Below are 134,914 nucleotides of genomic sequence, written 5' to 3' on the forward strand. Positions count from 1 at the left end.
TATAAATCTAAACACGAAGCCCACATGTGTCCCGCACCCCAGCTAGAAGCCTTTCCTTATACTGCCCTGTGGTGAGAATCGGACGCCCCTGTTTCCGTTGGAGAAATGTTGGAGGGGGTGGAATGAAGGTTCAGCTTTCTGAAAGATTCAGTTAGTCCACCCCTTATCTCAGGGCCTGTACCCCAACTGCTCAGAAGGATAAAAGATCACTGTTCACAATATTTGAAGGTAGCCGTGTTGGTCTGACGCACTTGAAATAAATAAAAAAATTGTCCAGTAGCACATTAGAGACCAACTAAGTTTGTTCTGGGTACAGTGGTACCTCAGGTTAAGAACTTAATTCGTTCTGGACGTCCGTTCTTAACCTGAAACTTCTTAACCTGAGGTACCACTTTAGCTAATGGGGCCTCCCGCTGCCGCCGCGCCTCCACCACGCGATTTCTGTTCTCATCCTGAAGCAAAGTTCTTAACCTGAAGTACTATTTCTGGGTTAGTGGAGTCTGTAACCTGAAGCGCCTGTAACCTCAAGTGCCTGTAACCCGAGGTACCACTGTATAAGCTTTCATGTCCATGCACACTTCTCCAGTGTCAGAAAATGCCCAAACAAACTGATCCCACAAGGTGGCAGCACTTCCTAAGAGTTACCAGTCTGTTTTCCTTCTTTTCCAGGCCATCATTTTATTTTCTGGCAAACTTGTGTATCTTTAACATGTGAATGCAGGTAGAAATTCAATAGATCCTGCTTCCCCAGCATGGTGAAGTGCAGGAGAAAGCTTTGCCTGAGTTTTCCTTTCTTTTTAATCACTTCCCATGAAACATCCCTATAAAGCAGTTACATGGAACTTGCTCCCAGGTAAGTGTGTAAAGCCAATGTGGTGCCTTCCAGATGTTTTGCACTACAACTTCTGAAAGCCCCAGCCAGTGTGGTCCATGGTCAGTGATGAGGAGAGTTGTACTCCACAGCATCTGGAAAGCACAATGTTGGCTTTTCCTGGAGTGTGAGATTCTGGATGTGTTTATGTTTCAGCTATTCCTTATAAGTTTAATCAGATTGATTACTTCATTAAATATATTTCAAAGGGCTGTTGCTATCATTGCTTTACTTACAAGTAACTAATGCCCTGGCCTTTTTAGAACACGGATGAGGAAGAACGATGATGAGCATTCAAAGGCAGCTACAGCCAGTTTGGGAAGAGAGCTTCCTGTCAATGTAGGGCAAGAGATGGCAAGAGAATTTAAATACTTTTTAGTTGTTCATAGCCTCAGGATTTATAGCCTCCGTATAATAAAAGCTATGGTTTTCCCAGTAGTGATGTATGGAAGTGAAAGCTGGACCATAAAGAAGGCTGATCGCCGAAGAATTGATGCTTTTGACTTATGGTGCTGGAGGAGACTCTTGAGAGTCCCATGGACTGCAAGAAGATCAAACCTCTCCATTCTGAAGGAAATCAGCCCTGAGTGCTCACTGGAAGGACAGATCCTGAGGCTGAGGCTCCAAGACTTTGGCCACCTCATGAGAAGAGAAGACTCCCTGGAAAAGACCCTGATGTTGAGAAAGATGGAGGGCACAAGGAGAAGGGGGTGACAGAGGACGAGATGGTTGGATAGTGTTTTCGAGGTTACCAGCATGAGTTTGACCAAACTGCGGGAGGCAGTGGAAGACAGGAGTGCCTGGCGTGCTCTGGTCCAGGGGGTCACGAAGAGTCGGACACGACTAAACGACTAAACAACAACAATTACTGATATGGATTTTTGAGATGGTTGGTTAATACATGGTATTGATACAAGTTGGCTTAGGGGTTACTGGTTACTGTCTGTCTACTGTTTAAGTTTTCAGTCCTTATGTGTAAGTTCATAAGAACATAAGCAGAGCCTGCTGGATCAGGCCAGTGCCCTATCAAGTCCAGCATCCTGTTCTCAGAGTGGCTGAACAGTTGCCTGTGTGGGAAACCAGCAAGCAGGATTCAAGCACAAGAGCCCTCTCCCCGCCTGCGGTTTCTAGCAACTGGTATTCAGAAGCGTTGCTGCCTTCAACTTAGAGGCAGAGCAGAGCCATCGTGGCTAGTAGCCATCAAAGTTCTTTCATGACAACTCTCTCTGTCATGTGACTCACTTAAAAATTGCCTAAAATCTTCTAAGCACTGTTTGGGACAGTTCCTGTCTGCAAGCTCGCAATCTAATATACACCACACAAAAGGGAAAAAATGAGGAGGAAAGCAAACATTGGAGCAGCTTCTCCTTCCCTGGCCTGTGGGTGGGAGCCAAGTTGGTCTCGCCTTTATGTTCTTCCAATGTAGGTAGGATAAGGGGAGGGGAGACTTTGGCAGTGATCTCAGGTGTGGGGAAAGAGGTGTGAAATAACTGTGGGTTTATTGTTTTGTTTGTTATTATGTTATGTATTTTTGCAGAGACATCACCTTGCCAACAATGGTCCATATACTAAAAGCCATGGTTTTCCCAGTAGTGATGTATGGAAGTGAGAGCTGGACCATAAAGAAGGCTGATCGCCAAATAATTGATGCTTTTGAATTATGGTGCTGGAGGAGACTCTTGAGAGTCCCATGGACTGCAAGAAGATCAAACGTATCCATTCTTAAGGAAATCAGCCCTGCGTGCTCACTGGAAGGACAGATCGTGAAGCTGAGGCTCCAATACTTTGGCCACCTCATGAGAAGAGAAGACTCCCTGGAAAAGACCCTGATGTTGGGAAAGATTGAGGGCACAAGGAGAAGGGGACGACAGAGGACGAGATGGTTGGACAGTGTTCTCAAAGCTACAAAAATGAGTCTGACCAAACTGCGGGAGACAGTGGAAGACAGGAGTGCCCGGCGTGCTCTGGTCCAGGGGATCATGAAGAGTCGGACACGACTAAATGACTAAACAAACAAACAAACATTTTTGCGTGATCCTCAGATGAAGGGCAGTATATACATTTAACCAACAAACAAAAAATAAACTCAAGAACCTTCATTTTTTTCTTAGAAAGCTTGTTGAACATGCATCATTCTAGATACAGTCCAGAATCACTTCAGTTAGAACTTGTCAGCCACTGATCATCCAAACACAGCACTGCCTGCTAGAAGGCTTCTCCACAATGCCAGCACACCACTCAAGACCTGACATCGTTGAGAGGTGGCACATTAGAGCATATTTTTACTTTTGTCCCCATCTTTGAAGAGGGCTGCTTTGCAGCGCAGTTTGCCATGGCAACAGGTGGGGATTTGATTGGATGCAGCCACCTATCTCTGTCCTCACCCAGCAGCGTAATTCTTCTTTTGAAAAAATCATTCCTCTCATTCCCCTCTCAACCCCTTATCAAGAGCTCTGCTTCATCGTCCGTTTCAGCTGCCTCTTGAACATCATCTCTTCAGCCATCTCTGCATCTCTCTTGGATTCCTGTTCGCAATTCATTTCTTCCCCTCTTTCCGCTGCAGCTGCCTGAACAGGTTGGTGTTTCACAAAAGTCACCATTTCCCATACTTCTCTAGAAGTAGAAGAAGAAGAGTTTGGATTTGATATCCCGCTTTATCACTACCCGAAGGAGTCTCAAAGCGGCTAACATTCTCCTTTCCCTTCCTCCCCCACAACAAACACTCTGTGAGGTGAGTGGGGCTGAGAGACTTCAGAGAAGTGTGAGTGGCCCAAGGTCACCCAGCAGCTGCATGTGGAGGAGCGGAGACGCGAACCTGGTTCACCAGATTACGAGACTACCGCTCTTAACCACTACACCACACTGGCTCTACCTCTGTTGAACACTCACAGGGGGAAAAGTGACACTTAGGGGGCCTCCTGCCCAGAGCATTGTCTTTCTTAAAATGCAGCACATTTGAATGTCCAAAGTGGTTCAGATACAGTTATGCTGTGCTCGATGTTTCTTGTGAATTGCCCTGAACTTTTATAGGGCAATGTGGCCCAGCAGGTCTTTCTATCTGACTCTCAGGATTTCCCTCAAGCCACACGACTCATGGGACGCGGGTGGCGCTGTGGGTTAAACCACAGAGCCTAGGACTTGCTGATCAGAAAGTCGGTGGTTCGAATCCCCGTGACGGGGTGAGCTCCCGTTGCTCAGTCCCTGCTCCTGCCAACCTAGCAGTTCAAAAGCACATCAAAGTGCATGTAGATAAATAGATACCGCTCCGGCGGGAAGGTAAACGTAAAGGGACCCCTGACCATTAGGTCCAGTCATGAACGATTCTGGGGTTGCGGCACTCATCTCGCTTTATTGGCTGAGGGAGCCGGCGTACAGCTTCCAGGTCATGTGGCCAGCATGACTAAGCTGCTTCTGGCGAACCAGAGCAGCGCACGGAAACACCGTTTACCTTCACGCCAGAGCGGTACCTATTTATCTACTTGCACTTTGATGTGCTTTCGAACTGCTAGGTTGGCAGGAGCAGGGACCGAGCAACGGGAGCTCACCCCATTGCAGGGATTCGAACCGCCGACCTTCTGATCGGCAAGTCGTAGGCTCTGTTTTATTCTGTCTCTAACTCTTTTACCTCCCCTCACACAAGAACCAACTGCACTAACTGTCTCTCTACAGGTATTTCCATCTGTCTGACAACTGCTTTCCCAACTGCCTTTTCCCAACCAACCAAGCAACTCAAACTAAACCTCAGGGCTAAGCCCTCTGGCTTTTCTATTGGTCTACCTATTAACTCTTTCTCTCCCCCTGTACAGACATTTTCAAAAGAACGGGCAAACGCCACATCCTCCTTCAGTGTTTTTGTCTGTCTAACGCAGTGCTTCTCATACTTGGGCCACCGGCTGTTGTTGGACTATAGCTGCCATCATCCCTAGCTAGCAGGACCAGAGTTCAAGGATGATGGGAGTTGTAGTCCAACAACAGATGGGGACCCAAGTTTGAGAAACACTCGCCTAGGGTGTGTCCTTGAACTCTGAGGGTGCTTCTTGCTTGGAGGGTAAAGAGGGATGTGTGACTGTGAAGAAAGTAGCGTCCTGTTCCAAGGCAAAATTGCTCTGCTCACTCCCCCCCCCATACAATATTTTATTGGGTTTTTTTCCAGATTACATCACAATATAAATACACCAAAGCCATCACCACACCCTCCCCATCCCCCCACATATCCATCAATCAAACCTAATATTCCCTTGTCCCTCCCCCCACTTCCCTCCGCCCCAACTTGATTTCCTCTACATTCTGAGATTACATTTATCTTTGCATTTTACAATCTTCTCAAATCTTCTATATATTCTTTTTAAAAAAAAATAATTTTGATTAACAGGCTAATCACATCACATTATCCAAATCACATTAATTCCAAATTATACAGCCAAATTTTAAATTTTGTTGGGGGTACCCATACATCAAGCTCCGCACGAGTCCAAAACTCCGAACGAGTCCAAACATCACTTATATTACTGCTTTAATTAGACAGTTCTATCCAGTTCAATCCAGATAGTCCTTTATTACTTTCTTTCTCTTCTTGTTGTTATTGTGTATTCCTTTCTTTGCGATCTCTGATAATTTTCACAAGCAGACTGAAAACAGGCATCCTCTGTGTGGTTTTTGTACTCTTCAAAGATCATATCGCTCAGGGACAGCCTCTGTTCAACGCTTCCATATAAAAAAATTAATCTTCGGTCTGTCCTTTACTTTTCTCAGGCTTGCCAAATAAATCAAATGAATCAGGAGGCTCTGTCAGGTCTAGCTTGCGTTCCAACATTCCTTCTCTTTCGAACGATCCTGATTCTCCTCCCCCTGTCCTTCTTTCTCCGGCAAGACTGTCTTGGCAAGACGCCATTTTTTAACTGCGTCATAAAAAATTTCCTCTTTCTCACCGTTCACCAATCCTCTCTCCTGTTATAATCCATCCCACACAGTTCTTGAATTCCTGCTTGTGATTAATAAAAATGCAACGATCTTATTTCTATCTGGGGTGAAAGGTTATTAATATCACATCGTGCAAAGGAAAAAAAAGTTTTTTCCTCCACCCCCCCTTCATTCCAAACATACAGTCTCCTAGTGGTGATTCATCAGAACATTTACTTATCCATCCGTCACTCCCGGTCACAGAGATCCATTAATCAGCAGTCTTATCTCTTGAACATTACTTGATGTATGTGCTTCAGCTTCAATCCAATCATATGTTTCCAGTTATAATTCCGAGCTGAAGCTAACCAGCACGCGCTAATTGGAATCGGCGTCAGGAAGATCTGACTTCACCGAGGGCTCGTGCCAAGTGTTCGGCACCCCCATCTCTCGGATCAGGGGGTGCATTGTGAACACCGCTGGCAAGGCAGCGCCCCCCGTCTCCTGGGGGGGTAGGAAGACTGCATACTTCCCATAGCAGCCCCTTAATTACCTCGTATGGGTCAGAGAGATGTTATTGTCGGCCATCTTCCAACGCGCCACCTGGTGGCCCCCAAATCTTCTATATATTCTTATATCTTTCCTTACTAATTTACCTTCCCTCAGATACTTTATATTTTATACTAGGCATATTAGCACATCTTTTTTGAGCAGTATTTTACCATATATTCATCAAAACATTCCCACTCCTTTTTTATTTTTTGATTCAATTGGTTTCTTATAATAGCTGTTAGTTTTGCCAGAGTTAAGTATTCATTTAGTTTTCAAATCCATTCCTCCCTTAAGGGTAGAATTTGTGACTTTCACTTAGCAACAATCCCTACTCTAGCTGCTGTACTTGAATATAAGAAGACCCCCCCCCCGGGAGATATATCTCTGGGGTTTTTTTTTTTATTTGATATTTTCAACATCTTTAATTCTTCATGTATTACTGTTCAAAATTTCTTAATTTCCTCACACCTCCACCACATATGTATTGTTGTTCCTATTTCTTTACCACATCTCCAACAAAGGTTGGATTTCAATTTATATATCTTTGCCAGCTTAACTGGTGCTCTGCTCACTTTTGCCTCTCCCCCCCCCCCACTGATATTTGACCCCTGGAATTTTCCCCAAAAGGAAATGTGGCCATAGGCATAGCCAGGATTTTTGTTTGTGGGGGGCAGGACTTTTGTGTGTGGAGGAGAACCAACTGGTCAGTTAGTTAAGTATTTATATTGTTTTACTTGATGGGGGTCGGCTGCCCCCCCTACACCCATGAATGTGGCCCTTGGTCTGAAAAGGTCCCCTGCCCTGGTATAAATACTTTTTTAAAAATATATTACAATGACCTTTTAAAGCAGGTCAGTATTATTATCCCCAAATTTCAAATGCGGCTGAAAGATTTGCTTGCCTAGTGAATTCCTGGCTGGGGTGAGATTTTAACCGGGGCCTTCCTGATGAGCAAGTTCCATCTGTCAGCTGCTAAACTTGCTCAAAACATGACTTTCTAAATAAATGATATATAAGGGAAGGAAAAACCCTCAGCCTGGACTTTCCCACTTTCTCATTAGGCTGGCTCTGATCCATGCATTCCTTTCCTCCACTGCCAGACAAGGAAGGTGTTGTGTTTTTTTGTTTTTCTACAGTGTTACCTCGGGTTAAGAACTTAATTCACTCTGGAGGTCTGTTCTTAACCCGAAACTGTTCTTAACCTGAGATACCACTTTAGCTAATGGGGCCTCCTGCTGCCCCCGCACCACTGGCACGTGATTTCTGTTCTCATCCTGGGGCAAAGTTCTTAACCCGAGGTACTGTTTCCGGGTTAGTGGAGTCTGTAACCCAAAGTGTTTGTAACCCGAGGTACCACTGTATTGCATATTTATATGGAATACATCTCGCTCAGTACATAACAACATCAGAATTCCCATGTGTGGTCCCAAAGCCAGGAAAGCATTGCCAGGAAATAAGGCACATAATTTGTCTTCTCCAGAGTCTTCAGAAATAAAGCAAGGAATTTGTCTTCTCTTTGTTTTGTTTACTATCCCTTGTGCTATTTTCCATTCCACTGTCAATTAGGCTGTTAAGGGAAATGGCCAGGAAGGAAAGCAGTGCAGCAGTGGCATTTCCCCATCCACATGTTTACATGTGTATTAACTTGAATCAAGATGCATCTGCTCCCTGCTCTGAGAGATTTGCCTTCTAAAGACACATCGTTCCCCCAAGAAAAGGTAAAACCAGGACAGTGTTTTTACAAGGAAAACAGGGATTGTGCTTCATAAACAGGGCAATTGGAGAATATGAAGATGGGGACACAACGGATCCCCTTCCATGTGCCCGGAAGGGCTTGTCCCTTGGTGCAGACACACTTAGGCATGTGCACATGGGTGGCAGAAAATGCATCAAGGTCATTCCCCCTTTCCTCTTGTGCATTTCAAGTCATGTTTAACATTGCTGCACACGCCAGTACTTGACTGCCTGATTTGTTTCCCCGGCGCAGGTGGCGCTGTGGGTTAAACCACAGAGCCTAGGACTTGCCGATCAGAAGGTCGGCGGTTCGAATCCCTGCGACAGGGTGAGCTCCTGTTGCTCGGTCCCTGCTCCTGCCAACCTAGCAGTTCGAAAGCACATCAAAGTGCAAGTAGATAAATAGGTACCGCTCCGGCGGGAAGGTAAACGGCGTTTCTGTGCACTGCTCTGGTTCGCCAGAAGTGGCTTAGTCATGCTGGCCACATGACCTGGAAGCTGTACGCCGGCTCCCTCAGCCCATAAAGCGAGATAAGCGCCGCAACCCCAGAGTCGGTCACGACTGGACCAATGGTCAGGGGTCCCGTTGTTGTTGTTGTTTAGTTTAGTCGTGTCCGACTCTTCGTGACCCCCTGGACCAGAGCACGCCAGGCACTTCTGTCCTCCACTGCCTCCCGCAGTTTGATCAAACTCATGCTGGTAGCTTCAAGAACACCCTTTAACCCCCGTGAGCTGCTGTTCAATGAAGCTATCATCTGAGCATATGTGATGGATGTCTCAGATGTACGTACACACCTTACATTTTCGAACTGAATGGAAGCTGGGTTCAGGGACAGTACACCAATCAGCTGCATTTCTCAAGAAACCAGAGGATTCAAACTCGGTTTTCTGCAGTGGAGCCAGAATAAACAGTAGTGTGTACCCAGCCTTAGAGAAGAGTATTTGACATCCCTGCTTGTAAATTTGAAGCTTCTTTGCATTACTTGCTGGGGTGGGATTAGAGAAAAGAGAGGAGAGGTTGCCAAACAGTTTGCGTTGAAATTGTTATCCCAAGTCATCAACCTCGCCTTGGGTTTGTTTGTGCACAGGACAGTGGGCTTTTGTTTTCTCAGAAACTGAGCTCACAATCCTTTGATGACTCGGACTGGAAGGCAGGGAGGTGGGGAGGGAGGCGGGGGGGGGCAGTGTGATGCTGTGGTTGCAACAGGGATATTCTGCTACACAAATGTAACATAAAAAGTAAAGATAGCTGACTAATACAGTGGTAATTCAAATTACATACGCTTCAGGTTACATATGCTTCAGGTTACAGACTCCGCTAACCCAGAATTATTACCTCAGATTAAGAACTTTGCTTCAGGATGAGAACAGAAATCGCATAGTAGCGGCAGCGGGAGGCCCCATTAACTAAAGTGGTGCTTCAGGTTAAGAACAGTTTCAGGTTAAGAAAAGACCTCCAGAACAAATTAAGTTCTTAACCTGAGGTACCACTGTACCTGGAATATTGTGATAATAGGGGGAAAAATACTTGGAATATCAGAGTTATTAATGGATCAGCAAAGATAGATAAATTCTAAGCAATATGTTGTGAGTTTATATGTTGTGAGCATCCATCTTCTGCATCTTTATCTGTATGGAACTCATTATGTATGTTTTTCACATTTAATTCTTCCTGCATGCTGGAGGTTGAAATGTGATTTACTGGCAATATATGTCTTGACCTTGATCTCTGGCATCCTTTGTTAGAGGAAGGGTTGGTTTCGCTTGGATTGTGGATTTTATTCTGTTTCTTTTCCTCATATATTTGAAAATTTAAAATAATTAAAGATAGAAAAATCCCTAAATCTATATCAGGGTAACTAAAACCTTTATTAGCCCAACCAAAATATCACAAATGTAACAAAGGCTCTCCTAGCTCCCTTTCACTTCTATGGGACAGAAGCAAATGAGATTATCGACAGTACTGTGGTGCTTAAACTCAGTTTCTTTCCTCCCCTCCCCCATATTCTCCAGGCCGACTATTATTAATCTAACCATATTTCTCTCCCACACCGCTGACATTTTAAGAACCATCTTGGAATGTAGGAAGGAAAAGTTTGTACAGCTCGGGGATTTTCTCTCTGTGGGGAGTTCCTACTCTGGTTAATGTTCAACGACGACATTGCAACATACATGAAATTCTGAATAAACCAAGCGAGGCTTAGGCGCTGAACTGAAACAAAGCAGGATTTAAGTCTGCCTGGAAGTTACATCAGCTTGAAAATCCTACCCCTAACTCAAGATGAGCTGAACACAGTGAGTTTTCTGCTGAAAATCCCCCCTATTTTTTATTTTGCCCCTAATGATGCTATTTCCTGTTTACATTTGCAGGGGGAGGGGGCAAACAGCAGGTGGGAATCATAGATTCCTAGAATCGTAGAGTTGGAAGGGAACCTCAGGATCATCTAGTCCAACCTCCTGCAATGCAGGAATATGCAGCTGTCACAAATGGGGATCGAACCTGCGACTTTGGTGTTATCAGCACCAAGCTCTACCCAACTGAGCTATCCAGGCTGTCGGTGTTTTTCACAAGGAAACTGGGGCAAGGCTCCAAATCTGGATTGAGAGCACATTCTGGACTGGGACCCCAGCTGTTGTTTTTTAAATTCAAAATCAAAGTGGCCAGTTTTAGCAGGATTTGGGTTTCTTCTTTATAGTATGAGAAATATAAGATGTATTTTGGTGACAATGTTGCTGGAAGTGAATAATAATAATAATAATAATAATAATAATAATAATAAATTTTATTTCTATCCTGCCCTCCCCAGCCGAAGCCAGGCTCAGGGCGGCTAACAACAATAAAACAGTACATAGCACAGCACAAACAACACTCTAAAATAATTCATTATAAAATTAATTTATTCAAGCCACTGGCAACCATTGGGCCAGAGCTCCGCGAAGATTGCCGAGGGAGGGAGTCAGGCTGTGCCCTGGCCAAAGGCCTGGTGGAACAGCTCTGTCTTGCAGGCCCTGCGGAAAGATGTCAAGTCCCGCAGGGCCCTAGTCTCTTGTGACAAAGTGTTCCACCAGATTGGAGCCACAGCCGAGAAAGCCCTGGCTCTAGTTGAGGCCAGCCTAACCTCTCTGTGGCCTGGGACCTTCAAGATGTTTTTATTTGGGGACCGTAAGTTTCTCTGTGGGGCATACCAGGAGAGGCGGTCCCGTAGGCCATTAAATTTGGGGAGAAAATGAAATTGAACCATTAAGATAAAAAGGAAGGGTTGAGACGGCGGAGTTTTGATGTTATGAAGTTGGTTATTACTAGTTCCTATTTCTTTATTTTCACAAAAGTTTGAAATGCAGTTTGCAGGGAACCAGTAACCAGCCTTACCATCGGATCACCGTTGGTAGCAGGGAACCAAGACTTCTGAGTGCTTGTTCTGCCTTGGGAGATGTATTTGGAACTACTCAGGAACAATGTCCAGAGCCAAATTTAGTGACAAGCTGCCCAGCTGACTGCTGGGGGAGCCAGTTCATCAGATGGTTTTCATGGGCTCTCTACTCAACTATTTACTGAAGACCTGGAACAAAGCATTTCCTCTGTTTCTGCCCTGTTCCGACCTGCTACCAGGCATGGAAACCTCTGAAGACAAACCCAACACCCCACAGGTCAAGAGGCAGTTGCAAGTCTTGGGGTCTTAAATTTCAGCAGTGCCCTGTGCAGCGCCCAATTCTGGCGCCCCTCCACCTGTCACGCTCCATTGTAAATCATGGTTGTGGCACCCTTGGGGCTGCTTGGACCTGGTTGGACCTGCTGGAGAATCCCTGGGGCTGTGGAGGAGGAAATGGAACCACCCCACTGGTTCTCAAGGATGCTGGCGCCAAAAGGTTTGGGTTCAGGCTGAAGAGCAATGAGGCTGTAGGCCTCTACAGACCAGAGTCTACTTGTGAGTAAGCATTCCCTGAAACTCCTTGAGAAGCACCTGAGGTCAGGAGGCCAGAATACATAAGGTGTCCTCTCTCTTGGAGGTTATGAAGGGACAGGGAAGGTATTCCCTGTATTTTATATTTAAGTAAATTGTTCTGCTCTGATAAATTCTTTTCTAAATTGCTCTGTTAAAATTGCATATTATCCTGCTTTGCTGAATTGGGAAGAGGCCCACTTCCTCTTTCTGCCGGCTAGCAGACAGCGAGCAGCGGCTTTGCAAGCTGGGAGCTACTTCCTCTTTCTGCTGGCTAGCAGGGAAGCCCATTTCCTGTTTTTTCTCTCAGCTAAGTAGAAACTGCAGTACTCTCTGCACATGCTCTCTGATGCAGTAATGCAAGAGAAGAACACACGAACAAGGGAAGGAGGGGCGTTTAGATAGCCATATGCCATATAAGGAAGTAAGCTAAAACTTGCCAGCTGATTGGAGAAGGTTTTGGGGAAGCTTGGGGGAGGGAAGGGTGTTTTCAAGGTATAAGAAAGTTTGCAAATGTGAAATTGGGCGTAGCCAGTCTTTGGAGAGGACTCCACTGGCTGCCTCTGCGCAGATCTCAATAAATCTCTTTTCTCTGACCAAGAAGTCTCTGGAATTGTTTTTCCCCTCTGGCCACGGGGTTGGCGGACCGCTGGACCTCCGGGTACTGCTAATCTAAGGCTTCATTTTGGGGGCTCGTGTCCGGGATGGGTCCCCACCCCACGAAAGGTGGACCGAGGGGCCAGACTCGACCGGGTGAGCAACCAGGACCAGGGCTCGCAATCTCCAGCGCGCACCCTGCCAGTTCGTAGGGGGAGATCGCCACGCTGTGCCTGAGCCGAGACACCCAGTCGAGAGAGAAAAGAGGACGGCCGAAGGAGGGGTCCGCAGCGGAACAGGTAAGCCCAAGGGAAAGGGCGTGGTAGGAAGCCCGATCAGCTTCCTCTGGCTGTGAGCAGTAGAGTGTCGCCAGAAAAGGGATAAAGGGTCTGGCTGTGAGCAGTAGAGTGCCGCCAGAAAAGGAACAAAGGAACTGGCCGTGGCAATAAGGTGCCGCCCCGCCAGACAGGGACGGGAAAAGGGAAAAGGGGAAACAGAGGTGGCAGTAGAGTGCCGCCAGTAAGGTTGGGGAAAGGGGAAACAGAGGGAAAATTATTTTGGTGTGTTTTGTGTGTTGCATGTTGGAATTATATTGGGGTGTGTTTTGTGTGTTGCATGTCAGATACTCCAGCGGCTGAATTGTCAAGTGTGGGCCGGGGCTTAGCGTCCCCTTGGCCGAGCGATTGCAGGGCTGTGCATTTCTTAGCAACGCGAGTTCGCCAAGTCACAGTCTGTAGTGGTTGGTGTGTGAAAGGATCTTAAGCCCGGTTAGGAGCGGAGTATCTGAAAAAAAAAAAAAATGGGGTCTGGGGCAAGCCAACGTAGTCCTCTGAAATGCTTTTTAACCAACTGGAAAGCAGCTACGAAGCATGATGATTGGGTTCAAATTGAGAAGAGAGAGGATGTGAGGTTGATTGGCCCACCCAAGGAACTAATTGGCCCTTGGAGGGCAGATTTAATTTGCAACTAATCAACCCACTATATCAAAATATCTTGAACGTCCACCCAGACCAGATCCCTTATATTCCTACCTGGAAAATCAATGTAGAAAAGAATCCACCGTGGCTGAAAGCCTGCCGAGGCGACGCCCCACAAAATACAATTTGTGCAGTCTGACCGGCAGGGAAGTCAGAAAAGCCTCCGGTGATATCAGAGCCGGAAGGAGAGGAAGGAGAAGAGGGGGAAGTCATTAAACCGCCGCCACCCTATGCTCCACCAACTGCCCCTCTAGCGAATCCCCCAGGCCCAGGGCCCCAGGACCAGGGAGGAGCCGGCCCTCAGCCTGAACCCTCCAAGGTTGATGAATTAGAGAGCAAAGAGGAAGAGGATGATGAGGAGTTTATGAAGGGACTAATTGAGTTAGCAAAGAAAGGAAAAAATGTGGACACAGTATCAGACAATTGAGATTGCAACAGTATGTACAACCCTATGCGAAAGAAGTGGATGTTAGTTCCCATTTGTTGGCAGCAGCAGGATGTTTCCCAACACAAGGGAAGTAATGGCAGAAGGAATGGATAGAAGCAGCAACCAGGGCGTCCCTCTATAAGTCCCATAAGGCACAGAAAAAGGGTGGGACTGCAATGATGCCTCTATGCAGAGTGTATGACCCACCAGCCCCCCAGGACAGGGTGGGGAAGCACCACCATGCACTTATACAGTCCAACATGTGCCTTTTTCAAGTGCTGATGTGTGCAATTGGAGAAATTAGAACCCTACCTTTGAGGAGAACCCAGATGATATTGCCAACGCCCCATTATAAAGGCTGCCTTTGTAGCTCAGGCAGCGTCCAATATTCGCCAAAAGAAAAAATCCAGAAGCATGAGGGGTGCATCGGCCATGGGCTGGAATAGATGTTGAAGTTAGCTCAAACCACTTACAATCAGAGAGATGAGGAAGCCCAGAGGGAAAAAAAAAAAAAAAGGAGAAGTATCAAACAAGGAAGTTGATGGCATTACAGGCCACCACACCCACCCCTCAGGAAAGAGGAAGTGCCCGGGGAGGAGGGCGAAGCCGTCTGGGGAGGAATCAGTGCGCCATCTGCCGACAGGAAGGGCACTGGAAGAGAGAATGCCCTATTCTATTATTAGGAAGAGATTTGTTGGTAAAGTTGCAAGCCCAAATTACTTTTAAGCCATCGGGAGAAGCCACATTGTCCAATATGTCACTTGGGGAACTGGTTGTGGAGGCACCCCTGAGGGAGTACTGGCACCTCATGATGGTAAAAGAAGAGGAGGGACCCATCCCCGCCAGTATTCTGGAACAAGTGAACCCCCTAGGAATGGCAAAGAATGTCCCACCAATAATCGTGAAGCCCAAGCCATTTGTCAATCCTGTTGCAGTAAATAAGTATCCCATCCCACGAAGGGCGACTGAAGGGGTGTAGGTGCATCTAGAGCGACTGCTCCAACATAGGATCTTGAGGCAATGCCAATCACAGTGAAACACCCCTTTGTTACCAGTGAAGAAAGGAAGCAGGCTATTATCCTGATACCAGAGGCAAAGAACTGCAGAGAACTCTGTGGCTTTCTGGGGTCTGCAGGATTTTGTAGGATATGGATATTTAATTACAGCATCATTGCCAAGCCTCTACATGAGTCAACCAGAGGAACTGAGAGAGACCCCTTTGTTTGAAACACAGAACAACAGCAAGCCTTCGTGGATTTGAAGAGGGCACTACAGCAAGCCCCAGCGCTTGGCATCCCAAACCCTGAGAAACCCTTTATTCTATTCGTGGATGAGGACCAAGGGACGGGGAAAGGGGTTTTGTGCCAAAAATTGGGAAGCTGGCAACAGCCAGTGACATGAAGGGTACCTGAGCGCCTGACGCCTACAGAGCAAGGTTTACCGCCGTGTATGAGAACAGTTGTGGCAGTAGCCACCCTACTGAACAAAGCAGACAAATTTACTTTTGGCCAAGACACTGTTTGTGTGACCCCGCATGCAGCCCCAGCTCTGCTTGACATGAAGGGTACCTATTTTCTCTCCCAAGCGAAGATGAGAAAGTGCCAGATGTTACTGCTGCATCCGCGTTTGAAGTTTCAGGTCACCACCGCCCTCAACTCAGCTACCCTGTTGCCAGGAGAAGGTGAGGAGCAGATGCACGATTGCATTGAAGTAATGGATGAAGAATATTTTAGCAGGCCTGACCTCAAAGATGAAGCAAACCCCCACTGGCCTTCATGGTTTGTGGATGGAAGCAGCTTTGTTAAGGCTGGACAGCGAAAAGCAGGCTATGCAGTGGTAGCCTTGGAAGACCAAGTGATCGAAGCGCAGCCACTCCCGCCTGGAACGTCGGCCCAGCTGGCATAAATAACAGCGTTCACCAGAGCCTTGTGCTTGGCAAAGGGACAGAAGATAAACATTTATACTCTAAGTATGCCTTTCTGACTTTACATGCCCATGGAGCCTTATGGAAGGAAAGAGGTTTGCTTACCTCCAGAGGAAACCAGGTGGCCCACCCACAAGCCTTATTGAACTTTCTGGATGCTGTATGGGAGCCCAAGGCAGTGGCAGTTATCCATTGTTATGGACACAAAACTGGACTAGGAGAAGTGGCCAGAGGAAACCGACTAGCAGACAGGGTGGCCAAGGAAGCAGCCCGGGAACCAGCTCCCGCGTCAGTTATTGGAGCACTGGTCCCTGGAAGGATCTTGAACACCGCTGATAAGCCAATATACACCAAAAAGGAAAGGGACACTGCAGATGCCCAGGGGCTGACTATGTCCAAAGAAGGATGGTACCTTACTCATGATGACAGAATATGGATTCCAGAGTCCCTTTCTCAGCAGATTACTCAGAGATACCATGAGTCCACCTACATGGGACCAGATGCCACAACCAGACAGCTGAAGCAGTGCTTCTATATAGCCCACCTTTATCAACTGGCAGCCCAGATCTCCAGGAAATGCCTGCTGTGTCAAAAGAATAATCCTAGAACCGGACCCTTGGCTCCCCCGGGGATTCAGCATAGTGGAACTGCACCCATGGAAGACCTTGTTGTGGATTTCACTGAATTGCCCCGCTGTGGACTATACCGCTACCTGTTCGTGGCGATCTGCACGTATATAGAATGGGTTGAAGCCTGGCCCACCAGAACTGAAAAGGCATTTGAAGTAACCAGGTGCCTGCTTAGGGAGATCATTCCCCGCTATGGACTACCTAGGTCAATAGGATCTGACAATGGACCAGCCTTTGTCCACTCAGTTTTGCAATAACCCCCCATGCTAGTCAAAATGTGCAGTTTAATAATTATGTGCAGTAATTCTCCCGAGATTTTTTCTCTTTCTTAACAGGTGGACCCAGGCCCACTGCTGTTACCTCACCCCTTGGGTCCACCACACTTAAGTGAAGAAGGCTATTTTAGATTGGACAGTTACACCAAATCCTGATGATCCTCTGAAGCTAACCATCTCCAGAAGAGCGCCAGACGACTGGACAAGTGGATGGGAGGGACGCCCGCGGGCAGCGTCCCCAACGTAGAGACTTTTTTCCCCAGCAAAATTTAAGGCACCGCCAGGACTTTTGATATTGGGGCCAGAACTCTTTGATATAGTCACTCCGTATGTCAGGCCTCTGCAAGGGTGGATATATTCCTGTGGGTATATGTTAATATATGTAGAGGGAGAAGCCCCTTTCGGATACAGTATGTTGGGAGGAAATCATGAGAGTATTAAGCATCCACAAGGACAGGTGGGAAAATTGGTTAAGATAATAGGCTCCTCCTCAGAGAGGTGGGACACAACCTCCCAAAAAGCAAGGCAGCTGATAGAGCACGAGTATCAGTGGGCCCTTCAGCAATAAAATAGATATGTCCTAGATAATATTTCAGTCACCATTGATCACATGGAAACAATGATAGCCAGGAACCCGCTGAAAACTACAGGAGGTGATCTATGGGGTTGGTTATATTCCTGGCTGCCTCATGGCAGTTGGCTCAGGCATATTGTGGTATTATTAGCAGGGCCGCTGTTAATCCTTCTGCTTTTTTTTTTTTTTGCTTCTGTATATCCTGCTTCGTGCAATGCTTACAAGGTGTGATGCAAAAAGAATCATGGCCCTTATTGCTCTTCCCCAGGATTATAAACCCGAGAGACCAGGACGAACCTAGGAGATAGGTTGTCCCAAAAGAAGAGGAGGGAATGAAGGGACAGGGAAGGTATTCCCTGTATTTTATATTTAAGTAAATTGTTCTGCTCTGATAAATTCTTTTCTAAATTGCTCTGTTAAAATTGCATATTATCCTGCTTTGCTGAATTGGGAAGAGGCCCACTTCCTCTTTCTGCCGGCTAGCAGACAGCGAGCAGCGGCTTTGCAAGCTGGGAGCTACTTCCTCTTTCTGCTGGCTAGCAGGGAAGCCCATTTCCTGTTTTTTCTCTCAGCTAAGTAGAAACTGCAGTACTCTCTGCACATGCTCTCTGATGCAGTAATGCAAGAGAAGAACACACGAACAAGGGAAGGAGGGGCGTTTAGATAGCCATATGCCATATAAGGAAGTAAGCTAAAACTTGCCAGCTGATTGGAGAAGGTTTTGGGGAAGCTTGGGGGAGGGAAGGGTGTTTTCAAGGTATAAGAAAGTTTGCAAATGTGAAATTGGGCGTAGCCAGTCTTTGGAGAGGACTCCACTGGCTGCCTCTGCGCAGATCTCAATAAATCTCTTTTCTCTGACCAAGAAGTCTCTGGAATTGTTTTTCCCCTCTGGCCACGGGGTTGGCGGACCGCTGGACCTCCGGGTACTGCTAATCTAAGGCTTCAGTTACCCTTTCTGTTTCTTTCTTAACAGAAAGTTTTGAGATTGGCCTGGTAAGAAACAAAGGAATAAGCCAAAACTTGGCAAAGGCATTTTTGGCTGAAACACCTGAAGAACCCATCCCTTTTCTGGCATCTGTGAGATTCATTTCTCTTTTTTGCACCTCCTCTCTCTGGAGCCTTCAAGTTGTTGGTCTAGTTCCCCTGCCTTACTGAACTCTCTGGGATATTGATATTGGACTGGTTCCTGAGCTTGCTTCCGAATTGTGTTTGGACCTACACTGATTCCCTGCACTTGACCTTTATTTGATTTAGACTGTACTGCACTGGGAACTTCCTTAGTCAGTGCATGCTTAGGTGAGAGGCTTACAGTGCCAGATTTACATATAAGCTAAACAAGCTATAGCTTAGGGCCCCACTCTCTTAGGGGTCCCCCAAAAAATTAAAGGAAAAAAGAACTTCATGCACATTTCCAAAATATAAGATGAAAAACAAATAAAATCATACTTACCGTATTTTTCGCCCCATAGGGCGCACCGGCCCATAAGGTGCACCTAGTTTTTTGGGGGGGAAATAAAGGGGGGGAATTATTTTTTCCCCCCCAGGTGCGGGGCTGGGGCGGGGGAAGCCCAAGCTTCCCCCGCCCCCAGCCCCCAGAACAGGCTGCTATTCGCTAGCCGTGGGAGAGCTGCGCGAAGCCGGAAGCCTGGGGCGTGCTGAGCTCAGCGCGCCCCAAGCTTCTGGGTGCAGGCAAGCTCTCCACTAGCCGTGGGAGAGCTGCGCGACTTCGCGCAGCTCTCCCACGGCTAGCGGATAGCTTCCTGAAGCCTGGAGAGGGAGAGGGGTCGGTGCGCACCGACCCCTCTCCCTCTCCAGGCTTCAGTGAAAGCCTGCATTCTCTGAGGGCACCTTCTGGAGGATGACAATTTCCTAAGTTCAGAGTAGGAGTGTACATCCTTATGCAGCCAAAAACACACAAGAGCACAAGAGGGAGGTATCAGTGGGCTCAGTGGAACCCCAGGTTTTGCAGGAGTACAAAAAGTACTGTACAGGTGAAACTCGGAAAATTAGAATATCGTGGAAAAGTTCATTTATTTCAGCAATTCAACTTAAAAGGTGAAACTAAAATATGAGATAGACTCATGACATGTCAAGCCTTTATTTGTTATAATTGCGATGATCATGGTGTACAGCTGATGAAAACCCCAAATTAACAATCTCAGAAAATTAGAATATTAAATGAAATCAGCAAAACAAGGACTGCAAATAGAGCAATATCGGACCTCTGAGAAGTAGAAGCATGCATATGTACTCAGTGTTTGGTTTGGGCCCCTTTTGCATCAATTACTGCCTCAGTGTGGCCGTGGCATGGATGCTATCAGCCTGTGGCACTGCTGAGGTGTTATGGGAGACCAGGAAGCTTCAATAGCAGCCTTCAGCTCTTCTGCATTGCTCGGTCTCATGTCTCTCATCTTCCTCTTGGCAATGCTCCATAGATTCTCTATGGGGTACAGGTCAGGCGAGTTTGCTGGCCAGTCAAGCACAGTAATCCCATGGGCATTGAACAAGGTTTTGGTACTTTTGGCAGTGTGAGCAGGTGCCAAAGTCCTGCTGGAAAATGAACTCAGCATCCCCATAAAGCTCATCTGTGGAAGGAAGCATGAAGTGCTCCAAAATCTCCCAGTAGACAGCTGCGTTGACCCTGGACTTAATGAAGCACAGTGGACCAACACCAGCTGATGACATGGCTCCCAAAATCAACACAGACTGTGGAAACTTCACATTGGACTTCAAGCATCTGGCATTGTGTGCCTCCCCATTCTTTCTCCAGACTCTGGGTCCTTGGTTTCCAAATGAGATGCAAAAGCTGCTCTCATCAGAAAAGAGATTTGGGGGGAGGGGGGAGGGATCTTTGCACCACGGTGCCAGATATGCTTAAGACGGCCCTGGTAAGAAGAAGAAAAACTAAGGGGAGGGATTGCTGCAGAACCACCCAATCAGCATTGAGCATGCTCAGTGGACACAACATGTTGAGTGAATGTTGGCGGGTAGGGGGAGGAAAACCCCAGAGATTGGGAGAGAGAAGGAATGAAGTATCCTAGAAGAAGGTTGTGTGTCAGGAATACTGAACAGGAGCGCTCCATGCATTTTGTGGCAGGTCCCACTCGTAGTCCAAATCGTTTATTTTCCCTTGTAAAGCTGGTGACACTAACCAGTGTGGCCAGCATTCCATTGATGTTCGTTTATTTTATTTTATTTACATAATCAATGCCTGTTTGAGAACTGGGTGCACACACAAGCAACTGTAATCAGATCAATGTATGCAACTGTGATCAGCTTGTATTTAAACTACATTAAAATCATTAAGTGGGCTGCATATACAACACAAGGTATCCAAAAGTTGAATCAATAGGGATGGGACACGAGATGATTTCTGTACAGTGTGCCATTTGGTCAAAGGCCACTGTTGGTCACACAGGAGATTGAGAGCCAGCAGGGCTGTTTCTCTCCTTGCCCATCTTTGAAATGGGTCCAAGGGCTAAAGATATAGGAAACGGGTGTCTGTATAATTGATCTCAAATTATTGCCTGTGGGTTGTAGAGAAATCACTTTTATAGTTCTGTGCCTCAGTTTCCCTATCTGTTCTATGAAAGGCGATTCATAAGCTCAACTGTTTGAACAGCAGAGAGCAAGCTCTTTTCATCCCCATCCCCAAATGCTCAGACAGATTTGCAGCCCAGCTGCAAAAGTGATGTGAATTATCTGATGTTGCTAATGACAGGAACTAGACTGTGAATCAACACCTAGAACAGAAAGTGGAAGATGTCACACCTCTTTGACACATGAGGGCCAAATCTGTTTCAAGTGACTATCCATGATAAGCTATTTTGGAATTCTGCTTCTTGCTCAGTTAATGGGAAGAGCCACTGGGAATTTCCACGGCATATTGGCTGGCCAGGACCAACCCCCAACCCCTTTGCTCTCTGCAGCAGCATTGGTTCCCTCCCAAAAGAAATCCACTGGGCCAGGCCTATTTGAATTTTAAGAAAACAAGTCTAGGCTTTGGGGCAGGGTGGGTGGATGAAGAACCACTTAATATGTTTTATTTGGTTGTTGGCATTATTCTCTTTTTCTTTATTGTTTTGTCATCTGTAACAAAACGTTTTAACAAGGGGTTGCTGTGTTTCACTATTCTATTTCATAAGCTGTTTTGAGCATAAAAATTCATAGTATAAATGAAAACTAAATCTTTTTTATATATAATTGCAACTAGTATCGCCCTTTCTCTCCTATGGGGTATAGGCCTTTTCTCTCTACATTGAAAAGAAGGTGGGCAGTTCTGTTTCATTTCACTTGGCTCCTCCGTTGAACTTCTTCCTGCCCAAACATCCTGAAATGACAGTCATGAACATTGCAATCCTATGCTTGTTTAAAGCCCCACGGAGTTAGAAACACAGGAAGCTACATTATTCCAGACCAGAATATTTGTCCACCAAGTCCAGTATGGGCTACTGGCAGCTCTTCTCCGAGGTCTCGAGCGGAGGTCTTTCCCACATTACTTGCTCCTGGAAGTTTGTAACTAAAGACGCCAGGGATTAAAACTACAGCCTTCTCCATTCATAGCATTTGCCTTAGCATGGCACTGCAGTCCATCTCCAGTATCAATGTGCAATAAGACATCCTGGCAAGCATGCTTAGGATTGCACCCTTAACCTCTCACTTCAACACATGCACATAGTTGGAGGGAATGTCTGGTGTTGGCAACCACTATTTTTGATGAAAGTGGGTGGCTCCTTAAACATCCTCCAACATTTTTCCAATGAAAATAGGGACGTCCTATTCCATAATTTAATAATTTTATTATTTCTACCCAGCCCATCTGACTGGGTTGCCCCAGCCACACTGGGCAGCTTCCAACATAATAAAACTTAATAAAACATTAAACATTAAAAAAAACTTTATACATAGCTGCCTTCAGATGTCTTCTAAAGGCTGTATAGTTATATCTCCTTGGCTTGGGGGATCGCATAACTCCATACCCTTCAACATTTCTTGGATAAAAATAGGGATATCCTAAGGAAAAGTGGGACATTCTGGTGAAGGACTTCTGGGAAATGATTTATAATGAGATGAAAAAAAGGTTGAAATATACATTTGTTAAAAAACCAGAAGCCCTTCTATTGGGTATTGTGGGTACAGAAATTCATAAGAATGATAAAAAACTGTTTTTATATGCAATAACTGCAGCAAGGACACTGTTAGCCCAAAGATGGAAACAAAAAGAAATGCCAATTAAAGAAGACTGTCAAGAGAAATTGATGAACTATGCCAAGATGGCAAGACTAACTGGGAAAATTCAGAACCAGCAGGACCAGACTTTCCTAAAGGAATGGAAGAAGATTTTGACATATCTGGAAAGCAATTGTAATCAATTGATTCCGCTTGTAGGGTTAAAAGAAGTTTTGTAAGGAGTAATTTATAAATTAATGTGAAGAGAACTAAGAACAGATGTATTGGAAATCTGAGTTTACAGCAATAACTATAGTAACAAAATGCATAATTAGAAAGACTTTAGAAAACCATCAATTGAGGTTGAAGGAAGTCTCAGGCTGTGATAGCCAACTAATTTGAAATGATGTTTAAAGGATGTTATGCTGGAAAATATGTGTAAAAACTAATTTAAAAAATTATTTAAAAAAAGAAGAAAAAGTGGGACATTCTGGGATCAAATCAGAAATCGGAATGGCTTCTTAAATTTGGGACTGTCCCCGGAAAAAAGGGACACTTGGAGGGTCTGTACTTATTCTCTCCTCTGTTCCTTCCTCCCTATAGAAGGGTCCTTCACTCCTAAATAATAAATGTCACTGCACAGGGCAATGGGCAGAGCTGCTGCCTCCCTGCCTCAAGGACCGGGACACAAAACAAACTCGGAGGGAGTTGCCTCTTGCAACGTACGTGAGAGACCTAAGGCTAAGGACTTAAGGGGGAAATAACCCAAATCAACGCTCTGCAGCTGGCTATTGTGCGCTATTGTGCAATTCACTTAGCCACCAGCCCCACCCTTGGGGGCCATCAGTGAGCAGCAGTGATATGTGACATTATTAATAAGAAGCTACTGGTCCCAGGGGCTTTCAGTATCTGAGGCTGCCTCTGAATTTCAGTGGTTGGGGAAACAAGAATAGGAGAGTACAGTTGGGCTCATGTCCTGTCTTTGGGCTTCCCAAAGGCAACTGGTTGGCCAGACTAGATGTGCCATTAGTCTAATCCATGGGTAGTCAAACTAAGGCCCAGGGGCCAGATCCAGCCCAATCACCTTCTAAATCCAGCCCAGGAATCAGCGTGTTTTTACATGAGTAGAATGTGCCCTTTTATTTAAAATGCATCTCTGGGTTATTTGTGGGGCATAGCAATTTGTTCATTTTCCCCCTCAAAATATAGTCTGGCCCCCCACAAGGTCTGAGGGACAGTGGACCGGCCCCCTGTTGAAAAAGTTTGCTGACCCCATCCCTGGGCACCTTTGGGAGGAAAGGCAGGATAGACATGTAATTCAGTACATTGAACAAACAAATAAATCCAGAAGGACTCTCTTTCTGTTCTTATGATCTTTGGCAGCTTGATGCCCAGCACACACTCAAGAGCTCCAGCTTTCCTTAGCATGCAGCTGCTAGACGGGGGTCTTGTTGTCTGGGCAGCCTTGGACCTCCATATGCACTGCCTAGCCTTGTGCCCCAGAGAGGTCACTTTGGTGCTTGTTTAGTCGTTTAGTCGTGTCCGACTCTTCGTGACCCCCTGGACCAGGGCACGCCAGGCACTCCTGTCTTCCACAGCCTCCCGCAGTTTGGTCAAACTCATGCTGGTAGCTTCGAGAACACTATCCAACCATCTCGTCCTCTGTCGTCCCCTTCTCCTTGTGCCCTCCATCTTTCCCAACATCTTCTCCAGGGAGTCTTCTCTACTAACACCAAAAACCACTAGGGAGGCAGCAGTTACAGCTTACCAGTCTCTGCAGCCACAGAAGGCACTGTGATTCTCCAACAGTTTGACTTCACTCCTGGAGATGCATTTCATTGTCTTTCAAGACTGTTGGATGCCAACAATTGTTGCTGTTCAATAACTCATAATAACTGAATAAGATTTTGTGAGACTGGGAAGCTGACCAGACTCCTGTTGTATGTACAGTGGTACCTCGGGTTAAGTACTTAATTTGTTCCGGAGGTCCGTTCTTAACCTGAAGCTGTTCTTAAGCTGAAGCACCACTTTAGCTAATGGGGCCTCCTGCTGCCGCCCACCGCCGGAGCACGATTTCTGTTCTCATCCTGAAGCAAAGTTCTTAATCTGAAGCACTATTTCTGGGTTAGCGGAGTGTGTAACCTGAAGCGAATGTAACCTGAAGCGTATGTAACCTGAGGTACCACTGTACAGGCCCAGGGCAACTGTGTGTTGGTACTTATGTGTTCTTTTTGACAGGGATGTTGAAAGCAAACTCTGTATAGCTTCTCCTTCTCAGGACAGTGGATGGGACCAGATGATTTCTCCCTCTGCCTTATATAAGGGAACTTCGTAGGAAAATCTCTAATTGAAAGAATCTAGCTGCATTTTAGCGCCTAGGTAAATTATTGAGATCCTAGGCATACACCAACTCTCACTCGCAAAAGACAGCTCCTTAAATTGGGTGACATTATTGTCAAATTACTCAGTTTAGTTAGTGAGTCTCCACAGCTCAGACAGTGAGCCACTTAAGCAAACATGAGTCCAGCAAACATGACACAAATTTGGATTCCTCTCTGCTGGAACATAGTAAAAACTATCTATTAGAAATGCAACGAAGATTACCTCCCTCTCACCGGAAAGATATTTGGTCAGTTCACAAGCATTAAGCAAGGCGAGAAGTTCACTCCAGCCAGTTCCAAACATCAGTGGCACTGGGACCATTGACTAAAAAGTGGCAACCAAATGCCCACTATAGCCTTCAAAACTCAGCTTGATTCAGTCACAGTTTGTGGACAAGTGTAAGAAGGCAACATTCTTAGATCACTGCTGGGAATAGGATGAGTGTGATCCCCCTAGATTAGAGGCAGGATCCCATTCCGGGTCTTGGTCTTATTGTTTATCCCTGCCCATTCCTGGGCAGTTACATCATCATATTTACCCTGGAGCCATTTAGGACACAAACACATCTAAAATGGTATGTTTTGCTGAGCCAACTTGGTCCTTAGAAGTTGCAAGCTTGAAAACTACATGTCTCTCCTCCCCCCCCCTTAGGCAAATGTGTTCAAAGCAATGTGCCATCATCTGCCATGTTGTCATATTACACTTAATTATGTGTATGGTCCTCAGGACTGCTGCTGCTGCTGGGCTCATATCCTGTCTGCCATCCAAGCCCTACATGAGTTCCCAGTAAAGTCTGTTTGCTTCTCCTGTTATTAGAGCAATCTGCTTCCATGTCTGAGAGAAAGGTGACTTTCCAGGAGTGGAATTTGCCACGGGACAGATTGTTTGTAGGGGCAAAGAATCAAGGTTTGTTTGGGGGCGTTGCCTGAAAATTGTTGGTGTGACAACAGAGATGGCTCTGTTGGGCTAACATTACACACATGGCCATAATATAATGGTGCAGCTTGGCCCTTAATCACCAGGTCATCCAGAATTTCCTTGATAGTGAAGAGGGTTAGAATGTTTGTGTTTTCTCAGTCATTGACCCAAAGTCCAGTAAAGGTGTTTCAACTGCTTCACATAAAGGTAAAGGGACCCCTGACCATTAGGTCCAGTCATGGCCGACTCTGGGGTTGCAGCGCTCATCTCGCTTTACTGGCCGAGGGAGCCGGCATACAGCTTCCGGGTCATGTGGCCAGCATGACTAAGCCGCTTCTAGCGAACCACAGCAGCGCACAGAAACAGCGTTTACCTTCCCGCCGGAGCGGTACCTATTTATCTACTTGCACTTTGACGTGCTTTCGAACTGCTATGTTGGCAGGAGAGGGACTGAGCAATGAGAGCTCACCCCATTGCGGGGATTCGAACCACCAACCTTCTGATCGGCAAGTCCTAGGCTCTGTGGTTTAACCCACAACGCCACCCGCATCCCTAACTGCTTCACATACTGGTCCCCAAAACAAAAAAGGGTGGGACACTTAGTTATTTTAAAATACTGATCTGATTCACCATTCCTAGCCACAATCTGACCATCATTCACCAGTGACCATGAGTCTGACTCAGCATAGAGTTTGTCATGGTATATGCGCACTTGGGAACTTCAGATCCTCCAAGTGTCCCTATTTTCTAGGGACGTCCCTGATTTAGAGAAGCCGTTCCGGTTTCTGATTTGATCCTGGAATGTCCTGCTTTCCTTAGGATGTCCCTATTTTCACTGGAGAAATGTTGAAGGTTTGGAGCTATCCAACCCCTGAGCTGTCTGAAGGCAATCTTGTATAGGGAAGCGTTGTTGTTTTTTAAATGTTGAATGTTTTATGATGTTTTTATATATGTTGCAAGCTTCCCAGAGTGCTGGGGCAACCAAATAAAATGTGTGGGGTATAAATAGTAAATTTTTCATTATGGAATGGGACATCCCTATCTTCACTGGAGAAATGTTGGAGGGTATGGAACCTAAAAATTGGTTGAATGTGGGTTGAGGCACATCACTCACACTATACCTTTATTTTTAACCAAAAGCAGGCATGTGGGACCACACTCCTGATCTGGATGAGTGCCTTTGCTATATACTGCAAACAGCACATTCAGCAACCAATCACCACCAGGAAGAGCAATTTTTGGTGGGAAAGTGGTGCTGGGACCAATTTGGATCAGGAGGTCAGCATCAGATTGGGCCCCACCCTCTATGACAGGAACAAGACTAGTTAAAAAAGAGAAAAAAATAATGTAACAAGTAGGTTAGCTTGCCACAGAAACTGGTATGCATTAACCAGAGCAGCAACTGGACAAGTCAGGACTTGATCACGTATCAGTTTCGCTTTGTGTCACTCTGCTGTTTCTATGTGTTTCCTACAGGGGGCGTTGTTTCCTTTTTTTCTTAGAGCTAAAATGAAATTTTGTATAAATTTCTCAACGTTTAGAGAAAGGATAGAGAAAACTGAATGTCTTTCTCAAACTTATTTTATTGAACCTACAAAGATTCTTTCTCGTCTGAAATACAGACTCAGATTTTGACAGATTATTAGCTAGGAACATCTGGAGCAAAGGGGAAGACCAACCATGACTTAAAAAAAATGTTTTTCATTGAACTGTGGGTGATATTCAACTAAGTCATATTCAGAGTACACCCACCGGTGAATGGACTTAAGCCCACTGCTCTGCTTATAGCCAGCACTGGATATTATTGCCCTGTATAATTCTATCATTAAGGTGAGATCACACAGACTCACACATGCAGACTCACCAAGTATCTCAAAGCACATATCTCAAAAACTGTACTTGAGGCTTATATTTCAAAAATGAAAATACAAATGCAGACATTGAGATTTCTAGATTTAGGGGTGGTTTTGAAAGAAGAAAAAGAAACAAAACATACAAAGCAGTACTCAAGACAGTAAGGTAAAGGTAAAGGTACCCCTGCCTGTCAGGGCCAGTCGTGACCGACTCTAGGGTTGCGTGCTCATCTCGCTCAAGAGGCCGGGAGCCGGCACTGTCCGAAGACACTTCTGGGTCACGTGGCCAGCGTGACGAAGCTGCATCTGGCGAGCCAGCACCAGCGCCACACATGGAAACGCCGTTTACCTTCCCGCTATAAAGCGGTCCCTATTTATCTACCTGCACTTAGGGGTGCTTTTGAACTGCTAGGTTGGCAGGAGCTGGGACCGAATGACGGGAGCTCACCCCGTCGCAGGGATTCGAACCGCTGACCTTATGATCAGCAAGTCCTAGGCACTGAGGTTTTACCCACAGCGCCACCCGCGTCCCTACTCAAGACAGTACCTCCCATGAAAAGATGTACATTGACAAAAGTGTGATTTGTCGTTGTACAAAGCAAGGCAGATCATCAAAGCATTCTTGATGGAGCAGGTTACAATATTGTGGGGAAATGCCTGGCATTAAGATATCCATTGCTTCCACATCCCCTTCCTTTTCCTTCCCTTCTCATCCCACCTAATCAAATTAAATCAAGCCCAAGCCTTCTGTATGTCTGGGTTGGTGTTTGCTGTGCCTCATCGACATACAGAATAAACCTATATCATAAAAATGTTTTGTGCTCCCAGTTCCTCTACCTGCAACATACAAAACTAGTAGGTTTTCCAGCCAGCAAAACAGCCATACCCTCTGAAAACTACCAACCAGCTGATTCTGCGTCTGCCTCTTTCTATTGTTGAGCTATTTTTAACCTGGAAGCCGGCAGCAAATGAATTATTAACTTGCTATAAAAAAACCCAGGCCCGAATTAGGACAGATTTCGGGATCTGTGTAAATGAATTCAAAGTTGAGCATTTGAATGACACTTGTTTGGGGAGCAAGACTATTTGGCAGGATGTTGTGCATTTCCTCCTACGTGTGACACTGAAACAAAACAAAAAAAAACATTGTTTGGTCATTAAACCAACACACTTAGTCACTGGTTGATTAAAAAAAAATCCTGACAACTCCTAGGACAGCTCAGTCAATAGAGCATGAGGCTCTTAATCTCAGAATCGTGGGTTTGAGCCCCATGGTGGGCAAAAAGATTTCTGCATTGCAGGACTAGATGACCCTTGTAGTTCCTTCCAACTCTACAATTCTATGATTCCAACTCTCTTTCCAAAACCTAACCTTCAAGCCTGCTCCAGCTCTAGCCACGTGAAAAAGCAAACACCAAGGACCCCCTTTAAATGATTTACACTTAGAACCATAGAACCTCTAGATCTGGAAGGGAACCCCAGAGGCATCTAGTCCAACCCCCTGTAATGCGGGGATCTCAACTTCGTTTGCCCCACGGTGCCTTGAACGCTCTTCTTTGGCCGTAAGCCCCCTCTCCCCCAATTGTACCCTGAGCCCGAAAGGTGAGAAATCCTTCCAGGCCCCGAGATGTATCTTTAACCTGAGGAGGAAGGAGGGAAAGAAACTCTGACTCAGCCACCTTGGTCTCTATCACTGGCCACCAGGTTGGAGCCCGGCCTCTCCTGGTTGGCTGCGCGGAGTCCCGCCTCCGCTGGTCATTGGCGTCTCCTGTCATCTATAAAGGTAGCCTCCCCCGCCCCGCCGGGCTCAGTTAGAGTCCTGCAGCCGGGGAGGGAGGCAGCGCGCGCCAGCAGCCGGGAGTCGCGCAGGGATTTTCTCCGTTCCCTTTTGCGCTGCAGAGACGTTGGCCGGTGCGCCCCGCTTCGCCCCTCGACGCCGTCATGAGGGAGAGGAGAGCGCCTCAGCCGGTGGTGGCCCGCTGCAAGTTGGTTCTCGTCGGGGATGTGCACTGCGGGAAGACTGCCATGTTGCAAGTGTTGGCCAAGGACTGCTACCCGGAGGTAAGTGGACCAGCCGGGATCGGGGCCTCCGCTTGCAGGAGGCGTCGGGGGTCGGGCTTGGGGCTGGCCTGGATCGTCAGGGTGGAGACGTCGCATCGCCCAAAGCGCCCCATCTTTCCTCGGCCCGCGCCCTGCTTTTCACTTTCGGGAAGCTCCGACGCAGCGGCTCCCGATCCGGCGGAGACCGACTCAGCTTCGACAATGTGACGGCGTCCCGCGCCTCCAGGGACTACAATGCGACGTTGCCTCCCCGCCTTTCCAGGCCCGCTTCGGGTTCTGCCTTGGGCACCGATTCTCCCTGCCTGTCCTCTTTTCTGTGGAGCTGAGCGCTGGAGAGGGCTTGCTCTTTCGGAAGGGGCGCGCGCGTTGCTGTCGTATCTCATCTGCTCGCACAGCGGGCAATATGGCCTCGGTGCCCCCCCCTTCTGTGAAATGGGCTTGATGCACATAGCTGCGCACTAACCGGCTTCTGCCCATCGGCGTCTGATGATGCGTGGATGGGGTGTCCGGACACCCACAACGTCGGGGGCTGACCCCACCGCTGTTGGTACTTGAAGGTACTGACCTCCCTGCCCTCCAGATCCTTGGATATCTGTAACGTTCTCCTGGCAGAGCTTGACACTGTAGCTGACAGTTCTTCCACCCCACCACCAAAAAAGTCATAGCTAATGCCTTTGTGTATCTTGTCTCCATTGCTAGACATACGTGCCCACAGTTTTTGAGAACTATACGGCGTGCCTGGAGACGGAGGAGCAACGAGTGGAGCTCAGTCTGTGGGACACATCTGGTGAGGCTTCCTTTCCCCTTCTGGACTCTGCCCCACTGCTAAGGACCAAGCTACACCCTTCTGCTATGCTGCAGTCAAGCAGCCTTTCTAGAGGGGGTAACTTGTGGCAATAATAATAATAATAATTCAACTTGTATACCGCCCTTTTAATAAGATCCCAGAAAGGTGAACAATACAAGTGAATCAGTTCTGAGAACAGATATAGATGAGGAAGTGAGGATTTCTCAAAGGCTCAGTGTGGGGTGAGGCGTGCATCCTGTCTAGTCGATGTTTCTGTCTCTTGGTCTACCTTAGCTTTGGGTATGGGAGAATACAGTGATAATAGTGGGTGTGGATTAAATTCTGTTCTACCCACCTAGATCTAGTAAAGGAAGGATATGGCTAGCCCAAGTAAATGGCTTTGAATCATCTATGTGTGTGTTAGTTAGAAGGGGTGGGGGGTTTCTTCATAATTCAGAGCTTTGGGGGTGGGGAGAACGTGTTATGCACTGCAGTCCTGAGCTGAAAAAAAGGGGACATCTAGCATTGGTATGCAGAGCTGACGGCTCCTGCAAAGGAGGGAGGAGTAGGTGAGGCAAAGACTTTAGACCATCTTAGAGTTGGAATCCTGGCCAAAAAAGAACCAAGACCCCATGTTTAGGGGCTGCTGCCCTAAAAAGCAACTTGTTTGTGTGTGTGCACAGCTGTGTGCAGTATCTTAAATCTGCCCTTCTAGCTGTTAGAATGAGAGACTCCAGTCCCTCAGGGCTGAAGTAAAAATGCAGTAATCCTCTTTCCTGCCACCCCCACTCGGCTTCCCCAAGACTCCCGTTTGTTCCCACATCTTCTGCAAGATGTGGAAGCTGCTGAAAGGTCTGTGATCTTCCAGCTTTGCCTATTATTTCTCCCCCCCCTTCTGTGGAATGCAGAGGGGAGGAGATTTGTCCATTGTGTGCATGTTAAGGAGGAGGGATCCCAGGGCAGAGGGGGCTTGGTGTGGACTTTGGTCTTGAAATTGGGAGGAAATGGACACTAACAATAAGGGGCTCTCAAAGGGTATTGTGTGTGCGCGCGTGGAGAGGGGTGTAGTGGAGTTGCCCTAGCAACCGGGGATGGGGAATGGCTGCAGCATCCCCTCTTTTGAAGGGGGCTGGAGGTGGTGGGGGTCCCTGGCTACTCGGATCCCCCTTGTTGCCATGGTGATTGTGCTGGTGCAGGGAGCCAGGGGCTGCTTTCTATTCTGGGCACGCAGCGTCTGGGCTGCAGAAGCATTTTGGATGCTGCTGCTGCTGCTTCGAAGAGGGGGGTGCTGTGCGATCCTATTCCTCTTCTTCCACCCCCTTGCCTCTACGCAGCAGTTCCCCACCGCCACCTCCAGTTCTTACATCTGTAACATCCCTTGCACATATGCAACCCTTTTTTTATCTATTCTCGCTGATGAGTGGGGTTGCTAAGCAACCCGTTCCTCCCTGTATGTTGCATCCCCCCCAAAAAAAAATCCCTGGGAAAAACAGGAGCCCTGCAACCCCCCCCTCCTGCCCTCAATACGGCTTGTGCAGAAGGGTAGTGGAAAGATGGCCTTGGTTATATAAACCCTGGTGAAGCTATTCCTTGGGAAGGCTGAATATTAAAATGGGTGTGAGTGAGCATGCAGAGCCCTGCAATGTGGAGGGTGGGTGGGTGGGTGGGTTCCTTTTACTTTCACCTAAAAGGCTTATTCGAATCGGATGCTGCTTACTGGCTTTGAGAGAGTATCCTGAGCTGGTTCATGACCTTCCTCTCTGCACAGGATCCCCATACTATGACAATGTGCGCCCCCTGTGCTACAGCGACTCAGATGCGGTCCTGCTCTGCTTTGATGTCAGCCGCCCTGAGACCATGGACAGCGCACTGAAGAAGGTGAGAGAGATGCGTGCTCACCCCCATTCCATGCACCCCCCTTATAATAAGGCCTGAGAGCCTGATTGGGGGTACCTGCTGGCACGGAGTTTAATGCTCCACAAGCCAGACTTACATGCCTCCTGGGAAGAGAGGCGTCCTTAAGGGGGTCATTGACCTACATGGGAAGCATCCATGCTTCCTCTCAGATCTTGTGAAATCCATGGGCATCCAGCCATAGTTATACCGGGGGCGTAGAACCTCTAACGCAGGTCCCCCAGTGTAGATTCATAGAACTGTAGAGTTGGAAGGGATCATGAGGGCAGGGCCTTGCAGAGTCAGGCAGAGGCCCGGGCCAGGTAGATAATGCGCCCCCCTTTTTTACCCTGGGGATAACTGAAGTCTTATAAATAAGTAAGTATATAAATAATTTTCACAAAAGTTATGCTGACAAATAATTTTATTTCAAGGCTTGAACCGTATCTGCATATAAAGACAAAATGGAAAATATAAATATACAATAGTGAATATGCTGATCGAGGCCCCCTTTGGAATCGGAGGCCCGGGCCAAGTGGCTCATATGCCCCCCCCCCCCAGTCTGGGCCTGCATGAGGGTCATCTAGCCTTTTTGCCCAATTTGGTCTCGAACCCATGACCCCAAGATTAAGAGCCTTATGCTCTACCGGCTGAGCTATCCCAGCTGTACTTGTATCCGGATCTCGGAGACCCTTTAGTCAAAGTATGGTGCACGGGGGGAATTGGCTCCATGTTAATCTTTCTTCCATTTTAACTTTACATGCAGATATATTCAATACTGAGAGCTATTTACACCTGGGCATACATAAGCACAGTATAAACGAGGTGCCCAACTTGATTACAGAGTCTGCCCACTCTGCAAAACTCATCCCCGTCTTTCCTCCCACCCTTCCCCAACCACTGTTTGAAGAAGAATGGCCTTCAAGACTACAGATGGTCTTGGAGATCCAGGTTGTCTGGGAGAATTATGGGGCAATATTTTGAAAGGCTATAAAAGCCAGCATGGGAAGCTGCCTCACCCAGTGTTGTCTATTTTGACTTGGCATCCGCTCTCAAGCCCTACCTAGGGCTGCCGTGGATTGAACCGGGAACCTTCTGCATGCAAAGCAGGACTGCTGAGCCCAGGACCCTGCCTAATACCCTGTTGAAAGTGATTTGCCATATCATCTAGTTATTCTCTCCTTTCAGCCACCTAAACAAATGCATTTCTGCCTCTCCTTAAAGGCCTCCAGCACCCACAATTTCTACATGCCATACGGACAGTTGCAAATGGATAGCGCTGCTGTTCCCCCTACTTAACTTTTCCTCCCTGGTCTTCAATAAATACTCCAGCAAGGTATCCCTAAACTCCTGGTCTCTATCAGCCTAACATATAAATAACAGTTTCCAACTTTAATTTCTTGCCACTTTGAGCCGTTATATTTAGAAACGTCTCTGTTCACAAAACACATTAAAAGCACAAATCTGGAGAAGTCAATTGCCAAAGGAGTATAGGATGGCTATTAAGGGGGAAATGTGCACTGATCCACTTGTTCAGGAAGCTGCAGAGTATACGCTGCCTGACGGCTAATCCCAAAGTTAGTGTTACTTTCTTCTGTTAGAAATTGCATTTTTTTCATAGCCTATCCTGCTCAAAGGAAGAGAGGAGGTCTTTAAAGTCCTTTGAAAGAGGTTTGGCCTAAGATATGACTATATTAATAACACCAAACCAACTGATCTTTAAGGATATTATCCTTCAGTTTCTTTTCTGGTAGTAATTAAAATCTGCCTTCAGCTATTTAGGGCTGTGATCCTGGTTTTTTAGGTTCTGGGGCTGCTTCTCTATTCTTATTTCCACAAATGCTCTGTAATTCTTGTCGTGCATAACTGTTAGAACTGTTGGATGGTGAGGGGGCTATAGAGATTGCTTCCAGGTGTGCCCAGTCTATGGGAGTGGGGGAGAGAAAGAACACGCGTTTGAATTTTCACACAGAACTCTTGACACTCTGTTTTTTAAAATCCCATGCCCACTGCAGAAATTAAGCAATGGCAACACCAAGTTAGACTTCTCCCAGATAGCAAAACAGCTTGTTAAGTGAGCCCCAGAGGACAGGACAGCTTGTGTCATGGTGATGTGGCAATACCTGGGACACGTTTTGAGTCTTGGAATGCTAGAGGGTTCAATTCCTCTTTGGTATGTTTTTCTAGTGGAAGACAGAAATCCTGGACTACTGTCCTAGCACCCGTGTGTTGCTGATTGGCTGCAAGATAGACCTGCGCACTGACCTCAGCACCTTGATGGAACTGTCCCACCAAAAGCAAGCCCCTGTCTCTTATGAACAGGTAAGGTCTGCATTTATAACCTGTAACGTACTCCACACCTCCACACCCACCCCAGTATGAATCCCTTCCTTGAGCAGTAGATGTCTTCATTTTTTTAGTCTTCTGTGCTTAGGGTTTTACTTGCACCTGTAGATATGATGGCACACATGATTAAATTCAAGCTCAAATTCCTTCCTCAAATCGTTTTGGTTTTTTTTTAAGTTATCCCTCAAGGAATTTGAGCTTGAATGTACTTCCTTGCAAACTGAAATTAGCTTTGTGTACAACTTAAAAAGGCATTCTGAACATACCCTAACAAAATGATTCCAACTAAGAATGATATTTTCAATCTATAGATATATATCTATGCAGTCTTGGAAGTCCTAGTTTGGGTAGAATAACACTCCAGTTGCATATACCAACTACAAACATCTCTTTAAAATCCACTGGGTATATAACCTACAAGCCTCTCTGCAAAGGCTTACTCCAACTAAAATAAAGTGGCCTTGCTGAAATACAAATACGCTGAGGAATTTGAAATTTAATAGAACTTTGATATCTTGTATGTTGGGGGTATGGCCCTTTTGTTGGAACTGTCTTGGGAGGATCAAGCCACCGTGGGAACATCCCTCCTTGAGGTGGATATTGGCAGCTTCATGGCACCTGGGCTGTGGTTTGGTTATAGGACTGCTTCAAATTCAATGCCCAACTGCTCAAGTGCGATGCATTTCAGAAGGCTAGATTCTGGCATCTGCATCTTGGCTTTACTGTTTGTTTTGGGGAAAGCAAACCACAATCCTAGTTTCAAATGACAATCCGGACTCTGGCTTGTTTCCCAGTGGGGCAGGAGTGTGGAGTGAGAACTTTTCATCAACATGCGCCAGTGCGCTGCATGTTCATAGCAAACCACAGTGCTCCATCTAACTATGGCTTAATAATTTTATTTAGCACAGTTCTATGCCACCCTTCATTGCAGGACAGTTTGCAGTATAAAAACACAAAAATAGATAGCAAACAAAAACAATGATGTGCCAACCATCTCAACATGTGTGTCCTAATTTGGAGCACTAGCTCTGCTCCTTGGCTTGGGTCCTCATGCCCTCCTCTTTTTTTCTTTCCCTTTTCAGGGTTGCGCAGTGGCCAAGCAGCTAGGAGCAGAAACCTACCTGGAGTGTTCAGCCTTCACATCGGAGAAAAGCATCCACAGCATCTTCCGGACAGCAGCGTCCATCTGCCTGAGCAAGCCTGGCCCCCAGCCCCCCAAGAGCCCAGCCCGAAGTTTCCCCAAGAGACTCCTCCGCTTTCCCAGCCGATCTGAGCTCATCTCTTCCACTTTCAAGAAGGAGAAAGCAAAAAGCTGCTCTGTCATGTGAAGGGGCCGCCTACTTCCGGGGAGCAGGGGGTGGCGGTGGCAGTGGAACCATTGCGGACACTGGGCCCTCCAGCTGGCCCTTCTGGGGTGGGGAAGGGAGAGGGCTGCCTGGCTCCCAGGGGCCAGGCCTGGAGACTCCAGAAGGATCCCATTCCCAACTCCCTCGCCGGCTTGAGCAAGCCTGCCGTCCCTTCCGCATTGCAATGCTTCCCTCCATGCAGCTGCAGTGTGCGCTTCTTCCAGATAGACATGAAGCGGGGAGGGGGAGTTTGGCTGGACTGCAAAGGTGAAGGCTGGCCCAAGACCAACCCTGCTCCGGAAAGCCTTGGGCCTTGGCATAGCAACATCGTGGACAGCAGTGGCTCTGGTGGTCGTTCCACATAGATTTGGAAGGTTCTAAAGAATCGCCCCCTTTCTGGTGCACAGTTAATATCTTTGTTTGGCCCTGATCACCTTTTCCCATCAGCTGCTTGTCTCCATTGCCTGTGTGAAGCAGGCCGAGTGCAGATCACTTCTCCCTTCTCTCCCCCCCCCCAAGCCTGCCGAATATTGTGTCCTTCCTTTTACCCTCCTCCCTCTAGCAGAGAGGTGTCCGGGTACCCTCTCCTTCGCCTCTGCAATTGCGGGTGGAGGGGGGTGGAGGGCAGGATGAGGGAGTGGTTGTTTTATAGACATTGTCTCTTTGTGTATGGGAAGGAAAGGAAATGGGGCAAATCTGTTAAATGTTCAGTGTTATTAAAAGAAAAAACTTATTTATTAATGAAAATATAATGCAGATTAACATCCACATTTGAGGGGTTTCTTATTTGTTAGTATCATCATTGGATTTTCCTGGTCATGGAGGGAACTGGGAGAGATTGACTCGTGGATACCAAGCCCAAACCAAAGTGAGCCTTTCAGGGAATCATTTTCCTCATTGACATGTCTTATGGTGCCTCGGTCCATTGCAATAGATTCTGGGGCATGTTCTCAAGTGAGCAGTCAGTTGGCCAAATCAGCCTCATTGGTGCTATGCTTCAGTGCACTCTAGAACATACCCAATGCTCTGTGACAATGTGTGTTTCAGGAATAGCTTATTTCTAGGACAGGTTGTCTGCTGCTACAGATCTTCTGATTAGGGAATGATACAGTTCCTGCAGCAGTTTTGATTGTCTTAACTGGCCAGTACAATGGACAAGTCCCCAAACAATTTCTTCATACCATAGCCTAGCAATACTTCTAGAGTGGAGGGGAATACAATGAATACAGCTAGAATAATATTGATTGAGGGGCATACCTTTTGCAATCTCTCTAGCTAAAGTTAATGTAAGATGATGCTAGCACTGTCCAATTAAGCTGGGATGCTGGAGGTCGTGGCTCCCTTTTAAGCATCAACTATGGAAGCGCACTTCAGTACAAAGTGGTTGCAGGTAACAATGATGTTAAATTGTATATAGCCTCCCTTCCTAGTGGTTATCTAAGTCCTCACCTGGTTGTGTTCCACAGTTAACCCGCACAACAAGAAGCCTTAGCTTGAGCTGGGCTGGAATTCTGCATCCTTTCACAATGTCTAAATTGGGTTAGTGGAATATAGTATGGAAGTTTTAATCCTGTAGCTTCAAGTGGAATGGAGTGCTTTAGGTAACAGAAGCTCCTCACACGAGGCTGTCTGTACTCTTCTCTTTACCCAAAAGAGCTCACCTGAGGCCTCATGACTACCTGACCCCTGCTGCTGGAAGTTAACTTGAGAATGTCTGAGGCCAGCTATTCTGCAGACAGTGGCACACCTATATAAGTTGTGATCTTGCTGTTACTGCCTGGCTGTGCTTGTGTTGCAACTGCAACTCTCAGGAAATGGGCAGGAGCCCTACCAGAGTCTCCTGAATTCCAGCTTTCCTCAAAAGGATTGAAGAGTCCTAGCCCTCCTTATGATGCCCTACCCTATGTTTGTTAAAAGGGCTCTGCATATCTACAGTTAGAGTACCTGAACAAGAGAGTACATTTGAATAGCTTGACACTTGCAGAGTTGTTTTTCACTTGTTGATAATTATTTGCTTAGTTTTTACATGTTTTATCCTGTTTAGAGGAAACTTTAAGCATTTTGCTTTCCAAGTGGTTGGTTCATGAATATCCTGTAGCAACCTAATTCTGTTACAGGGATAAAAATTATTGAAATCCAAAGCCCTAAGTAATCCCTTGGGTAGACCTGGCAGAGATCCTTCCTTCTGAGAGAGGGAGAAATGGTGGCAGAAGGGAGGATAGACACCCCACTCCAGCTCTCTTGGCCCGGGGTTCTTCCACATATCTTAGTTTTACTATGCAAGGCTGTAGCCAAGCAGGATCTCATGCTGTGCTGGACTTTACCCTCTCAGCAAATAAAGGCCTACTATCACATCCGGCATACTAACTCTCTCTTAGTTGCAACAGCGATACTGCAGGAGGGAACTATGTCATGGGAAAGAGGAGTCACAGCTTCCACAGGTGTGCCCTTTCTTAGCTGCTGAGGTGAAAGGTCCCTGGTTTTCATTTTTGCTTTTAACAGTAATTATGGTTTTTGGTTCAACTGAAAGGACCAGCTAGTCGGTAATGGGAAAGATTCTGACCACAGTGAGTCACTGTTGGTTTGAACAGACAATACTCAGAATGCTGGACTAGCTAGGCCTTGGGACTGATCCAGCAGGATGAGAAAACAGGCTGACCTGGGGTAGGGCAAAGTTAGCTAGACCACCACAAGTGTGTATTCAGAAGCTCAGGCTGCAACAACTGAACCTCATCCCATAAAACAGCACTCTGGGAGCCTCCCTATGCCCTGTCCCAACCATGGTATCAAGCTCTGAGTTGAGTGACTTCCTCTCGCACTGCGCTGCAATCCATCATGGCAGGCCTCCCAAGATTCTGATATCCCTGCCTGTTCCGCTGGATGGCACTATGTAATGTGGATGTAATGGAATAAGTTTTATACGCTGTCATCACTGCCATACATTAGACTATAAGCTTTAAGCTGTGTTCTGTCAACTTCACTACAGGACCTGCACCAACTGTCATACTTATTTCATTGACCACAGAAAACGAGGGAGCCAGCTGGGCTCCACAGTGCTAGAGAAGGGATTTAGGAGCAACTGTGCAGATGGCCCCTCTCCATCTTGCAATTCTGCAAGAAGACTAGGGCCTTGACAGGTGTGTCAAGTCATGTCAACTGGAATCTCAGAAATGTAGAGTTGGAAGGAGTCCCAAGGGTCATCTAGTCCAACCCCCTGCAATGCAGGAACCTCAGCTAAAGCATCCGTGACTGATGGTCATCCAGCCTCTGTTTGAAAACCTCCAATAGAGGGTCCACCACCTTCTGAAGAAGACCATTCCACTGTCAAACAGCTTTTGCTGTCACAAAGTTCTTCCTGGTATTTAGTCAGAATCTCTTTTTGTGTGTGTGTAACTTTAATCCAATGGTTTGGGTCCTACCCTCCAGAGAAGGGGAAACAATTTTGCTCCAGCTTCCATGTGACAGCACTTTAGATATTTGAAAATGGCTATCATCTCTTAGTCTTCTCTACCGGGCTAAACAGCCCCAGCTCCCTCAACCATTCCTCATAAGACTTTGTTTCCAAATCCCTTATCATCTTGGTTACCCTCCTTCGCACATGTTTCGGCTTGTCAATAATCTTAAAACTGCCCAGAACTGGACACGGCACTCCAAGTGTGGTCTGACCAAGGCAGAATAGAGCAGTACTATTGCTTCCATTGAACACGCCCATCCCAAGCATTCAGGAATATTAAACGGTCCCCCTAACACCACAAGATGGAATAACAGCCACTGCAAATCCAAATCTCACCAGGAAGTGATCCATACATAATGGTGGGGTGACCTGTAGTCCTCACTTATTACCAGATCATTCCCAGCTCCTCCTTCAGTAGCATCTCTAGAGATGTATAGGCCTGGTGGGGGGAGAATCTTAGGAAAAAATGTGGAATCCCCCCTCCCAGGCCTTCACATCTCTAACCACCACCAAGACTACCTGCATTAGCTCAGGAAGGAAGGCTGTTGAGCAGCAGAGCAGGCTTTACACCAACCAGATCCCTGTTCAGTCTCTGATCCATTGTCAATAAAATACATCCAATTCCAGCTTCCAGACACATTTCTACCTAGTTAGATAGAATTCCTATGAACGATGGCAACCTGCACCCAGTGCTGGGCTTTGGGCTCTCAAATTTATGCTAAAATTGGTGCCCTCCCACCTCTCTTGTGCTCTGTTCTACAGCATTGTTGTGGTACACTGGTCACACTACCCTAAAACTGCCTCTGCACCCCCAGTGTTGGTGCTGCTTCAAGTATCGGGACGGAGGGAGGATGTGCAAACTGGGTCAGATCAAGCCTGCCCAGCCCATCCACACAGGTGATACATGCCAGGTGAGCCACCTCATCTACAGTCAAACTGTGGGTGAGAGTTGCTTGCATTTTGGACTGACTTGGCTTCTAACAACAGGAGGTGAGAGATGGCAGGTTGGCATGCCATCCCAAATCGTGTCAGGTGAGGGATGGCCCTGAAGAGGCAACCGCCTTAATACATTGGATACTCCTGCCCTTCACTGGCCATCTGCCATCCCCCAGCGCCATAACACCCTGTGCCTCTTAGAGGCCCTCAAGTTCTTCCTCCACTCAGACACAACCTCCACAAGCCGAAATGCTTTCTAATACCAGCACTTCAACCAGCTGAGAAGCCAGCAAACCTCCAAGAATGAAATTAATTGTGGTGGCACACAAGAGTTTGTGGTGCACCATGTTTTTATTGCTGTTTTTTTTTGCTCTGCTTTATGCTGACAGGCACCTTGTGAATCCTTAAGAGTTTAAAGGGGAAAATATGGGAAAACTTCCAATAAACAAAAAATAAAATAAATTTGAACCCGCCAGTGCCCATAACTTTGATACAGGCTGGGTGCGCCCTCTAATGCCTGCTGCACCAACCTGCAGCTACAAATCAAAATCAATTGGAACTCCCAACCAAAGGTGGCACCTCGGGTTGGCTGGCTATTTAAAACCTTTTAACCTATCATTCCGTATAATTAAATCTATAAAGGTCCGTATAGTTAAAGCTATGGTTTTCCCAGTAGTGATGTATGGAAGTGAGAGCTGGACCATAAAGAAGGCTGATCGCTGAAGAATTGATGCTTTTGAATTATGGTGCTGGAGGAAACTCTTGAGAGTCCCATGGACTGCAAGAAGATCAAACCTCTCCATTCTGAAGGAAATCAGCCCTGAGTGCTCACTGGAAGGACAGATCGTGAAGCTGAGGCTCCAATACTTTGGGCACCTCATGAGAAGAGAAGACTCCCTGGAAAATACCCTGATGTTGGGAAAGATGGAGGACACAAGGAGAAGGGGACGACAGAGGACGAGATGCTTGGACAGTGTTCTCGAAGCTACCAGCATGAGTTTGACCAAACTGCGGAAGGCAGTGGAAGACAGGAGTGCCTGGCATGCTCTGGTCCAGGGGGTCACGAAGAGTCGGACACGACTAAACGACTAAACAACAATAACAATGTTAATTTCCATGCTGCAAAACAAAACCTTCACCAGCTTACTGCTGCACAGCAATATTCAGAGCATCAGAGCAGGGCATGCTGTCTTGTCTTTTGAGAGCAATTGGTCTCCTGCCCATTATGGCTTCCATGGGATTTCCCCACAGCAAACTGTAAGAGACAGGTGTCTTCTGCTCTATAGTTACAGATTCTGACTAAACGTCAAGAAGAACTTTCTGTTCGACAGCAGAAGAGACTCCCACGAGAGGTGGCGCACTCTCCTTCCTTGCAGGTTTTTAAGCAGAGGTTGGATGGTCATCTGTTATGTATGATCCAGATCAGATTGCAGGGGGTTGCACTTGATGACCCCTGGAGTCCCTTCCAACTCTACAATTCTGTGATTCTATATTGTTCATTGAATTGATGCTTTTGAATTCTGGTGCTGGAGGAGACTCTTGAGAGTCCCACGGACTGCAAGAAGATCAAACCTCTCCATTCTGAAGGAAATCAGCCCAGAGTGCTCACTGGAAGGTCAGATCCTGAAGTTGAGGCTCCAATACTTTGGCCACCTCATGAGAAGAGAAGACTCCCTGGAAAAGACCCTGATGTTGGGAAAGATGGAGGGCACAAGGAGAAGGGGATGACAGAGGACGAGATGGTGGGACAGTGTTCTCGAAGCTACCAGCATGAGTTTGACCAAACTGCAGGAGGCAGCGGAAGACAGGAGTGCCTGGTGTGCTCTGGTCCATGGGGTCACGAAGAGTCGGACACGACTAAACGACTAAACAACAACAACCAATCATTCAAGTCAATTTCAGACATAATTACGAATTCACAATAAAAATCAAACCAGCAAGTAGTCAAAGTGGTGATTCAGGTTTGTTTGTCTTTTGCACTGGCTGGTGGGGTGTTTTTTTGGTGGTAGTTATGGTTTTGCGGGGGAGGAGGCAGGGTTGGCCCCATTTTGGCACCTGGGGGAACCACAAAAGGAAAGCCCTTCCTTCCCACCTGGGGAAAAGGGGTGAGCGAAGATCCGCATCAGGAACAGCGGTGTGAACGCAGGGCGGCGGTGCCTCTGCGGGGGGGGGGCGCTCCAGCGAGTTCCTTCGCAGGAAACCCGTCTCCATCCCCTCGCATGAAGGCACGTCTGAGCGAAGTCCCACGGACCCGGCAGAACAACATTTCCCAGTAGCCCCGATGGGGGGAAGGCGGCGTTAATCTTCCGTCAAGACGCCGAAACGCCCTGTGGGAATTGTAGTTTTCTTACCTTCCGTTTAGAACGCACAGGCTGCGTACCCTGAGAAGCTTATTTGCAGGGCGAACAGTGCGCCTTCCGAGTGTGGTGCATGCTGGGATTTTTTTGTTTTCGTTTTTTCTCTCCCTGCCTCGCGGTTTCTGTGGGAATTGTAGTCCTAAGTCTGGGCACTGAGGCGGGAGGGATAGCCCGAGTGGACTTGCTTTCCCATGATGCTCCTCGGCAAACCCGCTGTTGTGACCGGAATCAGCTTTAGTAAGATGGCGGCGATGTTGGCGGCGCAGTGAGTTGCTGGTAACGTCGGGAAGGGCTACAGGTGAGGCGCACCCGCGTGTCCCCCGGCCGCCGTCGGTGTTTCCAGCGACTGCAAATAGGGAAGGCTATCCAAGAAGAAGGGCTGCCGCTGGAGGCAGAAGGGCTGCTGGCTTCAGGTCAGCGGTAGTTGCGGGCGCCTCGCGGCGTCGCTTCCCTCGCCTTGGTTTGTTTCCAGACGCTCAGCCCTGACGGGGATGGTGCCAGAATAAACACAGAGGTTTGTGCACCCGGGTTCGTGGGAGGAAGAGACGTTGTTGCTGTTTGTTTGTTAAATTTGTATCCTGCTTTTCCTCCCCATTTTATCCTCACAACAGCCCTGTGAGGTAGGCTAGGCCGAGAGTGTGTGACTTGGCCCAAGGTCACCCTGTGGCTTCATCACCAAGTGGGGATTTGAACTCCGGCCTCCTAGGACCCAGTCTGGCACTCTAACCCAGGCACAGGCAAACTCCAGCCCTCCAGATGTTTGGGACTACAATTCTCATCATCCCTAGCTAACAGGACCAGTGGTCAGGGATGATGGGAACTGTAGTCCCAAACATCTGGAGGGCCGGAGTTTGCCTATGCCTGCTCTAACCACTACCCCACATGGACTCCCATGCAGAGTGGGGCATTTCTAGCCTGACCTGAGCTCCACTGTCTTACCTTCTACAACACCAAACCTGCTCCAGCTCAAAGAACAAGTTTCTCCCTCCAGCTTTAGGGAGTGAGCTGGGTGCAAGAATTTGGGAAGAATGAAGTCTTGATTGTTCTGTTAAAGTTTGTGCTGAAATAACTGTGATTGTCATTGTGTATCGTGTGCCACTTTTTCCAAGATAAAATTTTATTTTATGCTCTATTTTTATGTTGAAATATGTTTTATTTGTTACATTTAATTATATCCCACTTTTCTTCCAAAGAGCTCATAGTAGTATTTCCTCCCTCTCCCAGCTTTTATCTTCACAACCAATCTGTGCATGACTGAGGGGAGATATGGTCCCAGGTCTCCCTTTTTCATCAGTCAGACACTTTTGCTGCTATACCATACAGTCATAGAACCAGCATGCCTATATGCAGAAGAACTACTTGTTGTTGGACATGATGATTTTTGTGTGTGCGTGCGCATGTGTTTTTCCACTACCAGTATATATGAATTTGAAACAATTGCTCATTGGCAGACTTTAATTTATTTCAGTCTATGTGACATTTATAAATTTGTCCTGATCAATTTTGGGGCTTCTCCTCTAAAAACAGGCCAGCTGTGTTAAAACTGGTAGCAATAGCCTGTTTAATCAGTATTTATTCTAAGAGGACCATGTTGAGAATGGAGTAGAAGGCAATATGCCAAGACTGCCACCTTCTCAAAATAGCCTGCCAGCAAATCCTCTTTCAGAGATGCCATCCCCTCCACAGATTCATTTTTTATGTCTGAATCAGTAACTGGGAGGGGTTCAGGTGGCATTTCTCTTGGGAATCAGGGGCTCCAACTGTTGGTCCCTCACCAACTTCCACACCTTGAAAACTTGCTCAGGATTTTAAGAATGACATAATTGGTGTATAATGCAAGGAGTGAGATTTCAGATTCTTAATTAAGCTATATCCACAGACAGTTGGGGCAATTCCATACTGAAGCAGGTCTCCAAGCCCCCTTCCTCTTCCTAATAACTTCTGTATATTAATACCATCAACAAAACTTTTTTAATCCAGATGGCTGGGGAAACTGTTGAAAAGAGAGAGAGAGATTCTTCACCCCTCAAGGAAGAGCGGAGACGCTCACGTTCAGCTGAACGAGAGCGAGACAGGAAAGGCTCCCCCGTCACAAAGGACAGGAAAAGACACCGCTCCCGTGAGAGGAGGAGAGGCAGTCGATCAAGATCCCGATCTAGGTCCAAATCGACTGAGAGGTAAGGCCAGATTATAGGTCAATTTGGTTTGCTGCAAGGATGATGAAGGCTAGTCAGCCTTGAGTGTCTTAAGTAAGCAGGGAATGCTGTTAGCTTCAGCTGTTTTTATTTGGCTATTAGTAGGATTCAACAATCCAGCACTGAACTAGATTTTGGACTCAAACCAACGATTTACCGAGGTAGCATCCAGTTTCTCAGAGCAGTTACTTTCAAATGCTTTCGGGGTGGACTTAGTAACAGTCACAATCTATTCCCAACAGAAATGGTGCTTACATAAGTTCAAGGACACCCAGTGCATGTCCTTTGTAGACATACTGTTCTGCATCCCTTGTTACACTGGGGCTAGGTAGTCGGTATTGTTGGTTTTGAAATAAAAAATGGGTACAAAGTTTTCCTAAACTACACTGATAGAGCTTGGTTTCTAAGACTTGCAAACACTGTTCATGCTAAACAGATTACAGTGTATCACTTTACTTAATATAACGCATCTGCTTTCTTTGGGGAAGGGAGCTTGTGAGACAATGCAAGTTAGTGAAGCCCAACCAATGAAAATGTTGCTCTGTCCTAATTCTCTCCTGAATTTGAGCTGTGGCTAATCTTTTTTTTTCCTTTTCATTTTTAAGAAAGAAAATGGAGGTTCTTATGATGCTGAATTCAGTGCTCTGTGCCAAATTCAGCACTTCAGAGGCACTGTTGCAGAGTTACATCCACTCAGTCTTGATTACATTTATTGTCAATTTCTATGCCTTTCCAGGTCTGCTGTACAGATAAACCACAGCTGTACCCTTTATATAAAGGCTGAGTTGATGGGTGTGAGCAAAACATAAAGGGACTATATCTATAGGAGGATGCTAATTTAATTTGGTGGGATTGAACAGTTTCTACAGTTGGTTGGTTGATTTCTATTGATTCAGGTTTCTGCTGTCTGATGGAAGGGGTGGCTTGATCTGTGTGCATTGAAATCAGTTATTCGCATGTAAACCATTTGTTTGTAGAGAGCGGCGATATAAAGAGCGGGAGCGAGACAAAGAGCGGGAGCGCAGCAAGAAGGACCGGGATCGTGAGAAAGATGGGCACCGGAGGGACAAGGACCGTAAACGGTCCAGGTAAAACACTGTTTCCTAGACAATGAATGCAGTTACTTCTGAGGTGTCGCAGCTGTTGTGGAATATAGCATTGCTTCATGGGTAGCTGGGGTGGAAACATGATGAAAAAGATACCTACAATTTCACCATTTTAGCTTTATGTTTGGATTTAAGGAGAAGTTTAATCTAACTTCTTGGGTTAACAGGTTACTATTATGGGAATTAAGGGACGCGGGTGGCGCTGTGGGTAAAAGCCTCAGCGCCTAGGGCTTGCCGATCGAAAGGTCGGCGGTTCGAATCCCCGCGGCGGGGTGCGCTCCCGTCGATCGGTCCCAGCGCCTGCCAACCTAGCAGTTCGAAAGCACCCCCGGGTGCAAGTAGATAAATAGGGACCGCTTACTGGCGGGAAGGTAAACGGCGTTTCCGTGTGCTGCGCTGGATCGCCAGATGCAGCTTTGTCACGCTGGCCACGTGACCCGGAAGTGTCTTCGGACAGCGCTGGCCCCTGGCCTCTTAAGTGAGATGGGCGCACAACCCCAGAGTCTGTCAAGACTGGCCCGTAAGGGCAGGGGTACCTTTATTATGGGAATTGGGCTCAAGGTACAAGGCCTAGGTTGTTGTTGAAAGGGCAGTAGCATCTACAGTTACCATGAGTGACTGGTGATGAGGATTTGTTCAATAGATTTATTTAAATTTGGATATATTTAAATATTTATAATCCATACTTTCATAAAGTAGATCAGAATGGTGAGTAACATACCAAATATAATAAAATCAGTAAAGTAGTCCATAAAAATATGATTAAAAACATCAGCAGATACTAGTTGGTTAAAAAGAGAAATTCAGATTTCAAAGGCCTGTCTAAATAATTGAAGACATCTAAAAGAAGGGAGGGAAAGTTCCTGCTGAACCTCTACTGGTAGGGAGCTCCACAGGGCTTGCCACACTAAAGGAATGGTCCGTCATTGAGGCCAGCTGAACCTGAGGGACTGAACCTAGATCCACCCAGTGAAATGTGGTAACCGCAACTCCTGACTCTTCTATCCCTCTGGCACAGGAGCTCCTCTCCAAGTCGGAACAAAGACTCCAAATCCAGGAAGGACAGAGATTCTCGCAGAGGAGATGATGATGATGATTCATTGTCAAAGAAGGAGAAGGTAACTGCATGTACCTTCTAGATGTCCAGTGCTTGTTCAGTTCTCTGTAACATGTACAGTTAAGCTGGGTGGGTTTGAATCCCCACAGCACCAAGTCCATGTATATTTTTCAAAGTGTGTTTCTAGGATGGCATAGATAAGAACCTTTTGTTGGTTGAAAGGCCTTATAGTATAAATCTCTGGTATGTTTCTGTTCTCTACTTCTTTATGCAGTATTTCTGGAAAGTGAGATGAAAGGGCAGCTCTTCTCAATTAATCAGGCTACTTAAAAACAGTTTTTCATATTCTCTTTCAGCCTTGCTACTTTGGAACTTTATAGCATAGCACTTTTTCCGTACAGCCAAAAGTATAGACCCCACAGCTTCAGTGATAGCAATTCCTACTTTTGGGGTTTCTCTCTCCCACCCCACTCACCTCCACCCCTGATTTTAACATGCACTTATTTTGTTCACAGGCCCAGCCACTTTCTCTGGAGGAGCTGCTGGCCAAGAAGAAAGCTGAGGAAGAGGCTGAAGCCAAGGTAAGAGCATGGGGCGTGCCTCCACTTTATTTTCCCCCACCTACCAATTCCATTTTTGCCCGGGTGAGGCCAGCAGGTGGGTGTATTGGATTACAGCAAGCTGTGTGTGTCTAAAGCTGTGCTTTGCTTCCTGGCATCTTCAGCAATACTTGATGAGGGAAGTACACAAGGTTTCCTTGCACGCTCAACATCTTGCTCTGATTTCTTGCAGCCAAAGTTCCTTTCCAAGGCAGAACGAGAGGCCGAGGCCTTGAAGCGACGGCAGCAGGAGGTGGAGGAGCGGCAGCGGCTCATAGAAGAGGAGAGGAAAAAGAGAAAACATTTCCAAGAAATGGGGAGGAAGATGCTAGGTAAAGATTACCTCTCAGGAGATCATCAGGTACAGTGGTACCTCGGAAGTTGAACAGAATCCATTCCAGAAGTCCGTTCGACTTCCAAGACGTTTGGAAACCAAGGCACGGCTTCCAGTTGGCTACAGGAAGCTCCTGCAGCCAATCGGAAGTCGTGTCGGACATTCGGGTTCCAAGGAACATTCACAAACCGGAACACTCACTTCCGGGTTTGTGGCGTTCAGGAGCCAAAGCGTTCAGGATCCAAGGTACAACTGTATTCAGCTTCAGGGGTATGATGTGATTCCCTGCTCTGAGCTTGTGTCCTGATGCCACGTTTCCTGACATTCTGCCATTTACTACAGAAGACCCCCAGGAGAGGGAGCGGCGTGAGCGGAGAGAGCGCATGGAACGAGAGACCAATGGCAATGAAGATGAGGAAGGGCGGCAAAAAATCCGTGAGGAGAAAGATAAGAGTAAGGAACTTCATGCCATCAAGGTAATGCTAGGCCATTTCATTTTCTCTCTGTAAGAAGTATAGAGATGAGGATTAATGGGTTTGAGCAAGGGAACTGGGATAGGAGAGTGTCTTTGATGTGCATCCAAGTGGCCGAAGTTGAATTCATTGATCAATTTAATGCAATCATACCAGTTTTTTGAGTGAATCATCACAGTTTTCTATGTCCTGAAAAATATATTATTGGTGTGGGTTGTTTGTCACAGTAGACCCACTCACAAAATCAACCTGACAGTGCCAACGTACTTTCAACCTCCCAAAAAGCCAGCTTTAGAAAATGGTCCGTAAAATTGTTTGATCACTTTTCATCACTCATTTATTGTCCTTTACATGACTTCATAACCTTAAGGCTAGGCTACTGTAATGACTTTTCTTTGGGGGTTCCTGAGTTTTTGAAATGTACACCTGAAGAAGAAAGCAACAGCCCAGTTCTTAACAGGAACACATCTTCAGACACAGCGGTTTGGAGTTTTCAGCATTGGAATAGAAGGCTTCCCCCCCCCTTTGCTTTGCTGCGGCAAAACTGGGCCAAGATCAGAACCTATGCAAATTCATTCTTCCTGCTTTTTCCTGGGTCTTTGTTCCCAAGGTCCAATGATTATACACATGTTTTCTGGGCTGGGAATGAAACGGATGATCTGGATATGAGCCCAAGTGAGCAAAAAGCTGATTTGGGAACCAATGCAGAGTCTGAACTGTTAGCCGGGGTGTCCCTAGTTCAGATTGCACTTCTGTCACTACAGGGCCTTAGGGAGACTCTTGTCTTGTCAGCCTCAGGCACGTATCAGAAATATGAGGAATAATAATACTGACCCACCTTACAGGGCTGTCATATATGAAGCGTCTGGAAAACTTAAAAAGAGCAGCATACGTGTTTATTGTAATTGTGATCCAACCAGTGTGTGAATTGGATTATAGCAAGCTTTAAGGTATATTTTGCTCCTTAGCGTGTTCAGCAACAATCCTTGTCTCTTCGCAGTCAGACTGAATTCTTGCAAAGGAAGAAGTTTCCTTGCAAACTTCCTTTGTGTTTCATTGGGAAATGTTGTCTTGTTTTTCCTTTGGAAAAGTCTGAGAGGGCATGAACTGAATAAATAAATAAATACCCATGTCCCCTTAGGAGCGGTACTTGGGTGGGGTCAAGAAGCGGAGACGTACTCGGCATCTGAATGACCGCAAATTTGTCTTTGAGTGGGATGCTTCCGAAGACACTTCCATTGACTACAATCCCCTGTGAGTATTGCTGTGGGAGGCAGGTTCCGTATGGGATGCTGTGGGTGTCCGCAGAGCCACATATCTATCCTTGCTCCTGGGAACAACCTGAAAATCCCATTTCCTCCTTAGCCGGTATAGCTGACACAAATGAAGCAGGAATATTCCCATCCCTGTGAGAGGAAGATGACTAGAGGTCTGGGATTTGGGATTTGTAGAAAAACTACATCCTTGTACCCTAAAAATACAAATTCTCACATGGCAGTGAGTTGTGCAAATTGAGTGGGCTTGTGGAAAAAATTGAGATGGGGTTCTGGGAGTTCCTAACCAGATTCTAACCACCTACAGTTTGGAGTGTATACAGTACCATCTGACATTCTGTTCAACAGGTACAAGGAGCGACATCAGGTTCAGCTGCTGGGACGTGGCTTCATTGCTGGCATTGACTTGAAACAGCAGAAGCGGGAGCAGTCGCGTTTTTATGGAGACCTGATGGAGAAGCGGCGCACGCTGGAGGAGAAAGAGCAAGAAGAGTAAGTTACATCCAGGACGGGAGGAAGGCAGGTGTTGGTGTTTCAAAGTTTATGATGACGTTTCCCCATCTGATGAGGGAACAGTAAACTTTTGTGGTTTTGCTGGATGTTGGTGTTCAGGTGGATATGGGAAGACATTCTGTGCTTTCATCACATGTACAAGGATTGGTGGGTTGTTGTTTTTTTCAATTCAACCAACCAAAACTCTCTGACAGGGAAAGTCCGACTCTTAAGAGTTCATTGTGAGGAGTATAAATCATGAAAATTGTTCAAATTATATGCATACTCTATTAATAGATCAAATCCATTGTTGGGTTTTTTAGCCACACATGCCATTCAGCATCTACAGAAGTAATGAATAGGTTACTTGAGCCACCTTGTGCTCACCAGTTTTCTTTTCTGGCTAGAGTTTTGTGCTTTTAGCAGTGGGGCTTGCTAAACCTCGCCACGGTGGCAAAAAGTGGCGGCAGTCTGCAAGTTCTCCTGGCGGTAGTAGGAGGCAGTGGCAGAAGCTGTGGCAGCCTGCCTCAGTGAGGCCTTGCAGGCCGCCACTACTATTGCTGCCACTGCAAGGCCTTGCAGGCAACCATTACTGCCACTACCATGACAAGGCCTTTGCAGGCTGCCACCACATCTGCCCCCCGGCCTTTGCTGATTCTACTGCTGCCAGGCTGCTGCCACCGCTGCTGCTTAGTGGGCATGCTGGCAGTCTGGCACTCCCAGATTATTTGTATTCACTATGACTCATTGCCGTGCTGTGGATTGTCCTGAATACCACCATTGGGTAGTCAAACCCAAAACTAAAAGTCCTGTTTGGATGCATTTTACCTTGACTGATTAAAGTGATTAAATCAGTGATTAAGTGACCATGAGGTGATTGATAATATTATCATTTATCCGTTTTAGACCCCTAAGTAGCAGCAGTCGCCAGGACATTGTCATTTTCGCCTTTGCATAGTTCCATGTTTATTTCAGACATTGTGGTAGATTGTGATGTTTTGCTGGTGATAACATTGCAATGTTTAGCTGGGGATACATTGCAATGTTGAAAACCAGATGCCGCCTAATCCTCACACATACTGTGATTCGTGATATATTGCCAGGTAAAATATTATGAAACAGTTATCATGATGTGAACGTCTAACCAGTTTTGGACGAAATCTCAATATATCACCCAATCCTATTCCAGGCATAGTTAATAGGTTGCAGTAAGCAAAGTTTTGTGCGAGTGTGGGCAAATAAGAGCAGCCCTCTTCCAGTTTCCTGGGTTTTTCTTTGCTTTTGTCTTCTACCATTTTGGCCTGCCTGTTCTGACCCTGTTGGGCTCTTCCTTCTTCGTAGGGCACGTCTGCGTAAGCTGCGTAAAAAGGAGGCCAAGCAACGCTGGGATGACAGGCATTGGTCTCAAAAGAAACTGGATGAGATGACAGACAGGGACTGGCGTATCTTCCGGGAGGACTACAGCATCACCACCAAAGGAGGCAAGATCCCCAACCCTATTCGTTCCTGGAAAGACTCTTCGCTGCCCCCTCACATCTTGGAGGTCATTGACAAATGCGGCTACAAGGTGAGATTCATAAAGATGGATTTGCCCTTCTGTTAACCATTGAAACTTCAGTTTATTTTGAGAGACTGTATAGTGTATATTTTAAATCCTGTTTTAAAGTATAAAAGTATATATTTTAAAATGATCATTTTAAAAAGAAAGATCATTTAGTTTATGGGGGTGGGTGTTGTTGAACAGGGACTGAGCATCATAGCTTCTGGAGATCAGCTTTGTTCTTGAAAGGACATATTGTTTTGGATGTTGTTGAGGGCTAAGAGTCAGGATTCCTGGTTCTGTTGCTGACTGCTTGAATTCCCTTTGATTCCTCCCAAGAAGTCTAGTGCTTTCCTGAAGGTTTTATGCCCGTTTTCCACAGGAACCAACTCCTATTCAGCGTCAAGCCATTCCTATTGGTCTGCAGAACCGTGACATCATTGGCGTGGCAGAAACTGGCAGTGGTAAAACAGCTGCCTTCCTTATCCCATTGCTGGTGTGGATCACAACACTTCCCAAGATTGACAGGTGAGGGAGGGAGTGATGGGTGCTGCGGCAGGTTAGGCCTCTTTTCCAGAGAGGGGGAAATGAAATGGACATTGGAGGGTCCTGGTTTGGGTCTGGGTCCAATGTTCACATGCAAATGATTCTTCAGCACCATGGTTTGCACTGGTGCTCTCAATCGCCTGGCATTCTTCTGTGAGGGAGTGATATTTATCTAATACCACACATCAAGTACAGTGGTATCTTGGTTCTTGAACTTAATCCTTTCCGGGAGTCCATTCAACTCCCGAAAACATTTGAAAACCAAGGTGCGGCTTCTGATTGGCTGCAGGAGCTTCCTGCACTCAATCGGAAGCCGCATTGGATGTTTGGCTTCCAAAAAGCATTCACAAACCAGAACACTTACTTCCGGGTTTGTGGCGTTCAGGAGCCAATTTGTTCAGGAACCAAGGTAATCTGTTTGGGAAGCCTTTGTAACCCCCCCAATATTTCAGTAACTTTTGGTGGCAAAGCTCAGAATTGTGCTAGTCACTTCTCACCCCTGTTTTTGTGTGTATGTGAGAATGAGTGAGAGGTGGGGAGATGAGGATTTTTCTCCCATGGTAAAGCCATTGCTTCCAGGTGTGCAGCTTTGAGTGAGCAGGACCACAGTCATGGCGTGATAACAAACATAAGAATTGCTTTGCTCACATTGACAAAAAAAAAGTCAATCTTGTCCAGCAATGCTCTTTCCATCAGTGGCTACCCGGAGACTTCTGGGAAGCTCACAAACTAACCATGCTGGAGATAAGCCAAATCACCATGGATAGACGGCCCCACCCTCCACCCCTGTGTGCACTGCAGGGACCTCCTTGCAGCTTTTGTTGTGCTCCGGCTGTGTAAAGACCTGAATGGCTGGTGTCAACTTATGAACATAGAAAACTGCCTTGTTCGGAGTCAAACCATTGGTCCATCTACCTCAGCATTGTCTACACTGACTGGCAGTGGCTCTCCAGGGTTTCGGGCAGGTTTCTCCCAGCCCCACCTGGAGGTGCCAGGGATTGAACCTGCGACTTTCTGCATGCAAGGCATGTGCTGCACCGCTAAGCCAGGGGTAGGCAACCTAAGGCCCATGGGCCACAAGCGGCCCATGGGGGTCATTTAACCAGCCCACAAGCCACCCCCGAACTGAGCCGCCCACTCGGCAAGTCCCCACACACTGCCCTAAACTAGCACGGTGCAGCGCAGGGACTCGCTTCCGCAGTGCTGAAAATCGTGTCTGCGCATGCGCAGACGCCGAGAACATGTCTGCACAGACGCAGGCACCAGAAATCGCGTCTACGCAGACGCCGGAAATCATGGGTGTGCATGCAATCCGGCGCACGGAGGAATCTCCGCTGGAGTGAACCGGCCCAGGCGAGGTAAACCTTGCCAACCCCTGCACTAAATGATGACCCTTCCCCAGAAACCGTGGCTTCTAGGTGAGGTTGAAATAATCTGGTTCAGTTGGAACCCATTTACTTCACTGGGTTGACACTTTGGGGGGGGGGGCTTGTTTCCCCTCCGCCAAAAAAAATCACATGGCGCCCACCCTTACTTAATTTTGTTTCAGTGGTAGTCAGTAGATCGAGGTCACAAATGTATACATTTCTCACAGTCCAATCTAGCAGGCGGAAACCTGGGGCATTCATTGGTTGGGAGCCTGCCTTTGCTGTGAAGTCTTGTAGGCCAGAGAGGGATGGTTTCACACTGTCTGCTTCAACTCAGCGCGTGTTTTTTGTTCACTGCAGGATTGAGGAGTCGGATCAGGGACCCTATGCCGTCATCCTGGCTCCCACCCGTGAGCTGGCCCAGCAGATTGAGGAAGAGACCATCAAATTTGGAAAGCCCCTGGGCATCCGCACAGTGGCTGTTATTGGTGGCATCTCACGTGAGGATCAAGGCTTCCGCCTGCGCATGGGCTGTGAGGTGAGAGGGGCACCCTTCTGCTTTAAAAGTTAGGGTGGGTGGTCTGTAAGTCAATGCTGCTGCTGCTGCTGACACAACCAACTTCTCATCCTGCAATGGAGCTGCTTCTTCCTCTACTATATCCCCCTGCACACCCTCAGAATCAGTTCTAGAGGGTAGGGGGAGACGTTAGAGTAGATTTTAGGGGTACACAGTGGGAGGAGAGGAAATGGAAATCCTGTTGTACCAGCAGAACACTCTTGGCATATTGTTGGTTACAACCCTAAATGTTGACTTTGTGCATTAGCACAGTGCTCCTGTGAGTGATAAATGATGACACCCATTCATAGCTTAATATCCTCTTAACATCATGGCCTGGCTCACCTTCCTTGCCTGGATAGTACATTGGGAAATGTTGCACTGTTTCTTGAGTTTATCAGGGAAGGATGGGTAAAAGCTGTATGGACACAGGTTGCAAGGGTCATTTCCACCTCCATGTATCTGCTCTCTCTCGCTGAATGCCACAGATTGTTATTGCTACACCGGGCCGTCTGATTGACGTTTTGGAGAACCGTTATCTGGTGCTGAGCCGCTGCACCTATGTAGTACTGGATGAGGCTGACCGCATGATTGACATGGGCTTCGAGCCTGATGTGCAGAAGATCCTGGAGCACATACCTGTCACTAACCAGAAACCAGATACGGACGAGGCTGAAGACCCTGAAAAGATGTTGGCCAACTTCGAGTTGGGCAAGCACAAATATCGGCAGGTTAGTAGGGTTTGGATGCCTTGCTGTCACATCTGGTGTATTAACTTGTAAAAAGTAAAGCACTGGGGTTCAAGTCCACCATTGAGTTCCACCCTTTGACCCAAACACCCTTCCTTTAATCTGACCTGGTTAGCAATGTTTTTAAATTCACATGAGAAATAAGGCACTTTTTTTGAAGGGATGGAGGGTGTGGTTGGTGGCTGCTTATGGGCAGGGAGATGCTTTCACCTGAAAGCTGTTTCTTAGGAAACCATGTTCATTCCAGAGGGCAGTAGCCCACTAAACAGCACAAAGACTTTTAGTTGTTCAATAGAGCTTCCCTGTCTGCTCCTCTCTCCCCATATGCCCCCTGTGTGCCCTGTAAATTTGTTCTGGGGCTTACCTCTGTCCTCCAGAGCTGATTTACAGGGAGTGTAGGGAGAGGAGAGCGCCCTGAGACCTTCAGGTATAGGGCTGTATATTAATAATAATAATAATAATAGTCCTTGTGCTAATGGAACTGATCACTTGGGTTCCACCCAGAGTTCAGATTCATAGGCACAAAAGATGAGGCGGTTAAGAGGATGGTTGATGTTAGTGGCCATTCCCTTTTCCGTGGAACATACTGAGTGTGCTTTGAGAGGGAGCGAGGCAGAACAAGGAGAACATTTAAGCTTGGGCACCATTCACAGTAAAAAAAAAACCAACTTACCAGCCAGAAATGGTAAAATGGTAGGATTAGATGCCCTTTGCAGGGTGAAGGATTCATTGATTTCCTTTATTTCTAGCTAAAATACCGCAAATGGAAGTGTGGAGACTTGTTTTAGCTATGATTGGAGGTAACTCTCTTAATAAAAGAACTCTCTTTGTGGCTTTGTACATAATTTCCTGCAATGTGATATTTGTGAAAATGCATTCCTCCTCTTTTCTGCTTAAATTGGAGGAGTTCCATTATGTGGGAGGAGAGGCAGACTGTCTTGCACTCATGCTCTCTCTTCTCCCCCCCCCCCCCCGCAGACTGTGATGTTCACAGCCACCATGCCCCCTGCTGTCGAGCGCCTGGCCCGCAGTTACCTGCGCCGCCCAGCGGTGGTCTACATTGGCTCTGCTGGCAAGCCACATGAGCGTGTGGAACAGAAGGTCTTCCTCATGTCAGAGTCGGAGAAGAGGTAACCGCTGGGGTGGGAGGTGGCGTCAAGTGGCTTGGTTTGTCTAGTTCAAACGAGGTAATGGGAGCCTTTGAGGCCTCTGTGCTTAAAAAGAGAACCCTTTGCAGAGGCAATTCACATCCATTTTATGCTTTATCTTCGCTCCTTCCAAAGTGTGGCATAAGCACATTTCTGGCTATGAAGTAAAGCCTCAACCCAAACATGGGGCTTCTGCCGTAATGTAATTTCCAGAGAAGGGGTACGTGGAATGAGCCAGCTTTCCTCATGACTTGAACCATGAAACGGTTCCCACATTACTCAAGCAGAGTGGGTGGAGGTCCAAAGGAACCATGTACCCTCCTGTCGGGAAACTGAAAATACCAGTGACTTAAAACGTGTGGAGAGAAACATGGTCTTGCAATTACCTGTGGGGTGGGATCAGTGGGTCAGGATAACGACCAGTGCATCCTTTCCTTGGTGTGAGTGCAGAAAAGAGAATGTGGCATGTGGCTTAGAGTTGCAGAGGGACCCCAGAATATCATTCAGTCCAGCCCCCCCCCCATATGCTTACTTGAATCTGGGTGCGTTACAAGTTCTAGCCCTCCTTTCTGCCAAGGAGCTCAAGGCTGTACACATGGTTTCCCCTGCCCTGTGATATTAGTCTTGTTTCTGGGTGTCATGGTACTGAACTGTTCCAAATGATGATACAGAGATGAGGCAAGTCTTTGGCACGGACGGTTAGAGATGTGTGCCAGAGGGCAGGGGTGCAACGTAACATTTCTGCTGAACAGATTGCATCTTCAGACCCCACCAACGTGCCTCACCTGTTTGCTTCTCCTCTCCTTTCCCCCTGTACAGGAAGAAACTGCTGAACATTTTGGAGCAGGGCTTTGACCCACCCATCATCATCTTTGTGAACCAGAAGAAGGGCTGTGATGTGCTGGCTAAATCCCTGGAGAAGATGGGGGTAAGTGGTAATCTCAGGAACTGTAAGTTCAAGAACTGCAGGTCCTGTGTCAAAGTATTTGAGGCCCATGTGAGATTAGCCAGCCCATCTTTGAGGCTCCCAGAATTGGCGTCCTTGTGTCCTTTGTCAAACTTCAGGAAGATACATAGGTGTTTCCTCTCACACAAATTATCAGAATAATGTGGTGTGGCTGTTGAGCTTATGGCAGCTGGTAAGACATTTTCTGGCTGACTCTGCTGAGCCCTGAATTGGCAGAATTCAATGCTCATTCTTGGTCTGGCAGTTGCCATCCCCACAAGCCCCTTGCAAGGTAATCCAACATCTCTTGGTATTCACTAGGAATGTCTGGGAATGATGGAGCACTCTGCCCTAGTGTCTTCTCTTGAAACATTTGGCTGTCTTTGTCTCTGGAGGAATTGTTGCTTGTTCATTGCCTTCTTGTTACTGTCCTCATTGCCCAAACAAACATCTGGCTTAATGTAACCCGTTGCTCTCCCATCTCTGCAGTACAATGCCTGTACCCTTCATGGCGGCAAAGGTCAGGAGCAGCGAGAGTTTGCCCTCTCCAACTTGAAGGCTGGTGCCAAGGATATTCTGGTGGCTACAGATGTGGCTGGACGTGGTATCGACATCCATGATGTGTCCATGGTGGTGAACTATGACATGGCCAAGAACATTGAAGGTGAGCTGTCCAGTGCTCTCTGCCTTTCTATAGAGATCTTCTGGGCACTTCCTGGGTCTTAGAGCAGAAAACTCTGTGCCTGTGAGGCATGGCTTCAGCAATTTGGGCCACCGAACGGGAGAGGCAGGGTGGCCGTGGTTGGCATGCTGTGCTGCTGAAGTCACAAAGTTGATGTAGGTCCTTCTAATTTCACATCTGGGAGTTGGCAGTGTGTAGTCACAAAGTGCACTTTGAAAGTCTGGGTCAAATCTTGTCTCTGCTGCTTTGGGCAAGCCCTTCTGCCTCAGCCTCCTCTGCAATGTGGAGTGTTAGTGATGGCCTACCTTTTTCTAGGACTGTTGAAAGGATTAATGTGATGTATGAAGTGCTTTGAACAGTGAAATTCTATACTAATACCTCAGCTTCATTTTCGTCTTTAATGGCTTTTCTGTAACTGTTAAGGGGTGATAGATTCAGGCAGGTAGTCTTGTTGGTCTGATGCAGTAGAAATATATTTTAAAAAAAATAAAAATTGTCCAGTAGCACCTTAGAGAGCAACTAAGTTTGTTCTTGGTATGAGCTTTCGCGTGTGTGTGTGTATTTTTCTGTTAAGGAGTGGTCAGTCTCTGTCCTTGACCCTGTAGTATGAGCCATCATTTAGATTTTCCATCCAGTACCAAAGGTTAGCCACATTTTAACACCTTCCTTCCTCCTTGCTTACAGATTATATTCACCGCATTGGCCGAACAGGACGAGCTGGCAAGAGCGGTGTAGCCATCTCTTTTGTCACCAAGGAGGACTCTGCTGTCTTCTATGACCTTAAGCAGGCTATCCTTGAGAGTCCGGTGTCTTCATGCCCTCCAGAACTGGCCAACCACCCAGATGCACAGCACAAGCCGGGAACCATCCTTACCAAGAAGCGGCGGGAAGAGACTATCTTTGCCTGAGTCCTGTAGGGTTGCTATTCAAGAGGCCCATCTGTGATTGCAGCCAGGGGACACTCTGGGCCACTGCCTGGAGCCTGGAGCAGACTGATAGAGTGAGAGCCTCCTGGTGAAATGGCTCTTTCTGGCCCACTTGCCTAGACCTTAAAGAGGCAGTGGCTTTTAATGTGCTTCCCCCTCCCCTTCAAACGTAGTAGGTACACCCCTTGAGCCATTGATGTGACACCTAGCAAAGAATTCAGGACCAAAGAATGAAGACTTCAATCTAAAAAATTAAAATGTCTCCTTGGGAATCCTGAGCTAGACAATTCTCCCTGCTTCCTTTTTCCTGGAGCCTTGCTTTACATTTGAGTTGGGAAGCTGAGCTAGGCCAGGCCTGCAGACGCACTGATTTGGGCCACTTGGTGGCTTTACGCCTGCCACCTCCTCTACTCCATGATCAAGCGAGACTCTGAGGATTTGTCCCGACTTTTGGGGGGAGGGGGGGTGATACAGCTTGTGGCACCCTGGCTGGGATGCTGCAGGGCCCTCCTTTCCTTCTCTGGTGAGAACATCACCCTGTTTCCAGTACCATGTTTCAGGGTGGTAATTTCAAGAGGAAGGGTGGGGTGAATTTCTTAACAAAACTTGATTTATTCAGAGGTTAGTACCGGCTACTTTCAGTAGAAGGGGACAGGTGATGTACAGAAAGACATTCATATTTTTCAATGATGTTTCTGTGCTTCTATAAATCCATGTGAAATGTTACTCAGGTCTGTCTCTTCCTTTACTCCTCCCTTTTCACAGATGCAAGTTCAAACTGTGTCTCCTCTGTAGAACTTGCATTCCTCTGTGCCCTGCTTCTGTGCCTTTTAAATGTAGCAATTGCTCTTACAAGCTATTTTTGAGACTATGAGCTAGAAGCAAGATAACCAGTTTTGCACTACTGATATAGTAAATCTTGTGTGTGTGAGGGCAGTAGCAGTAGTTGGAACAAAGCGGTGTTTGAAGCATGACAGCTGGAGGTCTAGAATAAAAGGGCAACTTATTTTTGTTAAAAACAAAATGTGTAGAAATTGTTTGTTCTTTATGTCCCTAACCCAAAAGGTTGGTGGCATGTTGGACTTAAAACAAACAAAATATTTCTAGCTCAGTATCCTCTACACTGCTCTCCAGGGGTTTCAAACAGAAGCCTTTTCTTGTCCTATCTGAAGATGCCTGGGATAAAACCTGGCATGTCTTGATGTTACTGCTGTATGTCTCAGCAAAAGTGTGCAGAAGTAGATGTTTGAAGAGAAGTGGGACCTTATGTGTCTTGCCGTAAAAGTGAACCATTTGCAGGCACCATGAGGCACATGTATTTTTGCAAGTGAGTAGCTCTGTGTCCGGTGAGCTGCAGCCCTACACTCCTGTTGCAACCCAGTGGTGGTCATTTTTGGCAAGAGTGCCCCAAATGAAATTCAACATACAGTGGTACCTCTGGTTGCGAACGGGATCCGTTCCGGAGCCTCGTTCGCAACCTGAGCAGAACGCAACCTGCGTGTGCGCGGGTCGCGATTCACCGCTTCTGCACATGCACGTGACGTCATTTTGAGCATCTGCGCGAGCGGGGAAACCCGGAAGTAACCCATTCCGGTACCTCCAGGTCGCTGTGGGACACAACCTGAAAAGATTTAACCCAAAGCGTCTTTAACCCGAGGTATGACTGTAATGTGACTGGACAGCACCCCATTCGATTTGTGTAGCCCTCCATGCTTTGGGGTGACTTTACCTTTATTTGCTGGCCTCCCAGCACTGGATAAGGCAAGAACTGCATGTTGAAAAGCTCCTTTACTCTGCTGCAACTGGAACAAGTGATGCAATATTGCATAATCTGAAACGTAAATTAAGTGCCCAGGGCAAAGAGTATGGATTTTCCACCAATAAATTTGCATTTCCACCAGGAATTGTGATAATGCAGAGATGAAGACATTTATGGTAGAAAGCTGCAGTGCTGAGTTCACTAACTACGGAGTCTGGTTCATTGAAAGCAGGAAGGCCTATCTTACGGATGCTTAGGACTGTACCACGTGGACTTTGAGGACAGCGTGTTATTGGACCATCTTTGTTCTCTGGGACTGGGTAGCCACTTCCACAGCTTCATTTGCATATCTGCAGACTAAATTCTTCAAATGTGCTCTTTAAAAGACTTTGAAAGAGTCTTCACAGCAGGTGCAGAGTCCTCAGGGGAGGGGTGTTGCAGGGGTGGGTAGGAGAGAAGGTATTTCATGTGATAGTTTATTGTGAGGGGAACTAAATAATTACACAAATTCCCCTTTTGCTCCTGGTACACATCTCTGAAAACCAGGACACACATACATTAGAAGCAAAAGTGACATGCAGCCATTCACATACCTGAAATGCGAAAGGACTCTTGATATGCAGACTCAAACCTTCCTTTGGCTAAAGTGCACTTTGTGCTGTGCTTCAGGTAGTGCTGACAGAGGGAAGGGTGTATGCTGCTGAATTGGAAGGCTCCAATTTAAGGCTCGGTGGGAAATGCACATTGAATTATCAGCACACGTGTCAAATGTCGACGGCCTCCCTCACCTGCCCGGCTTTTTCACAAGTGACAATCGCTTAATGTGTGTGTGTGGCCTTGTCAAGTCCAGCTACAGCCAACTGAACTTCTTTGGGCTGCAGCTAAGCTCTTGAGATTTTCCATTTGATTTATGTGTTTTTCTATACCACATTAAGTGCCATAGATTCCCTTAAGGAATCCTTAGGAACGATGGTTTTGTGTGGCACAGCAGAGAGCCTTAGTTCCAGGGAGAGGAACACTTTTTGTCCTGAGAGCCACATGCACTTCTGTGCAGCCTTCCTGGGGCAGCGTGTTGCTGGTGGGTGGGGACCAGAAGTAAAAAATGTGTGGAGCAACAGATGCAACTTTTCCCCTTGTAAGACAGGCTATGTTCCTGCTCCACAAAAACCAACAGGCGTGTCTCTATTCAGGCAAGTGAGTGGCATCGTTGCAGTTCAAAGACACATTCCAGTCTGGCAATGTCCAGTCTGGCAAAAGCAACGGGCTGGGTGCCTAGGGAGAGTCCTGAGGCCTGTAAAAGGCTTGCATTTGCCTCCTGGGTCTGAGGTTTCCCCCAACCCTCTCCTGTCCTAGAACTAAACAATGCAGCAAAGAGCTGTTAAGCCTCTTTGAAGGTTTTTGCAAGAAGTATCGCATTTGTGAGTCAACACTGAACACACCTAACCCAGTTCACAGCAGGCCCTACCCACATTGCCTTTAAGAGTGCATAAACCATACAAAACATATTACCGTAATTTCTGCTCACTGATTACCCACTGAGCGCCACTGTTCTTTACCTGTCATATTCCGTTTAAAAAAAGACAGACCAGCCATGTTTTATAAACAGCAAACGCTTGTTGTTTCAAACCGCTTACAAGTTGTCAGGGAAATAAGTGCTCTCTACAAAAGAATAGTAACAAAGCTCTTGCCATGGCCGACTGACCGGCAATTGCAGGGACAGAACCCGGATATCCCTGGCCCCTGGAGCCGCCTCAGTTCCTCCGGCCAGCCCAGGGCGTAGGACACACACTCGAAACAACTCCCCGATGGTAGCATGCAGTATTTACAGGCTGATTTCTGATAGGTGTGTACGTGGTTTTTAAAGGCAGGGAGCTGCCATCCACTGCCCAGTGAAGTGCTTGAGGAGCCTGGAGCAAGGGGCGGCGGGAGAACCGAAGGCAGGTCAGCTGGGCCTTTGGGGTAGGAAGGGGGCTTGTGCATGAGATAGGAAGCAGGAAATGGTGGGGTGGGGTTGGCTCTAGCCCTGTGCCTCCCTCCTCAAAAGAGAATCTGTGAGTGATGCAGGTGGGCATCACTGCCAAACAGCAACGCTGGCTGGTACTCGCCCACCCCTCCCAGGCAGACTATGGAAGATCAAGGCCTCATGCAATTACAGCAGAGAACTCCAGGGAGGGTGAAGAAGAAGAAGAAGAAGAAGAAGAAATTATCACATTGTGGCTTTACAACTGATTGTTATCCCACCAGCTCCTCGACAGAGGAGGAGTGGATGTGCACTGAAAGGAGACAAAGCAGACGCCTGGACTGTGGCTCTAAGGAGATGCATTGCTCGTTCCTTACAGGCTTCTCTTCTGTGCCAGGGAAAAAGTTGAATATTATATCCCCTGGTCTCCGGAGGCTGCAACTTTTTCAACAACAGAAGGGTGGAAAAGGAGTGCTTCATCTTTTCTCCATTGCCTGTTCCCTACTCAAAATTGTACTCTCCTCCCACCGAAAAACATGCTTCCTCCACCTGCCTCCTCCACCCGTCTCCTGTGGATCTGGAACCCCCATCACTGGAAAAGCAGCTGGGAGAGCATTTTTAGTGCAGCCAATTTGCAAATGATTGTGCAAACCTGCTGCTCCCCTATCCAAAATCATACCCTCCCAAATCTGCTTTAAATATCTGAAGTGCAGTAGGATTGCAACTTGCACACATTTAACTTGGACGATCGCAGCTTTATGCACTTGGCAGCTGATATCATACAAATTAAATGCACAAAAGGCAGAAAATCCTTTTAAGCTCTCAGACTTTCTCATTGGGATCCAAGAAGGTCTTGTGAGATCCTGGACAGCCCCACAAGATCTCGCACCGTCTCCTGAAGGTAAAATTGCTTGCGTGATGGCGTTTCCAGGGGGTTGTTTTGACAAGACACAATTTTGGCTTTATGTGCTACCCCCTGGAAATTAAACCGTGTGCAAGACATGATTCTACTATATCAGGACTTTATTACACGTTTGTGTAAAATGTGCAGTTTACCTCTCAGGTTCCTAGGAATTAGGAGGGCTTCCACTTCACAGAAGCCAAACTGGGAGAGAAGAAGAGGAAGGAATTTGGGGCAGTTCTTACGGTTACTTTGGAGCACGGCTTTGCTAATAGGGGCATCAAATCTCATGGTGCTCACAGGAGCAATGTCAGGCAAAGGCCATGTAAGCCTCTCCTATTGGCCTTAGCCACGCCTGTGAGTGATGATGCTGAAAAAACAAGCATCTCCCCTTTTCAGGAGAATATCTTGAGGTGGAAAAGCCACTGTGGGGTGGCCTCTATGACTGCATGTGGATGCTGTCTGACATTTCACAACCCATCATTCACCTCTTGGATTATGCCACATTTTCCCACTGCCATGAATGGAAGGGGAGGAAAAGATGGAAGAACTGTTTCTAGACTGCTACTTTAAACTACAGGTAAGGGAATCACATTGTTGAATACATATATCTCCCTGCATACAGAAACAAAACATGAAGAAGCATCATAATCTAGCCTTCTCCACACTAATTTTCTATATGAGGGAAATTCCTTTCCAATATGTTTAACTATGCAATTCTTCTACCCCTGCAACTTGAAGTGGTTCAGCCCAGGGGACAGTTAGACCCCCCCCCCCAACTGCTGCATATGGCTGTGTGTGATGCATCAAAGCACCTGCACAGTCGCCAATGCCACAAAGCTCACATGTCATGACTTCACCCACTGCAACTGCAAATCTGAAAATCTACTCACAGACCACACCCATTCCCACAGCAGACATTCATGTTCCTCAGCAACCCCAATCATATTACTTCTGAACTGGCCTACAGCAAAGCATGAGAACGACGCCCAAGTCCTTTCAGCAAAAGCCCACAATCTTGTCTTTCCGCTAGTAATCCATCTACTCCATCTTAGCAGGAAAACTGATCCTGGTGTTGCTCCCTGCTAAGCCTCCTTTGTCCTTAACAGTAGCCCTGCTCACCTGGAGTCAGAAAAAGAGAATCACAGCCCTTTCTCCACCCCCTTTTGTGTGCACACACGCACAATTGCCTCTCTCCTGGAGATGCCCGAAGCCCAAATCCCTCCCCCAAAAACAATGGACCTGGGATGAGAAGCTACCAATGGAATTTACCCTGCAAGGACGTTATTGTGGCTCTCATTAACCCAAAGCAAAGGTGAGCGAGAGATTCCACCGTCCTGGGTCTAGGAATCAGGCAGCTGTGGCTGTGTCTGGGGTTCCATGGATAGCACCTGTATACCAGGGCAGGACCTGTATACTGTGGGGCTGAGCTGGGAGGGGAGGAAGAGAGGAAGGCTTAATACCAGGCAATTGTCGTGACTCGGGAGGAGAAGGAGGCCCTATCCCGTTTCCCTGGCTGCCCGGCCCAGGGAGGGTCGGGAGGTGCCCGGCCAGGAGGCCTCAGTAGCTGTCCTTAGCCCAGGGCCGGTTGCGCTGCCAGTTCCTCTCGTTGTGGTTGTGCTCTGTCTCGCGCTCCAGGAGGCGGTCCTGGGAGTCGTGGCCGTTGGTGCTGTGGAGGCCGCTGTTGTGGTTGCGGTGAGGCTGGTACAGGTCAGTGTAGGCATCCGAGTACTCTTCCTCCAGGTGCCGGGAGCTGCGCTGAGAGGCCGCCGTCCAAGTCTTGCGGGAGGCGTCGCTCGCCTCGTCCGACTGCATCAGGCTGTCGTGCTCCACCGGGGAGCGTTCGTTGCCGCGCTCGCCCTGCGAGGCCTGGTTCTGGAGTGGGGAACCGTAAAGCGGGTCACAAAAAGCACCCAGGGACACAGCGCCATCTGGGGGCGCATAGCGCGTCTGGGCAGGGCCCATGAGACAGTTACAGTCACTCACACTTAAATCCCATTGAAACATTTCAAACTAAAAATGGCAACCTTGAGCCAATGTACCAGGAAGCAATTCCCACTGGGTATGGTAGTCAGGCATGGAATTGTGTTGCATCTCGCACAGCTAGTTCCAGTGGCACTTAAGGGTGACTTATTTTATTTGGCCTGCCATAAGGTTGAGGCTTCTCCCCCTAACCCTCCCCCTCTCAGCAATTTTCCCCATCAGAATCAACAGTCAGAGATTATGGGACTTGCAGTCCCAACACCTGAAGGACCACAGCTGCCCGCCCCTGCCCCAATTGTTAGGTTATTTGTACCTGCAGGCCTGGAATGGCAGTCGAAGGTGTGGTGAGGTTTTGGCCGCCGGCAGCATGCGCAGGGTGGTGAGTTGCCCGCCAGTATACTTCCAGGTAGTCTGCCAGGTGTTCACAAGCATCCTCCAGCTGGTTCTCGTCCAGGATCACATCAAAGAGTTCCTTGGGGGAAAGGGATGAGGCGCAAGGGTGAGAAGAGGGAGGGAAAGGGATCAGTTCCTCAGAGACCCAGGCACAGAGGGCAGAGAAGTGGGCAGGGAAGAATATGAGGCTTGTAGTGTTGCGTGGAGAACGTAAGCAAGTACCGGGCGGCCTGGCATGGTGTATAGCAAGGGCACAGAAGTGCCACCTTCAGCTCCAACCTTTAAATGTTCTCCTCCAAATTGGAGGGTGGTGGACTGCAATCTTAAGGTTGTCTGTTAAATGAGGCAGGAGCACTTCTTAATTTGTAGACGAAAAAGCTCTGCAAAGGAATCTCTGCCACTCGTCCTGGAAGGATGTTCCTGAATTCTAAACACATAAGGCCAGATTCAGTTTGCTCAGGGACGTGGGAAAGGCGCTCTGCACATGCTCAAAGGCACGTTTTACCATATGAGACGACTTCACATGAGTTTCTTAAAAGACAGAGTGTGGCCATCGATGGCGAAAGCACTTGCCTGGGGTTCCTTCTGCCATTAAGAGCAGAACCAGGAGGTGCTGAGTGGAGGAAGTCAAGTTACAGGAGGCACAGAAGGAAAGTGAAGAGCCAGACAGAGCCCAGGGCAAGGCAGAGGCATGTCACACACAGAGAGCCAGACAGACAGACAGACAGACAGACAGAGAAACTCACTGGAGGACACTGCACAAGCTTGTCAGCTGCCATCATCTGCACGTTGAGATGCTTCACTTGTGACTTCCCCCTGGACTTGATAAGCCTCTGCAGCACCTTCCAGAAAAAAATAAAATTAGAAGAGGACACAGCTACAGAGCTGGAAGGCTCCCAGCAGGCCACCTAAAGCGGGCGGGAGGGGTGCATTGGCTGAGATGACTGAGCTGTGAAGCAGAATTTACTATGAAACTATGACATGGTCTCTCTCAGCCTCCTCCCTCCACCTCTGCAGCTCCTAAAACTTATGAAGCCACCGACTGGCAGAGCCATGGGGCTAGAAGAGGCAGCAGGGAAGCCCAGGCTTTCAGACAGGGAGATGCGTGGAATTGAACCAGGAACCTTCTGCATGCAGAGCAGCTGCTCTCCCACTGAGCTATGACACTTCCTGTAATCCTAAATGGCTTATGGGAGTACCATTAATCCCACACACTCTCATGGGAAGACTGCATGCTACATGGGTCACCTGACACTGACATTTTCAGTGAGAAAGTTCCCGCGGTTGCCACGGCCACCCAACAAATGAACCTCATATGGGGAAAAAAGCAAACATCAGGAAATCCAAGCACACATTTCCCATGTACAATTGCTGCCGTCCCCACAGCATGAAGCTCGACCTGGGCAACCATCTTGGTTAAAGAGAAGACCTTCTGTGTGTAGTAAAGGTAAAAGGGTTGTGGGCCGGTGTGGAAAGTGAGCCAACCTTGTGTTTTTCTTTCGGCCAGCAGCTGGAATTAGAGTGGCCAGGTCTTCACTCAGAGACCTCCCTTGTATCTTCAAAGAACCAGAGTAAGAGAGCAGCAATTTTCTCTCCTCACCATGAGTGGACTTTGGTAATATGGCGTCCTGTGTGAGGAGAAAATGTGGTGCCCCCACCCCAAGTTTCTTATTTTCACAATAATTCCTTTTGGTACTTTGAGTAGGTACCAGTATAAATATAGGTATATTAATGATGATGATGATGATGATTTTGCACCCCTCAGTTCAGCGCCCTGTGTGGGGGAACCAGCCACACAGTCTTAAATCGAGTGCTGCTGCCACTTCACTGCCCGGTTCCCCCACTGGCACCTGTTGGGCAGCACAGCTGGATTCCTTCTCAACAACATGCAGAGTCAGAGTTGGGTTTCAAGGTAACTGGGTGCAGCGGTGGTGAATCTCTGGGTTGCAATCTGGCCGTCCTAGCAGAAACCAAACCCTGAGCTGAAATGTTAACTTTGCAAAGTGGGGATTTCAGGGAGGGGGTGTATATATAACTCTTTTGGTAAGGTTTTAAAACAGGACCGTGGGACCTGCTGTCCTCCAAACATCGCTGGACCTGAGCTCCCATCAGCTCCAGCCAGCATGCCCAATAGTCAGGGATGGGGGGAGCATAATATTTGACATCCGGGGGGCCCTAAGCGCCTATCCCTGTTCTGAACATGGTCCTGCCCATTCAGGAAAATGTGGGGTGGGCATAAACTAAGCAGAAACCAGCTTACCTAGTGAGCTGGGGAGCAGCCTAGAGACGGGAGGAATCCACCTCTCACTGCAAAACTAGGGGGTAGCAGCTGGGAGAGCTGAAAGGGGCTTCAGAAAAACTGAGAATGATTCAGAGGAATCCCCTTTGTCTCTGAGGAGCCTTTTCCTCCCCTGCTTACCTTTGGGGAAGAGACCTTGACGTAGACGATGATTGGGGCCAGCGAAGTTTTGGCCAGTTGTGCTGGGTGGTTGATGGTGTCCGCATCCAACACAACCAGCTGCAGCGACTTGGCCAGTTCAAAAATTCGCTCGATCTCGCTCTGGACTTCAGCTGGGAAGGAAGCAGAAGGACAGTTGGCTGGATGCCCCTTTGAATAGGCAGGAAAGAAGGCTGTGTCTGCCTCCTGCCTCAGGCATCTCTCTGGCATCCACACACACTTGCCTCCCTGGAGTCTCACCTCCACAGCTCCTCACCACCTTTGAAACTACCGTTTTTACTGTAGGCTGGAAGAACTACTTATGGTAAGCTTCCTTCTTGTTTCTAAAAGGATTTATAATTGCCTGTTCAGGTCTCTAGACCCTAAGTGTCTGGGATGTAGCATTGGTGAAAGTTTCAGTTAGGATAGCAGGATGGCAAGGCTAGGTTCAGAGGACACAGCTCTGTGCTCTCATCATTTGGGCATTGTCACAGCAGTATCTACTGCCTTAGCCAGCTTCCTCACTCTGCCCAACAGCAAGGCCCTTCTCTGGGTGCAGCGCAGGGACAGGAGCTTGTGGCCCTCCAGATGATGGGAGTCAATCACATGTAATCCTAGCTGGGAGTAAGTCCCATTAAACTCAGCAGGACAAAGCTTCTGAGTAGACAAGTATAGGACTGCCCTGTAAGGGACAGGGAGCTACACTCCAGAACTTCCTTATTTCAAATCCTCCAATCTGCCAAGGACTAATCAGGTGACATTGGGAAGGTTTGCTACTTTCTCCCAGCCTTTATCTGAAATTCTATTGACCTATCCTACAGGGGTTTTGATGTATGTATCCTACAGGTAGTGATGTATGGAAGTGAGAGCTGGACCATAAAGAAGGCTGATCGCCGAAGAATTGATGCTTTTGAATTATGGTGCTGGAGAAGACTCTTGAGAGTCCCATGGACTGCAAGAAGATCAAACGCATCCATTCTTAAGGAAATCAGCCCTGAGTGCTCACTGGAAGGACAGATCGTGAAGCTGAGGCTCCAGTACTTTGGCCACCTCATGAGAAGAGAAGACTCCCTGGAGAAGACACTGATGCTGGGAAAGATGGAGGGCACAAGGAGAAGGGGGTGACAGAGGACGAGATGGTTGGATAGTGTTTTCGAGGTTACCAGCATGAGTTTGACCAAACTGCGGGAGGTAGTGGAGGACAGAGGTGCCTGGCGTGCTCTGGTCCATGGGGTCACGAAGAGTCGGACACGACTAAACGACTAAACAACAACAACAACAACAACAACAGGGGTTTTGCAAGGATTACAAGGTAACACATCTGAAGTGTTTTGGGCATTTGAAAGCACTATATAAATGCATGGTTCATTCATTATTATATTGTCCCACTATTGCTTCTAGTCAAGCTAATTGTGCAGGTTTTTTTATGCCATACAATGCCCTGCAAAACCTGTTTTCCAGAAGTGAAAATGAGATAAATAACTATCCCACTTAGAAACCAGTTTCTAAATGAATAATTGTCCCTTTTCAGACTTGGTGGGTCTTTGAGATTATTATTACCCTTCCCTGTAAGCTTGGGAAATGAGCAGGAACCCATTCTGAAAATGCTGTGAGAGGTATATAAATAACAGCAGTGTGTTGCCTCCTGCAGGAAGTGGTGAAATGCAAGACACCGGGTACATTCAAGGAGAATGAGGAGGCTGCTTCAGGTGAACTGACAGGATCCAGTTTTATAGTACAATGTCAACGTAAGGAGGGGGAAAACACTTTTAATTCTGCTAATGTTACTCATTTTTACAGGGTGACACTGAGATGCAGCCACATGACGCTTTCGCACTGTGTCTGCATTCTGCGCAAGCACATTCCCACATGTGCAACTATAACTGCACAGATTTCGTGCAAGAAAACAGCATTAGGGCACTTCACTCAATTGTGCCGTCTATTTCTTTTCACCCCACCTGAAACTGTATGTTTACAAGAACAGATAATCTAGTTCAGTACCGTCTGCATTGACTGACAGTGGCTCTCCAGGGTTTCAGACAAGCAGATACCGTATTTTTCGCTCTATAGGACGCACTTTTTCCCCTCCAAAAATGAAGGGGAAATGTGTGGTGCGTCCTATGGAGCGAATGCAGGCTCCTTGGCTTCAGCAATAGCATCACGAAGCCTCTGAAGCGCAGAGGGAGAGCTCCCCCCGCACTCCGGAGGCTTAGCGTTGCTTTCGCTGAAGCCGCCTGAAGCCCCCGGAGTGCAGGGAACTCCCACTGTGCTCCGGGGGCTTCAGGCAGCTATGTGCAAGCCTTCAGAGCGCAGCAGGAGTTCCCGCCGTGCTCCGAAGGCTTGCAGATAGCCGCCTGAAGCCTGGAGAGCGAGAGGGGTTGGTGCACACCGATCCCTCTTGCTCTCCTGGCTTCGCTTCGCTGGAGAGGCACTGCACAGTTTTCCCTCTCTGCACAGCGCCCCTTCAGCGAAGCGGGAGGAGAAATGGAAGGGGCTCTGTTTGTCCTGCCACTTCGCTGAAGGGGCGCTGAGAAGAGAGAATTATGGTCCGGTGCGTCCTATAGAGCAAAAAATACGGTAATTCTTAGCCCCACCTGGAGATGCCAGGGGTTGAACCTGGGGCCTTCTGTGTGCAAAGCAGAGGCTCTACCACTGGACTGCAGCCTGTTCCCAAGAGGGATACATAGAAGGTCTGGTCTCTGCCCAGGAGATTTTAAAACTGTGTTTCCCCTGTTGTGCTCAGACAAGCAATGAGAGCATGACAGCAACATATACACAAACCAAAATGATCTCTCCCCCCCCCCCAAGTTTTAAAGTTAATAGTTTCTGCAGGCATTTCTGAATCCTTGAAGAGCGAAGCCTGTATGCTTTCAGGAAGCTTGCACCCAGGGCCTTCTATGGATTGCGGCCTTTCAAAGCAGGACCCTGAAATCTACTGATGGGTGAGCAGAAAGAAAGAGCAGGAGGTGGCTGTGAAGGAAACAGTGCTGTGAATTCTGCTTAGAAACTTGCACAATTTGCATCCAAGAGCGTTGCTTGAGACCTACCCACACCAAGAGGAAAATCTAGACTACCTTTCTCCCTGGCACACTCATTTTCTATAAGCAGGGAATCTGGGATGCAAGACCAAGGAACGCCATGGCTATGCCAGACAAGCTGCTCGCCTGCCAACTCCCATTGCCCTTATGGGACCTGCTGGGACTCACCGATACTGGACCGGGTTGTGGATCGCTCAATGATGGCCCGCTTGCCTGGGTTGTTCAGCACTGAGCGCTTGGCCAGTGACAAGTCAGCTGTGACCCGTGTGATGGAGATTCTGAAAGACAGGATGACAGGCGACAAGACCATTACCCAACCAAGAAACTGAAAAAGAGACAAAAGGAAAAACTGATTGATAAAATAGTGGAAGAGGGGAGAACTTTAGATAATCCTGAGGAAATTAAAAAGTGTTTTACAAAATATTATAATAAGCTATATAAAGCAGGAAATGAGACAGAGGTTGAAATAAAAGAGTATTTATGTGGAAAGGATATACCTAAAATTAAGAAAGAAAAGATTCAAGAGCTAAACTCCCCAATAACCACGACAGAGCTTCATCAAGCGATAATTAAGATGAAACTGGGAAAATCCCCAGGCCCAGATGGTCTTACCGCAATACATTACAAAAAATTAGAGGAACCACTATTATCACCTATGAAGACACTCTTAAATAGAATACTAGAAGATGGGAAGATTCCCAACACCTGGAAACAGGCGCACATAGTAGTAATCCCAAAACAAGGACGAAATAAAGAGTTTATAATCAATTATAGACCAATATCATTACTAAATAATGATTACAACATCTATGCACAAATATTGGCAACAAGATTAAAGACAGTTTTGCAGGATTGTATAAATAAAGAGCAGGCAGGGTTCTTGCTGGACGGGAAAATGAGTGACAATATAAGAACAGTGATTGATATGATCGAGTATTTAGACATGAAACCAAGTAAGAAGGTAGCCTTTGTTTTTGTGGACGCGGAAAAGGCGTTTGACAAAGTATCATAGAAATTTCTAAAAATATTATTAGACCAGATGGACATGGGAGACCAAATTACAAGAGGGCTAAAAGCAATTTATGAACAACAAGAAGCAAATATAATAATAAATAATGACACGACTGATTATTTTAAAATACAGAAGGGCACCAGACAAGGGTGCCCACTTTCACCTTTATTATTCATTTTGGTTTTGGAAATATTAAATCAAGAAATCAGATTGGATCAAGAAATAAATGGAATATCCCTAGGAGAGAAAATATACAAAATAAGGGCATTTGCAGATGATTTAGTCTTAATGGTGGAAAATCCAAAGGAAAGCATAGCAAAGGCTCTAGAAAAAATGGGAAACTTTGGAAGGGAAACTTTTGAATAAAGAAAAAACGAAACTAATGGTAAAAAACATGGGAGATCAAGAGAAAAAGGAACTGGTAGAAAAATTTGGATTACAAATTGTAAAAAAAGTGAAATATTTAGGAATACAAATAACAATGAAAAATATAAATTTGTTTGAAGATAATTATAAAAAAATTGGGAAGAAACAAAAAGAGAAATGGAAACTTGGACAAGATTTAAATTAACACTCTGGGGTAGAATTTCGGCTATTAAAATGAATATCTTACCAAAACTTCTGTTCCTTTTTCAAATGATTCCCATAATAGGTAAAGATGATTGTTTTAAAAAATGGAAAGTGGACCTAACAAAGTTTATATGGCAAGGCAAAAAGCCACGGATCAAACATAAATTATTAACCGACATAAAAGAGCGGGGAGGTTTTGGACTCCCAGACCTGAGACTATATTACGATGCGGCATGCTTTACTTGGATCAAGGATTGGATCAAATTGGATAACGGTGACATTTTGGATTTGGAGGGATGGAACAGCAGATATGGTTGGCATGCCTATCTAATTTATAACAAAGTGGCAGTCCATAAAGAATTTCTAAGCCACGTAATTAGAAATGCATTATGCAAGGTCTGGGTGAGACATAGAAGGTTGTTAGAACCGAAAACCCCATTGTGGGTCTCACCGCTAGAAGTAATATCGGTTAAAAATAAAAATACTATAGGAAGAATGGCAACATACCAGCAGCTCCTAAAGGAAGAACAGGGCCAATTAAAACTAAGACCATACGATGAGGTGACCCAATACTGTACCACATTCAATATTCAACCAGGATAAAGTAATAGGATTTGAAAAAGAAGAATCAAATTTACAAAAAGTATTATTACAAAACTCAAAAAAATATATATCCAAAATGTCTAATTTATTATTAGAATATGAATTAAAGGATGAAGAAGTAAAAGAAGTTATGATTAAATGGGCATGTGATATAGGATATGTAATTCAGCTGGACCAATGGGAGAAATTATGGAAATATGATATTAAATTCACGGCATGTTATACAATAAGAGAAAATTTTATGAAAATGGTGTACCAATGGTACTTAACTCCGGTAAAATTGGCTAAAATTTACAAATTAAAATCGAATACCTGTTGGAGATGTAAAAAAGAAATAGGAACAATGTTTCACATGTGGTGGGAATGCTGACCTATTAAACAATTCTGGAATGAAATCTATGAAGAACTCAAAAAGATGTTTAAAATATCTTTCAGTAAAAAAACAGAGGCATTCCTTTTAGGTTTAATTACAAATGATATCCCCGAAAATCAAAGGAAAGTATTCCTTTATGCAACAGCAGCTGCCAGGATGCTTATAGCTAAAAACTGGAAAGGCAGAAAAATTCCATCAGTGAAAGATTGGCAAATTAAATTTTGTGAATACATAAATCTGGCAAGACTCACAGCTTACATAAGGGGACAATCGGACCAGAAATTATTAAAAGAATGGGGTTGTGCTAAAGAGTATATGAAAAAACATTGTTCTGGTGTAAGTATATTGGTATGTAATGAATGATGCTTTACAGGGTTAAAGAAAAAGAAAAATGGTGTAAAAAAAAAGTACAAAGGTGGAAGTAATCTAATTAGACACAACAATACAGTAAGAGTAAATTTTTTGAGGTCTTAGAACAAAGGAAGGAAGTCAATTTGTGTTTATGTACGTAATGATATGGTTTTTTCCTGTAGATGTGTGCTTTTTCGCTTTTGTTTAGTTTAGTTTTGTTTCCTTTGCTTTTTTTTCCTTTTTCTTTTCTGTTTTTTTTTAATATGTTCCGGGGTTTTTTGTTTGTATAGTATTATTTTGGATTCAATGTTTGTAATTTTTATTATGATTCTGCATTGAAAATAAAAAAAATTATTAAAAAAAGACCATTACCCAACACTCGCTAGTGGCACAGGAACCAGGCAACAGGTGGGGGTCGAAATTGCTCTTCATTTCAGAATAGTGCCTTACCTGCCATCGAATCTGTGCTTGAGAAAGTCAAAGAGAGCTTTCTGCATCATGTCTGTCACCTGAAAAGAAAGGACAAAGGGCAAGAGGGCAGCGGTGCTGGTCAAATGACTACCACAGCCAGGAATTTTTGTGTGACATGGGAGCTATTTAGTGCTGGTACCCGCAGCACTTTTAGGAATATACGAGTACTGGCAGCTCGTCTTCCCCCCGCCCCTACCAAAAATGCACTGGCTACAGCCATATTTCAGAATGTGGGTTTGGGGCAGAGTTTTGTCCCTTCCACGTTCCCATACCTCATATCCTTTCAGGGATGGCCCCACCAGCACCACCGGCCTCATGGAGGGCACGACATCGTAAGGTGGGATGTGCTCTGTCTGTAAAAAGGAGGGTGTGTCACAAAATGGCTTTTCCCTTCCTCTGCAGCCCAGAAAGTAGGAGAAAGGAGAGCAGTAATGACAAAGTGGGGGCTCTCTCCATTTCAATCGGAAACGCATATACGCAATCCCAATGGATGATGCGGTATCAGATACCACCCCTATATCCCTTTTGCTTTGCTACAATATCATATCAGTATCAACAAGCTACGAAGTCCTTGCAACAGGAAATGGCCTCACCTGCTCAGCCCCAGCCCCTCTTCTCTGCCCTACACTGCCACCTCCTACTGCACCCACAGCAGCCACCCAAACCGCTACATGTGGGCATTTTTCTGGGTGGCTGGGAGTAAAACACTGAAAGGGGAGAGGAAGCTAGTTTCTCACCAAAAAATGGGAAGAATAGAACCTGTACACCCCCCTCCCTCTTTTAAATGAAAGCTGGGAATCAAGGAATTATGGCTAGACTAGGGACAGCAGTTGTCCCCTCCTTCCTTGGACACGGGCCACCAGCCTTCCCCTCCTCTCATATTTTTATGCTGAACATGGGGAGGAAGCCCAATCAAAACCAATTAAAAAGCCTGCTGCCTTTGTATCCTGGTCTACATGGGGCAAAATACTTCCCAGCACACATTGAGGTGGCCCTGTGAGGGAGGAAGACTCCCATCACTGCAGGTGCTCCAGCCAAAGGCAGCCCCACCTCAAATGCCATTCTAGCATGAAATCCACTCTATTCAAAGTTAGGTTGCACACACACGTATGTGCAAAGCACATTGGAAGCACATTCCGCGGGGGCCCCTCAAAGAATTCTGGGCACTGTAGTTTGTCGAGATTTGCTGGGAATTGTAATTCGGAGGTAAACTACAGTGCCCAGAATTCTCTGAGGGGAAAAATGTGTTTCGAATGTGGTTTATAGGCATACTGGAAATGCAGCCTTGGACAGGATGGCCTCATAGTTCACCCCGTCCTCCGCTTGTAGGTCTGGCTAGCGGGGAAAAGACACAGCAGAGAAGAGGGTCATCCCAGCATTGAGTCCTTACCTGCTTTTGCTTCTGTTTGGCTTGTTGGGGGGAAAAGAAAATACGGGGTTGTCAACAGTAAGTATCAGCAAATGAACAAGACTACAAGGAGGACAAGGGGCCCTGCAGTTTAAGAGCTTTAATCCCTTGGGAGTTGGAAATAGGGTGGGGGGGTGTCTGCCTTCCTGTTTCCCCTTCTCCCCGGCCTCACTCTCGCAAGGCATCTCTGGCCTCACTGTTGTGGCTCCCCCTGCAGCACAGCACCAAGTGTGGCACCGGTTGTGCAACCCTAAAACAACCTCTGATTTGCCAGATCATGTGACAGGGCAGGGACAAAGTAAGCCTAGGCCAGGCATGGCCAAACTTGTCCCTCCAGCTGTTTTGGGACTACAACTCCCATCATCCCTAGCCAACAGGACCAGTGGTCAGGGATGATGGGAACTGTAGTCCCAAAAGAGCTGGAGGGCCAAGTTTGGCCATCACTGGCCTAGGCCAATTTGTCTTAAAGGGATGCATTTGAAGTCAGCAGTGGCTTATGCATGTATGGCATTAAAAGCATTTGGTGCTCAGGGCATTGCATCCAAATTTTGTGCTAAGGAAAGTGAAATCCAGACATCTCCCACTCCACCCTATTAAAAGATGGCACCAATGCAGGCTAGGGGAATCATCACACCGTATAAGCCCAATTCAAAGCTAAATGTCTGGATGTAGAGGGATTTTATATTTTTTTAATTATTAAATTTGTATACTACCCTTCATCCACAGATCTCAGGGCAGTTCACAACATAAAAATAAAATATAAAAGCAGAAAATGCATGATAAAAACCAGAACAAGAATCAACCAACCCATAAGTCCCCCTCTTTGCTTGGCACTTAAAAAGCTGATAGGGATGTCGCCTGGTGCATCTCTCTAGGGAGAACATTCTATGGTCAGGGATCCAGCACTGAGAAGGACCATTCTCCTGTTGCTGCCCTCTACACTTCCCTCTGAGGGAGGGGGCACACAAATAAGGGCCTAGGCCAGGGGTCGGCAAAGATTTTAGCCGTGGGCCGGTCCGCTGTCCCTCAGACCTTGAGGTGGGTCAGAGAAGCGGCACCAGGTGGGGGGGAGCTGGAAGAAGAGGCGAGGGGGGCAAGTAGTCCTCTTCCCAACCCCCCAACCCCAGCCGCTGCGCTTATCTTCCCAAGGGCTGTCACCACCACCACTGCTGCTTCTCGTGGGTAGGCAGAAGGAGCTTGTCCGCTTAGCTCTCTGGCCCACAGGAGCACCAGGGCAGCGACGGAGGGGAGATGAGCGGCGCAAAAGGCCTGGCTCCAGAGAGGGGCTGCTTAAAAGGGCACCCAGCCAGCTCAGCCCAGCTACCTTCCTCCTCTAAGCAGGGCGGGGAGAAGCCAGGAGGAGGGAGGGAGGAGGCGCCGCTGCAGTGTGTGTGAGGGAGAGGGGGCAGGATGGAACGGCGCAGGGGGGGGGAATGGTGGGGAAAATCCCCATGCCGATCCACGGACAGTCCATGGGCCGGATCCTGAAGGCAATTGGGCCTGATCTGGCCCCTGGGCCTTAGTTTGCCGACCCCTGGCCTAGGCTGACAAATGCAAGGTCTGGGTGGGTTCAGGCAGAGAGAGGCAGTTCTTCCCTTTTGGCCCTGCCTGTCTAACCACCCCTCCAGCAAGATCTTTTTGGTCTCTCTCTGTTTCTCAAGTGAAACTAGCAAGGGGGAGAAAGAGCTGGCATAGGTGAAATGCCTCTTCTACTACAATTCCTTCAAAGAGTGTCTTTGAGCATATGCAAGGAGCCTTCCCCTTGCCACACGTGAAATTCCCAAGACAATAAAAAATCTTTTTGGCTCCAGCAGGTGGTGCAATTTGACACTAGCATCTGGCTTCAGAGCAGTTTATTTTGTCAGAAATTTTTCACCTGGCAAGTACCTTCACTTTTTGGTGCCTGCTAAAAACATTCATGTTTAGGCAAGTCTACCCAAATATGTAGAATGCTGATATGTGTTTTAATCTGCTTTTAGCTTATTGCTGATTTTAATTATTTTCTGAATGTTTCAAATACCTGTTTCGAACTGTTTATATTGATAATTTTATTGTTTTGTTCTTTTTGTAAATTTCTTTGAGGGTTTTTTCCCCTTACAAACAAGCAGTATATCAAATTTAAGAAATAAATAAACCAAACCAAATCAGAATTGTTTCAAACAAAAGTGTGGGTGGGTGTTTTTGCTTTGCTTTTCTGTCTGCAAAAACATGCAGAGATTTCGCCAGTCATTTTCAAGCACATCATTGCTGCCATAAGGGCTAAGATCTTGCTTCTGTGGTTTAATAAAAGCTAAGGTTCTCAGGCGGTTGCATTCAGCTCTCCCACAGAAACACAGCAGCCACTCAACCCTTTTGAAGGTTTTACCTAGTGATGGGGGAGGCGATCGCCTGTTGCTGATGGCGGGATTACCAGATTGCCTAATTGAGGAAGAAAAGAGAAAGTCAGTGTGGCAACTGGAGAGAAATGTGGAGCTCAAACTTGTGTGGATGTGCTTGTTCCGAATAGGAAAGCAAAGTCTGGAAGATTCAGCAGCTGCCTAAAGAAAGCACGCCCTCCCACAGTCCAGTTTTCTCAATGGAACAAGGGCCAGTGCTGTATACTGAAGGTGGCTCACAGGACCTAAGTTAGCACCTCATGTAGCTCTTCATTGATGCTGAACTTAGAATTAGCATCAGTGTCCCTGAACATGTACCGTATTTTTTGCTCTATAAGACTCACTTTTCCCCTCCTAAAAAGTAAGGGGAAATGTGTGTGCGTCTTATGGAGTGAATGCAGGCTGCGCAGCTATCCCAGAAGCCAGAACAGCAAGAGGGATCGCTGCTTTCACAGCGATCCCTCTTGCTGTTCTGGCTTCTGAGATTCAGAAATTTTTTCACCCTGTTTTCCTCCTCCAAAAACTAGGTGCGTCTTGTGGTCTGATGCGTCTTATAGAGTGGAAAATACGGTATATTAAAAACCATGCACCGTATCACACAGCGGTTTGAGTTTAGCTACCAAAGAACTTAGATGGGGGGGGAGGTACACAGTACTACTGCCAGTTTTACAATCTGCCTCCCACCACAGCAAAGCATCACACCCCTTTTCTCTTGCTAGTGTGGCTGACTGAGCCAGAGTTATGTGCCATCCCACCCACTGAAGCCCCTCTTACCTGGCTTTCTGCTCCTGCTTCAGCCGAATGGCCTCCAGCCGCTGTGGGCTGGGGATGAAAGCGATGTCTCCCCCCTCCTTCACTAGCCGCCCGATCCACCAGTCATTGCTGTACTTCTGCAGAGACATCATGGAAGAGGGTCATGAATTAGACTTAAGGCTTCACAGATCTGTAGGGTCAAAAACCCTTTAAAGACACCTTCCTACCATATACAGTGGTATCTCGGGTTAAGAACTTAACTCGTTCCGGAGGTCTGTTCTTAACCTGAAACTGTTCTTAACCTGAAGCACCACTTTAGCTAATGGGGCCTCCTGCTGCCGCCACGCCGCCAAAGCACAATTTCTGTTCTCATCCTGAAGCAAAGTTCTTAACCCGAGGTAATATTTCTGGGTTAGCAGAGTCTGTAACCTGAAGCATATGTAACCTGAAGCGTATGTAACCCGAGGTAGCAGTATAGAAAAAGAGGGAGGGAATGCGAAGTATCTCTCACTTGTTAAACTACTAATGTAAGCGACTGATATATTTTTTACTATTTTTGAATCCTCAAGATGAGTAACAATATGTTAATTTTAAAAAACAAAAAACCAAGCCAACATCTATAAATCTTGCAGTAGCCAAAGATCTGACCCTTCAATACCAGAAGGCTATGGCCAGATTTCAAGTCACATATCAGAGAGAAGAACCACTGGATGTAGCAATCAGAGAATCAGCAGGATTTAATAGATGAGAAGCTAGCACTGTGGAGGAAGTGGGGAGCAGATGGAGCTCATTCACCTGGAAAGGCATCCCATCTAGGAGAAGGAAAACTGAAATTAAACCTTCGCTGCCTTGGGGGATATCTCTGGAACAAGAAGAAGAATAGTACCCTACACAAATCCAGAGTGAAGTTCCTAAAACGGGTGGGTGGCGCCTTGTGAGCCTCGTTCCGCCAAGCTGGTGCTAAATGTCTTGCTTTGCTTTCTGTTTGAATGACATTGGGGGGGGCAGTCCTTATCATTTGTGCAGCACAGGACCACCATACACCACCATATGCACCAGGGAGGTCACTTTGGTGCTATTAACTTCGCCCCCCAGAGGCTCACTCCATTGTCTCCCAAGTCAGATAGATGCCAACAAAAACAGCACTAAATTCAATAGTATCCAATCTAAATTTGGCCCATCTGGTCCAGCGTCCTGTTTTCCACAGTGGCCATGTCAACTCTGATTTTGGTGCTAGTACACAGTCATCAAGACTAGTAGCCATTATGCTCCATAAATTTGTCAAATTCCTTAAATTTAAATTTGTCAAATTCCTTTTTAAAGCTGTCCCATTTGACAGCCATCACTATATCTCTTGGCAGCAAATTCCATTGTTTAACTATGCGCTGTGTGAATAGTACTGATTTTGTCTGCCCTGAATCTCCCCCGATTCAGCACGTGGCATCGTACCTCCAGGAAAAAGAGGTACTACAATTGCAAGCTGTTGCTGACAACTCTATCCCCATCTCCACCCAGGCCCCACCTCTTTGATGTGCAAGAAGTCTTTGGCTTCAAAGTTGATGGCAGAGTCACGCACAGGACATTCCTCATCCAGCGTCCCACAGTAGCTGACATTGGTACGAACAGCAAATGCGACTGGCTTGTTCTGGGGAGGAAAAGAAATCAGAGAGGGAGCCTGTCAGCGCCAGGTCAGATGGGACCTCGTCACTCCCCTCTCAAGAACAAATGTGCAGGATCCGTCACTCTCGGGATTATGCCCAGTTCCAAAGGGTAGCGAGGGCAGTTGATGGGGCAAGGGCCAAGGACCATGGAGCCCTCCACTGAGGAAGCTAGACAAGGAAAAATTCCCCTTAATGAGGTTTGTTAGTTCTCTAGAAAATTCTCCCGACTGAACAAGGTTTGACTCGGCTGTTGGAGTCATCTGAGGAAAGGACTGATGGTCACTCAGTTTGTACATTTACACACACCTGCTCCCGCTCTCGCTGGTTAGAGAGCCCACTGATGGTCTCTCTTCTTGTAGGTGTTTAAAACACTTTATATGCAATCCTGGCAACAGCCCTATAAAGTAGATTCACACGTTGCAGGTAAGGGGAACTTAAGGAGAGGGGGTTGTCTCGTGAGTGTGGGGTGTGAAACACAGAGCAGTCAAATACAGCATTCCTAGAGTGGACATAAAAAGGGGGATATCTGGACCAGCCAGTCGGAACTTCCTGTTTCCTCCTGGGCTGGGACAAACTTCCTCTACATGTGACCAGAGGTGGGCATGACCTCACCTGTGCAGGTAACAAAATAGCACAGGGGATGCAGCCATCACTCTCTCTGACTCCATTCCTCAAAGAAGCAACATCTCCTTAGCCTGAGATGCTCTCTTGGCTTCCAGCCAAGAGAGGACAAAGGAACTATCTCCTTATGGGATAGATTCCACGTGTATATATCTTGTAACTTAAGTCTGCCTTCTGGGATCCATCTGTGAACAGAACATGTGAGTAAACTCTTTTATATTTTTATACAAGACTGTGTCGTATCTATTCTTTTTAAGAGAATACCAGGAAACTTATTTTAGAGGCTTATACAAGCCAGGCAAACCTATCCGCTGTGAAAGTTTAAAAGAGGAATGTTACTCTGCTAAATTGTAGAACTTGTTAACACAAGTTGGGAAGGATATAATCAAACAATATATCCTCTCCTGCCTCCCTGAACATTCCCACAGTGAGTTCATGGCTGCAGCAAGACTTGAACTGAGGGCAACCTATATTGCCATGATATCATACGTGTATGACAACTAATGTAATATGGATTATATAGAAAAGTGATTTATGAGGCCAAATCCTGTATTACATTTAACAGTCTTCAGACTCCCTTGCTTCCTTTGCGCAAGTGACAAAAACAGTTGTGGGAAGCAAATTTGAGCAAGAGAATGGCAGGAGTAGGAAGGCCAAAGCAACCCCTCCCTCCCCCACTCCTCAGATCAAACCCACAGCCTCACACAGTGCTTTTTATTTATTAAAAAATACACAACAACTACGATCAGGAAACTATTGTCTGAATCTGCTATGTAATGTCTAGCTTGGCCCTTAGTGTAGTCATTAGCTGCAGCAACAGAACACGCAGGGCAGCCCAGATGTGTTCCCTCCCATACTGGATTGTAGCCCGTTTCTCTTTTATTCACTAATAAATGCCACCCCATTGGCTTGTGTGTGTTGTGTATGATGCCTTTGGAACACACGGGTGAGGATTACATCAATTGTAATCTACAGAAAGGAGAAGAAACCGCAGTCATGGAAACCAGTGAGCAAAAGGCCAAAAATTGCTCGCTCCCCTGCTCTCTGTGGTCTTCAGAAGCCAAAATGAAGGGCAGATGTGGGGCCACCAAGAAGTCGTTGAAGAGCAGCCCACCCCTGTCATCATGGATCATTTTGAGGTCACTGTTTGGGGGAGGGCTGAGGCGCCGTTATTCTGAAGGCAGATTGGAAATGCACTAGTCCTTTCCAGAATGTTCATGAGAAAGCAGTATGATGTTTACATAAAACTTAAAGATTATTTTCTGCTCCTTACAGTCCACCCCTCCTGGCCCAGGGCAGGGCTGGGGAATCTATGGCTCCTCAGATGTTGTCTTGGACTCCCACTCCCATCAGTCCCAGCCGGCATGGCCAGTGGTTGGAGACGATGGGACTTGTGGTACCAAAATATATGGGAGGCCACAGGTTGCCTCCCTGCATTCAGAGCTGCTGGGGACCAAGGGAAGCTGTTTCATGGACAAAGAGGTCCTCACCCAACATCTGCTTAGCTGAAACCAAGGCTGGCGTACCCTCCCCTGCCAGTACCTTGGCTTTCTCGAGTTGCTGCTGAGCCTGGTTCTCCACTTCGCGCTTCACCCCCTCGCGCTCCTCCTCGAGCGACACGTCGGAGTCCAGCGATGGGCGGCTGGTGTACGAATCAGCGGAGCCCTGAGGAGAAGGTTCAAAGCTCGAGTGAGGTGAGGGATTTGGCCATACTGGAAGTCAGGATGCAGCCTGATTTGAGGAGGCCTGCCAGAGCTTCTCTCTGAGATGGGACTTTTCTTTCTGTAATGGCCGCTGAAAGGAGAGGTACCTCAACCGCACAGTTTCACACTGAATTCTGAAAACCTGTGCATTTGGACTCCACGCACTTTTAGGCTGAGAGCCTTGCAAGTTGCTAAGCTAGGCAGGGGTGGATCTGATATGTGCCTGGATGGGAGACCAGATGGGAAACCACATGCATATGTCCTCCAATTCCATGATGGAAGAAAGAGAGGATAAAAAACTTATTAACCTCTCCCCCACCCCTGTGATGTTTGAGGTTTCCCTGGCAGGGTCAGTATAGTGGGCCAGCCATATCAGAAGCTACAGTGCTAAACTATAGCACCTTAAGGCACTATTCTGTTCAAGGTGTAATAGCCTATAGTCCAGCCTTCGCCAACATGATGCCTAGCAGATGTTTTGGACTACGACTCCATCAGCCCCAGCCAGCGCAGCTGTGACCCCATCAGCTCCAGGATCAAATAGTGGGGCTGATGGAAGTCATAGTCCAAAAGATCTGGAAAGTAGCAGGTTGGGGGAAGGCTGGTACAATTGGTAGCTGCTTTACAACGCCAATGGTGGAGATGTTAAATCAGAATTCTTAAAGCTTGTTCCTCAGCTAACATTTCCTCAGAAGTATATAAGACTGCAGCCTTAATATTCAAATTAGATACCCTCCAACAGCTCTCCGGAAAAAGAGGACACTCTTGTATAATTACAGCACACTTGTCTTTGAACTAAAAATCACTGCCAGAAGGCTACCCGCTTCCCCACACCCCAATACACACACACTATTATACACTGCTGAAGGCTCTTAGCTGTATGCTATATTTATTTCCTGTGCAATCACCTGCTTTGTGCTGGTTTTGGATGAAAGCTTATTAGTAAAGCCAAAAAAAATAATATATCCTTTTTTAAAACAGCAACCTAAACAATATTTTATAGCATTTATTTTCACAAGATATATAGTCAGACTTATGGAACAGCTGCAACTCAGATGCATTCAAGGAAATGTTCACAGCATGGCTGAGGTGCAAAGGAAGCTTGTGCACTGTGCAAGAAGCCTAACATGGCTTGTGGGGAATTTCTTTAGATCCCCAAATCTCCCCAAAGGCAAAATGCAGGCAGCCAAGGTACCAGGGACAAGTAAATAGGGAAAGCTGGAGCATATAAGGGGAAGTGGTAGAGCATCTGCTTTGTGGGTTCAATCCCATCATCTCCGAGTAGGGATGGCAGATAACCCTGGTGACATCTTAAAGAGCCCCTGCCAGTCAGGGCAGACAGTACTGAGTTGGTGGAATAGTGGTCTTTCTCAGTGTAAGACTGTTTCCTATGTCCCAAAGTCAGAGCAAGTTCTGTTCTAGTATAGAATAGCTCAGTGGTCAGGGTGGCAGCTGTGTTGTTTACTTTGTACCAGGACTGCTCCTATACTTTCACCAGAACTGCTGTGATAGCTCAGTCAGTAGAGCATGAGACTCTTAATCTCATGATCGTGGGTTCGAGCCCCATGTTGAGCCAAAGATTCCTTCATTGCAGAGGGTTGGACCAGATGACCCTCAAAGGTCCCATCCAACTCAATAGGGTGAAGCTTTTCCCACCGTGCACCTTGATCCCAGGAAACCACCAACTCTACATGTTTGGGTATCCGACTGTCCTTAAAGTTACAGGAGCAGGGCCCACCACAAAAAGATGGCAAAAGTCCCTCATTCCTCAGGCCCTTCTCTCCTTAGTCACATATTTGCTAAGTCAGTTTTTGCCAACCTAGCGCCCTCCAGACAGGTGAAGCCTGCTCCCCCCCCCCCAATCTGCAATACGAGGACAATAATACTGGCATCCCCTACAGGGCTGTTATTGTAATAATTTCTCAGAGAAGCCCTTAGAAACCAGACACATGCTACATAAATGCTAAATTACATCATTGGTGCTGTTGGTATTTATTGGTTTGCCTAAAATCTTATTCCTATGGCAGCCAAGCTCTCCTTTCCCATTTCTCCACGGCACTTCATATATTTTATCTTCCTTCCTTCAAATCCCTCCTCAAATCCTACTTTCCCCTTAGGAAACCCAGATGAGTCCCCATTTCTAGCTTCAATCACATCAGTTGCCTTTGCCCACATCCCTTCCTTGCTCCCACTTCTCTCTGCCTTGTCTTATCTTCTCCTTGGCTGGTTTTCATGCACAAATTCCTTGAGGGAAGGGACCTGCCTATATCAGCTTAACAAATTCTGTGTATACAATACTGAACAAGAAAAGGCTGCCGGAGGTGCTGCTGCCCCACCATCCCGCCAAACAGCTTACAATCTAAGCAAGGTGGGAATTCAGAGAAGAAAAACAGAGGTGGTTCAGGTAAAGAAGGGATGAGGATGTGACCTGGGCAGCCACTGACAACCTGACTGCTTTGTCCGTAAAGGTGGAGATGGGGTTTCTCAGTCTATCTAACAAGTGATACACCAACAACAATGTCACTAGGGAAGCATCTGGGAATGTCATCCTATTAGAAGTCAAAAACAGCCGCCGCCATTATTAATGCCCAGTATACCTGAAGGAGCGTCTCCACCCTCATCATTCTGCCCGGACACCGAGGTCCAGCACTGAGGGCTTTCTGGCAGTTCCCTCACTGCAAGAAGCAAAGCTACAGGGAACCAGGCAGAGGGCCTTCTCAGTAGTGGCACCCGCCCTGTGGAACACCCTCCCACCAGATGTCAAAGAGATAAACAACTACCTGACATTTAGAAGACATCTGAAGGCAGCCCTGTTTAGGGAAGTTTTTAATGTGTGACATTTTAATGTATTTTTAATCTTTGTTGGAAGCCGCCCAGAGTGGCTAGGGAAACCCAGCCAGATGGGCGGGGTACAAATAATAAATTATTATTAATACTGCGTATTTGAAATGTCCCAACACTTTGTGTACATTATGCCAGCAATCCTCCACAACAGCCCTGTAAGGTGGGCTATAAGTGGAGCAGCAGCTCTGGGAATAAAAAGATGGATGAGTTGGTGACTCTGAAAGATCCCAAGAAGGTCTCATCAGCACAGTTCAAAGGGCTACATCAGTGTAGGAAACCTGTGGCCGTCCAATTGCTGTTGGACTCAAGGTTCCCCATCACTTGACTAGACCAAACCTCTCTCAAGTCCCCACCACCCTCTGTTACATTAAAAGTGGTGTGTGTGTGTGTGTGTGTGATGTACTTCTGTAACAGTTGCACCGGAGAAGGGGGAGTTGTGACACAAGCAGGGAAGCTTCTAGTAAGTGAAGCTCCATTTCCCAAAATTCTCCATTCTGCCTAGCAATGTAAGAGATGCAGGAATTCCCCCTCCCTTAAAAAAATGGGAATCTGAAAGTCCTGGCTGCCTCCCCCATTCACTTTAAAAGAAAAGAGGTAGTTCATCAGTGGGGTTTGCACTTTGAATCCCCCTTCTGCTTCAGTTTTCACTGATTAATAGTAGGCATGACTACTCAGAAGCAAACCCTGTCAAATTCAATGAAGCTTACTCACAGGAAAGTGAAACTAGGGCTGCAAGCTAAGCTGCAAGGTAAACATAGCAGAAGCCTATGCCTGGTTTTGGTGCCAACTGCTTCCAGAAGGATACCTTACACCAGGGGTAGGCAAACTAAGGCCTGTGGGCCGAATGCGGCCCAATCGCTTTCTCAATCCAGCCCGTGGACGGTCCGGGAATCAGGATGTTTTTACATGAGTAGAATGTGTCCTTTTATTTAAAATGCATCTCTGGGTTATTTATGGGGCCTGCCTGGTGTTTTTACATGAGTAGAATGTGTGCTTTTATTTAAAATGCATCTCTGGGTTATTTGTGGGGCATAGGAATTCGCTCTTTTTTCTTCTTCCAAAATACAGTCCTGCCCCGCACATGGTCTGAGGGACATGTGAGGGCCCACAGCTGAAAAAGGTTGCTGACCCTTGCCTTACACACATAAAATGTGTATTTATTATTTTGGTATTTTACAATGTTGTAAAATACGCAATGGGTCAGTGTGTCTGGCTGTAAACCAGAAGGTTGGTGGTTCGAGCCCACCCAGGGATGGCTGTGGGCAGGATTCATGAATTGCAGGAGTTGGAATAGATGACTCTTGGAGATCCTAGTGATGTATGGAAGTGAGAGGTGGACCATAAAGAAGGCTGATCACTGAAAAAATGATGCTTTTGAATTATGGTGTTGGAGGAGACTCTTGCTCACTGGAAGGACAGATCCTGATCCTGAAGCTGAGACTCCAATACTTTGGCCACCTCATGAGAAGAGAAGACTCCCTGGAAAAGACCCTGATGTTGGGAAAGATGGAGGGCACAAGGAGAAGGGGACGACAGAGGACGAGATGGTTGGACAGTGTTCTCAAAGCTACCAGCATGAGTTTGACCAAACTGCGGGAGGCAGTGGAAGACAGGAGTGCCTGGTGCTCTGGTCCAGGGGGTCACGAAGAGGCGGACCCGACTAAACAACAACAACATGAACACCTAAGTGTGACTCTCTAAGATTCCAGTGGGAGGAGGAGGAGGATGGGTACCCCCTCACCTCACCTCTCCCGGAAGCCATCTTCTCTGCCCTCCCTTCCCACGCCCAACAGCGTGGCACCCAAAATGCCATGGAAAAAACCGCCATGCTGAAACAGCGCAGGGGCAGAACAGCAGCCTCCGATCTTCCCTCTCTCGACTGCGGGGAAAGTGGCGTCCCTCCCCGGGGAAGGAGCGACAGAGAGAGACGGAGAGGGAGAAGGGAATTGGGAGCGAGCACCACAGCAACGCGCAACGCCACGGGGAGGCGGCAGCACGAGGGCCTGTGTGAACGCAGGAGAAGAAGCGAAGCCGGGAAGGGGCCGGGGCGATGGAGGAGGAGTGGGGCACCGTTTTGAAAACACGCCGCGCTGGCTGGCTCAGAGCTGCTGCTGCGCGCCCAGCCCCTTTGGGAAGGATGCGCACCAATCGCCCACGCGTGTCTCTGCCTGTAGATTCCACAGGGAGCTGCCACCACCAGGCGTGTGTCCCCCGTCGCGCGTCCACACGGCCCAAGAGGCACGTGGCAGAAGCCGCGCGCAAGAGGGGCCCGAGACGGAGCTTAGATCACGCGTGGAAGTGGGGGTCTCTGGTGCAAACGGGAAAGGAGCCTTTGCGTCTCGGCGCCCCCGCCTCCGACCCCCGTGTTCAGCCTTCAGACCCTCTCCTCTTCTGCCCGCCCCACACGTGTACGACGCGTGCGTTTCTGCTGGCTGGAGCTCGGCGGCCCACGGTTCTTCCGCAACGCGGGAGTCTGGCAAGGCGCGCGTGGGTGAGAGAGAAGATGCTTCTTCGCGCATCCTCGATGCCCTGCCTGTTCCCGAGCTTGGCGTTGCAGTGAACCGCCTGCGATGTAGATAAACTGGGGAGGGGAATCGGGCCTGCGAAGCACAGGGGGTTAATTGACAAAAGGAGACACGCATCTGCCTTGAAATCTTGAAAAGGCATTTGACATTTTGCACATGCGTGCTGGCGCTCCTCTTCCACCCCAGCCCCTAATATATTATGGGTTTTCATTTGCTTGAGAATAACGGTGTGGTGCAAGGACGAAAGGCTGACTTGCAACTCCAGTTGTGCCAAGTTCGAATTTCACCTCTGCTGTGAACTCCCTCGGTGGCCTAAGGCAAGCCGCTTCCTCTCGGCATTACGTCATGGGGATAGTAATCCTGGCCTACCTTACAAGGTTGTTGTGCATTGGGAAGTGAAGCACTTTAAAACACTCCGAATGCTAAGCAGGAAACTCAGCACCAGACTTGGGAAACAACGTTAAATTAACATGGGAGAGTGTTGATGAAGGGAAGAAATGGAAATCAGTAATTTAGGTGGGTTTTCTGAAATACATTCAGGTCAACTACATTTTGGATTATGTTTCTTGTGTACAGTTGGCCAGTTTAAATGGGGGGGGGGAGAGAGAAAACACAAGGTTTTGAGAGCCTCTTTCATATTCTTGCTTCCTATGAGTAACTTTCAGAACTGGTGCCTGAGTTTGCTTTTATCATCCTCCCTCTCCCTCCCCTTTTCCTTTTGTGTCGTGTGTTTCAGATTATTTGCCTAATGACACAGTGTTGTTTTTTTATTGCTCTAGGGACCTTTTCAGCTGAAGATCAGGGTAAAAATGCTTTAAATCAATAAATAACCACCAGATTAAATACAAATGCTTTGACAACTTCAATCTGCAGAACTGGCATTGTTCTGCACTTGTAAGAAATCCATCTTTTAGTGTGGCAGCACCTGCAACCTGGAACTCCCTGCCTATTGACACCAGGCAAGTGCCTTCACTTTTCAGCACCTGCTTAAAACGTATTTTGTTTAGGCAAGCTTATCCAGACATGTAAAAGTTACATGTGTTTTATTTCTTTTTCATTACTGTTGGATTTAATCATCTTTTGAATGTTTTAAAATACCTGTGTTTAACTCAAATTGTCATGCTTTATTTTATATTTTTGTAAACCGCTTCAACATTTTCTTACAATAAGGCAGTATATAATTTTGTTAAATGAAATGTCAAATGCATAGCATATTGATATGTCACCTTCTGCTAGTACGGTATAATAAATGCACTTTGATTTCTCAATACAGGTTCAAATTCAAGCATCTACAGCATATTTATAATGACTGTCAGACTGGTGCCAGACACTGCTCATTTCAAAAACTCATGAGCAAACCCCCAGTAATCTAGCACTTATTAAACCATTATTGTTCTTTTCTTTTAAGAAGACTGGTTAATGTTATGGATTTCCCTGTCTTTTTTATTACATGTCCCAAGACAATATTATTATACAGTACTATATTCAAAAATAGTTTTAGGCCTAAACCCTGACTCAAATTAAGCCCTTTCATGTCCCTTTCCCAAAGCAGGTAATTTAGAGGATTCAGAGTGTTTTACAGGGCTCGCTTTATCACTAGATGGAATCCTTTATCACAGCAAGGAATGAGGCCTAGCATTGCATCTGGGGCATCAACATATGGAAATACCTTTTCCCTTCCCAGTTACACCTTGGAACTCGTACCTTTGCCGTTCACTGGCACAAGTCAAGAAGAAGAAGAAGAAGAAGAGTTTGGATTTGATATCCCGCTTTATCACTACCCGAAGGAGTCTCAAAGCGGCTAACGTTCTCCTTTCCCTTCCTCCCCCACAACAAACACTCTGTGGGGTGAGTGGGGCTGAGAGACTTCAGAGAAGTGTGACTGGCCCAAGGTCACCCAGCAGCTGCAGGTGGAGGAGCGGAGACGCGAACCCGGTTCCCTAGATTACGAGACTACTGCTCTTAACCACTACACCACACTGGCTCAAGCCAAGCAAGGCAAGGGTGTGGCAAACTCTGTGGTCCTCCAGAAATTGCTGGACCTCAGTTCCTTCCTATCAGCCCCAAGTGGCGCGGCCAGTGGTCAGGGATGAAGGGAACTGTAGTCCAACACCATCTCTCCACTGTTGGCCTAAAGCCACGTGATGCAGCAACCTCACAGTGAAGCTAAGCAAACCTGGAGCCTGACATGTACAGTGGGCCAGTATGTCTGGATGTTAACCAGAAGGTTGGTGGTTCAAGGCCACCCAGAGATAGCTGTGGGCAGGATAGTGGCATTGCAGGGATTGGACTAGATGCCGTTTGGGGTCTCTTCCAACTCTATGATTCTATGAGACCATCTAGGAACCCCACTTATGCCATCTTGAGATCCACTCTGGAAGAAAGGTGGAACATAAGTGCAAGGAATAAAATGAAGCAGGGAGTGGGCAAGTTTCCAAAGGGGAGGAGGAAAAGGTAAGCAGCATTTGAACGTCCAGAGGAGGGATCTGGGCAAGATTTGTTCAAATACAAGGATGCGATGGGGCCCATCAAGGACGCCTGGAAGAGCTGACTAGCGGGGAGCAGGGATGCATATGGCAGCTTGTTGTGATGCTACTGGGATACACTGCTAAGCAAGAGGAGCTCCAGAAGCGAATGAGGGAACAGAGCGCATAGCAAATTTGCATCAGCTAGCTCGGTTAACAAAAGCGGGCCATGGCAGCAGGAACAAAAGCTGTAAATGCACCCTTTCAGATTTAACAAAGAGAGCAGAAAGTCCAAAGTGATCGGGTGCTACTGCTAGCGAAAAGGGGTTATTACAAACTGCTCTTCTTCTTGCATTTCATCCACCCTGACACAGAACATTTTGGGCTACAGGAAGACTCCCAAGCCGTGGTCTGTGTACCCACTCTGAAGCCCATAAGAGATCATCACGAACTGAAGGAGTTTCAGATTCAAAGCCCCATTTTGCACTGGCATTAGATCAGTGATAATAGGACACTGTAATTGCTGTTCCAAGCATCCAGAATGTGATTTTCAGCCTCCAGTAAGGGGGGGGGCTTCAAACTAGGACTGCCTAAGCAGCAAATGCACAGTTGTGTGCAAATGGATGTGATGGAGCCCTCAGAGCTTTTGTTCTGCTTTGCTAAATTAAAGCGGCTTCAGTTATACCTGAAGGAGCGTCTCCACCCTCATCGCTTAGCTCAGACACTGAGGTCCTTCTTCAAGGGTCTTCTGCTGGTTCCTTCACTGCAAGAAGTGAAGTTACAGGGAACCAGGCAGAGGGCCTTCTCGGCAGTAGCGCCCTCCCTGTGGAACGCCCTCCCTTCAGATGTCAAGGAGATAAACAATTACACACCTTTTAGAAGGTGTTTTATTATGTTCTGTAAGCCACGCAGAGTGGCTGGCGAAACCCAGCCAGATGGGGGTGGGGTATAGATAACAAAATTATTATTATTATCATAGCCATCCCCACTTTTGAGTTGCAGAAACAGTGGTGAGGTGCTGCTTAAGCTGTTCCCCTTTACTCCTGGGGGGCATGATTTTGAGCAGAAAATGACTGGCGATGAAATGGTTAATCAGCCCCTCCTGCTGCTGTTCTCCCCCACAAAACTGCAGCTTCCCCAAACCTCATTTCATTTATTTAAAAACTCAGGAAATTGTCACATACATTTGCATGTGCCATGTGCCTGGACAGCTAAAAACCAAAAGTTTGGACAGGTATTCAAGGAATACTTTTTGGGCTTCTAGTGTGTTGATGTTTCCTTTGGGACTTTTATCTGCTTGTGTGCTTTATGATGCTTGCTCAACCTATCCATGCATAAATGCAGCATGATTAAGAGACTGTTAAGTCTCCAGTGCTCTCTCCTCCAAAGAAAATGGACCTTGTAAAACTGGGTCCTCCAAATGTTGCTGGACTACAACTCCCATCAGCCCCTGCCAGCACAGACAAGGGTCAGAGATGATGGGAACTGTAGTCCAAAGCAACTCAGAGGGTGACAAATTCCCTATCCTTGTGCAAAGCTTGCTTTATGGAACTCTGACTGTCTGGGAAATGAGAGGGACTGGGGGGTGAAACAAGACATGAAAAACATCTATTATGTTTCGATTCACATTCAGTAAGACTCACTGAAATTAATAACCATGAAAAAGTTGGGTCCATTAATTTCTAGTACAGTACTCTGAGGAAAACTTAGTTGAACACAACCCAAGGCGTAGAGAATCAAGCCTCCACTCTACTGAAATCTGAACCTCTACATTGGCCAGGGAAAGGACAGAATGGAATACCAGAGGGAGAGGAGTGACTCTAGAGCAGCGGTTCTCAACCTGTGGGTCCCCAGATGTTGTTGGACTACAACTCCCATCATCCCTGAGCTCCGGCCTTGCTAGCTAGGGGTGATGGGAGTTGTAGTTCAACAACATCTGGGGACCCACAGGTTGAGGACTGCTGTTCTAGAGTCTAGAAACAGCAGGGTGATATTTTGTGCTTCATCAATCACAGCTAAAGCAAAACAAAACAGTTGTGCCAGATCCTAGTCAGAATTCTTGCCCATTGCCCTAGATGCCAGTCATCCTAATGTCAGGTCAAATGCATCCAAAGCGTATATTTTAATCAGTGGCGAGAGAAAGGCACATTGCATGTGGCTAAGAAACGTGTCTCCTTCATTCACCACTACCTTAAGATCCCCTACCCTGGAGACCTTGCCCAAAGTAAGCCTTAGAGCGGAGGCTCTGAAATTGTGATCCATGGATCTCTGGTGACCTGCAAGCTCCATTCAGGCAGTCCACAAAAATATTGCAAAACAATCACAAATCTCTCTACTGGCCTCGACCAGGGCCAGAGCCTTTTCAGCCCTGGCCCCAGTCTGGTGGAATGCTCTGTCACAAGAGACCAGGGCCCTGCAGGATTTGACATCTTTCCGCAGGGCCTGCAAGACAGAGCTGTTCCGCCAGGCCTTTGGTCCAGGCCCAGACTGACCCCCTTCTTTCTATGGGACCCTGTATGTAAGTGGCCTCCAAGGCTCTTTCTATCGGCCCATATGGGACCAGCATGGGGGGCCGGGCCTGGTGAACTTTTGATTCCTTACCCCTACGGTTATGATTCGTGGGTTCCCACTTAATTTTATTTTGATTTTAAATATGATTCGAATTGTATTTTAAACTAATCATTTGATTTTGTTTTTTCAATGTATTTTAAATATTTGGTGTTAGCCATCCTGAGCCCGGTCTCGGTCGGGGAGGGCGGGGTATGAATAATTATTTTTATTTTTATTATGTTTGTTCACAATGGATTTCGCCCCTTAAAACTGACCCATAAAAGTGGCCCTCCTCAACCATCTGGCCTAGGCCAAACAATTTGTATAAAGCAGCACTGCTTTTGAAGCAGAGACTGAATGGGGAGAAAGTTTATCAAGTGATCCAACAGTTTTGAGAACTGTTCCCTAAGAGAGCAAGGGGTGGCCAGTTGTGCCCCCCTCAAGCCGATGCTGCTGGGCTCCAGCTCCCAGCAGCCCCAGCCAGCATGGCCCAGTGGTCAGGGATGATGGGAGTTGTAGTCCTAAGATTTGGAGGGGCTTCCCACTTTACAGACACCCAAAAGATGAGCGCCTATGTACTCACATGGCATTCTCCAGACAGGCTGAAAGGAACTGGACTTGGAGGCACAAAATGGAAAATCCTTAAAATGTCACCCTCTCTGCTATGGCGGAAGAGAGAGAGGCTCTTTCTGGCCCAATCTGTGTTGTCACAGCTGCAACCACAGTCCCCCCCTGAGAGGAGGATGAATCTCGGCCAAAGAGCTTAAGATCCAAGCTGTCAGCGAGCAACAGTCCCTCGCTCCCTCTCCTCTCCTCTCCCCAACGAAAAGCTCCACCACTTCACCCAGCTCCCTTCTCAGTCTGCCTCTCCTTTTTGCAGGGGGGGGACACCCACCCACCCTGGGAGATCAATGCGAAGGGAGAGGGGTTGCACTGTCAACTTGCTACTCCTGCACCAAGGAAGGGCGCGAGAAGGCGAGAAGGAAGAGGACCAGTGCCTTCCAGATATTGCCAGACTGCAACACCCATCGTGGCGATTCTGGGAGTTGGAGTCCAACAACATACAAAAAGTGCCACAATGACAATCCCTGTTATTCTGCCTCTCAGATACCAGAGCCTTAAACAACCCAGGCCCCCAAATATCTGAAATATTTCCTCTTTCCCTGCAGACCCTCCCAGGTGTTAAGGTCTGCAGAGAGAACCGTCTTGGTAGTTCTACCTCCCTTGGGAACTGGGGGGGGGTGTCTGTGGCTTGGGATAAGGCATTCTCTGTGACAGCCCCTAGGTCAGGGGTCAGCAACCCCTTTCAGCCGTGGGCCAGTCCACCATCCCTCAGACCATGTGGTGGACCAGACTATATTTTGGAAAAAAATATGAACAAATTCCTATGCCCCACAAATAATCCAGAGAGGCATTTTAAATAAAAGGACACATTCTACTCATGTAAAAACACGCTCATTCCTGGACAGTACGCTGGCTGGATTGAGAAGGCGATTGGGCAGCGTCCGGCCCACGGGCCTTAGGTCGCCGACCCCTGCCGTAGGTTGTGGCATTCCCTCCCCAGCCCCAGCCTGACTTCCTCACTTTACAGCTTTCAGCGAATGCTGAGTCCGCCCCTTTTCACCCTGGCCTGCGACACCAGAAATGTGTGTTTTCACAACACACCTGATCCTTGTGACAGTAATTTGTTTTTAATTCTGAATTTTAAACTTGAACAATAAATTTGATGATGATGAGCTAAATAAGAAAGCAGTCCATCTTCTGCTCCCTTTCCAGACCGTTGAATCAGATTACCACTACAAGGATTGGAGGATTCAGAATAGCCTGAAGACCAAAGCTGGCTATTGTCTGGACCCCACTTTCTCCTTTCCCTTTGCCGCCAATTCAGATCCAGTTCAGCCTTGCTGTCCACCCCATTCCTACCTTGCCCTTTGAAAACCAGAGTTAGGATGTTGTGTAGTCATTAAGAGCACCAGCCTGGAACGGGAGATAGGTAAAGGTAAAGGGACCCCCTGACCATTAGGTCCAGCCGTGACCGACTCTGGGGTTGCGGCGCTCATCTTGCTTTACTGGCCAAGGGAGCCGGCATACAGCTTCTGGGTCATGTGGCCAGCATGACTAAGCCGCTTCTGGCAAACCAGAGCAGCGCACGGAAATGCCGTTTACCTTCCCGCTGGAGCGGTACCTATTTATCTACTTGCACTTTGATGTGCTTTTGAACTGCTAGGTTGGCAGGAGCAGGGACCGAGCAACGGGAGCTCACCCTGTTGCGGGGATTCGAACCGCTGACCTAGTCCTAGGCTCTGTGGTTTAATCCACAGCGCCACCCGCGTTCAAATCACTACTGAGCCACATTGAGATCACCAGGAAACCTTGGGTTCAGTCAGTCTCTCTCAGCCTAACTCGCCTCACAGTGTTCTTGTGAGGATGCAATGCAGGGAAGGAGAACCATGTATGCCAACCTGAGCTTGAGAAAGTCAGATTACTAGTGTAACACAGGAACATAGGAAGCTGCCTTAATCAGAGTCTCTTGAGCAGGGGCTCTCCAGGGTTTCAGACAGGGGACAATCTCAGTCCTCTCTGGAGATGCCAGGGATTGAACCCACAACCTTTTGCATACAAAACAGATGCTCTGCCACTGAGCCAAATTTGGTCCCCCGCCCCTGCAAAAATAAATGTAAATAATCCAGCTCCCATAAACCAAGAAGTAAGATTGGAGATGGTATGAATCAGGAGCGAGGATTTCTGGGCACAACTTGATTCTGGTTCCCAGGAATGCGAATGGAAAGGTGAAGGCCTCTAATAGCCCTATGCTACCACCCGCCATTCTGCACCTTCACTCTCCTCCCCTCCCTCTGCATATGGAGTGTGATCAACAGACACTGAGAAGAAAAAATACTTTGCAACAGTCTTTAAAAAGTGCTTTTATGACTTAGGTGAGAGGTGCTAGAAATGGAGGCGGGGGGGGGAGAGGTGAACATCTCGCACTTACAGCATGCAGCGTCTCTCTTCTCTCTCCCCCCCCCCAGCTCAGGCAGACACTAGGAAATGCCAGCCCCCCTCCCCCCTCCAAAGCCCAGTTCCGTCATGTCAGCTGATCATCCACCTCCTCCTGCCGACACCCACCCACACATTTCAAAGCGGAGCAGCTGTGCCTGCTGTGGATGCCTAACCCCAACCAGGTGGGCAGGATGCCCAAGGACTGACTAGGGATGCAATGGTCTGACTAGGGATGCAAGGAAGCTTCCCGTGTTCCTACGTGCTGGATTCACCCACCAGCAGGGGGAGCTGTTAGGGGAAAGAACACCACTTCCCTAGAATGCCAGGGCAACCAACCTACTGCCTGCTTGCACTTGGACATATTTAGAGCACCCCATCTATCCAGAACCATGTCCCTCCACTCCTTGGAGAGGACCAAGCCTCCAAGTGTCTTCCAGCCCTCAGCCAAACAGAAGCCAAGGAAAGCAACTTACCACCACCCCATAACTAAGGGGTACCCTTAACATGCCTTGGTCCTCCTTCACCAAAGGTGCCCAGTTACACCCTCCTGGCATCTGTGATTGTGCCCTGAGCTCAGTCGCCTACTCCACTGTTTCCCCACCCCCAGCCACAACCCCCTGCGCCCTCATGGGTCCTCTGCCCCAACTTTCTAACACCTAGTCAATAGCCCCAGAGCTCACCCCACCTTACCCCCTGCCATTCAGCCCCGCACCCAGCGAACCAGGACGATGCCAGGTTCTTGTAAGTGGGCGGTTCCCCTGCTGAAAATAGCCCCTGGCTTCTGCCAGACTCACCACCTCGGAGTCTTCGAATCCATGGAGACAGGAGTCGTCATACATGGGGGATGAAAGAAGCGTTCAGGAACCAAGACAGAGGTGGTGGTGGTGGCAGCAGCAGGGTGAAGGGGGGGGTGTAAAAGGGGGCAGCTCTTCCAATCGGACGGATGCCCAGCGCTGTGCCCCCTGCCCCAAGCTGGGTTGGGGGCAGCGGATGGCACGCAATGGCAGAGCTGCTGTCTGCTCCCCGAGAAAGATTCCCCACCCTGGATGTGCTCGCTCGCTCGCTCGCTCTCTCCGCTCAGCAACGACGGCAAAAACAATAGCGCCCACCCACCAGCCCTCCCCTGGGGGCAGGCGTTGAGACAGGCAAGCACGGAAGGAAGCGGGGAGGTGGGGGGCGGGCAGAGAGAAAGAAGAGAGAAGAGAGAAGTGGGGCAGGCAGCAGCTCCTGAACTGTCCGGATGCGTCTGCACCCACCTGGGGCAAGACCAAAGCGGGGTGCCAAGGGGCGCGGTGCAGAGAGCAGAAGGGGAACAACAGGGTGGGGAGAGGGAAGACACGACCGGAGGGCATGTGATGTGGGTTTGGGGGGGCAGGGGTCGTTCTCAGTGCATTCTTAGTGCCCACCAAGCTCTGCCCTTTATTCTGCCTCCAGAGACACGGAGGGCAGAGAAGGATGCCTCGCTGGATATGCAGCCAGACAAAATGGATTTGGGGGTTGGGGAGACACAGCCTTCCTGCTTGGGCCAGGAGAGGTCCGGGCACCGAGACCGTGCAAACGAAGGAATGTGGGCAGTGAAAGGGTGAGAAGTCCAGGCCACCACCACGGCACGCCGTGCCCCCCACCCTGTTCCTTGAGTGCCCCTGTTTTCCTAGCCCCGGCTGCCTTAACTGCCTGCAGGTCACTGGATAACCAGGACCAACTGGGTGCCTCTCCGCGCGCCCCCTGGCAATGCCACCCTCTGCCTCCCTCCAGCTTCCCTGATGCAGCGCCTCTCCCTAAGGCATCAAGGGGGTCTCTCCTCCGGCTCTACGCTCCGGATTGCCCACCCAGACGGTCTCACAGCTCCATCCCTAAAGGGCAGATGGGGACGTTCGCCTCCCCCCGCCCCGTAACTTCGGGGCAGGTGCTGCTGCTGCTGATCTGGACTCGGTCCTCCGGCTTTGCCGGAAATGGGGCCCGGTGGGGTTCCCCCTGCCATTGCCCCAAGCTGCGCCTCCAGATGCCTCTCCAAGCCCGGTGCCGGGGGGGGTGCAGGCGCCAGCTGGACCCCCACCCCGTCCCACGGAAGTTGGGCACTCCCTGCAGAAAGAAACCCCTCCGCCCTTTGCCAGCGAGGACGCAGCACCAATCCTGACATCCCAGCCGCGAATCTAGGAAGCGCAAGGGGACTGAAGGCGCGGGAGAGAGAGAGGCGAGGAGCCCGGCGAAGGGGCGGGAGAGGCGCGCAGCCGCCCGCCCCTTCTCCCTGGCGGGCTCCCTGGATCCTCCCGGAGTGGCTGCATGGCGCGCGTGGGGGTGGGGAGGGATGTCTGGGGCGCGCGAGGAAGCTGCCGCTTGGCGCGGGAGAGGCGCGCGAGACGAGCGGGGCGGGCGGCCGTGGGGCGGGGGGCGGGGGGCGGCGGCTGCGCGCTGCCTGGTCGGTTACCTCGTTGAGCAGGAAGGTTGCGCTGGAGTCAGAAAAAGACATAGACGGCGGGGGAGGGAGCCGGCCGGCCGGCGGGCGGGCCCGGGGTGCGCTGCCCGCTGGGGAGAAGGAAGGAGGAGGGAGGGAGGCGCCCCCCGGCCCCGCTGCGCCGCTTCCGAAGCGCCTGCCCGGCTCTGGCTGCCTGCGCTCGTCCGCTGGCCCGCGCTCTCCTCCTCCTGCCGACGAGCGCGCCGCCGCGCCTCCCGCCCTCCTCCCGCCGCGCTCCACGCGCCCTTCCCAGACTGGGCTCGGGGACGTGCCAGGCGCTATATAATCGCGGGGGGGGGGGCGAGGATGCGCCCTGCGAAGCAAGAGCCTCTCCGATGGCGCGCAGCTCGGGGCTTTCGGCGGGCTCCCCTCTCCCCCTCTCGCCCGGGTGGGGCGCTTCTGGGCTGAGCAAGAAGGGGGGCGCGCTGGCGTGCAGGATGCGCCTCGCTCCAGCCGTCGACAAGCTCCAGATGCTCATCCAGCAGATACAGAGAACTCCAGCTTCCCGGGGTTTTAAGGCCATCGCTCCCGCTCCCCCGCCCGTCGATGGCATTGCAAATCCGAGAAGCTGGAGATGGGGGAAGCCGCTCGCCCGCCGCCGCCGCCGTTCTCCCCTGCGCGCATACCACGCCTTCCCCCGGGGTGTCAGCCGGCCCTGGCACGGCCGAGGCTCATCCCTGGGGAAAAGGGAACAGTGGAAAGGGCCCCAGAGCAAGAGCAGAGTGCGTTTCCGCGGGGGGGGGGGCTGCAAATAATTGCCACATATCAGCCACCGCCGGAGAGTTGTGTCTGAAGGCCCTCCGGCCCTAGCATCGCTTGTGTTGCAACTTAAGCTTTGCCATTTCCCGCGGACGCCACCCCCAACCGTTAAAAAGCAAAGCACATTATTCTCTCTCGGCTGCTCGAGATCCTTCCCGCCCCGTTTCCAGGGATTTCAATGTGACTGCATCTTGCCCCTTGCCCCAGCTCCTGGGGGCGCCCCCTGGTGGAGATAAGAGGATAATCGGGGTTCGACTTCCCTTGCTAGAGAATATTTGGTGAGGGTGGGTGTTTAAAACAGGATTAATAAAGCAGATCCCTATTTTAATCTCAGTTTGAGGCTTTTGTCATCAGGGAATACAGGCCTCGGCCAGGAAGACTGGTGTGCAAATGCCAGCCATAACTAAATAAAACCCCATATTTGTTTACAGTATGAAAGAACAGCTGGATTTGAGAAGGGAGGAAGAGGAAAGATCAGCTATGCCACTGGACCCTCTTACTGAGGGTGGGCGATGGGACACAAATCACTGAAAAGCTTAGCTCAACCTAGGCAGGACCAGCACTCTTAACTTGGGGTGGGAAGGAAGCCCAGGGGGTGAGGAGGGAAAGGAGGGCAAAACAAACTTTGGTGCCACCCTGGTCAGTGCAATGGAAAATTGTTCAGAATAAGCCTGTAAAAATAACATTTTAGAATGGAGCCTTTGTAGTTCCAGCCCTGCAGGGGGCACTGTGGATTGAGGGTCAATGGTTTGAGATGTTGTGGAGGGGAACCTTCTGACTTTGCTGTGTATGGGATGAAAACTGCAGAGAGCACAGATGGAGGAGGAATATTTCAGTTACTATAGGGGTTAAAGCAGAAAATATTCAGCTGCTGGACTCTTCTGTATGGGGGGGGCAGTGCTCCTGTCTTGGTGGTCTTCACTCAGCAGGGGCACTATAGGGCACAGGCCTTGAGTTTGGGGCAAGGGGGAAAGGGGGCAGCGGATGGCACAGCAGAGCTCAAACACACCCATGAATCGCTGCAGCGGCTGGTGCCATCTGACTACCTGGGAAAACCTAACTCTTCTTGACAGCTCTGGCGAGCCTCTCAACCCCCATCTCCTGCATCTGACTCCACTTTCTTGTGCTGCGGTTCTGCCACCCAGGCGGCCCACTCGCCAGGCTGCTCCCTCACCCCCTTCTCACCCGCTCCTCTTTTCCCAGCCCGCCCCCCAAGAGACAAGGATGGCGCCACTTTACCTCGTTGAGCAGGAAGACACTGGAGTTGGAGAGAGACATGCAGAGTGTCTGCTTTGCTGGACTGTAGCTGACTCTGCGTGGCTCACACACCTCCTCTACCTTCCTCTCATGAACCCAGCCCAGCTCACGGGGCAGACAGGAAGCCCTGCCCACAGGGACTCTCTTGTGGGATGGAGAGCCAGCAGCCTGCAAGCTCAGGGGCACGAGCAAATTGTGCAACGGTGCACGAGCATTACAAGTCCACCCCCCCCCCCGTGCACACTGTTGTCTTGTGGCACCGTATGCAAGCATCCCATTGGCTCCCAAGCTCTTGTGGGACATTGTGGGTGTGGATGGGTGTGGGAGTGCGCATCACAAAGTCAGCTTTGTGAACCATCATCTTTAGCACCAAGCACAAACAGCGCACCAGCCACAGCAATGCATTTAAACACCACGCTGGCTTCAGGCATCAGCTTGCAGCTTATCAGCTCACAGGCTCTTGTGGGTCCCCACAGGAGCAGTTTCGGTGGCAGCCCATGACTATCACGCGCCTATAGTGCAAATGGCTTTTGTGACAAGGATTCTCACAGGGTGGAGGCAGCCGCTTGGCAGGATCTCAGCGCCATGGGCTGTCAAAAGTGGCTACTGAGAAATGATGCAGTCTGATGATGACTTCTGGATCAATTGTTGAAACTGGTAAGTGAGCCCAAGATGACTGCAGTGGAGACAGACCAGAGGAGGCATGACTGATGGGAGGAGGGCAGAGAGAAGAAACGCCATGGTGCATCTGCAGCAGCACAATTGGACGCCTTCACCTGCCCTAGCTGCAACAAAACATGTCTCTCTTGTATTGGTCTCCCTTCCAACAGTTTGACTTTACTCCCAAAGGAGCACTCCTCCACTGTCTCCCAAGATGCCAACAAGTGCCCAATAAAAGCCTAAACCAGGGCTTCCCAAACTTGGATTATCCTTAGCTAGCAGGACCAGTGTTCAGGGATTATGGGAACTGTAGTCCAAAAATAGCTGGAGACCCAAGTTTGGGAAACCCTGGCCTAAACCTTCCTGAGAGATCCCTCTAAATTGTAAAACTGCTATAAGATGGTACGTCATCAGCAAGCCACCCAACTCGGCAGCACCCACGTTGGTCGACATTAGTTCCCCTCACCTTCCTGGAATTTCTCTTCCAGCTGTGGCTTCTACCCATCATTGGTGCAGTTTCTAGACCACGGATGGGCTCTCAAATCATCCTCAACTGGACTGATATTTATCTTCAGAACATGTTCAGCAATTAGCATATTGGGAACCCGTCAGATAGACTGTGAGAGCAAGAGGAGGCTCCCTTGCTCTCTCCACTGCCATTCCTTCCAGGACTCCAGGCCAGCTCCACTGAAGGCTTGCAGCCAAGGGGAGCTTCCGGGCTGGTGCTGCTTTGGGCTGGTATTCAGTCACACACGGGTTGTAGTGGATTGGGTGGTCTTCCACAACAAGCTCGCTTCCCCCAAAAGATCAGACTTTACAGTCTGGAAAGTAAAGGTGGAAAATGCATTCTCTAACATCCCTGCAAACACATCAGGGTACATGCTCAGTGAACATCTGGTCATCTGGAAGAGCCCAGAGTACTTCTTCCCGGATACCAGCTGTTCCTTATAACCACCCAACAGAAGATCCAAGTTGCCTTTTATATGAAAGATGAGCAAAAGGCCTTGGGAAATATTGTGGACAGGGTGGTGGGGAAGGGGAGCTCTCCTTCCCTACTGCAGCCTTTCAAGGCAACTGCTCTTCTGTGCTTGGTCTGCAATTGAGACTCCCCCCTTTCCCTACAGCACACGAGACCAGAAATACTGAGGTCCCCCCCCCTCACCATATTCAACAACTTCTGCTTTCTTCTGGCTGATTTTGGCCTAAGCAAAGACCCCATTTGACAGGTTGAACAATTTATTTTCCCAGTGAAATGGTTTCTGAACCACTGAGGGATTGCTGGGAAGCCTTGCAGCTCTTTCATGGGATGGCATCTTACTGAGAAAACCCACAGATTCAGTAGGACAGGCTTCCCGAACCTTTGTTGTTGTTTAGCCGTTTAGTCGTGTCCAACTCTTCGTGACCCCATGGACCAGAGCACACCAGGCACTCCTGTCTTCCACTGCCTCCCGCAGTTTGGTCAAACTCATGCTGGTAGCTTCGAGAACACTGTCCAACCATCTCGTCCTCTGTCATCCCCTTCTCCTTGTGCCCTCCATCTTTCCCAACATCAGGGTCTTTTCCAGGGAGTCTTCTCTTCTCCTGAGGTGGCCAAGGTATTGGAGCCTCAGCTTCAGGATCTGTCCTTCCAGTGAGCACTCAGGGCTGATTTCCTTCAGAATGGAGAGGTTTGATCTTCTTGCAGTCCATGGGACTCCCCAACATAGTGCCCTCCAAGTGTTTTGGTACACAGCTCCCGTCACCTCCCAGCTGACACTGGAGGGCATTTAGAGGGCACTTGGTGGGTGAAGGTGGTGGTGCTCCAGTCATGAAGAACTCCACCCCAGCCGCAGAAAACTCAGGCCATCTCAGGTGCCTGAGAAAGCCCCCTCCATCTCCTCCTCCTCTTCTGCCCCAGTGTGACAGCGATGGGGGACTTGTGCTCAGTTATACCCTGCAGGCGTAAAAGGATAAGGAGCCTGGATCTAAATTATTTGCCCCCCCCACACACACACTGTGAGTCACTCCGCTTAGAAGAGTGGGGGAGGCAGAGCTGGAAGTGTGTGTTGTGTGTGTGGAGAATCCTTCCATTTGGCTGCCTCAGAGCAGCTTCATAAATAAGAAAACACAAAGCCAGGCAGGGCGGGGGAGGGGGCCCTCAGAGTGGCCTGCTAATGGATGCTCTCCTCTGCCAAGGCAGGCCCTGGGGATGCAAGAAGCATCTTCACTTTCCAGGAGAAGGAGAAGAGGGGAAGGGAATGCGGGGAGGAGGGGAGGCGGTGGGGGGGGGCCTTCGCTCCCTCCCGTTGCATTTGGGGCAGGGAGGACAGATCCTGAGTTCGCTTTTGTCAGGGATCCATATCGAACCGTGTACACAACCGGTGGCTCCCCAGCCCCCAACCCTGTTTGTGGACAACTTATACTGGCAGCCCCATTAGGGCTTGGGCTACTTGGCCAAATGGGCCCTACCAAAAATAACCTCTCTGCTGAGAAACACTCAGCCATTCTTTTTAATGTCCTAGTGCTGCCAGATCTTAAACCAGAGATTGTGCTTATGCAGGAGGGCCTTTTAGGGAGAGTATTTCCCTACTTTTGTTCCAAATTATAGGACTGTTCCTCCTAAGCAGCTGTGTCAGTATCGCTGGTCTTTCAGGACCAACACATTTTGCTGCCTGGTACAAGATGGCGCCTTCCTGTTCTACATTATAGAACAGGGGTAGGCAGCCTAAGGCCTGGGTGCCGGATGTGGCCCAATTGCCTTCTCAATCCGGCCCGCGGATGGTCATCAGCGTGTTTTTACATGAGTAGAATGTGTTCTTTTATTAAAAATGCATCTCTGGGTTATTTGTGGGGCATAAGAATTTGTTCATCTTTTTTCCAAAATATAGTCCGGCCCCCCACAAGGTCTGAGGGACGGTGGACCGGCCCACGGCTGAAAAAGGTTGCTGAGCCCCGTTATAGAATCAGGCTGGACTGACAGATGAATGTTACTTCTACACAAGCAGTGGCGCATCACATTTGGGGACAGCAGGCTAGCCTAGGGGGAGGAACTGGGGAGCCTAATATACGGGACTCAAGGGAATGAGAGAGGGGCATTCCCAGTTCTGCTTGGAGATGCCAGAATTGAGCCTGGGACCTCCTGCAGGCCCACCAGATGCTGCCCCACTAAGCGACAGCCTTTCCCCAGGGTAAATTGTTGTTCTGTGAAGGTGGCCCCTTCTGGATTCAAAGGACACAGTGATGACATGGACCACTAGAACAAGTAATTCCCAGTTGTGGGATATTGGGGCAGGGGCAGATTGTAGGCCTGTAGGATCTACTTTTCCCCCTCAAGAGCCCTGAGATGCATCAAGTGAAGCTGAATGCAAAATGGTGGTTCAAGAGGGCAGACATGAGGCACTTTCAGACTGCTGTTTTGCAGGGTCTTGAACAACAAACCTGCTTCCTCAAAGGAACAGGCTTTTGTGATAAGGGAAATGATATGGGGCAATGCACTGGAAAGTTTGGAATGGCACTTATTTCAACAGAATGTCATCTAACCTCCCCACAAAGACTTAACCCCAAAATTAGTTTTGGGTACCAGAACTGGAGCTTAAACACAAATCCTTTTAGCTTTTATACAAATCTTCTCCTGCTTCCTACCAAGGTTTCTTGACTGCACCAGCCTAATTTAGGTGAGGGGAAAGGCTTTTTGTTCCTGCTAACAAGACATTAGGAGTCTAAAGCCCTTGTTGATCTACTTCAAATTACCCAGCAGAACCCGTACACCTTCTTCTCATTCTGGGTTGTATTACGGAGCAAGGCAAGGTTAATTTCCCCTGGCATCCTGGGATTTAGGGGCCCAAAAGATTTAAACCTGATGGGCTGGAGAGCTCTTGCCAGTTAGAATAAGGGGCTAACAGTGCAATCTTATGCAAAAAAGCAAAAACACACAAAAAAAATAAGCAAATCCCACTAATTTCAATGGGACTTACTCCCAGTAAGTGGGATAGCCATGTATCTTAGATGGACTGGTGTTCTGACTCAGCCCAAGGCAACTTCTGATGCGTGGTGCAAGGGAGGAAATATCGCTTTAACGTTTCACCAAATGTGCTAAAACAACCCGCAAGAACTCCACCGATGCTCAGAAGGCACACTGTGACTAAACATTGCAACATGCCCCCCCCACCATCACCATCAAATGGCGGCATTTGGATTGTTAACTGGGAGGTTCAGCCTGGGCTCCACACGCACCTCCCTCCTTTGTCTCCAGCTGGGCTGAGCGCAACTGCCCACCTTGTCACCCTGCCAGCTGGTATTTCAGAAGGCTCAGCAGCTCCGGATGCTGTCCTCTGACACAGCATTTGCTAGATATAAAAATAGCAAGACAGATCCAGGCAGCGCTATCTGGCCGGCATGCTTCCTGCTGACTCTCACAAGCTTTGACGGATGCCACAAAAGTCCTCCGTGGCTCCGCCATGTGTTTAGCAAAGTCAACGCTGGCCCCTTCCTGGCTGATATTCCAGAGGCCTCACCGTGGTCTCCTTCAGTGTCACCACCACAATGGAGTCTTCGTGGGGGCATTTGACTCCAAACAGCTTTAGCAAGTTAAAAAGAGATGAGTGGGAGCTAAGAGGTTGCTTCTGCTTTTGCAACCTCAGGGATGAGGATGCTCTAACCTTGGCAGAAGTTGCCGTATTACAGTTCCCATGATCCCTGGCTACAGAGCCATGCTGGCTGATGGGAGTCCAAGCACAGCATCTGGAGGGCCCCCCACCCACGTCCTAGCATACTGGATATGGAGGGCAGCTGGGAATTAAAGAGTGCATGTAAGAACAGCAAGTGATGGGAGGACAACACAGAGTTTTATGCCTCTGGAGACTCCAGCAACTTCTGACGTTTCTTCATCATCCTCCAGAGCAAGGTTAGGAAGAAACTAAAGGCGTAGGGGTTTTTTGTGGTGGAGGGGGAGAGTTGCTGCCAGTTTGGATCATGGCCCAATATTCCCTGTGATCCAAAAAGCAAGAACTGCTGCAAATTCACAATGTCTACCTATTTATTTTTATAGAAAACGTTATACTGCTTTATGTACAAGATATCCAAAGTGGTCCACAACCTTATGAAAACAAAGCAAAGCATAGCAATTGTTGTTGTTGTTTAGTCGTTTAGTCGTGTCCGACTCTTCGTGACCCCATGGACCAGAGAACGCCAGGCACCTCTGTCCTCCACTGCCTCCCGCAGTTTGGTCAAACTCATGCTGGTAACCTCGAAAACACTATCCAACCATCTCGTCCTCTGTCGCCCCCTTCTCCTTGTGCCCTCCATCTTTCCCAACATCAGGGTCTTCTCCAGGGAGTCTTCTCTTCTCATGTGGCCAAAGTACTGGAGCCTCAGCTTCACAATCTGTCCTTCCAGTGAGCACTCAGGGCTGATTTCCTTCAGAATGGAGAGGTTTGATCTTCTTGCAGTCCATGGGACTCTCAAGAGTCTCCTCCAGCACCATAATTCAAAAGCATCAATTCTTCGGCGATCAGCCTTCTTTATGGTCCAGCTCTCACTTCCATACATCACTACTGGGAAAACCATAGCTTTAACTATACGAACCTTTGTTGGCAAGGTGATGTCTCTACTTCTCAAGATGCTGTCTAGGCCTGTCATTGCCCTTCTCCCAAGAAGCAGGCGTCTTTTAATTTCGTGACTGCTGTCACCATCTGCAGTGATCATAGCAATAAAAATAATTAAAAACTGCATTACCATTCCAGTTATAAAAGCAAATCTTTGCTAGGTGACAGCATGTGCAGCCAATATTAACGACCAGAGGATTCCAGGGTAAACAAGGAGGGCAGTGTGGTTTAGTGGTCAGAGTGTCAGACTGAGACCTAGAGAATAGGGTTCAAATCCACACTTGGCCATGAAGCTTGGGCCAGTCACTACCTCTCAGCCTAACCCACCTCACAGGGTTGTTGTGGGGGCTCAGTGAGGAGGAGGAGCACCATGTATGTCTCCTTGAGTTCCTTAGAGAAAAAGGTGGGCTGTAAATGCAATAAACAGCTAAAAAATGTGATGAAAGCACCTCCTGCAACTCCCAACAGAAGATGCTCTAGGAAAGAAAGGCGGGGGAATCTGCTGAGAAGATGGGTTCTAGCCTGGATCCTAGCATCTAAGTGGAGTAGACATAGGAATATCTGCACTAAAGATTTACTTACCCAGCTGCAATCCTAGACTCACTTGAAAGCAAATCCTGTGGAATTCAATGAGGCTAATTTTTGAGTAGAAGAGCTCTATAGGCTTGCACTGTGCATCTGGTTTTAATAGTCAATCCCTCTCTGCAAGGAACCATTGGAACTGTTTTGTGAGGGGCTTAGCTAGCAGAACATAGGAAACAACCATGTAACATCTACCTCAATACCATCCACACTGACTGGCAGCAGCGCTCCAGGGGTTTTCTCCTTGCCACACTTGGAAATGCCGGGGACTGAAGGCACAAGCTCTGCCACTGAACTACAGTCCTGACCAACAATGACCACTTGCAAAGTTGGCAGCCCTAGTTTAAACCCCTAGCTCAGCTTCAACAGGCCAATAACAGAACTTCCTCACATTCCAAAATAAATCCCTTCTTTTGCTTTCCTTCCACTTTCAGTAGGCCACTGACTAATTGGACATCTGCGGTGAAATATATTTAATTAGACATCCTTCGCACTGTAGAGTTAAATGTTCTGGTTTAAGGCCCATGCAATAAACACACAATCAAGGTCTGTCTAACTCTTGCCCCAAGGCACCAAAGCCCAATGTAGAAATGACAAACCGTGTGTGTGTGTGTGTGTGTGTGTGTGTGTGATCATTCCCCTTCTAGTCTCCCTAATATTTCATTGCATTCCAGTGTCTCCTGAATTCTCTCTGTTGTGGGGGGGGGGGCGAAGTGGAGAGAGAGGGGGGGGAAGGAGTGGGGAGGAGCTGCTCCCCAAGCCAAGACAGTCTCAAAAATTAGGACATCTTGCAAAACAGCTTCGGCAGCATATGAATTATTGAGGACTGTAGAGAAAAAGAAGTCTGCCAGGTGGTTTGGGAAAGAATGCAGGCGGAAGCAGGCTAGGGGGTTGCACAGCAGGGCCGGGTGGGGGCCGGGGAGAGAATCTGGGCAGAATAGGATGGGCGGGCAGCGTTAGGATGCAGCTGGCAGGGCTGAGAAGAGCCCCAATGTGCAGGGCACTCTGTGGTCCGACCACATCAGTCTTTCCAAGTAGCTCTCTTGGTGGCAGAATTCCAGAGACTCTAAGATAATCTGGAAAAGTTCTGCCGGGGAATCACAAGTGATCTCTGCCCTGCTCCGCCCTGCTCCCACTAATCCAGGCCTTTGAAACTACCCAGTCTGAGGTGTGTAGGGACGGTTGTGAGAAAAGGCCCTCCCATTTGGAAGCAATTTTTTTCTATTTTTGATCTGAAGTTCATATACCTGTTCACTTGTTTTAATTTGCTTCTATGGATGCAGTCGGTTTATTTGACGTTATAGAGGCAATTTGTTTCGTATGTGTTTTTATTGTGCAGTGAAATTGTTTTGCGGTGCTTCCTAAGCAGCAATTCCTAAATGAAATTATGGGAACTGCTATCAGGAAGACCCTTGTAGAAGAAACAGAATTACCTTCCCACCTCCTCCCACCCTTTGCTAGATAAAACTAGATGTAGGTGCGGAGCAGCAATTTTAAAAAAATAAAAATCAATTTTTGCCAACGTCAGCAAAATAGCTTGAGCTAGCCCTGGCTCCAGACTGTCTGTTCTAGAGAAAGGACGGGTGGCAGCTGGTTGAGAGTGTCATAAGACGGGCATTTTGGGTAGGGGTGGAGAGAGCAAGCAGTACTTGGGAAGTACTGTAGCTGGAAAGCGGACCTGACAAGCCAAAGTCAAGAGCAGATTAGTCCTGTGGACTAGTGGCCACACAGACTATGGCAGAAGTGACCACAGGGAGGGAAAAGAGACCTGTCTCACAGCATGTGGCTTGTCTAGCTCATTTGTCGTCAGCTTACAGAGACAGCCAATGTTGTGGTCATTGAACTACAACTCCCATCAGGCCCTAATGTGTCCTGGGCTTGTGCCAAAAGCAGCAGGACCCCTGCATCTTCCCCTCTATTCTCACAGTATCATCTTGTAACACAGCAACAGCAGCTGCGAGGTGGGATGGTGATGTCATCGCACGGCGAGTTTCCCTGCAGTCAGTTGAATGAAACATGGAACTGGGAAAGCCAGAGCGGGGTGACATCACAGTGACGTTTTTGGGATGTCGAGATGCTACAGAGAGACTGTAGGGGGCACTGTGACTTTTAATGGCACGCCAGGCCTGTTCAATCCATCCAGGTGAGTTCTGTAATGTACCGTATTTTTTGCTCTATAAGGCTCACTTTTCCCCTCCTAAAAAGTAAGGGGAAATGTGTGTGCGTCTTATGGAGCGAATGCAGGCTGCGCAGCTATCCCAGAAGCCAGAACAGCAAGAGGGATTGCTGCTTTCACTGCGCAGCAATCCCTCTTGCTGTTCTGGCTTCTGAGATTCAGAATATTTTTTTTCTTGTTTTCCTCCTCCAAAAACTAGGTGCGCCTTGTGGTCTGGTGCGTCTTATAGAGCGAAAAATACGGTAGGTTGCTTCCGGACGACCAGTTTACTGAGCATTCATTCTCACTTGCTTGCGGGCCGGCCAGAGGACGTTGGGTCAAAGTATGCGTTAGCCCACACCCTCCCGCAAATCTTTGCTGCCATTTTTCCTTATCGCAAAAAGTCAGATCTGTCGGGGAAGTGGATCTGTTGCGCACGACACTCCCCCCACCAACTCTAACCTTGCAACCTGAGTTTGTCAGCACGTGGGTGAATCTCGCCAGAAAAGAGCTACAATCTGCACACCCCCACAGATACCAGAGAAGGCTATTTGTTCATCTAGCCGAGTGCAGCCAGTTGGCAAGTAGCAGCTTTGCAGGGTCTCGGCAGAGAAAGACTTTTCTCATCACCGACTCCTTTGGACTTCCGTGCAAAGCATGTGCTTTGCCACTGAGCTGAGGCCATATTGAGTACCAGAAGCAGCTGGCCCTCAAGAAATGGAGGGAGACAAGCCGCTTGTTGGCTCACAAGCCCAGAGGCGAATTCCAGAAGACTGGCCATGTTAGGGCCAATTTGTACAACCACTCCGCATGTTAGATCCAGATGGTTTGCTTCCTTCCTGGACTGTGTATCCAGTCGGGACGGGATGGGAGAGAATTTCATTTCAGTTTGCAATTTAAAGGCGAATCTACTGACTTTTCACTTTCAGAAACAATTTGCAAGCAGACATACAGCCTTCCTTTGAGATTCACATGACTGAATTTTGCAATGCAGTTCTCTGGTACAAAAATGTGTCTGCTAAGGTAAAATGTGCACAGAGATGTATCTATTTGTGAACATAACCTATAAGATGCATTATATTAGGGAATAGTGCTTTGTAAAAATGTGCATATTTGGCAAAATTGCATACAAAAATGTGTCTATAGAGGAAAAACCTGTACAAAAATTGCTGGCGACTTTTCATGAGGGCTTCAAAAACAAACCACCACCAACTAATATGGAAAAGTGAAGAACTGAACTTAGAAATTGGAAAAATGAGAAGCGGATATGGACAGAATCACCCACTTGGGCTTCAGCATTCACTCAAACGACACGTTCATCACCTGTGCAGCGAAGAAAGAGCAGCGGCCTTTAACATGTTGTGGCAACAGGCAAGAGGCCACCGCAGCGCCCAGAGACTAGCTGGCTCCTTGCTCCATGAGCACAAAGTCTGTTACGAAAAAGGAGCAATGCAGAAGCAAGCACCAGGTGGCTGGAATGGTAAACAGGATGTGGGTGATATTGGATTGTACCGTGGGAACCAGGCACAGTCTGTAAAGTGCTCTGAGAGCCGGATGTTACCTCAGAGCAGCACATGACCCTGTACTGGAAGTACATGGGTGGAGTTTATTCTCTCTCTGCACTGGGAAGCAAAGTGTACAGACATGTTTCTCTGTACTGCTGAAAGACAGAAATAAAGACATGTAAATATATTTCTGTCTGTCTCTTTCCCCCTCCCCTGGGAATGGAGGTGGGGGAGGACTGGTGTGTTCTCTTCACGTTGAGGAGAATCGCCGAAGAGACCTCCCTTGATCTTGCCGGCAGGCGCTGGCAGGGGAGGTAAATAAGGATTCAAGCCGGGCACCTGGAGGGTGGCCAAATTCCTCTGGACTAAGAGCTAAGCTGGAGGCTCTGACTTTTGGCTTGAATACCGACAACTGGTAGCAGACCGGTGGTTATCTGATCTATGAGAATCTGCATGAGAGGTGAGAGGTCGATGAATCGTTGCCATCCTCTGCACCTAAGCAGATAAAGAAATGCGTCTGCCTGCAGCCAGAGGCTAAACAGAACAGACAGCTGGACACCGAGAGGAGTGTGTTTCAAGGCAACGGAGCCTGAAAAAAAGGTATGCTGCATTTCGGGCAAGAGAGAATGAACGCAGAAAGATTTATTTTCTGGTTCACAAGCTGCGTAAGAAAAACAGCTCTGAAAGAGCAAGCTTGCATACCAGGAATTCCTGTGGTTTAGATAAGGAGTTCCGTCCTGAGCAGGTTGCTAGGCAACGTCTGCCAGTTACTGAGTGGCCTAAAAGGGCCTGGGAAATCGAAAGTGTATCTGCGCAGCTGTGCAAGGGTTTTGAAAAAACAGCCCAAAGGCAAGCCTGCCAGTGAAGCAGTAAACAAAGACTTTTGGAGTTTTACTGGCTTGAAAAGTGAAAGCTGGCTTGAGATTGTGTGCAAAACTGACCCTTGGATTCAGCATGGATTCCAAGAAGGCGGGAGGTTTGCCCTATCCACCTCCCCTCACTAATGACAATTATTCATCTTGGTCTATAAAGATGAAGGCCCTGCTGCAGAATCAGAGGGTCTTTGACGTGATTGAGAACCCCATCCCAGCAGCACCAACCCGAGGTTGGGAGTCACAGAATCTGAAAGCCAGAACGGCTATAATTCTGTGTGTGTCAGATGACCAATTGGTGCATATTCAGAGTTTGGAATATGCACGGGAAATTTGGGATATGCTGAGAAGAACACATCAGAGGGATGCTGGTTCTTCAGCGTTGCTGTATTTTGAGAAGCTGACCAATCTGAGGCTTGCGCCTGATGGAGATGTTCAAGCGCACCTGACGGAGATGAAATATCTGCGCCAGCAGATGGTGGAACGCAATTTCCGTCTGCAGGAGGAAGTGTTTTGCTTCATGATGATCAACAGCTTAAATCGGACTTACAAAATGGTTGCCAGTCAGCTTGGTTCCCTCCCGGCTCAAGATTTGACCGCGGAGAGGGTGTGTGCCGTAGTTCTGAATGAACAGGACAGACTTGCTGCACTGGAAGTAAAGGACAGGGGGAGGGAGGAACGGAGTTCTAATTCCCCCGCAGATGAAGCTACTGGAGAAAAAGCTCTAGCTTTGAACGCTGTCCGATGCTACAATTGTGGACAGGCTGGGCATCTTCAGCGGAACTGCAAGAAGCCACGTCAGCCTAAAGGAGCGAAGGGCCGCTCAGCAAAGCCTGAGGCGTCAGGCAAAGGTCACACCAAGACTTCGGTGAAACCTGCAAAAGCTATGATGGCGAAAGGAACCACGCCAGACGTTGGGAACTCGTTTGTTATTGACACGGGCGCGACAGTTCATATGTCCCCACACAGAGGACTCTTTTCAACGTTTAAGAAGCAAAGCTTCACTGTGACACAGGCCAATGGTCAGGAGCTGGAAGCGGCCGGCGTGGGGACTGTCTATCTTAAGAGTCTGGACTTGACAATAAACAATGTTTACTTGGTTTCTGAATTGAAGTTCAATCTGCTGAGTGTTTCGCAGATTGCAAAGAGAGGACTGAAACTGTCCTACGATGCTGAGAGCTGCGAGATCTACAAAGATGGAGAGTTATATCTTTCTGCCAAACAGAAGGATGGACTTTATTTGTTGACTTTTGCACAAAGTGATTACATGGAATGTAATTCATCTGTGTCTAACCTAGTTTCTCTTGCAGGTGTGAGCAAGAAGAAGACCGGGGTCAACAGAGCTTTTCAGCGGGTGTATGCTGATGTGATTGGTCCTCTAGAACCATCTAGAGGCAATGCAAGATATTATCTTGTGTGTGTGGATCATTTCTCTAACTATGTCTGGGTTTATGTGTTGAGAAAACCAAAGGAAGCCTTGGAGAGGTTTCAGGAGTTTTGTGACAAAGTTAAGAGTATGCATGATGCTAACATTGATTGTCTATTCACAGATGAGAAGCAGATTTTTCTTTTACAGGATTTCCAAAAGTTCCTGCAGAAGAAGGGAATAAGACACAAGGTTTCTGTTTCAGCGGAAGCGTGGAACAGGGGTGTCTGTGTACGGGTGAACAGAGAATTGCAAAAGGGGATGGAAGCGCAATTGCTAAGTTCACATCTGCCACATGAGTTCTGGGCCGAGTCTCTAATGTCGTTCTGTTATACGAAAGTGAGAAAGGTTTCAAAAGAGTTGGGAAGTTCTCCTTTTGAGAAACTGTTCCACAGAAAACCTTCTGTTGCCCATTTCAAGGTTTTTGGGTCTCATGTGAGAACAGAAGCTCCAGGTGGAGTAAAGAATGCCAGAGGCATTTTTGTGGGGTATGAAAAGGGTCTCTACAGAGTAATTTTGTCTGAATCTGGTCAGGTGCTTCTCACAAAAATTCTAGAGAGTGCTCCTGAACAGGAGAGAGTGATAGTACACACATTTCCCACTGAGGACGATTCAGATGATGATGATGATTTCACTGATTTCAGCTGTACTGAAAGTGATGACACTGATAGCTCGGAGAGCTCAGTTGTCACAGTCATTGAGAGGAAGTCTCACACAATAGATAGGCCTTCACAACTGAAGGATGAACCACTGTTTACCATTGGAACTAGTTCTCCAAAGAGTCCTGAGACTGGACCAGTGAGCAGAGAGGATCAGCACCTCATACGTAGGTCTGAGAGAGTTACAAAGGGTCAACCACCCAAGAGGTACTCAAAAGAGTTTGCTAACTTAGCTGTTGCATGTGTTGCTGTTGTAAACAACCGAGGACAGGTTGGAGCTGTGTCTAAGTCAGAGACAAAGACACAACAGAGAGTTGCTAGCCAAGGTAATGCAGATGCACTCATTCCTTGGAAACCAGACAACCAGAGAGGTACACTGGGGAAACCAGTGGCGGGGAGTTCCAAGGGTGGAACTGAAACAACAGGGGAGTGTTATGTGTATAACAACTGTTTGTTTTCTTCTCTGGATCATGCTTTGCTTGCTGCAACACGCATTGATTCTTTTGGGGGAGGATGTTACGAAAAAGGAGCAATGCAGAAGCAAGCACCAGGTGGCTGGAATGGTAAACAGGATGTGGGTGATATTGGATTGTACCGTGGGAACCAGGCACAGTCTGTAAAGTGCTCTGAGAGCCGGATGTTACCTCAGAGCAGCACATGACCCTGTACTGGAAGTACATGGGTGGAGTTTATTCTCTCTCTGCACTGGGAAGCAAAGTGTACAGACATGTTTCTCTGTACTGCTGAAAGACAGAAATAAAGACATGTAAATATATTTCTGTCTGTCTCTTTCCCCCTCCCCTGGGAATGGAGGTGGGGGAGGACTGGTGTGTTCTCTTCACGTTGAGGAGAATCGCCGAAGAGACCTCCCTTGATCTTGCCGGCAGGCGCTGGCAGGGGAGGTAAATAAGGATTCAAGCCGGGCACCTGGAGGGTGGCCAAATTCCTCTGGACTAAGAGCTAAGCTGGAGGCTCTGACTTTTGGCTTGAATACCGACAAAGTCACCCTCCTGCCATTGCTGTCCCCAGGGCATCAGAGCGCCAGGCTTCAACTGGCTTGTGCCTCAGGGCAGCTAGAACTAATGGGGTGTCTGCTGCCTCAGACAGAGAATTGGACTAGGAGTGGGGAGACCTGCGTTCAAATCTCTGCCCAGCCATGAAGTTCCTTGAGTGAATTCCTTTTTCTCTCAAAACAACCTACTTCACAAGAACCGTCATAAGGATAAAATTGGATCACACATGCCTTGAGGGAAGGGTAGAAGGCGTCCGTGAAAAACAGATACTAACTGCCAACAAGTGGTTTTTCACACTTTGTGTCAGGCGAACTCTGGTGTTCCTCAGGACTTTCGTATTGTATCTAGGTTTCCTGTTTAAAGGAGGGTGGTCACTTATGCTTCACCCAAAATAAATAACTAAATGACTAACTAAACCTGCTTCCTTGGAGGTTTTTAAGCAGAGATTGGATGGTCACCTGGCATGTATGATCTAGTTGAGATTCCTCCACTGCAGGGGGTTGGACTAGATGACCCTCAGGACCCCAACTCTACAATTCTATGATTCTGTGAAATAAAGGCAAGACACTGCTGAAACTTGCAGATGCTAAGTGTTCTGTACAGATGTAAATTTATAAATAATTACTGTAGTTTAAATAGGAAGACCATGTTGTTTAGTCGTGTCCGACTCTTTGTGACCCCCTGGACCGGAGCACGCCAGGCACTCCTGTCTTCCACTGCCTCCCGCAGTTTGGTCAAACTCATGCTGGTAGCTTCGAGAACACTGTCCCACCATCTCGTCCTCTGTCGCCCCCTTCTCCTTGTGCCCTCCATCTTTCCCAACATCAGGGTCTTTCCCAGGGACTCTTCTCTTCTCATGAGGTGGCCAAAGTATTGGAGCCTCAGCTTCAGGATCTGTCCTTCCAGTGAGCACTCAGGGCTGATTTCCTTCAGAATGGAGAGGTTGGATCTTCTTGCAGTCCATGGGACTCTCAAGAGTCTCCTCCAGCACCAGAATTCAAAAGCATCCATTCTTTGGCGATCAGCCTTCTTTATGGTCCAGCTCTCACTTCCATACATCACTACTGGGAAAACCATAGCTTTAACTCTATGGACCTTTGTTGGCAGGTGATGGGGAGCCATACGGGTGTTGGAGGTGGGAGGCTGTGACCTGGGTGACCCCCTGGGTGAAGCTGCTCAGGCTTCTGCCTAAGCACTCACTGCTGGGAGGCAGCTGCATGGCCTCCTTCCCTGCTCCCTCCTGCTTCTTGACCAAACATGCCTTCAAACAGAGGACCGTCCCCTGTAAAGTAGGATGTGTGGCCACCTTGATTAATAGTGGCCTTGCATTCAACCCCTGTGTGATTGTATCATGGGGTAGGGGGGCCAGCCAGTGTTTCAAATTGACCCTGATACCCAATAGCAAGTTAAGGCATGGACGATACAGCAGATAGTAAGTTGTGTGCTGGGGAAAGCTCCCCCTTCTGATTCCTGCAGTTCAAAACCTCTGTTAAAGAGACCGGGGGAGCAAAAATCAGTTGGCAATTCGCTGTGCAGACTAGATCTGGACTCAGATAAATGGTGGAGGATCTGCTAGAACCTCTCCAAGGACTGTTTCCCATGGGCTCAAGCAAGGTCTGACACCCCATTAAAGGAGATCTTAGCCAATGAATTGCACAATGGGGTTTTTCCTGTTGATGCAGTTAATTAAACTCTTGATTAAATTTGCATAGGGGTAAAAACAATGGCTCTCAGAGCAGCGAACTTACTTTCCTCCTTCTCCAAAGCAATAATGGGGAGGGGGAGGGCAGCAGAGGGGCAGCCCCTACCCACTTTTGAGGTTCAGCATGGAGATTAGGTGAATCGTGCTGCCACCAGAAGACACCAGCCCTGACCCTCCTGAGGTGTCTTAGAACAGGAGGCCTCACAGCCAACCCCCACTTTGAGCCATATATGAGGGGAGGGGATGAGGGGTAGGTGGTTTTTCGGGGTGGGTTGCCACCTCCTCCTCCTCCTCTACCCCACTATGTCTGAGAGAGTTCCTTCCCCCCCCACTCTGTTTGTTATATTTTTATCCTGCTTTTCAGCCAAAAATTGGCTCCCCAAGCAACTCGCAGCAATTATCCAACACAATATGCAGCTGAGGGAGGTTCTCAGCTGGAGCCGAATGCAGGAACAATGGAGGGGCACCTGGCTTCTCCTGCCCCCCCCCCTGATGGCTGCAGAGCAGTTGTTGAAGTGTGTGCAGGGGGGAGAATTTGGCCCCAGATCTCCTCCTTCCCCCTTACTGTTTTTTTTCTCTGAAGGGAAGTAGGTGGAGGAAATTGCCCGTCTCTCCATTTTGCCATTGCCACAATTTGCAACCGTTCACAGCAGAGGGAGCCAATGTTGTGGTCTGCATATGTTGTTGGACTCCAAGGCAAAATGGGCAATAATCAGGGATGGAGGCAGCTGGAGTCCAAGCCATCTGCAGGGCACCACCCTGACTATCCCTGGTCTATAGGGATGCTGAGGAGAGGTTGGAGGCACCAGCTGAGGAATCCCCAGGAGAAGAACGTTCAGAGCCAGGGGGCTGGTGGTGGGGCGAGAATGAGCAGTCAGAGGGAGAAGAGGCAGCAGACTGGGAGGAGGAGGAGGTGTCAGAAGCTGAAGAGCTAATAGGACTTGGTGAGCAAGAAGAGTCTGTGGCAGAGAGCAGTCCAGAATCAGAGACAGGAGATGGAGATGAGGCAGGCTGCAGAAGATTCTAGGGAGTCTCCTCACCCTCCTGAGACCAGCTCCCCTCTCCCCTGGTCTCCCCAAACATGAAGAGGGCGGAGCAATGAGATACGAGGCAATGGTTTCAAAAACCATATTGTTAGGAAAGCATTATACAATGTTTGGATTCGGTATAAAGATCTGTTGGAAAATAAAACCCCTAGGTGGTTGTCACCAATGGAGGCTAAGGAAGTGAAAAAACTTAATATGGAATCTAAATGGCCAAAATATTGGGAAATTATAGAACAAGAAGGTGGAAAAGTGAAACTACAGAGCTATGAGAAATTGAAGTTCAAAGTAAGAGACTGGCTTCATTATTATCAGATAAATGAAGTATTTAAACAGGACAGGAAAATTGGCTTCCAGGTGAAAAAGTCAAAGTTAGAAACAGAATTGTTAGAACCCAATACTAAGAATCTGTCAAGAATGTACAACTTGCTGTTGAAATGGAATACACAGGATGAAACGGTTAAATCAGCTATGATTAAATGGGCACAGGATATTGGACATGACATTATGTTTGCTGACTGGGAACAGTTATGGACCACCGGAATGAAGTTTACGGCATGTAATGCCCTAAGAGAGAATATTATGAAAATGATTTATAGGTGGTACATGACCCCAGTCAAGCTTGCAAAAATCTACCATTTGCCCAATAATAAATGCTGGAAATGTAATGAAACTGAAGGTACTTTCTACCACCTTTGGTGGACGTGCCCAAGGATTAAGGTCTTCTGGGAAATGATTTATAATGAAATTAAGAAGGTGCTCAAGTGTACCTTTCATAAGAAACCAGAGGCTTTTCTCCTGGGCATGGTAGGCCAATTGGTGTCAAAGAAAGATAGGACGTTTTTTATGTATGCTACAACAGCAGCAAGAGTTTTACTAGCAAAGTATTGGAAGACACAAGAACTACCCACGCTGGAAGAGTGGCAGACGAAGGTGATTGACTATATGGGACTGGCGGAGATGACGGGCAGAATCCGTGACCAAGGGAAAGAGACAGTGGAAGAAGACTGGAAGAAATTTAAATTGTATCTTAAAAATTGTTGTAAAATTAGTGAGTGTTAAAATGTCATGTGTAAAGCATAGCAGATTTGCAGCGATAAATGATTGGATAAGAGAAAAAAAAGGGTTAAAAAAAGGGATTTATAAGTAATTTAGATCAGGGGTTGCTGAAAAAGTTTAAAACAGGGATGCAGAAAAGGGAGGCATGGGGAAGTCGGTGAAATTGGGTATAAGAAAAAAAGATTATGAAATTATACATGTTTATATGTTTGTTTGTTTTTGTATTGTTGTTTGTAATGTCTTATAATATATGTTGAAAAACCAATAAAAATTTTATATAAAAAAAAAAGAGATACGAGGCAATGGAGTTTTAGGTTGCTGGGGAAAGACCCTGGAGGGGAGGATCCTTAGAACATGGTGGGAAGGTGGGGACCTTCAGGCCTCCTTGCAACAGCCTCATTGGGGCAAGACCTACTGGGAAGGGTTGCTGTGATCACTAGGCCTGCACTGTTTCGGTTTCTATCAATAAAGAGTTAACTTCACTGACACTGGTCTTCTTTATTGCTGACCTACACCTGACTCTGGTTCCTGACCAGGTGGCGGGTGCTTTATGCATATGTAGCACCCACCTGCTTGGTTTTCCTTCCTTGTAAAAACAATATAACATTATTTTCCTGTATATACAGAATTACCACCCACCCACCCTGCCTTTTTTTTTTTTTAGGGCAGTCACACATTTCACTGATTGACATCAGGCCACTTAGCACGCTAACAGAAGGAACTAGTGAAACCTGCAACAAAATTATTATTATTATTATTATTATTATTATTATTATTATTATTATTATTATTAGAATTTATATCCAACCCTTCCTTCTGAAGGAGCCCAAGGTGGCTGGCACAACAACAACAACAGTTGCAATACTACCTAGAAGTGGAGTGTCCCTACAGTTCAACAAAGCCAAACACCCTTTCTGTGATTATACTGGTTGATTATTGATTATTTAATTTATATATGGCTTAATACATTAGAAATATCTCTAAGTGGTGTACAAAAAAGAAGCAACAACAGACAACTGAAACAAAACATTACAAAAAAACACAGTTGCATGTAAAAATGTTACATTAATACAAAGTTTTATATATATATATATCAATACGTTTTTCTTCTGACATACCCTCCCTCTCAGCCACCATGTTTTCACCCAGGGTCCAAACCTTCAACGAACCCACAGAAGTCTCACAATAAGAAGAGCTGCTGGAAACAGCGGCGATCACCCTGGTCTCTCATTCTAGACTCACTTTTTATCGACAGGGCCAAGGTGGAGGGCAGTTCCTCAGGCTGCCCACAGCTGCACTCTGCACACCCAGTTGCAGGTGCAGCAGGTTTGTTGAGTTTCCCAGGGGGTCCAGAGGATGAGAAAAGGGCTCCCCTCCACTCCCAGCTCTATCTTCACCCTTCTGTCCTCTCCTCCTCCAGCTCCAGGTGTACAAATACCCAAGAGAGGGGACTCCATTGGGAGCCAAACCACACAGGGTACACAAATGCACATATAACTGCAACATGATGGCCCCTTTTCAGAATGAAAAACCTCTTAAGAGAGTGGAGAAACAGCAGGATAGATGTTTGGCAAAAAGTTGTCCATACACAAACCAGCAGCAGGAATACACTGGAAGTGGACAGGAGCAGACCCTCGAAGTGTCCTTATTTTCCAGGGACAGTCCTGGATTTACAGAAGCCGCCCCAGTTTCTGATTTGATCCCATAATGTCCCGTTTTTCTGCAGGAAGTCCCTATTTTCATTCGAGAAATGTTGGAGGGTATGGAGTTATGCAATCCCCGAGCCAAGAAGATAAGAAACTATACAACCTTTAGAAGACATCTGAAGCCAGCCCCATAGAGGGAGTTTTGTTCACGTTTAATGTTTCATTGTTTTTATATATGTTGGAAGCCGCCTAGAGTGGCTGGGGCAACCCAGTCAGATGGGTGGGGTATAAATAGAATAAGAATAGAATAGGATGTCCCTATTTTCACTGTGGTGTAAACCACTGAGCCTTGGGCTTGCCGATCAGAAGGTTGGCAGTTCGAATCCCTGCGACGGGGTTTGCTCCCGTTGCTTGGTCCCAGCTCCTGCCAACCTAGCAGTTCGAAAGCACAAAGTGCAAGTAGATAAATAGGTACCGCTCCGGCGGGAAGGTAAACGGCGTTTCCGTGCACTGCTCTGGTTCGCCAGAAGCGGCTTAGTCATGCTGGCCACATGACCCAGAAAAACTGGCTGCGGATAAACGTCGGCTCCCTCTGCCAGTAAAGGGAGATGAGCGCCAAAACCCCAGAGTCGTCTGCGACTGGACTTAACGATCAGGGGTCCTTTACCTTTACCTGTTTATTTTCGTGGAAGAAATGTTGGAGTGGATGTGGGACTGTGTTTGCATTGTTGGCGGCATTTTGGGAAGTTTGAATGGTGACCAGATCCAGCCAGTCAGCCCTACTCAGACCACAAGTGGGGCTGGGGATGTAAAGGGGAGCCCAGGAGAGGCAGCAGCAAGACTCCTGCCCAGTGATGCTTGCAGTAGCCCCACAACCACTTTGTCTTAATACAGTGCTACTTCTGGGCTCTTGTGCTGAGCAACCGGTTTTGTTAAAGCCCTGTAGGATCTCTGGAATGTTCGGGGGAGGATTCCCCAGCTGGAGTTCATCAGCCAGGAAAAGGAGGGCGGAGGGCGCCCCCGTGTGGGAAAAATGCGTCACTTCATCCAGAACACCAAGCTCTCTTGCCGTCTCAGACCCACAGGCTGCAACTGCAATATGCACACCCAAACCTGCATGCATAGGCCCACAAGCTCTTTTAAAACACAGAAAGCAGGGCGTTTCCTTCCTCACGTAACCGATGCGCTCCATCCATCGCTGAGACTGGCCAGGGCTCAAGCCGTTTCCAGCCCCGCCTCCCGTGCTTTTATGAAGCACTGAGTCAATGCACAACTCTTCCACGAGGAGGCGCTGCTGCCTTAGAAGTGTGAAAAGGCGGTTGCTGCTTTGATCCCAACCGGGCAAATTGTCCCCTAAGATCTAACGGCAAAAGCCCAAGTGCCTTTTGATAGCAGGGTTGCTGTCATCGCTCACCTCAGATCACCTGACCTGAGGCAGGAGGGAGGTGGTGGCAGGTGCCTCCAGACAGGACAGCTCATGAACAATATGTTGTTGTTGTTTAGTTGTTTAGTCAGGTCTGACTCTTCGTGACCCCCTGGACCAGAGCACTCCAGGCACTCCTGTCTTCCACTGCCTCCCGCAGTTTGGTCAAACTCATGCTGGTAGCTTCGAGAACACTGTCCCACCATCTCGTCCTCTGTCGTCCCCTTCTCCTTGGGCCCTCCATCTTTCCCAGCATCAGGGTCTTTTCCAGGGAGTCTTCTCATGAGGTGGCCAAAGTATTGGAGCCTCAGCTTCAGGGTCTGTCCTTCCAGTGAGCACTCAGGGCTGATTTCCTTCAGAATGGATAGGTTTGATCTTCTTGCAGTCCGTGGGACTCTCAAGAGTCTCCTCCAGCACCATAATTCAAAAGCATCAATTCATTGAACAATATAGAATCACAGAATTGTAGAGTTGGAAGGGACTCCAGGGGTCATCAAGTGCAACCCCCTGCAATCTGATCTGGATCATACATAACAGATGGCCATCCAACCTCTGCTTAAAAACCTGCAAGGAAGGAGAGTGCGCCACCTCTCGTGGGAGTCTCTTCTGCTGTCAAACAGAAAGTTCTTGACGTTTAGTCAGAATCTGTAACTATAAAGCAGAAGACACCTGTCTCTTACAGTTTGCTGTGGGGAAATCCCATGGAAGCCATAATGGGCAGGAGACCAATTGCTCTCAAAAGACAAGACAGCATGCCCTGCTCTGATGCTCTGAATATTGCTGTGCAGCAGTAAGCTGGTGAAGCTTTTGTTTTGCGGCATGGAAATTAACATTGTTGTTGTTGTTTAGTCGTTTATCGTGTCCGACTCTTCGTGACCCCCTGGACCAGAGCATACCAGGCACTCCTGTCTTCCACTGCCTCCTGCAGTTTGGTCAAACTCGTGCTGGTAGCTTCGAGAACACTGTCCCAACATCTCGTCCTCTGTCGTCCCCTTCTCCTTGCGCCCTCCATCTTTCCCAACATCAGGGTCTTTTCCAGGGAGTCTTCTCTTCTCATGAGGTGGTCAAAGTCTTGGAGCTTCAGCTTCACGATCTGTCCTTCCTTGAGCACTCAGGGCTGATTTCCTTCAGAATGGATAGGTTTGATCTTCTTGCAGTCCATGGGACTCCCAAGAGTCTCCTCCAGCACCATAATTCAAAAGCATCCATTCTTCGGCGATCAGCCTTCTTCATGGTCCAGCTCTCACTTCCATACATCACTACTGGGAAAACCATAGCTTTAACTATACGGACCTTTGTTGGCAAGGTGATGTCTCTGCTTTTTAAGATGCTGTCTAGGTTTGTCATTGCTTTTCTCCCAAGAAGCAGGCGTCTTTTAACATTACTAACTGCTAATGTGTTCCCAGTGGGTGCAACGGTGCCCTTGAGAGCTTTCCCTCTTCACTCTCTAAATTTCTAAGCTCACCAGCACCACCTCCCCTTTGGTCATCAGATGGTAAGGATGGTGTCCTTTCTTTCTCTTGAAATGTACATCGAGCCAAAGAGGGAAGTTGAAAGAGTGATGCTCTCTTCCACTTCCTTTTTCAGCTCTAGATGCTTGATAAGACTCAGATTAAGGTTCCAGCTGTATGAAATGGAGAAGCATGCTTTCTGTCTTTTTGAGGGGCAGGAGGAGAGTATTGATCCAGGAGGGAAATTAACCAAAGAGGGTGGTGCCCACAAGTCTGAGGAGGTCAGAAGACCCTGTACAAATGACTGCACACCTAGTTGGAAGAGGCACAGGAGTGGGGAGGGACAATCTTTAAAAAAGTTGGCAACCCTATATGCTGTGAGCGGAAACTTCCACAGCTTCAGATAGGACAGTCACGCGCACCATATTACACAGGATCAGGAAGGCCTTTGTTGAGCCACTGCAGTGATGTGGTTGACTTAATAATAATGATAATAATAATTTATTATTTATACCCTGCCCATCTGGCTGGGTTTCCCCAGCCACTCTGGGTGGCTTCCAACAAAATATTAAAATACAATAGTCTGTTATGTCAGTGTTTGTAAAAGGTGAAAAAAGAAGGAAAGGGTTCTGACCTCCCTTTGTCTCTTCAGCCTGGTCCTCGGACCCTTGTCGGCACAAAAGAGTCCACGAGAATATCCTTGCAGAGTTTTATTCTTAAAAGTCTTTGTGCAAAACACGACTGAATAACTATACACACCAGCACTAACCAACCAACCCAACTCAACCTCAGCAACCAAACTAACATTTCTCGCTCTATATATACAACTTGGTGCAGGCCGCTGAGTCATGCTGACCCAGCTTTATTCGCATTAAAGAAACAGCGGCCATTTTAGCCGTGACATGTTAAACATTAAAAGCTTCCCTAAATAGGGCTGCCTTCAGATGTCTTCTAAAAGTCTGGTAGTTGTTTTTCTCTTTGACATCTGGTGGGAGGGCGTTCCACAGGGCGGGTGCCACTACCGAGAAGGCCCTCTGCCTGGTTCCCTGTAACTTGGCTTCTCGCAGCAAGGGAACCACCAGAAGACCCTCAGAGCTGGACCTCAAGTGTCTGGGCAGAACGATGGGGGTGGAGACGCTCCTTCAGGTATACTGGACTGAGGCCGTTTAGGGCTTTAAAGGTCAGCACCAAGAAGAGTTTGAATTTGATATCCCACTTTATCACTACCCTAAGGAGTCTCAAAGCAGCTAACATTCTCCTTTCCCTTCCTTCCCCACAACAAACATTCTGTGAGGTGAGTGAGGCTGAGAGACTTCAAAGAAGCGTGACTAGCCCAAGGTCACCCAGCAGCTGCATGTGGAGGAGCGGAGACGCGAACCCGGTTCACCAGATTACGAGTCTACCGCTCTTAACCACTACACCACACTGGCACCAACACTTTGAATTGTGCTCGGAACCGTAATGGGAGCCAGTGTAGGTCTTTCTAGACTGGTGTTATGTGGTCTTGGCGGCTGCTCCCAGTCACCAGTCTAGCTGCCACATTCTGGATTAGTTGTAGTTTCCAGGTCACCTTCAAAGATAGCCCCACGTAGAGCGCATTGCAGTAGTCCAAGCGAGAGATAACTAGAGCATGCACCACTCTGGCCAGACAGTCTGCAGGCAGGTAGGGGACTTCAAGGGTTTTCCTCGCTCACACAACAGGGTTTCTTCAAGCTCATTGTGCAACTTTGCAACATTCTGTCACAGAGGAAGGGAAGACACTAGAAGGAGGAAGAGGCAATGGGTTACCGAGATGGCATTAATTCATGAATCACAGAATTGTAGAATTACAATGTTGGGTAGGGTCATCTAGTCCACCCCTCCCCCGCAATGCAGGAACCACCTTATTAACTTGCACACAGACAGGGTGCCCAGCTGCAAAAGAGGCCAGGGCTCCTGCATCTTCTGATATCTGTGCAGAAGAGGGAATATCAGCAGGTGCATTCCCCTTTTCCATACAACAACGAAAGTGCAAGAGCCCTGCCCTCTCCTGCACCCGGTCACCCTATGCTCAGAGGAAGCCTTACACTTATCAGACAGAGAGCCCATTCTTACATTCAAATATTCTTGGGCCTATGGTGTGCAGTACTAGATTTCCCCCCAAAGCCTCTCTAATATCGATCCAGAAGGCTACAAATTATGGGTACCTTCAGATGCTGCTGGAGCACAAATCTCATCACCCCTGACCATTGTCCATGCTGGTGGGGGCTGATGGGAGTTGGAGCCTGAGAACCACTGAGAACCACATTGCCTATGCCAGCTCTAAATATTGCAAGAAGTTGCAACACAGCACTGAGCAAATTGCTCCATCAGTGCAAGGATTTCTGCTTCTGCCTGAGGGAACTATCTGCCCTGCCCTCCTGCCCTATGTTGTTCTGGGGGCTCTCCCGACTCCCCCTCCCACACACAGGCAATTTTGGGAGTGCAGGGGACAGCATATCCTACAGCACAGTACGACCTTAAAACAGGCATGGCTGCAAATGAGCATTGATGTTGTCTGGCCATAAATTGCCGGTGACAAACACTAATCCCCAGGCAGCACAGGAATGAGGCTTTAGCTCATCAGGAAAAGCACATTTGTGTAAAAGCCTCCATGTTCCACCCCTGGCACTTCAGCACTGAGCTGGAGGCCCAGTGGTCTGACTCAGTATAAAGGCATCTTCATAGATGTTCCCAGTTTTCCTTGCACCTGTCAGCCCCTGGATCACTTTCACACAGGAGTTGATTGCATTGCTCACCTGCTTAATGTGCTGTGGAGAGGTAGGCGTTCTACCAAGAGTAACACCAAGGTAGCCTGGCAACGGTTCCTGGGCAATTTCATACCACAGTAACATATTTCCATACCTTTGATCTCATCTGCACAACTTGAGATGAAATCCCAAGAGCAGCGTTTTGTTGTGGTTATCGGAACTATGGCACATACAGTTGAGATATTCACACCAAAACTGTTTCTTTCCTTGTGGCTCAGTTCCTTCCTCCTGCTAGATGGGTGCTTGCATTGCTTGAAGGGCACCCGCTCTAGCATTGTGGGCACAGCAGAGATGGGGGTGCGTGAGGCTCTTTGAGCCCATGGATCACATTCCCTCTTGGGCAGCTTTCCAGAGGCTGTATTAGCAGGCGGACCAACCAGATGTGACTCTTGTCATAAGAACCCGAGAAGAGAGCTGTGCTGGATCAGGCCAATGGTCCATCTACTCCAACATCTTGTTCTCACAGTGGACAACCACTGCAAGCAGGACCAGAGCACATCTTCTCTACTAGACTGACACTCTAACCAATACTCCATACCTCCTGGCTTTCAGTTGAGCTCAATTCTTTGCTCTGTCTTGTGAGTTGCACCAGGAACTGTCCCAGGTCCTAGCCTTAGCTTTCCCAGAGATGTAGAGGAAGGTGAATGCAAGAGAGCAAGCACATCTCCAGGACTATTTTTCAGAACAGGAATGTTGATGTCATCAGAAGGAGTGGCAGGGCCATTGATGGACCCTTTTTGCCCTGGAAAGTGAATGAGGTGATAATGTGGCTTTGAAGTTTGTTTGTGACTTAGCAGCATAGAGCAGGCATGGCCAAACTTGGCCCTCCAGCTGTTTTGGGACTACAACTCCCATCATCCCTAGCTAACAGGACCAGTGGTCAGGGATGATGGGAACTGTAGTCCCAAAACAGCTGGTGGGTCAAGTTTGGCCATGCCTGGCATAGAGGAAGGCAGAAAATTTACACCAAAATACCCATTTGCTGGATTGTAGGCATTTCTAATTGAAAGCTAGAGGTTGCATTTGGCAGACCAAGTGTATTTTGTTAAATGCTGGGGTGGGGAGCCTGTGGCCTCCCAGGGGTTGCTAGACCTCAGCCCCCATCAACCTTGACCACTGGTCAGCCTGTCTGATAGGAATTCCATGAACACCTGGAGGGACACAGTTCCCCCACCCTTTCTCAAATGTGTTTCGTGAGTTGAATCTATGCAGTCAGTAGTAAACACCTCTGGATTTAATGGAGCTTATTCCCCAGCATGTGAAGAAAGGCTCCGGCAGACTGAGCAGATGAGACCAGTCGTGGGTCCAACTTGTCAAGAAGGCAGATTCTGCACATGCTGTGAGGGGCAAATGGGGCTCATCTACCTGGGAAGGTAGCCCATCAGGGAGATCCTAAACCTCCACTGCCTTGCGGGAGATCTTCAGGAGAAGAAAAGGAGAAGGAGCAAACCCTACACAAATCGAGTAGAGTCCCTCAGATAATTGGATGGTGCCTTGGACGCCTCCTTCCTGCAACTCCTGCAGCCAAGCTGGTGCCAAATGTATTGCTCTGCTTTCCTTTGGACCACCACAGCCCAGGACCTCCATACACACTTGCCCCAGGGAGATCCCTATGGTACTGCAAATACCACGGCTTGTCTTCATCCTCGGAAGTGCTCTCCGTTGCCTCTCAAGACAGCTAACAACACCCAGGAAACCATGTATAGGATTGCAGTCATGATGATCCTATTAAATGGGTATTGTGCTATGTACTGCTCCTCTTTGGGGTGTGTGTCATTTGTCTATGCATGTAATCATAACGGATCGCCACAGCTGCCTACACTTTTGGACTCTCGCTGGGGGCTTGGCTATTGACTCTTCTCGGGGGGGGGGGTGGCAAAGTGGGACTGTCAAGAGGAGCACTTGTGCTACTAGGCCACTGCATCTGTTTAGCCTGGACTCCATACAAAAATGCTGCCTCTTTGAATCTTCTCTGCTGGTCCAGTTTTCACCAGAAGCACTGAGCTGCCCCAGTCCCCAGGCCTTGGGTGTTGGCCGTGTTTCACACTTCTGAGCAATCAAACTGCTCCTACACATTTCGTGAAACTTCAGCAGTTGACCGTTGTCTGCAGAGGGGCTGGATCGGGATCACAGGAACATAGGATGCTGCCTTACATCGAGTCAGACCATTGCTCATCTAGCCTGCCATCGCTCTTCAGGGTTTCACGCAGGGGTCTCCCCCCTCCCTCCAACTAGAGTTGCTGGCAACCTTGGACCTTCTACACTAATAACATCTGCTCTACCACCAGGCACACTCTTATAGCCAAAAGCAACAGTGGTTTAAAAAATGGCAGCCTGAGTTTAGAGGCTCTGGGAGTTTTGCTATCATTGGGCTTATCTGATTGTGCAACTTAACTGGCAAAACTTGAGAAGCTTTTCAGAAGGACCTGGAAGCCTGTCTGAAAAAATGTGTTTGAGGAATGTCTAAGCCAGAGTACACAGGTAAAGGGATTGTTTTCAAATCTAGTGTAAACATCTAAGTCCTTGTGTACCGGCTGTACACAATGGTTATTCAGTGGCGAGGAAGTTTCCTTGTGACTTTTAGCAAACTCAGCCACGGAGTCCTGCCTACTTGCTGCCTGCTCAGCCCTGCTTGTCATTTACCGAAATATACCCACAATGGCTGGGAAGAAAGCATATATAAATCATTAGCTTATTTGTTTTTATGGCATCCAGTAATGTGATGACTGCACATGTTAATTTTGGGATCAAGCTTTCCTGTGTGTGATTGTTCCCACAGTGCATGGCTATGCTCAGTGGAAAGAATTTCACTTGGCAATGAACAATACCTCTATTTTACAGGCAACTTAATAGGCAGGCTCAGGGCTGGAGTTTCTGACTCAACACAATGTTCGTGCAAAGGTTCCCCGGCAATCAGGTTGCCAACTGATCAGAAAATAATCCTGACAGGCCTGCTCCTCTGCCTGAAAAAGAAAAGACAGCTCAATGGGAAGAAAGAAAAAGGTGAGGCTCATGTTTGTGCATCAAGCTGCTTTTGCAAACACAGCTGCAGTGCCCAGGGGGAAAGTTGGCAACATGACATGGCAAAGGGCATGGTGTAGTGGTTAGAGTGCTGGACTGTGACCTGGGAAACCAGGGTTTGAATCCCCACTCAGCCATGAATGTCACTGGGTGATCTTGGGCCAGTCGCTGTATCTCAGCCTATCCTACCTCACAGGGTTGGTATGGGGGTAAAATGAGGAGCGGAGAACCAAGTACTCAACCTCGAGGTCCTTCGAGGAAAAATGGGAGAAAAATGCAATAAATGAATAAGTAAAATGTAGGTTACTGAGCTAAGCCTTACCTGGGCTGGACCACTTCTGGTATTTGATGTGCAAATGTACAAATCCACTTACAAACATGCAGGCACTCCCACACAACCAAACATTCACATAGACACACTTGCAAACACCCTCAGCAGGATTCAGTAGTTAACTAAAGCATTTGGTTAGAGCAATAGGTGCACCTGCCGTAGGTGCGACCCAATATGGTGATGGGCCATATTGAACATCCAAGATAATACAATATATTGACAGTTATTAAATGAATGCTAAATAATGCGGTGTTCTCTTGCTCGGAGGCTTAGTGAGGGCAACAGACCAGACTGGTTGGCATGTTTCCATTGGCCATGTGCATGCAGTCTAGCCCATAAAAAGACACCCAGCCATTGTTTGGAGAAGTGGGGAGAGACCCTGTATAGTAACAGCTAGCAGGTTTTTTCACCCAAAGGCTTTCCATGCAAGAGCAGTCTATCTGAGTAGCAAGAGCATGGAATTTCAGCAGCAGTATGGCTACACTCCCTAGGGACGCGGGTGGCGCTGTGGGTAAAAGCCTCAGCGCCTAGGGCTTGCTGATCGAAAGGTCGGCGGTTCGAATCCCCGCGGCGGGGTGCGCTCCCGTTGTTCGGTCCCAGCGCCTGCCAACCTAGCAGTTCAAAAGCAGTCCCGGGTGCAAGTAGATAAATAGGGACCGCTTACTAGCGGGAAGGTAAACGGCGTTTCCGTGTGCGGCTCTGGCTCGCCAGAGCAGCGATGTCACGCTGGCCACGTGACCCGGAAGTGTCTGCAGACAGCGCTGGCCCCCGGCCTCTTGAGTGAGATGGGCGCACAACCCTAGAGTCTGTCAAGACTGGCCCGTACGGGCAGGGGTACCTTTACCTTTACCTATGGCTACACTCCACAGCCCCTCTTCCTGGTCCCCGAACCATGCATCCTGATTCTTCGTTTACAGGTTCCCCACCCCTGGATTAGACCAAGGCTAGCCTCTTTTACCTTCACTCCCATCACCTTCTGAACCCACACGTGGGTTAGATATAATCCTGCCATAGTCCATTCAAATGTCAACCAAAGACTTCTCCCCATCGTAATCACCCCCACGGACTCCTTTCCCATGGAGTGATAGATGCAAATGTGCAAAAGGCCATGGAGGCTTTGTTGCCCCTGAGGGTTTCCACGGACTATTATTATTATTGATTGAATTTGTCTACTGCCCTTCATTCATAGATCTCAGAGTGATCCGCATCCGATTGGTTCTCTGCATTTCCATTCTTTCTCCCCCTGTGCTGGGGGGCCTTCAGCCCTTCTTGAAACAAGATGTCCTCCACCAACTTTCACCCCCTCCACCGGTTGCCACAGCAACTTTGTTGACAGCGTAATTTGGATCAATGGAATCCCAAGCTGAGCAGGCAAGGGGCCGGTTGCTAGGCGACCAGAAGCCCTGGATGCCTGTGGATCCTTGGTGTTGGCTCTTCCCTGTCCTCCAAGTTGGGGAGGTTTGCTTTGGGAGCAGGGTTAGCCCCTTCAGGCATGGTGACTTTGCAAGAGAAGCCAGGAAGCCTTTCCCCAAGTACTTGGGCTGGTGGGCGCCACAAGGGACTGAATTATTAGTCAATCCCGATGGAGGGCACTGTGGTGAACACAGAAACTCTTCACTTTCCACAGTATGCTTTGCCCTTGTGCATTTTGCTTCCTTTGGCTGAACAGGTTTTGTGTATTTGCATATTTTTGAGAAGGCACAAAAATATGCTTTCTGTAGGCAAAAGTGGTGCATGCACTCTTTTCCAAACTGCCTACAGCTCTCTCTTTAGAAGAAAAATAAAGATCTGTCTGCTGTTTAGGCAGTCTGGAAGGTTGTTTGCCTGGGAGCCACACATGTATGTGCTGCCTTCTGAAGATACAGTTAATACGTTTTATATCCTAAACGATGCTGTGTACCCTTCTCACCTGAAAGGAGCACTTCTGGTCCAGGCTTCCAGCCTGCCTTTCCCCTTATTTAGAAAAACCTTGTTTTCCATTTCAGCTTTCTAACTTAGATTGTTCTGCACTCCATGCTTAGCTCACTGGGCTGTTGGGCGGATTTTATTTTATTTTTGATTCCCTGCATGCTTTGGTTCTCATTCTCACGTGCCGGCATCTCCCTTCCGTTCCTCAGTGGAGCCAGTTCAGCACTATTTCCGTGGGCTTCTCGCCGCATGAATTTCCAAGGACTTGAGCATAAGAGGAGTAAACTACACCAGCAGTCACTTTTGGGTGGGGGTGAGAGGAGAGACCATGAATCCTCCTTTCAGTAAAACGCAGGAAAGCGTCTGGCGTGGGAGGAGTGGAGAAGAGAAAGTTTCTTCAAAATCTTAACATGATTCATCTTTCAAGATTCCAATCAGGGCTGGAGACTCTCTCCCACTCTCCTCCCTCCCCCACCCTCATCCCCTGAAGTCCCCGATGGTTTAAGCCTGGAGAGTTCCGGGTTGGCTCCATCTCGGATTGAAACCCTTGGGGACATGGATTTGCAAAGGGCTATTGTTCAAGCAGCCCATTTCCTGCTTCAGCTGCTGCTGTTTTAAAGCTTGGCACAAACGCACTGCGAATGGGGAGTTGGGAAGAAGTCACTTCTGACCTCTGCTCCTCTACACAGAAGCCATTCAGGGAACTCAGAAGCCCCCTTAGATCAGATCGCTCAGGGTGGGAATGCAGCGCAGGCCAGCCCAGGGTCAAAGCCATGACTTTTGGTCTCCCTCTTAATTCTCTCTAATGGAATGAGAGACTAGCCAGAAGGCTGTGACCTCCGCTCATTAGGGGGCAGAATTCAGAGCTGCCCTCTGCCATCAGAAATTTGCAGAAAGCAAGTCCAAGCTGGGTACTGCCTAAATCACGGCAGCTCTCCTAACACCAACCCTTCCAGGAACCTCAAACGAAAGGCTTTATGGTGTAAAGGCTCACTGGATCAGATGAAAGGTCCCCCTCGTCCAGCATTCTGTTCCCACAGCAGCCAAGCCAGATTTGCCTCTGGGAAGCTTCTTATGAGCAGAGCACAAGGACAGCACTCCTTCCCCTTCTGTGTGTCCCCAGCACCCAACATTCACATACGCTCCCTGTTTCTATTTACCAGGAACAGTCTGTCTTTTCTGGTACATGTCCCAAGTAAGTCACACGCCTTTGTGGGAAGCCTTTTTCAAAATGTTTGCAGCATCTTCAGGCGTGTCCTAGCTGCCCATTCACCACCACCACTCACAGCATGTTGCTGATGTGCTTGAACTGCAGTTATCCCATCATAAGTACAACCAGACACATTGCTAGATTAAACAAACCATTTCAGACCCTGTGAAATTAGGCTTTCTTGGTTGACCCAGCATTTGATGGCTGAAAGATCCAGTTTCTGGCAACCTGAAATCACTGGCTGAGAATACATTCAACTGTTTTTAGAATGTTTCTAAGTGTATTTACACACACTTATTATTAATGTGTTTTCCACCCTGGGCTCCTTTGGGAGGAAACTGAATGAATAAATTGAATAATATATTTTCTGAAGCAGGCATAGGCAAACTCCTGCCAGATATTTGGGACTGCAATTCCCATCATCCCTGACCACTGGTTCTGTTAGCTAGGGATGATGGGAATTGTAGTCCCAAACATTTGGAGGGACAGAGTTTGCCTATGCCTGTTCTAAAGGTTTGGGATTTGTTTTTTAAAGGGGATATTTAACACACATTGTAAGTCAGGCTATAGCAAGGTAAATAAATATGTTATTCAAAAAAGGGCATCTTACGGAATGAAGCGATGTGTGCCTTAAGTTACTTTGGGTGAGGACAGTTTACAAATGTCCCAGTTTTTGCCTAGGAAATGTTGGAGATTTTCCTTGTGTGATGGGACATTATCTTCTTCTCCTATGTACGTTTGTGGGGGGGGGCTCACAACCCACCACACTTCTTGGTGCATCACAGAATCACATTGGGGGACCTATTTTTAAAAAGGGGGGAGCCTTTAGGGCTGCCACCTTTATCCCAACCTTATCAACCTACTGCATGTGCATAATCCTGTTCCAACACCACAATATATTGTTTTAATATCTTGTACAGGGATGGCTAACTTCTTTTGCACACCAGATTGTTGTCTGCATTTGAATCGATCCATTGTTCACTGCCTCAGAATTAAAAGTTCCTAGGAAGAGGGAAAGGCTATGGAACTGGTTTATGTCTGTAGTGCAGATAGAAGCCCGGGATTTTGCTTCAGCTGTCCATTATTCTCTCATTCTGGAGCACCACTGCATTGTAGAATTGTAAAAGGGGAAGCACGGAGGATGGTTCCACAGCTAAACAGCAATGCTTACATGTGATGTGACACATTTATTTAACTCCAGATTCCAGAATTGAGTCTCAGTGTGGAGAATTCCATGTCGGAAGGCCTAAATTACAAGGAAGAAAAACAGATGGCTAGAGGCCAGGACCTAAGTGCTGCTAAGGGAGTGAGGGGGGGAGCATTGTGGTGTCTTTTCTCTGGTGCTGTAGCGTTCTGAAATGTTCCATCAAGTTGCAATGTTCTGGGGTAATAGGGACAGTCCCTTTAAAAACATGGTGATTCTGGCAAACCTTTCTGTTCCTGTCTTGCCTGATGAATCACTCTGTGACCTTGGGTAACTCTCCCACCCCGTTTTCCCAGCCTCAGTCTCCCTTCCTTGACACAGGAGAATTGGCTCAGCTTGCTTCATCATGGCAGACTGTGGTGTTCAGTTAATGAACGTTAAGCCCTCGGAGATGTGTTGGCCGGGTTCTTCTTACCGCTGCTCTGGAATCTCCCAGCAAAAAGAAAGAAACAGAAAGGGGGGGGGAGCTGTTGTAATAATTAACCTCACCAAGCTCTGCAAACTGAGCTGGCAAATTGCACGTGGCCGTGATTTCCCGGCTCAGGAGTGGGACGCAG

The 134,914-nt window shown here is 47.8% G+C and overlaps 3 protein-coding genes across 5 annotated transcripts; 2 read left to right on the plus strand and 1 right to left on the minus strand.

The window, feature by feature from the left end:
- The first annotated feature begins 29,528 nt into the window (after positions 1-29,528).
- RND1 (Rho family GTPase 1) lies at positions 29,529-36,923 on the plus strand. The gene is made up of 5 exons (XM_053371372.1): positions 29,529-29,783; positions 30,483-30,570; positions 32,339-32,448; positions 34,651-34,785; positions 35,892-36,923. The coding sequence occupies exons 1-5, from the start codon at positions 29,664-29,666 to the stop codon at positions 36,135-36,137; spliced, it is 699 nt and encodes a 232-aa protein (XP_053227347.1). The 5' UTR covers positions 29,529-29,663; the 3' UTR covers positions 36,138-36,923.
- Positions 36,924-43,099: 6,176 nt separating this feature from the next.
- DDX23 (DEAD-box helicase 23) lies at positions 43,100-59,618 on the plus strand. Of its 2 annotated transcripts, none has more exons than XM_053371506.1 (17): positions 43,100-43,200; positions 44,883-45,079; positions 46,075-46,185; positions 47,222-47,321; positions 47,776-47,841; positions 48,053-48,191; positions 48,536-48,669; positions 49,808-49,920; positions 50,289-50,432; positions 51,774-51,999; positions 52,355-52,500; positions 54,246-54,423; positions 54,930-55,172; positions 56,169-56,320; positions 57,158-57,266; positions 57,774-57,948; positions 58,651-59,618. In XM_053371506.1, exons 2-17 carry the CDS (start codon positions 44,883-44,885, stop codon positions 58,872-58,874), a joined length of 2,457 nt encoding a protein of 818 aa, XP_053227481.1. In that variant the 5' UTR covers positions 43,100-43,200; the 3' UTR covers positions 58,875-59,618. The 2 variants fall into 2 exon arrangements, with proteins under 2 accessions (XP_053227481.1, XP_053227472.1); XM_053371497.1 differs by lacking the exon at positions 43,100-43,200 and adding an exon at positions 43,308-43,416.
- Positions 59,619-63,616: 3,998 nt separating this feature from the next.
- On the minus strand, positions 63,617-99,436 carry CACNB3 (calcium voltage-gated channel auxiliary subunit beta 3). Of its 2 annotated transcripts, none has more exons than XM_053371586.1 (13): positions 99,074-99,436; positions 83,104-83,226; positions 80,802-80,924; positions 79,301-79,416; positions 78,517-78,569; positions 76,134-76,153; positions 75,016-75,096; positions 74,723-74,781; positions 71,532-71,641; positions 68,308-68,459; positions 66,635-66,730; positions 65,809-65,967; positions 63,617-65,387 (listed from the first exon to the last, which is right to left on the minus strand). In XM_053371586.1, exons 1-13 carry the CDS (start codon positions 99,113-99,115, stop codon positions 65,073-65,075), a joined length of 1,449 nt encoding a protein of 482 aa, XP_053227561.1. In that variant the 5' UTR covers positions 99,116-99,436; the 3' UTR covers positions 63,617-65,072. The 2 variants fall into 2 exon arrangements, with proteins under 2 accessions (XP_053227561.1, XP_053227550.1); XM_053371575.1 differs by lacking the exon at positions 99,074-99,436 and adding an exon at positions 97,440-98,476.
- Between the last annotated feature and the right edge of the window lie 35,478 nt (positions 99,437-134,914).

Source organism: Podarcis raffonei, chromosome 2 (genome assembly GCF_027172205.1).
Source record: "Podarcis raffonei isolate rPodRaf1 chromosome 2, rPodRaf1.pri, whole genome shotgun sequence".
Taxonomy (NCBI): Eukaryota; Metazoa; Chordata; class Lepidosauria; order Squamata; family Lacertidae; genus Podarcis; species Podarcis raffonei.

Excerpts from the sequence above, each read along its gene's own strand:
- DDX23 (XM_053371506.1), top strand. The coding sequence starts at position 44,883 with ATGGCTGGGGAAACTGTTGAAAAGAGAGAGAGAGATTCTTCACCCCTC. Across the intron at positions 50,433-51,773 it reads GAGGAGAAAGAGCAAGAAGA|GGCACGTCTGCGTAAGCTGC; the intron begins GTAAGTTACATC and ends CCTTCTTCGTAG. Across the intron at positions 52,501-54,245 it reads ACACTTCCCAAGATTGACAG|GATTGAGGAGTCGGATCAGG; the intron begins GTGAGGGAGGGA and ends TGTTCACTGCAG.
- RND1 (XM_053371372.1), top strand. The coding sequence starts at position 29,664 with ATGAGGGAGAGGAGAGCGCCTCAGCCGGTGGTGGCCCGCTGCAAGTTG. Across the intron at positions 29,784-30,482 it reads CCAAGGACTGCTACCCGGAG|ACATACGTGCCCACAGTTTT; the intron begins GTAAGTGGACCA and ends CTCCATTGCTAG. Across the intron at positions 34,786-35,891 it reads CCCCTGTCTCTTATGAACAG|GGTTGCGCAGTGGCCAAGCA; the intron begins GTAAGGTCTGCA and ends TTCCCTTTTCAG.
- CACNB3 (XM_053371575.1), bottom strand. The coding sequence starts at position 97,484 with ATGTATGACGACTCCTGTCTCCATGGATTCGAAGACTCCGAGGTG. Across the intron at positions 80,925-83,103 it reads AGCAACTCGAGAAAGCCAAG|AACAAGCCAGTCGCATTTGC; the intron begins GTACTGGCAGGG and ends TTTCCTCCCCAG. Across the intron at positions 79,417-80,801 it reads ACTTCTTGCACATCAAAGAG|AAGTACAGCAATGACTGGTG; the intron begins GTGGGGCCTGGG and ends ATGTCTCTGCAG.